This window comes from Spodoptera frugiperda, chromosome 15 (genome assembly GCF_023101765.2).
Source record: "Spodoptera frugiperda isolate SF20-4 chromosome 15, AGI-APGP_CSIRO_Sfru_2.0, whole genome shotgun sequence".
NCBI lineage: Eukaryota > Metazoa > Arthropoda > Insecta > Lepidoptera > Noctuidae > Spodoptera > Spodoptera frugiperda.
In genome coordinates this window covers 6,932,982-7,077,160 of record NC_064226.1, presented here as the reverse complement: position 1 = coordinate 7,077,160, position 144,179 = coordinate 6,932,982, and the positions used below count along the sequence as shown (strand labels likewise).

At 35.1% G+C, this 144,179-nt stretch overlaps 1 protein-coding gene across 3 annotated transcripts; it reads right to left on the bottom strand.

The window, feature by feature from the left end:
* Nucleotides 1-29,236: 29,236 nt before the first annotated feature.
* On the bottom strand, nt 29,237-119,183 carry LOC118277139 (lachesin-like). 3 transcript variants are annotated; one of them, XM_035595846.2, is made up of 9 exons: nt 118,803-119,183; nt 104,412-104,612; nt 68,090-68,223; nt 64,923-65,108; nt 64,273-64,465; nt 54,014-54,142; nt 42,730-42,849; nt 31,750-31,920; nt 29,237-31,406 (listed from the first exon to the last, which is right to left on the bottom strand). In XM_035595846.2, exons 2-9 carry the CDS (start codon nt 104,482-104,484, stop codon nt 31,180-31,182), a joined length of 1,233 nt encoding a protein of 410 aa, XP_035451739.2. In that variant the 5' UTR covers nt 104,485-104,612; nt 118,803-119,183; the 3' UTR covers nt 29,237-31,179. The 3 variants fall into 3 exon arrangements, with proteins under 3 accessions (XP_035451739.2, XP_050554990.1, XP_050554989.1); XM_050699033.1 differs by having other exon boundaries at nt 68,117-68,223; XM_050699032.1 differs by having other exon boundaries at nt 118,807-119,183.
* Nucleotides 119,184-144,179: the final 24,996 nt, after the last annotated feature.

Below are 144,179 nucleotides of genomic sequence, written 5' to 3'. Positions count from 1 at the left end.
ATTCATTCTCATTCATATGTTCTATAGATTCAAGTATCTTATGGCGAATTTTTAGATAATGTCTTATAAATAAATACACTTTGCAGCTTCAGTGGTTACATACATTATTTTGTGAGCCTTAGTTTTATTTAGATCAGAATAGAAAAAATAATATCAAAATTTCAATGCAATGATGTGTTTACGTTTACGTTGTTTCAAAACATATTCGTTTGCTACGGCGTAGCCGGTTTGCTACGCTCGCAGTGTCTACGAAACTGCTACTACGGTTTCGTAGCAATTAAGTTAAACTGCTGCAAAATATCACAATTTTACTACGATATCATGATCATGTGTATAATTTGTAAGACTTGTATTCCTTCCAGATTCAGTGTCAATTACATTTTGATACTTTTTAATTCAGGTTATATCATAAAAGCTATGATAAAAGGATAAATCAAATAAATGAGACAATAATCGAAATAAAACGGCTGTGATCGGGAGATGGAATGACTGGGACGGTCCCGTAAACTAAGTCCGGAGTAAATGATGTTACATACAATTATGTGGAAGGTTCCCACGGGAATGCTGGGTTATGAGTTACAACATGGTAGGTGTTGACATTTATGTTGATTTACCTGCTTCAATGAACTCCAAGGTTAGTAACAGTAAGTAACAGTCAGTGTAAAATAATCATAAATGCGTTCAAGTAGCTTTTGAATGCATTTATAATTATTATACGGCATTATGTCCATCCATGTTTTAAAATGTGCATAAAGCTTTTTATATAAATAAATTAATGTTATTTTGATAACGGTTTAAAATTTTATTATCTAATTACTGTAAGTACCGCAACTAATTAGTCTAACGTTATTTTATAGAATCTTTGTGGTTGAATATGAGTTTATTAATCTGACATTTTCACAACTATATTGTTGAGAAACACTAGACAACATACATACGGTACCCATTTACAATTGAAAGCAAAAAAAACATTTTTTTATATGGCAAGTGTAACTGGAACAATTCAATAACACTTTCCCAACTGACATGACTTAACTTATCCCACAAATTTTTATCTTCGTAACTCCTAGTGGCGTGGTAACGTGTCGAATGGCGTGTAATACTGCGAGCATAAATCGTGGAGACACGGTGACGAGAGAAGGCGCATTTACACGCGAAATGAGACACATATACGCTCTGTGCGCCTCGCAAGCGCTAAAATTTCCTTTTAATTGTCTGCCTGTGAACGTACGACTTTCTCCAGTTATCTAATACGGATAGGCAGTGCCATTCGTATAATTCTATTTAGGCAAGCGTTTTTATGATGACTGCGCTTGCTTTGACTTAACTCTGCTTATGCTAACTTTTTAACCTTCAAGAAAATAGTATATCCCTTCTTAAAAAACCGGCAACGCACCTGTGACTCCTCTGGTGTTGCGGGGGTCCGTGATTGCTTACCATCAAGAGAACTGTCTTCTCGTTTCCCCCTGTTCCACAAAAAAAACTTGATATTTTTGCACAACGAAAAGAGAAAGTACTGTAGGGATTTTTAAAAGTTTTACCGTGTTATTTGGGTTGACTATCATGTTACGTTATCCCTGTTTAAATATTAAAGTGGTTATTAGAAGTCTTTATGATTTTAATTAAAAATGAAGTACAACCCATCTTAGGTCTCAAGACTGAACGAGATAAACAACTTAGCTAAAAAGCGTAGTGTGTCTAGAATTTCACATTTGGCTACAGTTTTCTTAGAATCTCAAAGATTCTTTTGATGTTTTTGTGGATTCTACCTTAAGAAGCAACCTTGACCTCAAAGCTTTTTCGTTTCTTTTGAAAAGTAGTGAGACAGGAAACGCCGGCGCCGTCGCGGGAACCAGAAAAAAAAACTAATTTGTAAAAGTGCTTTTAATCAACAAATTAATAATTTACTTTTGGAAACACAGATCAAAGTTTCTTAGAAAATTCCATGGTCAGTGGAGCAATTATAAAAATTAGATGGTGTGGAACAAGGTTTTGGGGAATTATTAAAAACGGTATTTTATTTTAGATACCCATTTATTTACAGAGACTTTTATTATGAAACATAGCCATTTACTATGGTATCACACATAGATTGCAATGACAGCAATAATAAAAATAAAATGCAAGATCCTTAAGTGTCAAAATGGTGTCAGTACCTACTGTTATTGTCGTGATATGATATAGAAGATTATGCTATAATAAATTTCCAATTTAAGGCCAGAACAGTGAAGCAAAGTTAGACAAAAATGTATGATTATTGATAAGTCATATTTTAATATAATTCTTTTGTACAAATATATGAATCTTCTTTCCACGTATAATTTAACGTTACACAAACCCCCGACTATGTGAACACTAAAACTCCAATATCAATTAACACCATCTAAAAGCAACGCTTAGACACTACTTTTATGACCACTTTGTATTTAAACTGCTCCGGGTACGAGTATAATGCAGTATTACAGTCTTGCACGATATTCAAATGAAATTGCATCTTTGCCCAAACTAGCGAGGGAGGCGAATGTAACATTAATATTACAATAGAGTTTTTGACCCTCCCTGTCGCAGCTACCTCTTTGTTTTTATAGGTTGTTGAATAAGCATTAACTAAGTAATTTGAGGGGCAGGTAGGTACGAATTGCGGTACGTTTAGGACCTTTTATGTCGCCATGGAAACGATATTACTGGACCACACTGCGATTACAACTACTTGCGTATGGATTTTACATTTGAACCAGACGTTCTTATCATTAATTTTGTGTTAGTGTATTGTAGTTATCTTCGCTCCGAGTTATGATAGGAGAGTCACGTACTCGCATGTACATTCATGCAGTGACTGCATTCAATTGTAACAATATATTTGTGTATCCCAACAAAAATAGAAAATGGAATATAAAAATGTAACATGAGTTAAACGTGCTTTTTTTCTGAAATTCTATGTATTAATTACACGTGGTTTTAGTGAATTCTGTTTATCCATTTTACCAATAGTGCACTTTGTTTTATTGCATTTCCACAGATCAGTAATACCAATCATTATAATCCGATCTGATATATCGCCACAATAATAATAATAATTGTGTAACGTAATCCGAATGATTTTCATTCGTCCTTTCCAATTAAAATATCAACCCACTTAGCGGCGAATATCAATTCATTTTACTAATGACTTTGGGTACATATTAATGCATCAAATTGAATCATAGCAAATGAAAGCCTTCCTCTATATTGCTGTGCCAAATATACACAGGGTGCCTTGAAATTATATTGCTAATAGTCGACATGCGGTGGCCGGTCAGAGCCGGGCTAGGTATTCACCAATGTCGGCTATAGGCTCACATCAATAGCAAATGCAATTAGTTTGAGTGCACCGTTTTTGATGTAGTGGCCGAGTACCGACGGACACGCCTATGTGTGAGTCGAGAGCGATCCGATATAAATAATCTACAACGTTAATCGTACATGCGAGTAGTTGATTTAAAGCTGAACAAAATTGGTTGTTTGACTCCGAGTTGTGGTCGCGTTATCCCGGGTTCACCCGCGTGGAAACACTAACCTACTCATGATTAAATTGTTATGTCCAAATAATAATACATGTATTGTACATTTACTTGAATACAAAGCTATGTTTGAGTTTTGAATATGTTATTATCGTGTTTGTTACTTGACCTTTGTTGGATACAGTTTCAAGATCAAGATTTTCGGAATCTGATTCGTTAAGTTTGTCATGTTTGTGAAGTGAGTTTGAAGTTGCTATACGCTTTGTATTTGAATTAGAAGTATTAAAGTTTGAGATAACTTTGAATAAAGGTATTTCTTATATGTTTATATGAATAAAATATTAATATTTTCGTTTTTATAGACAGAGGTATTAATAACAACAATAGATTTATTGTAACGGCACCCTCTCATTGATTCAGCGGCTCTCGAAAATTTTCAGCTTAGATCAAAGAGACAGAAAAAAATATGGCGTGCTTAATTGGCGCACTGTTGTACTGTTCATCAAGTTTGGTTTTTAATTCTATTAATTAACAAGGCGTCAGTCGAGTCAAGAGTTATGTTGGAAAGTAAAATATTTGTACGCTGAAAATCTGTCGATGTATGCACGTTGATTTACGATTTCATTAGTTTCGTTCGTCGACGAGACAGCAATACATGCGTTTACCGATTGCGTCGATTATGCGTATTCTCGAACCGACTCTGGCCCGATAATGTACTCTATTTTGTCACAAAGAGATTGGGTGCAAATGAGATGTGCACCAATTGGATCGCGTTAGGAGAATACTAACAAATTAGAGTCGTAATGAATGGCTGATGTGAATTAGGACTCTGAATCGAATTAGGTGTTGATGAAGTCTGGATAGATGTTTATTGAATTCACGTAATGTTGTTGCTTTAACACGAAATAGCTATATGCATTTTAATGAAGTGAAACCTACACGGTTTATGTGAATTGATTTAAGAAAACTTATCAAAGTACTATTAATGGTAGCTGGCAATTTCGACAGTAGTTGAAAGTTTTCGACGATATAAAGCATCTTTTCTGTATTACCACGGCCTTACAGAAAACCGACGTGAAACTACGCTTGCGTTGTGCTTCATTGTGTAAATGAGGTTATCGGAGGCCCAATTCTCCCTTTCCCAATCTTCCCGATCCCCGATTCCCCAACAAACCTTAAATTCCTAATCCCCAAAAGGCCGGCAATGCACTTGTAACGCCCCTGGTGTTTCGGGTGTCCATGGGCGGCGATTGCTAACCATCAGGTGATCCGTCTGCTTGTTTACCGGCACAAATAATAAAAAAAAATACAATAAAATATTAATAATTAAAATATTGTTGAAATTTAAAGCAGTCAAAACAAATAGTAAAGTCCCTTGTATACTTATTTAGTTATTTGATTGTACCAATAATAACGTTTATCACTTTGTTACTGGCTTTGGAGTTCGTCCAAGAAGAAAAATAAGTTTTCTTAACCTTCCTTTCCTTAACGGATGAAGTAGATTAGCAACTTATATTGTTGGTGTTTGGCAGTTTTGTGACTATTTGTTTGTTTGGTCACTATTTAGTTGCAACGTCTAAGTTTTCTAATTGCTACTATCGTCCGTTGTACGTACGTACGTATATTGTACGTATGTTTTAAAAGATCGTAGTTCTTAAGTATACTATGCACTTGATAGTAACTAATTGATATTTTTTTAAATGTAACTATTTAATTCAGGTTTGTATTCTTGGTAGTCTGTTAAAATTATTAGTTTGGTTTTCCGAATTATACACAACACGTAGGCCCCAGCTTTAATTTATGGCTTAAGTTTACGCAGCAATGACCTTCAACTAAAACACGGGCAACTAAATCGCCAGCAACTGCCACTAAAAGTATCTCGTCTGTTATCGTCTTAACGCGTGCCAACAAAATGTTGTTATTTGGGTTTTTAATCTAATGCTTCGTGTTTTCTTATTCATGTGTTTTATTACTAACACTTGCTTATTTAAATGTCTAGGAGAAGTTTCATTCGATACCATCATACCATTGGTTGAGAGACTGCGATTACTAATCTCGACTTACTACACACACTACGATTACAAGAAAAAAAAAGTTTGATACTAGATATTAGCGATGTTAGGCAACATTGAAGCATTCGAAACAACCAACTTGGTTACCACCAAGAATTGTATTGTGAATCTGAGTAAAAAGAGTGGTTCCTGATCTATTAGAAATAAATAATTTTGACTTTTAACTTTTTTTGACATTATTAGTGTACTGCTATATTCGGCGAGAAGTAACTGCTGAGCAATACAACTCAAAAAAAAACATGGAATCTAGAATTGTGCGTAAAATTGTATTATAATATACATCTCTGATTATCTCTTGAGGAAACAAAAAGGGTTGATGCTTGAGGCTTTTCATGAATAAATAGCATCTAAACGTACAGTTATCATTACAGATAATTAATATGTTTTCCAACAATAACATTTACTTAACACACTCGTGTTCTCTTTTACAGTTTCTACGAATCGGATACGTCTTCCCGTTACTTGTTTTGAGTTCCTCAAAGTATAGACAACAGAAAGGGAATTTCATACTGAGTATTACAAAAATAATTATATCACAAGAACCAATGTGTGGGTGAGCCATGCTTCGGCACGAATGGACCGGTTCGATCGGAGTGATCTGCGGCTTCACAGAAAACCGACGTGAAACAACGCTTGCGTTGTATTTCGTTGTGTGAGTGAGTTACCGGAGGCCCAATAAACCCTTCCATCTTTCCAATACCCGATTCTCCAACAACACTTAAATTCCTAACGCCTAAAACCCTACAACGCAATTGTAACGCCATTGATGTTTCGGGTATCCACGACCGGCGGCAATTGCTTGTCTCAGGTGAAAAACCCATCTTCAGTAGTATATACATAACGAATGGTTCCAATAAAGCCTCTTTTATTTTCTGTACATAAATGTTGAAATCGATATTAAACAACAGGGTGTTTTCCAAAATAATTTTAGACAATATTCGTATTGTAGATTGATTGCGTTTTCCATATGCGTCATCGCATAGAAAATATTGCGAATGGGTAATTGGATATACGCTATGCGTCGGCCGCACTCGACGCCCGGCGGCGCCTGTCGTTGACGGCTGGTGACAAATAATATGACGGACGATGAATACTTGCACCTATTGGCTTAAATGCAATTTCATATCGAGCACTTACGCCAATATGTTTTTGAATGTTATTGGACGAATATTGTGTGCTTTATACATCTACCCTTGGGGAAACGTTGATCGATTATTCATTTCGTGAGACACAACGGAGTACGTAGGTAAATGATGAAATACAAGAACTAGAACAGGAGCGGTGGAGTCTACCATTTTTCATACCTAAATTGAATTTTCAGTGAATTGAAACATAGAAACGTGCGATCATAAACTAACATGGCGTCACGGAGGTTTCTTTGTAAAAGTGTCGTATTTGTTATGTGCTGTGCTGGACAAGGGACGCGAAAAAATTCAATAGATTTATTTTCGCAATTTTTCGCTTGTGTGCCGATCCAGATCGTTTTACAAGATAAACAGAACGGTACGCGCTAGATAAAATAGATCAAATGCAGGTTGCTAACAGAAAAGCCACGCTCGTGGCCAAGTTATATTATGTGGTCGCGGTAAACTCAGCCGTGGAAAGATTAGTGAGAATTAGGTGCACCTCAACGTAATTTTCACCTTTACCACAATTACAATGAGAAATAATTTTATTTCCATCCCATTAGGATTGACATAACTAAGTTAATTTTTTCTAAAGTACGATAATTTTGTTTTATATTTATCAACATTTTTCTAAACGTTTTAACAGTGATTGACATTTAAAGTAGCTTGCAAGTCAATTATAAAAGACTAGCTTCTTGCAGCGGTCTGTATACCATGCTGCCTGTATACCAGATTTCATTAAAATCCATTCAGTAGTTTCAGCGTGATTGACGGACAAACATTCAAACAAAAAACTATCACATTCAAGAAATGAGTGTGATTCCATTGTATAATTCTACAAAATTCTTAAAATGAAACATTACAATAACTAAATCCAGTCCTCCAGAAATCCTAATCCAAACACAAATCCTAAAATAATCCAGCGGAAAGGTTAACATAATTTTGTTTTCATTAAATTATAAGAAAAAATAGTACACATTTATTTCATAGTCAGACCTATAGAAGCATAAAGGTTTCGAGATGTATAGAGATTTGATCTGGTTTCTGTGAACTCAAGCGTCGTGAAAGCTAACCAGCTGTGGCATAATATAATTTAAATTAGGACAAAATCGTCGTAAAACATGGCAGTGCTATTTAAATACGTATTTTAATATTCTGTTCGAGGAAAAGAAAATACGTTGAGCATGTTTATTTGTTTGTACAGAGATAAGTTTTATGTGAACTTAGCTGAGATGCTTTCCTGAGATCTGAATTATTTTGAAGTCAATCTTATTTTATTTGGCTTAAGGACGCTTTTAGATGTAGTTTGATAATTGTGGAGAAATGTTTCATTATACTTATTAGTTTGTATATAGACATACAGCTTCGTTCGTGCAAAGTAACATACTACATAATTACGAGTTCACTCTTAAGTTTAACTGAGTCCATATTTCGTCACATTACGTACTGACAAAATCTCATAAACATTTTAGTTTTCACTTCTTAACAAACCTTCAGTTAAAAACCAAACAAACATTATTCAAACTTTAAAATATTAAACAAAAGAAATGAACTCACAAAGACTCGACACTGAACTCAATACGGTTATAGCATTACTATTTAAATTGTATCAAGAAAATAGGTTGGTTTAGAACTCCGACCTCTTTCATCCAGTGTGTCGCTATCACACCGTTACGAAAATAGTTCTCGAACACTTAAGGCTAGGTGAGGCGGAGACGATTGAATCGAATATTCGCGAACCTTCCTTACCGAGACTTCCAACTCGATTTCAGAATTCCGATATTATGCACGTTAGTTGGTCCAACTAAGAGGAATGTATTTTTAACCGAGTCTTCTGTCGAATACTTTGATTCGATTTCTGGTTCTCGCTTTGTGTTAAGGTTTGATATGTTGCTATTTATATTTTGGTTTTAATGTTTTATTTCCTTTAGGTCATGTTTAAAATTTATTAATGATCATCAATAGATTTCAACGATGACCAAGATAAATCATCGATCGAAAAACTATAACTTGGAAAACTCATAAAAATTGTGACACATACAATATTCATATCTACTGCACAATGTATTCGTATATTCTGTGTCAATCTCACAGCAAACAGATTCAAACAACACGTATCTAACATTGTGAATAGATTCGACACTGACGTCGCTACAAAGCCATTCAATTTTTTTCCACCAAACACGGGCTAGAATAAAGTTGATTACCGTGCGAGCCGGCCCAGTTTACAGAGGTAAGTTTTTTTTTGTTAAGGCCCTTTATCGTGGACACTTTACCCGCGACCACACTGGGTAGTTGAATAGTGCTTCAGCGTTTTATTTTTCAAGCGCGCACAGTAAAATGTTTTGAAAGGACCGATTTCACTTTACGTCGGCGGTGTACCCCGCCCGCATGTCTCCGACTGCCATTGTAAAAGCAACTACAATCGTGCATTATTGTTTCGACGTCGTACCTGCACCTTTTTATTCGAGTTTTCATGCAAAACCGTATCTTTACACGGCTCAGTTATAGTGATGAAATTAAAATGGAGCTTTTAGTCGAACATTTTGTTCGTTCGCGTAACGATATCTCACTATCTACTATTTTATTATTTTAAGGCGTTTCTCATCTTCGAAATGGATAGCACATCTGTAATATTTCTACTTATTTCCCAGTATATCACTTGTCATCTGTTCAGTTTGGGATGTAGAAAATTGAATTGAGCTTCCCACTACTAGAAATATCTCAAAGTGGCTTAGATAAGTGCTGAGACAGACTTGCTATCTATATTTTATTGCCTCGAGAAACATACAATGTGATACGAGAATATAAAAGTACCTCTATACTACAGATTTTATGCAACCTATAGTAACTTCGTAGGTACAAATGCCCGCTGAGCCCCTAACATTATATAGCGTTCCCATAAAAAAGCCATCCACTTCTATAACATTATTTTGACTGGAGGAGGAAGAAGTCGGATATTTTAATTGAATCCTTAAGATATATTTTATTCTCCTATTTCTCCTATTCAAAATGGCTACTGCGTCAACTGAATCACTTTTAACGGCTGCATTAAAGAGCGGGATTCATTCCGCAATATGCGTAACGCTCCAATTTATGCAGATTAAAGGAGCTGTAACTAAACGCAGAGTCGGGTGTAAACTGAGGGGATATTTTCTCATGTTCGACAGATTAAAGTGAGTAAGCCTAGCCTATTGAGGTTCCATTACATAATGCCAAGTTGCGAGTGTAGCCAGTTATTGCAGCGCGGGTATAATAACACTAATATTCCAACAACCACACAGAATTCCGCTTCCTTTGCACGATATTCAATTGAGTAATTATCACAGTGAATTGCTTGAAACTCGATAAATACTCGTTACAGTAACAATCAGTGAAAAACTCATTTCGTTGGGAAACAAAGGAGCGTATCAGCTGCCTATCAAACCATTTAAACCGTAAGTCATTGAATAAAATGCTCATACCAGAATCAATTTAAATCCTAACGTCAAAAGGTAAATTGGTGGTTGGGGGCTTGTTGGTTTTGAGGGGAAACGAATGTAATGGCTAGTGGAAAAGGCTAGTTCGTTTGTAGTGTCGTCAAATAATCTGGTGATGTTTGTATGTGTTTACTGAGTTTATGTGCAGCGAACAACTATTTGCACTATCCCCAAAATACCTACATTTGGTATTAGTTGCTACAGATCGTGCATAGCTAACTATGATGATGTAAAACTCATTTTACAATGATTAAAACCTATACACAGTCGGATTTAAAAAGTTAAAAATGAAATTGACTAAAACGTAATTAATAGAGACATAAAAATAACAACTTGCATTCACAGAAATGTAGTAATGAAACCTTATTTGACTGTATGTGTTTGCGTTAGGCTAGACATACTGTCATACATTACATTATACACATATTTTTCTATAATAATTATAGTAGGACGTAATATATTAATTGAAATATACGGCTTGTTCGCATGGCCTATTTATGGAAAGCACTCATAAGCATGAATGGTAACTTGAAAATAGTCGCCAGTCAACTAATAAGTACCAACTGATCAGTAGGTAAACAACTTATATTTTGTCTACAATCTAAATAAAAACTTTGACCACAGATATATAGTAATGAAACTTTGTAACACTACCTATAGGTTATAGTATATCGTAGTTATTCGGCGGTCTGTGTGTGCGTTGGGCTAGCTACACTGCAAATCATTAGCAGGATAGAGACGGCTGCGGCGGACCACACTCGCTGTTTGCATTTGTAATTAATACACTGTTTGTACTTCTGATTTACGATACCGTCCGTTGTGCACTCCTAATGTGTTAATAGCTTAGAAAATTAACATTTAAATTTATATGTGAAATTGTTATAGTGATTGCTGTGGAGAGATTTTGTTGGATCGTGTGTTGATATGTTGGTTGGAAGTTTGGGTTTATTTTTGGCAAAAATAAAACAGTTACATATGACTAAAAGAAGCTACGCTCGTTTATCAGTTTTGTAGTACACAATATTGTCTTTTTGTTACTCAAATATTGAAAACATTATCTATCGAGGCTTGACACTATGACAAGATTATGCCAAGAACCCATCCGCCGTGAAAACACCAAGAAGAAATGGCTTTAGAAATAAATCATATATAATATAAAATACACACACAATCATATTATACATTTTATCAATATCTAAACTAATTTGTATTGTACTCTTACACACGTAGGTATATCTTCTCATTGCGAATGTCATGTAATATGCGATTAAAATGTATTATGCAGATTCGCCATGCGAGTGATACAAAGTAAGGTTAGTGAGAATTCAAAACTTGAGCACACGTTGCAAGGAAATGCCAACTTTAGTTGATTCCAGCCGCATATATTTGACTCGCATAAGTGAAGTTAGAAAAAGATCAAAATGATATTATAACGCTATTTTATTATTTGCTTTGACAAAGTAACCAGGAGCCAAGGTATTTCTTTGTGAAATAATTCGAAGAAAGATGGATAATTATAATCAAGTAAATTGATTACAATGTGTCATGATACATATTATTAAGCTGGTACCTACCTCATTTCGGGGTCAGTATATAAATTGCTGTTATTGTGATCAGAGTCTTTAGCCAAATGCCACTTTAGCGCTTGTCTACAGAGAGAGAGTAGATAACTCAATATACCTGTGGGGATGACATTGATAAGTGTCAAAATTTATTTAGTTTTCTACTCTACAAGTAGACAAGCGCTAAATTTGGCTACAGGCTGCAGGCAATCTAAAAACTGCAGTCAGTACGTACTCTCATAAGGAAAGCTTTTATATCAATGAATTAAAAAACATACATATCATTTTAAATACAGTTCCACAAACAACAAACAAGCGAGTAAGTAATACCTGTTCTTTATTAAATTTACGTAATTAATTATGTGAAGAACCCAATAATACTTTACTGCTTTATAAGAGAAATTGTTATGATGAGTTGAACAAACAACTTTGGTACTTAGCGCAATGTATAAAGGTTGGCAAATGACGTCACTAGAGTTCCTTTGCCATACCGTATAATAAAGAAAACCGCGAGGAAATTGAAGTTGTGGTTAAGTTATAAGAGAACAAATGTATGAACAGACATTGTTTTATAAGTGAGTTAATTAATAAGTATAACATGTGTTTATGTCTGTCTGAAGTCGATATACGATCATGTCGCAATGGTTACTTGTTTTAACCAGATCCTTTATGTAATTGAACGTTCGTTTTTGTTAGTCTAATTTGTGGATAGTTACTTAACTTTTCGATTGATCTTTTTGCATCGATTAGACCTACTTCCAATAATGTAAGGTGGCTTGAATCCAAAGTATCCAAGGAAGCACTCATCAGTAGCAACCGCCAAAAATATAAACAACAGGAGTCAGCTGAATCACAGTTCATAATGATATACTGACAAAGGAACTCCGCGCTCAAAGACTCTTAGGGGTGTGTCTTGCTCATTTTCGTTTCTTGAAAAATGTTGAGCTTCCCTCACTGTGTCCCTAAGTCAGCTTCGCGACCCCTGGGCGTGGTGTCTGTTCGACGTACAATTTGCATTTTTAGCGAAAGTACGACGCACGTCCCGTGCAGACGGATTGTGCGGGAGACGAATGATCTCGCGACGTGGATCGACACCGATGTTTACGAGATTTTTTTAAATATCGTTTAACGTGCTTTGTAGGGGGCCGGGGGAGCGGTTGATTTTCTATGCAGATGTTAATTTGTTTGGTAATTGATTTTGAAGACGCCTGCTACGGACTTTTTGTAGATTTCTTTTTTTTTAAACTGTTTCTTACTCATTATCTGATGGTGGTTATGAGCTGATGTTAAAAGTTCATTCGAGTTTTTCATTATGTTGTATTTATCTACTATCTGTGTTGTTTTCCTTATCCGTCAGCTTGTGTTTCTGTGTAGATTATGTTTTGATTAGCCTTCCTAATATCACTTTGTATAAATAACACAACGTAAACACACTCCACACCAAGCCACACACAGTTTACAAAAATTTAAAATAATATTATTTCATCTCACGTTGTTTAAAAGCAATAAAAATCCAAAAACTTAGTTTAGCTGGAAAAGTTGAGCTTTGCTTCAGCTCGGTCGAGTCAAGTGAACGCACCCAACCCAACAAGGAATAGGCGTGTGCGGAATGCATAATCAAGCAGGAGATTAAAAACTACAAAACCTTGTCAATAGCAGCCCTATGATACTTGACACTGTTGCCGACTGGGACACCGCACATCCCTATTTGTCTTATAACAAGACCTCCTTAACGAAGCTCGAATTAGTTCTTGGAAAGAACTTCAATTTCGATTTTGGGAATGATTTGAAAAATATTTGTTCGTTGTACATTGTTGGGCACGAGGTCTTAGGTTAGATTTTATTCTACGAAATATTGTAGTAGTAAATGTGATTTTTTAACAACTTTCGTAAGACATACTAAATTAATTATTATGTTATCGCCTTACTTTCTAGTCGAGTTCCTCGTCAAATAGTTACGTGAGTAAGCCGATAACATAATAATTAATTAAGTATTGATATGGTTGTTCAAATGAAAATGCTAACAAAGTAGTCGTAGCACGTAGTTTGCAACACTTTGCTTAAACACTTGAATAGGTCAATGCTGTAAATTGGCTTATAGCCAACATACACGTTTCAATAAGGAAAACATTCTATCAACTTCTTCCCATTAGGTGGTATATTTTCTAATTAAAGAGGACTACATAGTTAACCTTCCATTCAAACTATTATAAATCGATTGAGTCCTAATTTGATCGGATCACTCGCCAATTCAGTCTCACCAGTTATTTCTGTTAACGGACTGTCTCGATCGTTTCCATGCAGCCATAGAGCGGGATCTAATTTAACTCATCTAGAAACGCGAGAAAATCAAATGAACTGAAAGATTCGAGGACAACTTTAATATTTTCTGTTACGAAAGAGTACAATTGGATCATATGAATTTATAATACGTTGGCCGTCGAAAAATAGAGTACAGAAATAGCAGTTTGCTTCAAAATCATTAATGTAAGTGCATGGTGGTTGTATCGAGCTCTCTCTTAGTCGATATTATGATATGAAACTTCAGGTGCTCGTCTTCGCTTCTCGTCTATTTAATATTTTAGAACTTACATGTAAAATACCTTTTTTATAATAAGGATTTTGATTTAGATTTTGTGCTTGACTTTGAGGTGGTGATGTGTGTTTATGTTAATGAATCAAATAGCTACCTACTAACTATTATTTATTAAAGTTACTAGAAAAAACACACAGTTTTTTCTTCTTTCTTTCTATTTGAAGGTATATAGTGTTTAAGGCTTTTTTAAACGTTGCTTGTCTCCTGTGTCGTGGGTGCATTTACAAACATCGAAGTTCACATACATACGACACCCAAACCCAAAATAACAATTTGTGGATCACATAAAGAGTTGCTCCGTGCGGGAATCGAGCCCGCTACACGACAGCCGGTTACCCCGCTACCGTACCAACTGTAACCAAAAAGGTGTTTATTAATAATGAATTTACATCATATTGAATTGGAATTTATTAAATTCTTCACTTCAAGTTACTTACTAGACTTTACTCAGTGACACAAAATGCAAATTTGATTCAATATAAAGACTGTCTCTCATTTCTGTAAATTCTTACTTCGATAATACAGTTTGCTACTGAGAACTCCCAATGGAAAAACTGAATACCATCGAAACCATTGAACCAGAATACGGTGCCGAATATCTACAATGTTTTCGAAATACAATGTAACAACAATTGACAGTTTGAGCGTTACATTAAGTACCGAGGTATCACAGAAGTAGCAAAACTATTCAACCGAATACAACTCGTGCCTGAAGCGCGAAACGACGAAATTAATGATAATAGGGTCGTTTATTTACTCGAGTATGTAGCTATGTGTACATTTATTTACGGGAAAGCAATATAATAAGCATTTTTCAAGCGGGCTCGACGTCTCAGGTGTTCTCCCATCTACATATTGAAACGAGTGTGATCAGAATCGAGATGCAGTTTTATTGTCACTCCTGCCGAGTAAAGCTATGAAATTTTATTGGTTTCTTTAAAATTTTCACGGAATTCAAACATGTTACTGCCGTGCAAACGTACAAGCAATAACTATCGTATCGGGTACAGGAGATGCTTTACAAAATGACTTGTTTGACACCACATATGACGGGGCTCGGTGAGACAAAATATGTGGAATTTACGATCTTTCCAAACGACGGTATAAGTACGTGAAACCATATTTTATACGCTGTCGCTGAAGGTTGAAGTTAACTTGGGTTAGAGAGCCTTCACGGGACGGAGTTTTGTTTGCTCACACGAAGTCACGGTGTCCAAAGATATTTGTTTAAAAGAGACTACCTGGCTTGTAAAAACGATTCCAAATTGTACATCGAAAGTTCCATTTTCGTCCCCGAATTGGTAACATATTTCAATAGGAAGAAATCGTTTGTGGATTTATTTCAATATTTAGATTTTTGAGCGTAGTAAAACAAGTAGAGTCAGTTACATTTTTGGCTATCGAGTCTTTCATTCAGTTTCCGATTCAAGAGACGAGTTATACCTTTTTTTTTGAGTGGGGAATATCATTTAATGACTTTATCCCCCTAAAGTGAGGTTAGAGGGAGTGTCAGACTCTTACTGACTAATAGCCACCCTGTTCCTTCTCCTGCTTTAAAACTCTGGTAACCTGTTACGTTGTTCGCAGGTCCGGATCGGGCATTAGTCCTACTGGGGCCTATCTGTGGTGTTATGGAATGCGACGCGCTGTACGCACGTCTGGTTCTTGTCAGGCGGCGACCTACCCTTGCTCGCCGTCCGCAGACCCGCAAGACGAGTTATAATTACCCAAAGATTTAAATTTTAAGACTTTTCGTAGTATTTTAAGTTCAGTCCAAAGCTTCGATTTGTCGGCTGATACTAGGTTCAGCTTCTGTTGTTTCTAAAGTCTTAAACTAAAAAAAGGCCTCTTTGTATTGCGAGTAACTAAGACTGAAATGATGTACAATAATATTATAAGTCAAGACATATAATAATTTAATTTAATATAATAAGAATAAGTCAAGACATTTAATTAAGCACACAAACAATATTGTCACATTATTAATAGCATGTCATACGGCGAATAAATCCTAAATTCGATCGTGTTTCATGTACAATGTAAACCCGCGAACGTAAGAGGAAATGAGCGTCTGTATCTAAGGATTCACACGCGAATGGGCCACAGTGCAGATTGTTCGGAAATGTGGCGTTACTAACGCAGCTAATGTCGTATGAAAGGGGCGCTATTGTTTTATCTCAATCGCGGATTCGTGTGTCGCGGCCTTTACCCAAGCCTTGGATGATTAGTGGTTGGATGCGTGACTTTTGCTCTATTTGTACGGAGCTGTGATTTTGGTGATGTTGTTGATAATGTAATAGAGGTTTGGTGAAATTGTTGTTTCGAATTGTGATTAAATGTGTGGTGATTGGTAATTTAATTATTGTGTTGGGTACTGAATCATTAATTTATTTGATGTGATATGACATGACATAAGGAAATAATGCACTTTCTAGTAACGAATTGATAATTTTAACACAAGTTAACTAAGAATATACCGTAACACACATTTTATTTACCAATCATTTATTTACCATGGGTCTCTTCGATCTCTGTGCCATGGCTACCATTCTACCTAATATGGAATATCTGCGAACACGATGCATCAATTAAGTAATCTTTGACCAGAGCCCGGGCAATACATCAATCAGTCATGTCGCTGTGACGAGCCGGCAATCAAATAAAATTTAAGCCATAAGCCCTTCCATATAAAGCTGTTTATTATACTCATGTACGATCTTTTGTTCTTATATATTTTCCAGGGAAATATTTATAAAAGGTTTCATTTTGTTAATGAATCTGCTACTTATTTTCGACATTTATTTTCATTTATATTTGTGAATGATTTTCGAGTGGTGATTTATATTGATTGGCGATTTAAATGAAAGTGTTGGAAGTGAATCGTTTATATTGTTGACAGTTCAAAGAATAAATTGTTAATGAGTCCTTTTTAAAGTTCGATGGTAATGAGGTATTTCTGTGACCAAACTACGTATTTCTTTAGTATTTTCTACTTTCAATTGCGACCTTGTGAGGATATGATATATACACTATTATACACCTAAATAATAATATATCTATATCATAATAATTGTTTATCTCATCGAACAACTTAAAACTAAGTTTCCAATAATATTGAGGCATGTGTTTAGGTGTAATAACGAGATTAGCATATGTAGCTGAACTAGGCTGAACCTGTGTTTCAGCTATGAACATTATTCTCTTCTAGATATTTATTCAACAATACTTTTTTTGAAGGAGGTAAAATCATCCTATTTCTTCTCTCACCTTGAGCGAGGCGAGAGGGAGTGTTAGACTCTTACTGACTAAAATCCATCCCGATCTTGCTCCTGCTTTTCGAGTCGGAGCCCTGATAACCCGATAGGCAGTCCATTACTCCGTCGGCATCAGCTCTTACTGGGCTCCAGCTGCGGTAGTCTGATGGCTCTTTGAGGCGGTCTAGTTCATGTTCACGCCATACGCACGAGTTTGCGTTTTCGCCGACCGCAGACACACACATTTTACAACACTTACACCTCTATTATTCTTTCACACAAACATACTAATCAGATGATCATAAATGATCAGATCTAGTCAATTATGAAGTAGTATTCGCTAATCAGCATCTACATATATATTATTTACCAATTTATTTTATTCATAAATATCTCAACACATCAATGGCAAGTTCAGCTGATACAAGCCTTTGTAAACAGTTCATTTGTTAGAAATAATAGCAGGCAGTAGCCTCAAGCGAGGATGGGTGAACCGGCACCGGTCTAATCAAGTACATTGGATCTAACTACCTTAATTGTTGGTAGTCCCTTCAACTTAATACCTCGTAGTTAACATATTCATGCTCACATCATACTTGGAAGTTTTGAACCAGCTGTATAATGATTTGGAATTTTCAACCGTTCTTTATTAGATTTCGAGTAATGATGGCGAATGGAAAATTTTGATTGTTTTACTTTTGGGAAATTATGAGACAGAATTTTGAGATGTGAATACAGGTGTACTTAGGTAATTGTTTTTTATTTGATACTGGTTTTTTATAAGATTTTTTACAACTGATTTTTGAAGAACGAAGTATCACAGACGGGTTGTAGGTACACTATTACTAAAGTAAATTCCAAATATTAAGTTCGAATATACATAATATGTATTCAGTTCATCCTAAACAGTTTCATTGAAACATTTTTTTAAATGCAAGCTTACATAGGAATTTATATAGTAGGCCTCTTGTTTACACGATCGTTTTACAATATTGTGCCCACACAAAATGGTGCGTACAAAATTGGTTCGCGTTATACGTGGATACTTATATTCGTGGTGTCTCCCTACTACAATAAGGAAAAATGTGCGATGCTCATATCGCTGAGAACACCTATGAGTTATTTATATTTTGCTTTCGTAAAGAATATTTTACTTAAGCATTTTTTATATACTTATACATACATGCAGACGTAACGTCACCCCTATAATCCCCGAAGGGGTAGGCATTGGTGCACATTATGGCTTGTAACGCTATACTGTACAATGTACACCCACTTTTCACAATTTATGTTGTAAGTCCCATGTAATAGGTGGTGAGCCTATTGCCATAATATAACGGGCACATTTCTACACGCCGTGCTACTAAGTTTGAAAAAAGCCCAGCAATACTTTGACCGACCCGTGACTCGAACTCGGGACCCCTTGTCCGGCAGTCACACTTGCAACTATTCGACCAACGATTCAATTTTTAATAAATTATATTTATATACTTACATAAATATCTCTCACACAACAATGGTAAGTTCAGCTTATCCAAGTCTTTGTAAATAGTTCATTTGTTAAAGAGCTACTTTAGCATATTTTTGGAGTCTGTGAAAGACATTTCGTAGTTGAATTACAGCGAGAACTTACTGTGAATCGATCTACACTTTTGAGAAAATATACGTGAATGCCATATTAAGTAGAATAGGTATGATTGAAAAAGTTTTAATGATCGTACCAAACGCGTAGACTTTTACCTACAAATATGTAGGCATACAACTATATTCTAATTTTCTATACGTCTATTTCTCAAGCCTTATTCACGCGATCACTCATCTACACAAAATTATGCTGACAAATAATTTATTATCGACCGCCTACCGTCTGCGTACTTACTATGTTTTTACCAAAATCAACTCATATCATATCATAATCCACGAATACAAAGCAAAATCAAAACAAAGCGAATGATTTACGCCTATTAAGTTCGTTCAATTCATGTCTGTAATCGACAAAGTCGCAAATCGCAATTCATCGAGCAGTGCGCATCACTGGTTTAAAATGTATTGGTTGTTCGAAATTATCGTCATATGTCAGTGTGCTGTCGCGACCAGAGACGTGAGAGATCGGCTCGTGACGTCACTGCTGTTGTGACTCAAGTACACCTGTACTTGTGAGTGATATGTATTCTCATACTCTGTAGGTAGGTGTATAGAGCATGAATGTGTGGATGACTGTGCGTAGTCATATTATGATGGAGATGGTGCAAACAAAATGGTACAGTACCGTTAGAACGAGTTTGCTTTATTGGCCGGCTCGAATAAACCAACCAATCAGAGTTCCGAACGCTTTCTAGTTTCGATTACTTTAAACGTAAAGCAAACTCATACTAAGAGTATAGATGAGCGAGATAGAGAGGGGAGAGAGAATGCAGGTGGTTTCAGAAAAGACAATAAAAAAATTGAGTAAATTTTAATGATTTTAGTATAATTCAAACATGGTATCACTGCACGTGTGTCAAAGTAAAATGACAAAGGTCAATTGAAATCGGATTAATAGCGTATCATGTGAACCCATTTGTTTTAATTAAATAGATTTAAAAATAAACAAAAGATTCTGTCCAGCTGTGATGAATATAATAGTCACGCTTGTGATTATTAAAATCCATTATTAGAAAATTCGTACATATATTGGTATCATTTGTATTGAAATTTTGATCATTTATTTCCATTGTCCAATGTTTTCATTTCATTTATTGAAATACTTAATAGCGTTTTGCACAACAATTTAGCTTGATTAACTTGAAATGACGAGACAATAAATTAAAAACTGCCAACAACGAAGCCATTAAAATAATCATTACTGTGTTTATGTCGTTTGTAATACGGCCCAGCCAGCGAATTACGCGATACTACGCAGTCGATACACTCTGTATAATTTATATCGTCTCTAAGGAGAAATAAAACACCAAAAATGTCCTTTTGTAAACTCGATTGCCATTCCTAAACACTTTGGGACAATTGAATAGCAAGTCTCGGGTTCCAGTCGATCGCTTTCTGATACCGCGGCATCAGTTATTTTTGCCGCGATCGGATCGCTGGTGGTCGCCTCGCTTGGTCCTTCCTACACGCTTATTTGAATCCCCTTTCTAAGCGACTTCCTTTTCTGTGAGTGTCAGGTAATTATCTGTGTGGCATTCCAATTTTACGATCGAACGGTTAATTCAGTTTAAATCTCTTCGTCTAATACGTACTCGGCTGTAGGCAGTGCCTAATCCCAGTCCCTCGGAGCCAGTTCTCGAGACTCGAGCCAGCTCGCCTAATGTGGAGTGGGACTCTTTATTTTCGTTTATATTAAACTTTGAAAGCGCTTTAATAGTCATTCCACATTTTTAAAGCTGACTAATTAGAATTTTAAATCTTATTCAAACGTACGTGAGCTCGGAGTTTATGGCATTCAGCTTTCATAATTAGCAGAACAGCCTTTTTATTGGCACAAGAATATTCAACCCTTTCTAGAGCGAGCCATAGATTTATTAAAGAATAATTAGCTTATTTATATTTTATTAAAAAAATAAAAATGTAAAAATGATGTCCGTATCCGTCTCCATTAAAGTGAATCGTCGTATCAGTAAATAAAGTTCGGTGCCAACTCATCAGCCGCAGTGGGCTCGGATCTGATAAAAGTTGTCGAAAACTTTCTTTTGCGATATCGCCACCTTCGTCATGTAAATTGGACAAGTTGTGGCCAACACTGATGCTTGTTTCATTGGTAAATATAGATTAGCTTTTAATCTGACCGGTTCTCACACAAAATTGTTTCCAGATGAACGGGGTCCGGTTCATTGCGGGACGGGGCCGTTCGGGTCAAGTAGCTTTTGTAATACTTACGCAGGTAAGGGCAGACATGGGCAACGAAGGTCATTCAATTATATTTTTATTTGTATTTTCTGTATTAACAACAAAAAGAGTTTTCTTTTCCCCGTATCTGCTTACCCAGAAGTGAATAATAATCGCGAGAAAGTTAAACAATTTCTTCCCCCGCCAACAAACGCCTTTTTATATTTAATTTTATCTTTTAGAAACTCTAATGAAAAAGCGGTATAGCGGATCAATATCCCATTTTCATCTGAGTGAAAAGTTCTACTAAATCTCGCTATAATAAAGCGTACATGTATAAAGCGCTCGATTGCCTTTAACGGATTCAAAGTTTTTATTGAAACGAAGCAGATCCAAAAAGTAAACAACTGCGGATACTTTTATCCTTTTCAACCCGGTTAACCCGTAAACCATCTCAGTTTAAGGAGGCATTAAATCGCAACTCAAACAAGAACCGTTACACTGAAGTTAACTCACATATTGCTTTGTGTCACGAACGCTAAAGCGAACCGAGTATAGTTGAAGAGATGCGAAGTTGGAGTGAGATGGGGGATGGTAGATGGGAGAATGGGTGTGGAGGGTGTAAAACGAGAAAAACTACATCGCTAAAAGTGAATGCGGTCGAAAGCCGTGCTTATTTTCAGCGCTAAGTGCATGGATTTTTTCAAGTGAAGTCATGAGCACGCTAGCTATACGGAACGTCGCGCCTGCCTACCTATGCGGTTGCCGCCGACAAAAGACCTGTGAACACTATACCTCGTCTAGTTCTATGCTCAGATACTTCCCATTGTATTGAGGAGATTATCCTCAAATTATATACTGTCTATCTCTCAATTATAATAATTGTCGTGAATTAAATAAGATCAGATATATAGATAAGAACAGTGTAGCAGACTGAGGATCGAATCCAAGATCATGTAATAGCCCTTTATGTCCCACAAATGATCGGCAGAGAGAGGCTATATTACACTAATCATCACACCGTACATCACAACCAAGTTTCGAAATTAAAGCAGACTTAAATAAAGTTTCAAAACTTCGGCCAATTTTACTCATCCAAATTTAAACCACACATTACACAATCCTTTTTAAAATCGGCCAGTAATAATCAATAAGTCAAAAATGTTTCATCGCTTAACAATATTTAGCAATACCGGTCTGGTTAATTAGGCTAATGTGTCGCGGTCTATAACCAGTGACATCGGATAATAATGCTTTTAAACTTTGTTTTGAGCCTAATTGACGGTTTATTAAAGTGCTCGGGTTTTATCATAACACTATTTTAGAACCCAATGATATGTTTCCGAATGGGTTGGAAATAAACCTGTTTTATTTGCATCGAAGTGTTGTATTGGCTTTTCTGATATTCATACGTAAGTAGCTGTTTCGATTTTGTAAAGCATTAGAATTGGTTAACTTAAGAAAATTATGGGAAAGTCAATATTAAATCAGTTCTGTTTTTTCTAATATTTGATTTATTGTTGTTATGTATATAAATATAGGATTATTCAGGACCATCTTCAACGCTTCACATGATGGTAAGCGACCAATGCCGCCCATGGACACCATAGGAGTCACAGGTGGTTTTAAAAAGAAATACGTTCTTTTCTTGAAGGTTTGAAGGCATATCGGCCTCTTATGTAAAGGAGGCTCATCTTCCAGCACTAAAAATAAAGAATAAAATAATAATTTATTTGATTATTTTATTTTTTATTACTAGACTGCCACGGCCTGTTGAGATATAGATAATATACTCCTTTTTCTAAACTTTCAAGGAATTCTAGGCGTAGATACAAATAAATAGTACTAAAAACACTCACTTTTACTTAAATACCTTAATAAATTAACGAGTTAGTATCAGATGAAATGCATCAATTGGTCCCAACGCAGATTAGTTATCTTGTAACTCAATTATGATGTGCGTGAAGCGTTTGATGGGATATGTTTCGTGTTAACATCTATTACGATAACGTGTCTGGTCATTGTTATGGTTGGACTAGGATAGATATTCTAGCCCGGGGCACGTTCCTATAGGGTTAAGTGTTCAGTGCCTTTGGTGTTGAAAATGTTTTAGTTACTTAATTAAATTTCAAACCTTCAAGAAAAGAGCGTATTCCTTTTAGAAAGAACGCGTCTATGGCTACTCTGGTGTTGCGTATGTCCATGGGCTGCGATGCGCTTACCATCAGGTGACCTGTCTGCTCGTGTAGTCACTATTACATAGAACAATCTCCTTCGTTACATTTCATACCTAATTTATAAAGAAAAAATTTGTTTGGTACTCATCCCAAAATAATAGAGCCGATTAGTATTAATTTACGATACGATTCCAAGTTTTATACTCTAGAAAACCCAAAAATGTTTTGTCCAAATTAGAACATATTTTTAGTCTATTAGAAAAAAGAACCTAATTACTGATTAAATAACGTTCCTAATCGTTCCGACGTTTAAAAGAAAATTCCTGCCTTCAATAGTGAGACGTTCGTTCACTTTTAAGCCTTATTTTTAAATTAGAAACGAAAACCAACAGGTTGTTTATTTAAAGAGTGCTTCAAGAAGTTAATTAGGTGAGGAGGAACAGCCAAGTTTAATTTGTTCCGAGGAATTTGTGACATTGCCGAAAAAAGTCGTTATCAATGCTTCTTACTAAAGGGATCGCCTTGAACGTTTCTTTACAAATTATCCATGTTCCTATAATGTAGACCTTTAACGCTGTTTCAACTTATATGACTAAAAATACAATAGTTAATATTTTTTATATTAATGTCTGTCTTGTAGATTATTTTAAAATATTAGACACGTATTTTATATAAGAAAACAAATACTTTCGACGATATATCGATTTGAAATATCGCGTGACGTCACTTCTACGTACATTTTATACGTAGAAATGACGTCCTACTCCTAAACTTTGATTCGTTTTGTCTAAGTATTGTTGTATTAGTGTAAAATAAAAAAACATGCGTGTCTCATATTTTTTCATTACCTAACTGACGGACTAAATAGATTTTTAATTTTCGTTCCCCGTCATCATACCTATTGCAATTGGTTTCGTTCACCTCCATTAAACTTGTATCCACAAATAAATTAACGATACAATACAATTTCCGAGCATTCCAGTACCTACCTACATTTTAATATCTCAAAATGTTTAACGTAACTAAACACAAAGGGATCCCGTCGTTTTATTTTTTCACGTTTGCCTTTTATGAGTTCTACAACATAAAAATGTAAATTGAAATTAATATAATCAAACAGAAGTTTCATTTTCATTTAATCCCTTCTTCCTATTTAATCCTCGGGCGCTCTTTTACATGTACACACATATATTTAAAACAACTCAATTATTACAAAGGAACTTATTATATTTTTATTGTGGACAAAGGAATTTCAATTACAACCAGTTATTTCGATTATTCGTTTCCCCTCACTATCGATTTTTCTGTATTCTTCTGCAGTGTTCCATTCCCTTCTAATAAGAAAGCATCGTTTTAAAAATGTATCGTTTAACATTGTACCACTTTATCGGCCGTAACAATACAATTTCGTCGTTTAAGGTAAATAAAAATAACGTGTTTTTGACATTCATAACGTTATTGTAGGGGAATGTGTAAGGGCCGCACCTGGGCCCCGTAACAATGGGCCCGCACAATACCCCGCGAAGTAAACTGAATAACTTTATTTAAGAACACAATAAACCACTTTTTACTAGAAAAGGTCTGAATTGTGTAATGCTATCGTGGGTCGGATAGGTGAAGAAAACGCAAACAGAAAATCCTGGGGCCTTTTTTTTTGTTGTATTTTTGAAGAAGTTGTAATAGAATATCTGTAGTCTGTATCTACACAGACAATTGTTGGCTAGTACCCATGTGTGTTTTACTCGGCTTTCCTTAATTTCATGCCAGGGTGGGTTTCAATCAATACTATTGGGCTCTTGATTAAATCTTGAACATATCAGGTGAACTGTTATGTTGTGTGTACGATAAACATGCCACTATTTTCAGAGTAAGTTCTTTATATAGTTCAGTATGAGTTTTATTTCCTTAGTGTTATCTTTATAGTACTTCGTGATGATCATCAGTATTTATGAATGTAGACTATTCTTAAAGAAAGACGTATGAATCTGCGATCTTTACTTCATTTTCTAATATTTTATTAACAAACTTAAAAGTAGTTTCTTGTCTCCTTTGACAAGCGTTCATCATTAAGTAACTTAATAGTAATAAATTATATTATCAATAGTTGACAAACACAGGAAAATTATCTACACTACACAAAACAAAGCATTCGATAAAACAGATGTTGTGCTTGCTGATATTTCGCTTATCTCAATGGCAATAGGGATTAAAATTGAATAACTATAGCTGTTAGTGATTTGAGGTTAGATTCAAAATAGATAGAGGTTAAATCATGTGAATGACATGGATATGGAATATTGCTGGCTGGTTCTATGTTTTGTTTGAAATCGAATACTGCTTCCAATTTTTGAACCAATGTTCGTAATTCAAAATGTATTCGTGTCTTTTAGCAACCGTTATTTTTTACTTCTATCTAGTTCATGTGATTGGTATTCAATTATTTGCTAACATGGACATTAGTGACTAATTTTTGTTATAAACTGTATTGTATACGATTTTGTTGTCTACTTTTATGTTTTTAGAACTTTACCTCTGGCTCGTGGCGAACAAAAAAGGACCACCAAAACTGACACTCTTCTTTCTACCTTATTAAAACCTTTTTGGAATGCCCCGTTTTTTAAATCAGTCTTAACAGACTTTGCAGTACAAATCTAACCTCCATGTGCAACTTAGAACCTCAAGTCGAACTCAATTGATCAATAAAGCTCAAACAGTAATTGCATAATACCTCAATATCACAGTTCCTATCACAATTGTGATACAAACCCGATTACAGGACATAATATTAACTGATCTTCAGACAAAGGGTCGTGACATCTTATGGAGGCTTGTTCGTACACTTCATTAGGACATGAATTATGAATGGAGAGCATTAGCATCCGTCTGGACGGTCTCATCAAGCTAAACATAACTAGTATAAACTGACCTTCGAATGTGCGGTGTGGTCATACAAAGCGAGACCAAGATAGACTGGTTTTGTATTGCTTGTTGTGTAGTCCTGGGTACATGGCTATGACCAGTATTGTTATGCAGATTGTCACCGGACGACGCGCCCCCAGCATGAGATGTTTGCAAGCCAACAAATATACATCGATAATAACCGCTTGTTACTAATTGTTCTTGGATATGCAAATTCTATACTTGTTGTGGTTTAGTTCGTGCATGGTGTGCGCTTTCGATGCAGTTGTGTGTGTATTTTTGGTTTAGTGCTGCGATTTGCTGTATTTTGAGTTTGTGTTGATGTTGTCTTGTGTTATGTAAGTCGTAGACCAAAATTATTCTAAACATTCTCTGGATAGTACAGTTCAGCACACTTTTTTTAAAGGGGGAAAATCATCCAATCTCTGAGAGACTCTTACTGACTAAAAACTACCCCGTTCCTACTCTTGCTTTTAGAGCCGGAGCCCTGGTATGCTAGGTTGTCCGCAGCTTTGGATCAGGCATCAGCTCTAACGGGCCCCATCTGTGGTGGTCTGATGGCTCTTGGAAATCTGGTTTGGTTAAAGTTTAGTACACTTAGTATAAGTTTGCTTTACGTTTTACGAAAAGCATATCTACTGATATGGTCCTATTTATCTACAATTGTATACGTAGTATCCCTATAGTCACATTTCCATCTGCAACCACGTTTGTTCTAAAAACAATAAAAAAGTACTTACCAACTATATCTTTATGTAAATAGAAGAAGTTTACAACACGATTTAATGTCGAAACTAGCACATTAACATTTCGTATGCAGTGAAAGTCCCCTCAGTAACCTATATATTCCATTGAATGCGAAACTAGGCAAGTTTTCGCAATAGTAGAGTCTACCGAGTTGAAACAAAGAGGATCGTTTTTTCTCAAAAACCTTGTAGCTGAGGTAGCTTCAATTTTAACTTTGTGATGTACAATGTTTGGTATTGATGTTTTGTGAAATTTATGGGGTAATTATATTATGTCTGAGCTGTTTGAAAGTTTCTTTCAAAATTCATAAGTAATTTATTATGTCTTTCTAATACTATGCCTCAAAGTATTAAGTAAACGGTAAAAGGAGAAATTTCGTGGTAATTAGTGGTGCGTTGCTCTGTTAGGATTAATAACATAACACCACTTATTTATAAAACTTAAACGAATTTTTTATCAATTTAAAGATAAACCATACTTTCAATTTATTAACAAGCTGAATAACTTGAAAAATCTTTGAAATAATTGCGTCCATCGACTATCGAAACCGCAAGTCATTTAAATCTCTTCCACCAAGAAAATCACGGAAATAATCTTTCAAGGGAATACAATCGACCTAACAATACCCTTTTGTAGCTCACGCATTATTTACACGCGTAAAACTACGTTATCCCAAGGGGGTAAGGTTCACTTTACAAAAAGTGTTCCCCATCCATTACAGTGCGCACACGTCCCTAGCACTTAAGATGCAAACTGCGACATTCAAATCGTGATACACTAGGGAGTTTCCGAAATGTACGGTACCAATATTGTGTTAGGAGGAACAAGGATCACTGAATATCACCCCGTGTGTCTAAGCCCTGGTTTCGACTGGACAAAGACTTCAAAGGAAACCTCAGTGAGGGTGAGCCATTAATAAAATACGTCGGTGACTTTTATGTGGTGATGTGCTCTTTAAATAATGGACTTATGAGATGGATGTTACGGATATATTATTATTTATTTCTTTTTTGACTTGTATAAAAATAGGCATCTTTATTTTAGTCGATTTCGATTGTTGGGCTACCACATCGATGGCTAAATAAGAGAACGTACTATTTTTAATTTGTTTTTTTTATGTTTCCCAACGGCATGCTGTCTGATATTCTGCGTAGTGAATAACAATAGTGTTGATTTTGTGTAATTCTTGATAAAAATACTAAGCATTAATTTGTTGTAACTTGTACGTCAGGTACTAATTAAAACTATGTTCTGTTCGAACTAGAGAAATATTCATGCAATTTTATCTCTAGAATTGTACACAAGGCGGAAACCGACCCTCAGAAAAACTCACCACACCTACCATACACATACAACCCAAGACAACTCCTAGTATATAGGTTTCCATTACACCAACATATAAGGTGCCTAGGGTTGTCGCAATGAAAATAACAAAGCCTCAGGTAATTTCGCTAATGCAAGTGGTTACACCCTATCTACATCCCACTTACAGAGCCTTCGCCCAAAGGTACCTATTAAGAGGGTCGACATACGTGATATTGTCAGACCTTCGCTGTACATTTTGACTAAGTGTTAATATTAAGCTTTAGGGATGGTCTTAGTACGAATGTTCTAAGAAATTCGGAACTGTTCTTGTTATATACGAGTATAGAGTGTAATTACTGCTTAGCTACCTTTGATTACGTCAGCCGTTTACATTTTGATGTATGGAGCATGTTTTAGTACTGAGAATTTAGTTTCGTTACCAACACAGATTCTGGATGTTTACTCCAAGTTACTCTCGTGTTTGAGTCGAACAATATGGACAATGGATTACCCTGAGCCCCAATTGGGACCGTACAAATAACACCATCGTGTTAACTTTACAAAATGGCGAGTCGTGTTGATATTGTGTTATTATTGTTAAATTGAGGAAAAAGGACATTGACCTTACCATATGTGTGTGTCTCATTAACCTTTTAAACACAAAGAAACAACATCAAAAGTTTTACTTCGTTTATATTTGTTTCGCAGGCAATATCATACATTTACATAAGGCCAATAAGTAAATAAACACTGGCTGTATAGATACACAATTCTTAACCAGTTTTAAACACAAAAATAAAACGTAAAACACAAGACATCCGCGTAAAACATGACTACGAAACTTCCATTCATTACCTTAGATACAGTTTACAAATTAATTTTATTCTTCATCTCATAAATTCAACAATATTAAAAACGTTTAACAATTTACAAAATTTTCTCCTATACTTCATAGCGTTTCTGATTTACATACATTTCTTTCATAATACGTACATCTATATTATATAATAATAACAAATAATATATGAGCAAACAATATACTAACGATTATAACCGCGTAGCTACGTTATATTATGTACATATACATTAACAGTTTATGATTATATAGATATACAATTATTATGACACTGATTAGTTACATGCTCACACGCAACGCAAATGAAATTCGTATTTTAATGGAAAGTATTGTACAATAGGTAAAATATAACAGAAGGCGATAATAGAACATGTTGTGGGTTGTAGCTATTAGACAGACAGTTTTTAATTAATGTCTTACTACTGCCGTACTCAGAGTCATTTAATGATTAGTTAAACTATTCCTTAGTAAGGATTTTGTACCGAAACTATTGCTAAGGACTTTGTTAAGTAATCATTAAATAACTCTGTGCGTGGCAGTTAATTCTGTTAGTAGATTACCCCAGTATTTTTAGTAACAAAATACCGAATTTCGCTATATAGTTAACTAGCGACTTAGGCGCGGTTTCACCCGCTCTTCTCGGCTCATATTAGTCGTAGTGTGGTGTTTTATTGCCTATAGCCTTCCTTGACAAATGCACCATCCAACACAAAAATAATAATTCAAATCGGATCAGTAGTTCCAGAGAGTGACGTGTTCAAACAAACAAACTCATCAGCTTTATATATTACTATATAGATTATTTTAAGTTGTCTTTACTGTTACACATATTTTCTCAAAACTCTGGTGACATATTCATTTTAAAGTAAATAATTCATATAAACACTAGATACTTAAAAGAAACATATGTATAACTTTTAAAGTAAAAACAGGACTCATGCAAGAGTTTTAATGACAATTCACTGATGTACGTAATATTGTTTTAAACGTAATTTTTCTATACTATTGAGACGTGTAATCAATCCGCAATATTCAAGGAACTATCTGCGATTCAAAAATAAATATTTTTATATGTATCGTATAACATATACATAAAGCATTTACACTGTTACAAGCTGACATCTGATGAAATATGCTAGTGACTATGTATGTATTACACTTATAGTTCATTCACCATTTGCTATAAAAAGTGCCATTATTAGCACTACACTTCGCATTTAGTACCACGTTAAGTACCGTACTTAGTACTATAGTCTTTAATCTAAATGATATACAGTCTTACGTCCAATTAGTAAGACACACTCCTAATTGCCGAACACTGCTGAGCCATGCACAATTTTAAGACAAGCCCACACGAAAGAATTAGTTCAATTTAGTATGTTACATACGAAAACGTGACAAATTACACTGATTAATGTTACACGAGATAGCAAATTGATGATACGTTGTGGATTAGTCTAAATCTCAATAAAGTACGAATTCTGGGCGGTATTATAAGTTCGTATACAATTTCAGAGTCTTTGAAATTATCGATAATTCTTTGAGTTTAAAATGAAATGACGCTAAGAACTAACACTAACTTTGGAATGAATTTGTATGTCTAAATTGTACAAGATTATGGATAATTACTTCTCAAAAAAAGGTAAATTAGTATTATTTTATGCACCTTTGCTCTACGTATGTACGTAAGTCGAGACTGTTATAAAAATACAATGAGTAACTTTGCCAGAGTCTTAACTTTGCACATGGCTTTAAGTAAAAGTTTAGCATGTGGCGAGGACTAAGGTCGTTATTAAAAAGGGAGCGCTCACGGTGAGGGCAGGCGCGGCAGCGGTGACCGGCCCGCCTCCGCCTAAGAAGCTGGCATCTTCATCTCTTGGTCCACCTTCCCGAAGCGGACCCTGGAGACTGGAACGGACATCGTTCGTCTCTTCGATGGAGTAGTCGCGGTCGTCGTCGTCTCGCGATTTGCGATTTGGTAACTCCATTTCTGTATAAAAACGGATAACAGGAAATTATAATCAGTTCGAAAATCATCTTAGATATTGTGTTAACTTAATTAAATTGCATAATGCGAAATTAAATTACAAATTGGACCGTTCGTTATGATACAATATTGCACAATGGTTAAAACATTGCACCAAAAGTAAACATAACTGACAGTTAAACTGGACTGTAGAATAATATTCTATACACAATAGTCCAACTATCTTTGAAACATGATTCTGGAACACGAGACGTTAGACCATACTGTATAGTTTGCGATCGCTTCTTGCTGTACAAAGTTCCATTGACAATACAAAGACAGCATGGTGCCTTTGTGGAAGACTTACCATATAACCTAATGTTGCCCTCGGCGTCGCCTATAGAGTTCTTAGATATGCACTTGTATCCTCCGAGGTCACTCCTCTGGATGTTCCTGATAACGAGACGCATCTGCACGCTGTATGCAGAGCTGTTGATCTCAGTCATCTGGTATTTGTCATTTGATATTATCATTTCACCTGGAATAGGAATTGAAATTAGTCTTTTGATTAATAAAACTTATTCTTAATAATAAGCCTTCACCATCAGGACATCAAACATACCTAATATAAAAAGAAACTAATGAACCATTTAAAATTAATTGAAAATGTCCCACGACAGTAAATTACTTATAGAAGCATCCTGTAGCACAATTAGCTACTAATTGTGTTTACATAGTGCCAAAGTCTTTGGCTAGTTGATACAGTCATTTGTTCCATCGACCCTTTATTCGATAGGCACAAGCCTTTCCGTCCATTTATATTCGGCCACTTCCGACCATTGTCCGCCCGATATCGAATTGAAATATTGTTTCGGCATGTCGTGTGCGGAACAATACACTATATGCTCACATAATGTATCTACTTTGCAGTATGTGCTAACAGTACAGTATTCGGTTAAAATAATATTCAATTTCATCCCATCCCATGTTGCAACGTCAACAAGCAAATGTTGATTTTGGGGCAAGTGTTAACATTATTCGTTCGTGTTCAATTTGTCAGTCGGAAAGCTTAATGTGCTCCACAAAACAATAGTAATTACAAGGATAAACTGCCGCTTCGCGATTGTTAATACATTAATAGTGGTATGTCGCGACCGAATCATGGTTTGAGGGACATATTGTTGTTTGCCAATCAAAATGTTGGCCCTTGTTATGAACATTGGCTATTCATTTGTAGTGTATTACGGGTGAATTCTCTATTCAGCGAGATATGAATCGAAATCGCTATGTTGTTATCGTAGTTCGCGATTTGTGAACGGAACAGACTGGTATGTTTTTGTAAGCATTATCATTTTGTATTGGAAATTATTTCAGCTGCCATTTTATTTTGAAAAATGGTATTAATTAATAAATATGGCATTTTATTAGCTGAGTCATCAGTGACGAATCTCAAATGATTAAAGCGATAATATTTCTAAACCCTTTGCAAAGTGATTAAATCGTTATTTTAAGCGAACAAGGAAGCATGGATATTCCTCAGGGTTTACTTTAGAATATTAAATGTGCGTTTCGACCTAGGGCATTTTCTGTGGTATGGAAAAAGTATTGAATAAAGAATATAGTTGTTCTATAGGATTTTGTGAACCTGACGTAAACAATCGGAGTGCGAATCTAAACACAGTCAACGTATTGAATAATAGATACGATGCGCGCTCGTGTTTTTGGTCCAGCTGCCTATACTCTGAACTGTTTGTACTTCATTGTATTCGTAATGCATTTATTGCTGAATTTTAAAAATATTTGAACATTTCTATAGTCAAATACAATTTTCATTTACATGAACAAAATTGACTTGGAAAGTATTTTAATACATGTTTTATGAATCGTACTAATATTATAAATAATGAATAAGGATAGGTCTGGAATAACACATAGGCTACTTTTTATGCCCCAGAAGCAAATAAAGATCTTACAAAATTGCTACGATGTTAAAAAAACATGTTACTTGGCTGCTTTTAATCTATATTTGTCCCAAATAATAAAATTCAAGTATGAGAGAGCCATGCTTCGGCACGAATGGGCCGGCTCGACTGGTGTGATACCACCGATGTGTTTCGTTGTGTGTGAGGTTACTGGAAGCCCATTTACCCCCCTTCCCTATCTTCCCAATCCTCGATTCCCCAATAACCCTCAAATTCCTAACCCCCAAAATGCCGGCAACGCACTTGTAACGCCTTTGGTGTTTCGGGTGTCCATGGGCGAATGCTTACCATCAGGTGATCCGTTCACCGCCTTATACCATAAAAAAGTAAGGCACTAGATTCCCAGATTCAAAATCTTTTTATATCCACTAGAAAACAGATAATAAAGCTCGTTTATCGCGAGGAAACATGGAAAATATGTGAGCAGATACTGTTTATAGAGTGTACAGCGATCCCGTTGAATATTTGTCGTAAGCTACATTATTACCGTGGCGCGGGCCGCGATGCCTCGTTCGTTTTACATTAAAAATTGCTTGCATTCTTCTTGCTTCGCTTTATTTTGTGGGCGGGTTTTTTTTATTTTTTTATTAGCAGCCAGTGACCATGGCTTTCGTTGTAAAATTGATATTTAGGTTATAGGCATTTTAATTATAGAATCGTGCTTGTATGTTTTTGTTTTTTATTTTAGTTTTTGTGATTTAGATACTAAGGTGTTAATTTGTTTACTATTGTTTTTTATATTTGTCAGTGTGTGTGTTTCGTTTAGAATAATGATGATTTTGATAACTTTTATAGTTTTTACTTAAGCCTGTGTCTATTGTTCTAAATATTTTGAGGCTAAAAAAAGTTGTAACATACTTTAAACTATACAAGTTTGCCATGCCATTATTTATTTACTGCATAATGTACAAACATAGAGGTATTATATACTACTACTACAGTACATGACCCTGTTAGGGTGTAGTAATTTCTTATAAGTTACTAAATAGTCCACTAATTTAGGTATTAGGTACTACATATTATACTTTATGGATTACACTAAAAAAATACAGTCATAATAAACATTTGGATTTATTTATTTGTTCTAACCAGCATTCTTTCTTTCTCCAACTCCACTATCTATCATCATAATTGAATACATTGTAAATGTAAACTAGGTTTGCGTCCCGTCTCCGCCCCTGTTGACAGTCGGGCGGTGTTAAGCTGTATTAACTTAGCTGCGACACTAACTACTATTAGTTTCGCGCTCTCCTTACAGCGTTAACTAAAGACAAGCATTTGTTATACTGAAGAAATTAAACAAAAGTGACTAATTAAATATTATGTAGGGAAATAATGGTGGCCTGGAGGTTTAAGACGCCCGTTTCTCATGCATGAGGGTGTGGGTACGATACCTACCAAATAGCAAGTACCAATGTGAATTTTTCCAAGTCATATGTCCTTTCCACTAACAAACGGTGAAGGAAAACATCGTGAGGAAACCTGGGCGTATAATTTCTAATTATAAGTTTGAAATCGATGTGATTTCCGGATCGGATAGTGCTAGTTACAATTAGCGCGTCCTCCATTATTAGATTTGTTATGTGACTGATAATTGATGGTATTTATAAAACAGTTCAACAAGCATATGGGCTACACCGATAAACACATATTTTTCTTAACTCCGTCTTAGTAACACCTTCAAACACGAAACCAAGACGCAATAACATGAAAAGAGTTCTCCGAAAAGTGCATTTAGTTGACTACATTAATTGCTATGAGAAAATCGTCTCTCATTGAGCTTGCAGTTAACGGCAACTAAACAAGTAATGAAATGCCGCCAGTTCGACGTCGCTGACTTGATGTGATCGTTAATCACGCCATAACACCAGAAGAGCCAGTAACCTTAGTACGACTTTACTTTATATTGAACGAAAACGAAACGAGAGCGCGTTCGGCTCTCGGATTGATTTGTTCAATCACGCCGGCCAATCAGAGCGCCGAACGTAATGAACGTAACGTAACGCAACGTAAAGTCAACTCGTACTAAGGGTACAGTACTATGAACTTAAAGTTTGACAGAGTAGAATATATTTGTCATCACTCTACTCTTTCTGCGGGTATCTTTAGAACCGACTACGAGACTACGCATTTGACAGATACCAGATAGCAGCATTCTCTGATAAACTTGATCTTTTTAATCTCCGATCTCCAAATCGCTTGCTTAGCGTGAATATAATGGCAAAGCGCTCTCTTGTAAAGAAAGCAAATCATAGACTCTTACTCTATTAAGGCAAAGGCAATTACATTTCACTGTGTGTATGTTTGTTACTCAGTTACGTCAAAACGGCTAAAGAGATGGAAATGAAAGGAACAGTGGTACAATATGGTCCAGAATAACACATAGGTTACTTTTTATCCCACGTAAATGCAGGCGAAGACGCTGGCAGAAGCTAGCAAGTAATATAATGTCGCCATTCCACCGTTGCCGACTTGATGCGGTCGTTAATCACGCTATAAGACTCGGTCTGTTCCACTAAACCTAGTCGACACTTGATCTCATTTCAATTGACTGGGAAGTTTATAACTTCATTATAATAATAGACTTGCTCCATGGTTCAATGACTACCCTACATGAGAAGGAGTTTTGGAGAGATTAACTGTTTCATACGATAGGGCAGATGACTAATTTTTTATTTAATGCGTCTTTTGAAATATTTTAACGATAACAAATACGATACAACACGATAACAAATGCTTTCGAAGAAACATCGTGTGATGTCACTACTAGGTACATTTTATACGTAGAAATTACGTATTTGCTCCTACTCTTAAACTTTGATTCGATTTTTGTAAGCATTGTTATCTTTGATGACAAAATTAAAAATAAATGTCTAATATTTTCTTATTACCTAATTGACAGACTAAATAGATTTTTAATTTTCATACTCCGCCGTAATGAAAAAGTTTGGTACTAAAAAAAAACCCATTAATATTTTTGCTCATCTTGTCTATTGAACTCTAGTATTATTTAGTTTAATACTCGCTTCTTTAGCCAGCCAAGACAGTCTCACGTGCTAATGTTTTTAATTCCAACCTTAAGCCGCACGTCTATTGATTACAGTGGAACAGCAGTTCATTTGTATACCCTTTGATTCCTCCAGGGATTTCATCCCCTACAGCAAGTTGGAAAAAACAACACCAAAGAATATACACGAGGTATACTTCATGATTATATATTATTCCCTAGTGAAGGGTGAAGGTGTCGCTCTAATCATGAAATGGCATTAATTTATTACCGAGTTCATTGCATTAGATTGGACCGAAATAAACTTTATTTATACGCCAATGCAGTTGCTGTCTAGTTTCTGTTATGCAGTTTTTGTGGTGTGTTCTGACATTGAGGAAGTGTTTTAGTTGTTTTAATTAAATTTTATAATAGAGCTCGTTTATTAGTGCTGTATTATTAAGCGACTGTTATGTTGGCGCAACCGGTAGCGGGTTCGATTCCCGCACAACATTACAGCTCTTCTGTGGTCAAGAAACATGAAGCTGATCCCACAGAATTTAATACTTGATTAATTTCATTATTTATTTTGTTTGAAAATTTCAATTTGTTAATTTAGTTCTGTTTTCGAGTACCTACTACTTGTACTTTCATTTAAATCATATGAGTGATCTCAATACTGTATAATATCAAAAACATTTAATTTTCAACTAATCCAAGATTTAGAATTGTAAGTAACTTTATAGTTAGGTTTATTCAAAGAGCATGCTTTTATAGACAAGACTTAAATGAATTCACCAGTTGTAACAAAACCAACGTTGAATGTCCGTCATTGTCCAAAATGTAATAGTGAACTGAAATTGGAGCTTGAAAACTAGCGTGCTATTCCTCAGGCAGTGTCTACTATACATATATTTGTAGAAACTCCACACATTACTACTGTTATATTGCTTCAAGCTAAGCAAATGGTAGCAAAACATCACATGTTATTACTGCGCGGAACATAGTTTAACTGCTAAGATCGGGGATAAATCTTTGATGATACACGGAGTATTAAACCGAATGAATATTGCAGTGGACAATTTCTGTTGTGAATTGAAACTATTGGACTTTAGAGTACCTATGCCTTCGACTAAACCCTATATTTTATATAGAACTTGAAAATGTTTAATTATACTCTTTACCAGCTTCTGTCAGCGGCTTCGCCCGCGTTTCCGTGGGATAAAAAGTATCCTATCACCTAAGTCAGCTTATACCCTGCCGGTTTATCAATTTTCATCAAAATCCTCAGTAGTTATAGCGTAATTGACAGACAAACATCCAAACAAACTTTCATTTCGTGATTTATTATTTTAGATCACCATTTCAAAAAGTTAATTAAGTTATCCGTTCCAAAGATAAATTATTCAATACCATAACTATTATTGAACGATCATTAATATAAAGGATAGAAACAATAACTAGAGTACACTGAATGGCAACAATCACAATGGCTTCATTAACAACTGTGGTCAAAGCTGAAGACATCGAGATCTGTCAAGAGACGTGGCTTTGGTGCTCGAGCCGACTGACCACAAATTTGTGGCCAGCCTGATGCAACTGACACCTCTACGGTGGCCGGCCGCCACCGCCACGCCCTCTTTTGTTTATTGTTGACAACTTTGTTAATTAATTGTCAGCCAGCATTGAATTGAAGGCGTATCGAATGATAATGAATGGAGCTCCGTGATGTTGAGATACTGGAATGAAGATTAATAGTTAATTTTGTAAGATAGTGCTGTTTCGCTTGTTTTTGCAAGTTCTAATCTTATTGCGACGAGTTGCTCTAATGGCAATAAATAATGGATGTTTATAATTCAAGTACAATTAAAAGGAACAACGTTAAATAAATTAAAATAAAAAAAAATGTTCCCTTAAAAACTGTACCAAAAAATAACCTGTACCACGTACATCACGACGGTAAAGTATGCAATTTTATTTAAATAAAACCCGATTGAAATTACAACAAAAAGTTGTCGCAAGGCCTGGCTGCGAATGGCGGACACTCCCATTCCATGTCCGGTGCGGCCGGCACGCCGCTTGTCCCATCTCGTCACGGCCGTGTATTACCTAATTTAATTTGTAGTCCCCGCAATTTATGGGCCGCAGAAGAGCCGTCTACCCCCTCTGTTTGTTGCTAACGGTCCAGACATATGTGCCATACGTCACTTTAGAATTTGATTGTTAAATTGCTCAAAAAGTTCCGCAGTTACACGAGGTGATAACGACTCTACATTCATCACATTTTAACTTGCATTCTAACCAAGTTTACACTTTGCATTAAAATATGCCGTATTGCAGATCATACAAAAATTGAATACTGTCAAAATAATGAATATTAATATGGTATAATGAATATTTAAATGTGCAAATGCGTGAGGGAGAAAGTGCGAGAGATCAAAAGCGGACTCCTAAATGCGATCTTTTGTAAAATTATTTTGCATGATAATAATAATTAGGTAGTCCATGTTTTGGGATTGTGAGTTTTAACTGAGCACGTGTTTTGTTTAGTTGGAATAGAAAACTAAAACTGCATAAATCCGGCAGGTTTAGTGTCGGGGAGTAATATTTGAAATTGAATTTAGATTTGTACGAATATGTGGTACGTACGTGAGAGTAAATATTGTGACTGTGCCCTAAAGCAATTTGAAGCGGGCGGGCCAGCGGTCTTTGTTGCATATCGGGCGGTAATAGAATTTGGTCCGCTTTTTGCGCGGGTGGTCGCTTCGACCGCGTAATAGCGAGCTCGGTTGCCTTTGTAACTGCATCTAAATCTGCCTGCACTATGCGTCGGCTTGCTACGATATAACCAATTATTTCGTACTAATCCTATAGCGTGCAGAAATTGTGTTGTTTATTTCTGATAAAGACGTTGCGGATTATTGGTAAGGTTTATTAATGGACAATGTTCATTAATATTAATCTGTACTGATTCAGCTTCGTCTTTCCTTGTTTTTAATGTATTGGAGTTACGGTTTGTTGTCCGTTTATGAATTATTATTTTAATTTACAATTTATTTTGAAAAGGTATTAATAGTCAATGTAAAGTAAAGGATACCTGATTCCTTCCTATTTTTATCTATACCCATCACTTTAGTTTGTTCTAGAAAGCGTAGCATCGTCGCATCGCACCAGAAAATTCGTTTTATATTCTTCGGGAAAAATCGTTTTAAATCTCAATTTCAATGCGTCTAACTTTCAACAAACTCTGACTGCACTCGCATTGGACCGCATAAACTGTTCGATTAGACCGAAAAAAAATATAAGTTTAAAGACCGCATTGCGAAAAAGTTTTGTTCGTTTTATCGGGCTTTGGTCGAGGACCGTTCACACATGTCGCGGCATGCGGTGCGGTCGCGGCCAGCAGATGACTGCGAGCGCCGGAGGACGGCACTGGACGGCGCCGGACGGCCCGCAACCCGTAAATCCATTTCTAACTCGACTTTAGTGGCCGGCCGTTGTCCGCCGACCGTGCCGGCTGTTTGTTGCAACGCATTATCCACTTGAAAACTAGCGCTTGGACTAAAACGTATTTCGGCATGTCGAATTCCAATTGTGTTGGCCTGTCTTCAAACACAGTTGTACTGAAAATAATAGGGTTGACACTTTTTTATTTTTTTGCTGTCTCTCTGAACTAATGTCAATTTTCTGCATCCATTACATAAACATAGCGAAATTATACAAATGGCAGCTGCATTGTCAGTTTTATGAATATTTGGATTTACGGGCGTGTGCGGTGTCGGGTCAGTTTGTTAGTCTCGATATAATCTCTCACATTTCATCTTTATTTCGTACATCTACATACATAAAACAAACGTAAAGTAAATATTGAGCTTATCTGTGGAACATCTCCCTCCGCTTCTCTCGAGCGCTTTTGTCCATCTGTCACCCAAACACTAAATAAGCAACTTTTATCCTGCGGGTGTCATTTTAATGAGAAATAATGAAGTTGCCGACCTTTCTGATGTTTTGTTAGGTTAAGAGCCTTATTTGTATTAGTTAGCACGTGTTTTTATATAGGTATTTCACAGGTTATATTTCACTGGGGCCAATTTAGTTCGCCTTTTGACGTCAGCTATTTATGTTAACCGACTTACTTAATAATACTGAAATAGACTCCAATGAACTTATTTCTTGAAATAGTAATCTTACTTTATAAAAGTTATAGTGAAGGTTTAATTTAAAATAATAGAAATTGGCTTTTAATGTAAGCCAATAAACGAAAAATACGACTTCATTTTTGTGTCGAAAACTAATTTGAAACAATTTCTTTATCAGAACGGAACTATTCAATTCTTAGATAATAAACAGGCATCGTTTATTAATTCGTAGTAGGGCAATATTTTATGTTGTCATCGCGGCTATAATTATGAGGTCGTTAATAAGCCGTGGTATAGGCGCCATGTAATCAAAGTAGAAATAAATCTTAGTGAAATGAAAAACGGACATGAAATAGCCGCATAATTTTTCCCTTTAAATACGTTCATAAAAAGGCAATAACTTGTAAGCAAGCACTAGCCCCCGTAGCCTGTCAAAGAGGATAGTAGAAACATGAAAAACGGTCGTTTTAATGACTGCTTTAACGCTTTCAATGTGCTTTATGAATAATGAAATTAGTTGCTTATTCCGTTCACGAGGTTCGTGCTTAGTACTTAATATACTTTATGAGTTACGCTAGCCGTAAACATCTTTAGACCACAATCAGAGATTATACTAATTATAGCTTGGGTTAACTGATTTCGAACTTTGATTAAGGAACCGTGAAATAGGAAAAACCTCGTATATCAATTAAATCTTTTGATCTACTTTTTTGTGAGGCTAATGTTCATACACGGGGCCATGGTTCGTATTGGTGGAGCGTGAATTGATTTTGAAGTGGTTTGTTTATGTGGACTTGTTTATTTCACATGTTAAAGGCGGGTAATGTCTTTATTAAGTCCTAGCCAAAATTATACTGTGTATTAAGTTTGTTTATATCACCTATGCGATGGACTGATCAAGTGAAATTTACAGGAAAACCTGTGTCTGACTGCGCCAGACAGTCCACAAACAGTGAGAGATAGCGGGAGATTTTGAGGAAAGCAGCATCCACCTCCAATACAAATACAACCGTCTCAACGTGACCACGACCGCTTTGCCAAGAGCGAAACGACAGAGAAGGAGAAGAAGAAATATAAGTTTGTTAACAGTATTTTCCAAAAACACGCCTATTTTACGACAGTCAGGCTAATACCGATTTCATTTTGTACACTTTTTACCAATTACGTCTCAACATCTCTCAGGGAACAGCTCCAAAAATAAGTTCCGAACTCAGTGAACTATATTCAAACACTAACGTTTCAAGCAATCAATATGCAGTGCAAAGTTTCGAGGCATGTTAAGCAAAGTAGCGTTTCTTTGTAGTCCACACACTTTGCACTAAGTCCTCTCAGAGGTCCAACTTTAGACACCATAAAACTAAACACCAGGAGATTTATTTAAGCTGCTCAGTGCTCAAACTTTGCTTTTTCAGTATATCAACAGTTATTTTTGTTCTAATTCATTAAGTAGAAACTGATGAACAAGTCAATGTTTAACTTAAGAAGTAGGTGGGTATTATTCTTGGGAAAAATTACCATTCATTTTTATAGTGTAACTGCAGTTGTTTTAGGAATTGAAAACGTATTTTTTTGTAGTTATAGATTCTTAATGAGAAAAGAGCGTATCAATAGTTTATCCCTACTCAAATTGCTACTTGAAACTAATAGCTCAATTTTACTGAATTTGAAACATACAAACACAAGAACAACGAGACATTATTACTCCTATGTTATAAATATTCCTTTGACAGCCTTTCCGTAATAGTGAAACACACATAACAAGCGCTTAGCCAAATTTACTCGGCGACTATACAAATCTAAGTTAGTTCGTAGTTTTGCAACCTTTCATAGGTTAAACTGAACATTTGGCTGACTCCAGGCACTAGGTTTACTCAATTAATCATTTTCAAAGGTCACTCAGACTCAACTAATTAGTCGTACATTTAAAGTTTTGTGGTATTTTATACATAATATTACTTTATCAGCCAAGCTTTTATTTTAACATGTTTTGTTATGTTAATAGTTTTAATGCTACTAATTATTATTTTACTTAGTTCAAGATCCTTTCTAATCTCAAGAGTTTTTTTCCAGTGGTCTAACAGTTTCAAATTCAGAAAATGATTATATTTTTTTCAAATTTCGTAGTCGTTAGTCCTATTTTTGTTATAACCAACCTTTCACACTCAAATTGTCGGTCGAATGGAGCTAGTGTGTAATTGCAATCACCAACTCAGATTTATTAATGGGTATTTTTAACTTACCATTCTCTCTAGTCCAATAGTTGATGGCCTTGGGTGAGGCCTCGACGTGGCACTGAAGAGTGACGTCAGTGCCTGTCGGAGCACCCACCAGTTGATTTGGTACTTGCACCAGTGGATGGACTGTGGACAAAAAGAAACAAGGATATCTTTAATACATCTGTACCCAATCAATCTTCAGGTATGTTGGTAAACACCTACCAGATGGATCATCAAATGGTAAGAAACACCAGAGGAATTACAAGTGCGTAGCCGACTATTTGAGGATTTGGAGATTGGAGAGAAGAGTGGCATAACATCATTCAGGAAAACACACAAGCGTTGTTTCTACTGGTGGCGGCCATCTGAGACCGTGGTATCTTGTCGAACCGGCCTATTGGTATCGAAGCATGGTTCTCTTCCATTTTTCACCCATATATCAAATTCTGTTCCTACCGAAACAAGAAATAACTTCCTCTTATGCTATTTTAGTTTCATATCAAAATATTCAAAGTGCAAGCGAGCTGCGTAGTGAGTGGTTTCATTCACATTTTTGTTGCATTTCGAGTACATTCTATTTTCGCCTTACGTTTATAAATAGGCGCTCAAAGCCTTTGCATTTGGCATGGCATGCATGCGCCCCGCACATTCGGCGTGCTTACACGGTCTCGGAACATTTTGTTTTATATTTATAACTTTTCGCACTAATAAAGAGAATGTGTTGGAATAATATTTGAAATAACGAAATGGTAGTTAACTTAACATGATATTTCGAATTTGTTCGACGAAGAGGTAGACAGAAAAATACATTAAATAATACAACAATATTTTGGTTGTTATATTGTTATGGGACCTTAAAATAAATGAACAACTAATGAAATGATAAGGGTATCGCAAGCGCATCGTTGACGAATGTTTTAAGTATGACACGAATAAAAAAAATAAAAACAATAAATATAAATCCCGATATGAAAGCTTGTGTAATAAATTCACAGGTATGAAATCGCAATTCAATACACTACCCAGAACATAGTTCACGGCAAATGGTTCAAAAGCCATTTTGATTGCGATTCAAAATTTACTGCAGTTGCATATAAAATCATTCATATTAGTCAGTCAACTGCACAGTGACGTCATATTATTAGCCCTGGTTAATGAAACGTTCGCGTTAATAAATGAAATGACGTTAATATATCGCCGGGTGAGCTGCATTAGTTGCGAATAAACTTTTACATATGAACGTTAAATATGATACGATCTAATCTGTTTCAGTAATGAGTTATGTTTGACTATCAAATTTATTTATACTGAGTTTATTTTGTTTATCTAGAGTTTCAGGCTTTTTCACTGGACACTGTTATTTTTCATTAATTATATTGATATTGATATGTATATTACTGTAAAATCCTTATTTTAAAATTAAAATTACCAGTTTGTACTGACAATATTCTTCGTAGCACCTACGACGCTGTAGTTACGCCGTAGTAGCTACATAACAGCGACGCAGCTACGACGAATAAATACTACATTACACAAGTTTTTTAGTTTCATATCAATCCAAAAGACGTCATTAAAGACCTACCAAAGATGTGTAGTTATAAGAAAGCAGTTTCCTCAAAATTATGACTTAGTTGGCAACTTGTTATTGACAGTGCGCGACGAGTCGCTGTCGCCACGTCACCGCGCCGTCGCGTCGTCGCATCCGCCGGCGTCGCTCGCGCACTCTATTTACCCTCCTCGCTCCGCCACTTTGGTAAAACTCCACTGCGACTGTCAGGTGTTTACACTGAATATCATCCCGCCTGCCTGCACTACTTCTGTTTGCTTTAGCTATTTAACGGACTAGATATTTGCACGCAATTAAACTACAGTTTCAGACGTCGTACAGTTACTTTATGGCGGTGTGTTCTGTATTTTTAAGATGCTAACAGTAATTTTACGTCTTCTATATCAACATTTATTACAATTTTAAAAGTATTCTTTCATTTACAAGAACAAAAATGTAAGCCACCTAAAGACTTTTATAATGCTTTTATTTGAATCAAAAGATGTTTCGCAATTAACAAAGACCCTGATTCGAATAGATACCGAGAGGTTGAAATGTCGGTACGAAAGCGTCAAGTTGTTCTTAAAGCGAACGGATTATTTCGAAAATGTAAACAATCGCACCAGCATCCCCAAAAGTCTATTTAGGGTGAATTAAGGAAAACGGAATTTTCTTCCACGACCTTAGATCGGAGCTTATTTGCGGTTATTCTCTTTGACCGTCGTTAAGTTCCTTTGGACGGCTTTTACGAGTTTGAGTGGCCAATTTAGCGAACAAAATCTGAACGATCAGAATTTTTGTTCTAATTAATAACTCCAAGGGGCTACGAGGGCAGCCTTTTGCTTATTAAATAAAGCGGAATAATGAACAGCCGAGATGTTAATCTAATTGCAATTGCGTTTTATTCAGTTGTATTTTACAAGAGTTAAGGCAACGGAATTATTACGTGTATGCTGAGTCCGCAAAGGTATAACTTAAAGAACGTGATTAAGCAATCCCTAACTGTATAAGTAGATAGGAATTCTCGCAGCAATCAAAAGTTAGGGGAGTTTTCTCGGGAAGGATTCCGCGCGGAATTCTTCAAGTGACAGTTTGATTAACCGAGCGGCGCACACGCTTTCGCCGTTTTCGGATTTCTTGGCGTTTTGTTGCTATTACCTGTTCTAGTTGACTTTGGAATTTCTTGAGCTGCAGTTTTAACCTAACAATCCTTACAAATACGTTGCATTCAGGACCGGAGCCAGACGTAGACAAACTTATAAATCAGGACGAGCTCGAAATAAACACTACAAGAGAATATATATCCTAAAATTAATTATCCTTAACTGCTGGATCCTCTTTGCAAATTGATCGCGATTTGTTCACTTCGTTTAGCTTGTTTCTTTTTCTCTAAACTCAATTTACCGTCGTTCCGGTTCCAGTGAATCAACTAAAAGAAACTCATCGCGTTACGTAGCACTTACGTTACAAATGAATTGCTTCACTTCTGCTTCTAAAAAAGTGTTTTTATGTACATTCGCGGCCACAAGTCCACCCAACCCGCTGTTATCATTCGTTTTCGGGGGAGGAAATTTAAATTAAATATTTGAGAGCGTTAATTTTGTCTCCTCATCGAGCGAACGCGACGCATTCTTTGTGAAGTAATTAAACTGAGTGGAAGGGTTTCAGACGGCAGTAGTTTGTTTGTTCGCTTGAAATTGCGTTTCCTATGAAGTGAATTTCTCTTGGTTGTCGTCAAGCAACGTTGGCTTTTATTTATTTTATAGATACGAGATATGAAATGTCAAGTATCTGAAACGTATATTTATTTTATAGAGCGTAACGTGAATCGTATTAAGGTTTGTGGTAAACGAATGTTTTATTTGCTACGTCTGTGCGTACTAACTTTGAGTATTATTTCATCTAATTCTGTGATTAAATTTAAATCAGTTCTAGAGTTTTAGTTCGTCCGTATAAATATAGCATCCAATCAGAATGTTTACAGTGGACTGCCAATAACAGAATGCAAATACGTAGTGGACAACGCGTTGGGCGTCCAGTGACCCGCTTACTGCACGAAAAAGTTTTATAGGCGAAACACGAGACACAATCAAACTAGAAATAGAATGATGTTATACATACATTTATGCCTTTTTTTCTCTGTATGGAGTAGTTTAAAGACTAAATCTGTAGCAGTGTACTATGTATTGTGATATCGTCAATTAAGTTTTAATAGTACTTACGTGAATATGTTTTTTTGTGAATAAGGTTTAAGAAAATCGTTTTATTTTCTTGTATTAAGTAAATTGTTGTCTTACATTTTGATACAAGGAAATTAAAAGTTACTTAGCTTAACATAGCACTTAAACCAACCTTACTTGTACTGTTAGATGTCACTTATAGGTCAGTGAAAACCAAAATCTCCTCAAGTCTCACCTATCTTAGCTTAGGAGATTACTTAAAATTGAAGAAAGGTTTGTAAAAACGGGCTTTAGACTAATTGAATTATTATCTAGCAAAAAATATGTCACGCACACATGGTTGATCACGAATATTTCATTAAGTTGTCAGTAATTTGTACTCGTATACAAAAAGATAACAGAATTTAGTATTGAGTGTTTGCCTGACAGGTTCGGTGATTGAAGGCTTTGTTTGATCATTGTAATAATAAAACCCTTTTATAAAATTTCAATGAACGTTGATGGATCGTTGCAAATACATACATTGAACAAATGTTATTTTATCTACGGAATATTAATATTATAATAAACTGTTTTTAGTGAAAAAAATTGGCTTCTAAGTTACAGCTGTGCGTGCAAACTGGTCTTAAGTTAAGCAATGTTTGGTAATATTGGTCTTTAGATTCTTACATCTTGAGATCTTTGCATAAGGATAGTGTGTGATACATACACAAATATAGGTACACTTAACATTTTTTACCACAATAGGTCAAGGGGGAAAACGTAGCCTATTTTACTCTCTAGTCTTATGCACAAAATTGTCCCATTCGCCGTTGCAACGTGAACGAAAGACCAACGAACGGACATATTTTGTTTGGCTCTTATTAAAAAATTTGGTCTTATAGTGTCTTGCATCACGTATGATAAGTGATGAAGAACATACAATAGACTGTTTTATAAAATCAGGAGTGAGAAAATAATGCGCTTTTTAGCGTTTGCTCTTAGTAATTAAAAAATGTTTATCTTCTGAAGTATGGACAGGATTCCCAAGTTAGTTTGCGGCTCAGTGCAATCACTGTTATTGTAAAGTTATTCTTGATTTAAACTTTACTTCCCTTGGGCTAACGTTAGAAGAAGAAATTTAATTTCAGGCAAATATTTGACTCTTTCTTTGTTCTTAAACGCAACTCAGCATGTAATTTTGCATTTAATTTTGAGTTAGGGGGTCAGGTAAAATTATTTTTGGGTTATTTCCTTTGTTTTAAATTAGAATTCCTGTTTAGTAATGAATGGTCATGGCAAAAATCACGCAACATGTTGGCTACCGAGCAACGTGTAGCAGCTTCGATTCCGGATAAGGAGCAACTTTTTGTGTGAACAAAAATTTTTTATTTGGGTCTGTGTGATGTGTATGTGAACTAATATGTTTGTGAATACACCCACGACGCAGGATAAAAAAGTCCTAGTGTGTGGTAACGTTTTTAAAGGAGAAGCTCGTTCATTGTTAAAAGTATGTGCATTTTTTCTTTAGAAGACATTTAGTGGGAATAGCGATACATTGGAAATTCAAACACTATTTTATTTAAACCACCTTAGAACATGCATATAGTGCGAAACCACTTAAAAATAAAAGTATTTCCCCCTAAGCACAATGTCTTCATTTCACCATCATCACTACTATGATAATCAAGCTGAACATTGTTCGCAGTAGAACATTCTCGAAGTCATTTGGAGCGAACGTACCTTCGGGAATAATGGTATAATGAACACGGACATACAGACGTATGTGCAATCACAGGCTCGGGTTATTAGTTCACAGGTGCTAGTTTATGTAGTCGTCCGTATATTTCACACCCTTTATTTATATGCAGTTGTTCTTTAAGTTACGAGTATGTTAGGTAAATGACGAGAAATATTTTCTAGTTTTCCAAATTTTATGTTTATAGTAGTGAAATAATGTAATAATTTTAATCAAACAAAAAAAAAGCTAGATAAAACATTGCCATTTGTCAACAATCTACATTTAATTTAACCAAAATATTAAGTGAGAATAATATTTTAAAAACCTTATCAAACTAGCCGCAGTCATTTTGGAGTTGGTAAAAAACAATCTATTCTACGAAAGTGATCAAGATTTTTTCAACAAATCATCGATTATTACAAAATAGTTACATTGTCATCGGTTTTCAGATTCATGAACTGATCACAGTCAATTCCCAGTAGCATAACACTATCAATGCAAATGGATATGGGCGTATGCACCTGTGCGGCGCACTATAATTCCAACAGTGATTTTGCGATCCATGTGCGAATACGAACGGTTGATCCGGACAGATAGGAGATTAATTTGTCTGAGTGCAGTTTCAAGCTAAATATAGTACCTACGATATTTTTTACAGTACAATTGACGCGGTATTGTGTTTAAAAGGCCTGTAAATATCTTGTGTTTAATGGTTGGTTGGAAAATATTTTTAATCCGCAATCGTTAACTGAGGAAAGTGAGTCTTGCATTTGATATGTATAATTTTTATTTCTAGTATATGTGAATAGTTTTATTATAACTTTGGTGAGACGTACATAGTAACTGTTTGACGAGGAACTCGACTTGTTTCAAGCGATTGTCGCGCTGCTACTGACTGCTACTACGCCGCGTCGTGTGTCGCGAAATGCTGCTCATGAATCTAAGCATCTAGCATAGTTTGAAACTAGTCGAATGATTTTGCGATAGTGTTATCCTTAATTATAGTACGGTATACGAGTATGTGCAGCTATGTAATAAGTTCTACAGTCTACTACACCAGGCAGTGAACTTAACCCCAAATACAGAACACTGGACTGTGCTACGACTGAGAATTTCAACTAATAGATAAATACTTTTTTTGAGATCTCGGACTTATTGTTTTTCGACTGTCGAGACAGTAATTTACTTTCTAGTTCCAATTAATTGGAAATGGTTTGTTTAGCCATCCCATTGTTAATTGTAGATTTCGACTTCGATTTTTCATTATACATTATATTGCCATTAATTTTGTTTAGAAGTTCTATCATAGAAATGAAATAGTTTTTTTTAAGCAGGGAACATCATCCAATGATTGCTCTCGCCTTGGGCGAGGCGAGAGGGAGTGTTAGACTCTTACTGACTAAAAACCACCCAGTTCCTACTTCTGTTTTTTGAGCCGGAGCCCCGGTAACCCGCTAGGCAGTCCGCAGCTCTGGAGAAATTAACTAGTAGGAGTAATCAAAAGTTAAACGTTTATCGTGGCACTTAAAATCATTTGTTCTATAAAGTCTTCTTAGGCATCACAAGTGCTTCGCACTGAGCTAAACACTTAACCATCTTTCCAAAATACACTCTTTCTAAGAAACTAAAAAACATTTCATCAGCAACTTACAAAGAAATATCTTATCTCGCTCCTCGCGTCCCGAAATATTGTAACTCAAATTTATCAGACGATTTCATCTGTAATTGAAAACGGTACTAAAACTAAATTCCAATAGTCAACGAGGCTGTAACTTTGTACGCTTTGGTGCGAGTAATTCTGATGCAAGACACGCACCGAAGATGATACGTGATAACACGAAAATCTCCCAATTGCTTACGTGTTCGAGCCGGCGGGCCCGGTGTTGTGAGGACACGGAGTAGTGAAAGGATGGAGAGTTTATGTGTCAGAGGTACTGGTGAAAAATCTGAGTTTAGGTTTCAACTGGTAGTTTGTCTTTTTGTTAGAATAAGTGTATGAAACTTTAATAGACTAATTAAATTAAGCATGCGCCAGCGCCGTGGTTGACAGATGATATCAGGGTCATGCTACACAGAAAGGCAGCAGCTAAAGATAAATTTAAACGCCAACCAAATCCGGCAAACCGTGAGGAGTATATTGCAGCTCGTAATCGAAGCAACAGGATGTGTAGGGATGCACAACGCCGCCACATTCATGAGTCCGTGGAAAATGGTGATCCAGCCAAGATCTGGAGATTCTTAAGGTCGATGGGAGTTGGTAAACAACGTCAGCATGCTATCACCAAAGACTTAGATTTTGAATCTCTTAACAAACACTTCTCTTCTTCACCCTATATTAATGGGTCTATCAAATCTAAGACTTTAAACTATCTTTCTTCTCTTCCCTCTCCCGACTACCCACCATTCTTCTTCAATCAACTCACAGCTTGTGATGTTAGAAAGAGCATATTATCCATCAGTTCCAATGCAGTAGGGAGTGACAGTGTCAGCCGTAAGATGATACTCCCTGTCTTGGATGAAATCCTTCCTGTCATCTGTCATATCCTTAACTATTCCTTATCCAGTGGCGTTTTTCCTTCTGCTTGGAAGGAAGCGCAAATCACACCGCTCCCTAAAAAACCAAATCCTGAATCCTTTTCCGACTATCGTCCTATTTCCATATTACCTTTCCTTTCCAAGGTCCTAGAACGACTCATCTATAACCAGCTTAGTACTTTCCTTACCAAACACCGTCTCCTTAATCCCTACCAATCCGGGTTTCGTCCGGGACATAGTACCACTACGGCTCTAGTTCACATTACTGACGACATACGATGCGGTATTGAAAATGGCAATCTCACTCTCCTTACCTTGTTAGATTTTAGCAACGCCTTCAATACCGTTGATTTCGACATACTGCTTGGAATACTGAGCTCTCTTAACATATCTCCAACTGTGATTGATTTCTTTCGTAGTTACCTGTGTGGCCGCCGGCAGCGCCGTCGAGGGTTCATACTCTTCCTGGTCTGACACGGCTGCTGGCGTACCGCAGGGGGGCGTTCTTTCTCCTTTACTCTTCGCAATTTTTATAAATTCCATCTCTAGTGAACTTCTCTCTTCCTACCACCTGTATGCCGACGACCTGCAAATTTACTCTCAGGCACCTCCCAACGAATTCTCCGAAGCGGTCAAGATGGTGAACACCGACTTGGCTCGAATATCGGAATGGAGTACGGCCTACGGTTTAAAGGTAAACCCCACGAAGACCCAGGTCATTGTTGTCGGTAGCCCCCGTCTACGATGCAAGATCACGTGGACACAGATCCCACCCGTAGTCTTCAACGGTACTACAATACCATATAGTGACACGGTGAAAGACTTGGGTATTGTTTTGGACCGTGACTTTACCTGGGGACCTCAACTGGGACAAGTCTGCCGGAAAACGTTTGCGTCGGCGAAGTCTTTGCGTAGACTTCGAAACTTTCTTCCGACTGCTACTAAAATTGCGCTAGCTCAATCACTGCTCCTTCCCATTCTCGATTATGCCGACGTCAGCTATCCGGATCTTACCGAAGTGCAGTTAGATAAACTTGAGCGACTCCAAAATTTTAGTATAAGGTTCATATTTGGATTACGCAAATATGACCACATTTCTGAATAATTCTGATGCAAGACACGCACCGAAGATGATACGTGATAACACGAAAATCTCCCAATTGCTTACGTGTTCGAGCCGGCGGGCCCGGTGTTGTGAGGAAACATTACCTCTCCACGCTGTAGACTTACTGTCACTTATTCTGTCATTTATATCATAATTAGTATTTATGTTTTTCTCTTTTTTCTTTTTTCTTGTAAAGGATGGAGATGTATATATATATATAAATATGTATGTCGTATACGTGTATGTATGTTATTATATATTCTATGTAAATAACACCTACACCTAGAGCCACCTCCACTACCACTCAACAGCTCCTTCCACCCAAAGGTTGCCTGGAAGAGATCGCTATAAGCGATAAGGCCGCCTTTGTGCACTTTAATCCTATACGTTGTTATTTTATGCTGAATTTATCTAAAGGTGTACAATAAAGGTTATTATTATTATTATGTTTGTTCTTTACATAATCACGGGACCACAGGGTCCCGGACCTTTGGAAGGCGTACGAGGGGCCGAAGCCAACTCGCAGAGGCCCGTTAAACAATTTTGATCTAAATGTAATGGGACATCAGCCGGCGATTATCCCTGTATGCACTATGGAAGTACACCAAAGGACAATCCCCGGTTGATGCAGGACTATTGTGAGATATGGTAAAAGGAAATGATAGGGATATGGGTGTGGGTGGCTGTGGAATAGTTAACCGGTTAACTATGGGGACTATGGCCCCTGCCCCTGACCAATATTGAAAAATACGGATAAACAGGCAGGGGGTGACTCGCAAACTCAATAGTGGGCCCCCGGAAACGGCCGCTAGCATGTAGCGACAAGGGAAGCAACATCCGTTGAGCTGCTTGAGGAAGGGGAGGCATCCCACGGCTATCAGAGCAATCCCGGAAGTACGGTCAAGACCCCTACCAGCATCTTACTGGGATACGTCCTTCCCCCAAGTGGAGCTGAAGGCAACTCCACTCTTGCGAATCTCCACTCAAACCAGCCGATTAAGGCAAGAGTGAGGTAGGAGAGGCCACTCCGGATAGTCACGAGTACCAACCGGAGTTAAAAAGTAGGGCCTCTCCCGGGAGTCAGGTCCGTGGGGTCGCCACTGCCCAACAGCTCGCCACAAGCTGCCTTGCGGACTTATTATTATTATTATTATTATAGACAAAAGTTTTGTGAAATAAATGTTTGGACATTTGTACATTAATTGAACGTTTGGCCAAATCTTAACAGTGAGTTTGCCAAAAAATACTTAACTGGACAAAATTATAAGCATAGTAAGCTCAAAAATCACTAAGATATATGTGTTTTTATATGTTATAAGTAATTTCAACTTGATGACAAAATCAAATCAAATAAAAATTAATGGCAGTTTGGTTATTTAAGCTCTTTATGTATGCCATCTTTCAACAACAAGAAATGAAACACACGATGACAACTAGGTGTTAGTACTCCATTCACTTGTCACTCTATGGTCAAAGTTGAGAACTTGGGACCATCGGAGCATTGAATAACTCCTGGTTATAAATTAGGGCGATCATTTGATAAGTGAGTTCGCAACGTAACGCTTTTTGCCCGTGCTTTACGCAGGCGAGTAGACTTTATCAATGATTGAATTGATACATGCTGTGAATGCGTAATCCTATTGGGACTATGTGACTTCAACTCGAAAATTAATAATAATTTCCGAACTTTTTATGAGTTATTCGACCTTATTGAAGAAACTTGATGTCATGCAAGATTTTGTTTATGTGACAAACGTGCTTTCGGTGATGAAAATCAGTTACTGTAACCTATGAATGCTTGTTACACAAGACATATCATTCACACCTTACTGATATTATTGGGCGTATCAACTCTCGTTTTAAATTCCTATTCTAGAAACGTCTTCATTATACCTGTGGTCGTACGAAAACCGAGACATTAATAAAGGTATATTTCAAACTGTCTCCAAAACACAATTTACATTCTTCATAATTCTTCAAAGTATACAAAGACATTAAAAGCAGTAACAAACATCACATAATCATATCTTAAACATAACCTTTAGAGATCTAAGCATCTCCTTACAACGTAGAATTACCCCCACGACACACTAGAGACACGAATAATTATAATAACTCATTTCAGTGCGAGACAAATGTGGTCGTATTAATGTCGGAGTATTAACCAACAGTTACATTTATTAACTCTAGTATCAGTTGTCTTATCTATAATTTATACTTACAGTGTACATGTAGCATTATTCTCTTGCTGACTGAGGGCGGCACCCCATTGGCTGCGATGCACAAGTATGCGCCCATCTCGGAGCGCGTGACCTTTGTTAGGTTGACGATCTCCCCTTCTAGAGATGTTACTGCGAAAAAAAAGAAAGATTAGAAATATTAATTAGTTTTTCTGGCCACTATCAATTACGTAAGGGGTTTGAACAATACAGCGTTTTGGTCTTGTTGTATTGGGATTTGTAGGAGTGATTTTCAATCGTTGATCTGAGGCCTTAGTCTAAGTTTTATGTTTAACGAGATCAAAAGGAAAGAGCGTATGGCGCTCTGATTGGTCGGTTTATCCGCGCCGGCCAATCGGCGAATCGAAAGCACGCTTGTTTTGATCTCGTTTAACGTAAAACAAACTCGTACTATGGGTTCTGATATTTTTATACCAAATAAAATTTCGTCCCGTTAGGGTTAAACAATTAAAATAAAAGAAACATTTTGAAAGAATATAAAAGATTCTGATTATTTCCAGCTTTACACTTTTATCCTTGAACTGATACCTACTCCTTCTTACTATCAAATATACCTAAGTTCCTCGCTAATGGTTTCAGCGACGACCGTAGCGTAAAACGTTTGAGTTAACTAAAAACAGAAAAACTGATCGAGGGAAAACGGCGAAGAAATCAGAGCTTTCAGTTTCAGTCTATCATTGAAAACTGATGTGAAATAAATGAGTCCGATTTACGTTTGTACGATAGGGAAGACTTGAGAAGTTAGTTTTTTCAAACTTTCATCCTTACCAAGTAGAAAGTACTTAGTCAATCCATTAACGCGAGGGAGTTTATAAACAGGTGCAAGTTGATTATTTAAATCTATTTGTGTCTACAGTACTCACTTTAAAATTATTAAAAACATGGATGAAAATTTCATACATAAACTAAATGTAGTACATAATATAATATAAAAAGATAAATGAGGCATAATCAAAAGGTGTCCTGTTCGCTACTTAATCTCAGTGTCGCACCAACTAGTTGGTGTCGCACAGACTAACAATATGTGATGCCCCGTGGGCGAGCGAAACACGTGTTCAGTGCATGCATACATTAGCAAGTCCCCGTGTAGTCAACAGATTTACTATGAAGCACGTAGAAGTACCTACATTTGACTAACTCGTTGGTCGAGTGGTCGCAAGTGTGACTGCCGAACAGGGGATATCGGTTTCGATTCCCGGGTCGGGCAAAGTATTACTGGGGTGTTTTCGGTTTTTTCGAAAATTTCTCAGTGGTAGCACGGAGTCTGGAATTGGGTCCAGTATATGGCAATAGGCTCTCCCCCTATTACATGGGACTTATAACACAAATGGTGAAAAGTGGTTGTATATTGTATTACGTGTCGTAATGAGCACCTCTGTCTACCCCTTCGGGGATAAAAGGCGTGACGTTGCGTTGCGAAGTACCTACATTTATCCATCTACTCTTTCTAAGCGTTATTTCCATTTAACTCAAAAAAATAGGTAAATTCCAACAAGCCCAACCTAAGCACACACCGAAATTGATAAAGCAAAGACAGACGAAAATGGTTTTGAGCACTATCTATCGAAGTGCTTACATTACATTCCGCCAGTAACTGTTGGAAAACACTTGTGAACCGCCAAAAGTTGACGGGTTGTGTAAACAAGTCCCGTTAGTGGTTCGAACTCGAGCTGTTTTCCTGACACCTTGCTCGAATGGCGGCCAAGTACGTTTACAGCCATTATTCAAACAAGAGGATAAAAAGCTAGGGCAATATTTTCCGAAGGAGCTGTACACCGTTGATGGTTTAAAGTGTAGAGCTCTCGGTGGCGGGACGAAGCTTCGTTAGCAAACAATGCGCGCACAGCGCCGGCTGTGGAGTCGCTTTGTGATACGTAATAGAATTAGTTTGGTATTTTTTAGGGTTGCTAATGCTTTTAGTTTGTTTGATTAATACACTATGAGATAATGTTAATTTATTTTAGATTTAAAATACTTGTTGCATGGATCTGGTGAAATATTATTGTGTTTTAGATTTTTTTTACGTATAAGTTTAGGTTTTGTGTGGTAGAATTACCTAAACGATTAGATTAAGATTATTAATTGTCATAAAAATATTTTGGTTTTATCACACTATTCATACTATCTCTCTAAATATATAATTTAAAGGAAGTGCTTAATAACTTTCGACTAAAATGTAACCTGAAAATACCCTTATATTTTCTGAAAAATAAAATTTCAATATCGTCTAGTTTGCTAGCCACTCCATAGATTTCTGTGCTGTCTTCGAAGCGGACCGTTGAATAAACTTGGCCTGTCAATGTGTCATAAGTCAAGTGACGCTTGAGCCCCACGGAGCCCTAGTGGTTTTGCCATAGACACACAAAATCTTACAAAGGAGTCTGAAATAAAAACTTTTTCGAAACACGTGTAGGTACTTGTTTAATTATTTAGAGTACCTATTAGCGCTTATAAAGGCTCAGGGTAACGAAGCTTGAAACCAGTATTTTTGTACCGAAATTATTACAAGAGCAAAGTCATGTTTAACAAAATAATGAACTATGTAGAAATCTTTTAATAATACTTATTTATTTTATAAAAGGATTTTTGTGGAGTCTTAAAGACTATTTGACTTTTGAAATATATTTTAGAGAATAGTTAAATTGTCTAATTTAAAAATAAAGACTAGTTTTCATAAATAAATTCAGGGCAAGTCTATTATTATATTTTAAAAAAGAGAACTCGATAGCCACTAAGAATAAAATTAAACAATCATTACGTAAATGAGACAAGATCATAAATATTTAATGAGAAAATTATGAAACGGCGGCTTTCACGATATTATGTCCTAAGACTTTAAATTAAACCGTTTTTAATTAATGAAGTATTGCGTTAACTCCTCAATAACTGATAAAAGGAATTTCAATTTATTACATTTCAGATTCAAAGTTAATTTTCAAAGTTTTCTAATAATATTGGCACTAATCGCGTCACCGCCAAAGTCTACGGTAAAGGCGACAAAAGTCCAGTACTTTGCTAAAGTGTCCTCGAGTAAAATGGAAAACCAACATTTTCTCATCACTCCTTGTTCCAAAGTTATAATTTTAATTATGAATTCGAAACGTTCTGTACTGAGTGGGTAATTATTTATTTTGTATTAGGGAGGGTGTACCACCCCTTCTAAGGAAAGTACTTGAATTTAATAAGGAGAAACACTGTACTTAATGGACTTTCTATTAATTGGTGTGATCGCTAGGAACTTTTGTCTGAGCCGCAAACAATTGTTATGAAATCGGATAGCATGGCCGAGCAACTTACTCGATAATTGGGATTAACAATTCTGGCTACCGTAGAACGTAGTCGTATCTGTTTCAAACTTTGTGGTACTGATGAAAACCGTCGAATGGAAGGATGGTGGAGTTAATTTGCATCAGTCTACGACTAAGTTTCCACCATTCATTCGCTTATCTGCATAATTTGGTGTTGAACATGAAACAAATAGGCACGCGACACGCCGTTGTCACCACGAACATGTTTTATGCGAAACAATAAAGGGCAAATTTTGAATAAAACCCTATTGTTGCCGACGCTGTTTTCTGTCGCCGCTATCATTATTGTTACCTATACAACATGCTCGTACTCTGTTCTCCTCGGATCTACGAAAATGTGATTGTCTCGAGATTTTCGGATTTGTATTTGGAACAAAGCGGACCGCTAATGTGTTTAACGATTACAAGATTAATAAATAAAAAACGTTGCCCAAAACATTTCAAAGAAAAGTAAAAGACTATAATGAAATAATATCCAAGTATTCTTAAACATAGAAAAAGGAAAATCATAACAAAAGAGGTGAAATTGAATTTTTCGTTTCAATTGATAACGAGCTAATTTACTTTAAAATTATGGTTTCACAAACCCGCGACACGCGAAAGCTATTAGTTAGCTACATCGATGCAGCAATATCGTATATCACGACAATATTAAATTCTTGCACTTAAATTTGATTTATATGGTTGAAGTTGGCCCTCATTGGGAGATAACAAATTGGAAAGTGGCCCGTGGTAGTCGTTAAAAAACTATATTTGTCTTGGTCGGCTTGAAAGTTTCCTCATTGGAATATTCGTGAACATAGGCGTAAGTAATGGATAGCTTGTATTGTTTCCTTTCCAGATTTATGGAGGTAACTTGTAACGGCTTCTTTAATTAGACTTCTTTACTCAAATTGATGATTGTTATTGATGTTAGTTAATTTAAAATTGGTTGAGGCGGGTTTCACCTTGCCACTCATTGAATTACGGATAATTGAGAAAGTTCATGGTTTTTGAGTTCTGCTAGTGTGTTAGGCTTCGCGGTGAACGGATTATATAAATTGATTTCGTTAATTAGTTTTTAGTTTGCTTTCGTTTTAGAAAACTTATTAAACAAAGGAGTAAATTGATCATTCAATAATGTTATTTATATCACACTGTTGAGGTGTTTTGAAAACTAGTACAGAATTAATTTTATTATTACAATATGAATGAGCAATTGAAAAAATATATACACAGCTTAGACTTTTTTTGTGTAAAAGGATAGTTTTAAGATAGGATGATAGTTTTTAATCAATTTTAGTCCTTAAATGCAGGCTGTATTGGTACTAGTTTCGACCGTAGACCGTAGAATTGTATAGATCTAAGTGAGCTCTAATCTTAGCAGTAGTATTGAAGTGCTCGGCTCGTTGTGAAAGTCATTACCGGTAGTAGGTACTTTGTTAGCTTAATGAATTGACTGATGGCAAGAGGAGGTCTGAACAGTGGTAGGGTTAAGTGGGACCTGCTGATTAATCACCCTGTCAGTACAGTTTCCAATTGCCACTCGTCACGAATTCCCCTTGTGCTGGCATAATTTTTGTACTTTTCCCATAGTCCAATCCAAACAATGTTCCATTGCATCGTTTGTATTCCGAAAATAATCCGTTACGTTTTCAATTTCATAAATGGAATGGCCATTCGAAATTTAGGCGATGCTCGATTAATTTTATTGCCATATCAAAAATAAAAGTGCATAAATGTGACTTTCGTATTTGAATGTAGAATGGTTTATTTGAACTCGGCGGTTAATTTGGGGGCTCAGTGATAACCCTTTATCCAGCTTTTATTTGACCGAGTGCAGAGATGAGTAGGTAAGTAATTATTCCCGGACCGTCTCGAGATTGTAATCCGGCGGGATTAGGAAGGGCGGTGTGAATGATAATAGGAGTTCCTGAGGTGCTGCGGTGTGATTTACTGCTAAGATTCAATAGTGAATATTTTAAGCTCTGATTTATTTGTTAGCCGTTTCTTGAAGTCGTTCAAGCCTTTTAACATGGACTGTTAAAGGACTGTTGAATATTCAGTTACTAGACTTACTGACAGATACAAGACTTACATTGTATTTATTAACGAGAAAGATATTACTTAATGTACATTTTGTATACCTTTGTTATTAAAAATGTATTAATGTACAACGAATATTGTGTGATATTACACACTTAAGAACAACAAAAAAAAATATACTGTAAACAAAAGCCAAAAAAGTTTTCAATAAAAAAAAACAAAAACACTTTCTTATTCTTAGCACATCAAATTTGTTTAACAGTAAAACGTTTAGCAGCTAACCTGAGGTATAAGTTCCCGTCATCATACCCGCAAGTAATGCTTCTAAAACTAATGTGCTTAACGACGTTTTAAGCTGGAATAGTTTAGTGGATAATATAGAAACTGGGTTAGGTTAAGCTGTGCCTAGCTGTGGGCCACAGTTTGAGGAGGGTCGAGCCGCACAACTTATATGAACCTTTGAACTCGACATGCATTTTCATGCATTATTATACTTTTAATAGAAAGTATTAATGGCGGAACGAATTTTGTTATACGTCTTTACATATCTATACATATAATAAAATCGTAGAAAAGTGCTGTCTGTACATTGAAAATAAAAATAAAAAAAATAGCAGGGGTTATTGTTATGTCGATGTCGAACCCAAAAATGTAATTAACTTTTTTTTTGTCTGTTTGTCTGTTTGTCTGTTCGTCTGTGCGCGCTAATCTCAGAAACGGCTGATCCGAGTTGGATGCGGTTTTCACGAATATATTGTGGGATGCTTAAATTTACATTTAGTGTTTGTTTCATGTCAATGGTTCATAAATAAAAAAGTTATGTCAAATTAAAGAATCACGTCGAACATTCTAACCTTATACCGGATTTGGTTGAAATTTGGTACAGATATAGTTTAGAACCTTAGAAAGGACATAGATATATTTTTATTTCAAAAAACAAAAAATAAAAATAAGAAATAAATTATTTATAAATAATTCTATGTCGATCGTTACACGACTTCGGTTCATGTTATTGTTTTAATTCATCGAAAAAAGTAAATAAATAGTAAAAAGGTATGAAAAAAATAATATCAATATAATAAAACATTTAGTACAAAGAAAATGCTCTAACGGAGTATAGATAATTCTATGTCGATCGTTACACGACTTCGGTTCATGTTATTGTTTTAATTCATCGAAAAAAGTAAATAAATAGTAAAAAGGTATGAAAAAAATAATATCAATATAATTAAACTTTTAGTACAAAGAAAATGCCCGAACGGAGTATAAATAAATAATCCAAGTTGTCTTTATCCTCGATAGATGGCGTTGGGATCAAAATAGATCGCGCTATGGTTTCGTTACATTCATTTGGTTGGGTATCGGCCGAGCGCTTCGGTACTATCGTAGAAAAAGTGTATTATCAGTCGTATGATTATTTGTCTGTAGTGGTCCTGCTGTTTCGTATATTCTAAATTGGTTTCGTTGTATTTGTCAATTAATAAGTTTATTTGTTGGGTTTTCCTGGTTTTTTGGTTAAACTATTTAACGTAGGTTTAGTTTGATATCGATTATTAGTAGTTACTGTAGTTAGTTTTTTTAATAAAATTGTAAGTCTAATTTTTTTTAATTAGATTAGATTTAAGTCGTTTCTTTTAAATTATTTAGTTTAAGCTTGGTTATTATAGCATAGAGGATAGGTTATAATATAGTTTCTTTTTTAATTGTTATAAATTCGTAATTCGTAGCTTTCTTTAGTTTTAAGTTAGTTTAAGTCCGTTTTTAAACTATTTTTTCAATGCCCTAAGTGAGTATACATCTATTAAATTCAAACGCAGAGCTCATTATGTTGATTTTTGAAGAGTTCCCTGGAATATCTTCCACATCTCATTTTTGAAGAGATCCCGCGAGATCGGGAACTATGTGGTTAAAACCAAAAATTTGCCGAAAGTCACTATTCCACGCGAACGAAGTCGCGGGCAAAAGCTAGTTATAACAATAAAATAGTTGTGGTTTGTTTTGAATGATTTGTGATCTAGGTAAATAGAAGAACGGATTTTATTTTTATCTTTTATTAATGAAGTTATTATTTAAAGTAAGTAATGATTTTTCTGGTGTGAGTATATAAGCGTATTCTTAAAAAATATTATAATTTTGTCGAGTTCGTCTGCAGAAATAAGTGACAATTAATTATTGTAGGCCAATAAACTCAATTACCTGGTGTGTTGTGTACCTGGATGTTTCTTCAAAAAACTTTAACTTTTATTAAAAAAATCATTATTCTCACGGGTTATTAAGTATTGGGGTAGCTTATTATCATCCTTATTTTTATTGGATTGGTTGAGAACAGTGTCACAACTTCATTTATTGAAACCAAATTTTTTTTGGAAAATCACCCACCTACATATGTGAATGTTTTTATATAGATTGACTGACTAAAAAATCTTGTGGAATATTTCTTTTACTAACTCACATTTGAAAGATTTTTATTGCCAACAATTTTAATTAAAGTTAACTGCATACAAAACGGAACACAAATAAGTCAGCATTTGTTAGTGTGAGTTTAACAATAGATTAATCAGTAGTTATCGTGTTAAGAGGCCTTAAGTTCCTTCATAGAACTAAATGATATGCTGATAGCACGCAAACGCCAGTGACCTTAGTATAAACGTAAATTTTGCATGGTACTTACAAAATTACTATTATTAGTTGAGTTTGATTGCATGGTTGGCGCGGTGGCTGGCAAACTGGCTGCCGTGTAACGTGTAGTGGGTTAGATTCCCGCATGGAGAAAATCATTGTGTGGTTCACAAATTGTTGTGCGGGTCTAGGTTTCATGTGTATTTGAAATTGTATGTTTGTAATCGCATTTAGGACACAGGAGTAAAATTAACTTAGTGCGGGGCAATGTTTAAAAAAAAGAAAATAAGTTTTTCTGACCTAATAAAGATGTTCTCAAGTAGGGGCCTGATTATGCAGCGAAATAGTTCCAGTAAAGGTTGGTATGGCAGTGTTTGCTTCGCGTTCGTCTTGGACGATCCTTGTAAACGGCAATCTATAACCCGCTTGCCACGTGTTGAGATATAACAAACCCTTGTTTTCTAGAGGACGCCTATAGTCCAGGAGTCTCATTATCTCTGTTGATGCGAGTGAAGCCACAGGCAGAAGCTAGTAGTTTCATAAATCTATCAAAACCTAAACGACGTGCTAGTCCAATTCATTCACAATTAGGACTTTTATTAATGAATATTAATTAGTAAAATGTGTTGACAACGGCTGTTGACATTACACTGCTGTTTAATTAATTGAATCGGAATAGGATTAAATGTATTTGTAGAAACTAGCGGATTGTTCAATGTTAACATGATTACGTGATTTGTACTTTAATTTGTAAACATTTTGGCTTGTATAAATAAGGTAGTATCTTCATGGCTGCTTTTTTTAAATTGGTGCTCTAAGGTTGTTTCTTCATATTGTATTTTTTTATTAAAATTGGTCATTCATTGTAATTTATGTACACTTTTTGAATTACTTCTATTCATTTTCTTATTTATATAAATGTAAGCAGATACGATAGGCACTAGATTTATTTTGAAACTTAAATAATACTACTCAATCGTTAGTCAGGGAACAAAGTCAAGCAAGCAATTTCTTAGTTCCTCGAATCAGACCAACGATTAAAACATCAAAATAGCCCTCAGTCTAACTTAAACCGACCGCTAACCGAACCGAACTAGAGATACATGAACACAGCTAGGAATCAAACCAAGAATTAAATGGATGTTTACAGCTAATAGTCAAGACTAGTGACGCAACTTCTCGTTTAAGTTACAGACTTACGCTTATGCTTTGTTCACACTATGCTAGTATTTTAGTCGAGTAACGAGTATTTAAGTGTGGGAGAGCCATGCTTAAGCATGAATGGACTGACTCGTCCTCTGAAAAATTATAGCGTGAAACAACGCTGGCGTTGTGTTTCGGCGTATAAATGCGGTTACCAGTACCCTTAGTACGAGTTTGAGTTCATAACGCGTTCGATGCTCTGATTAGCTGGCTCGAATAAACCAACCAATCAAAGCGTTAAACGTGCTCTCTTTTCGATCTCGTTAAACATAAAGAAAACTCGTACTAAGGGTACAGAGGGTAAATTCTTCCCTTCCTAATCTCCTCAATCCCCAAATGCCCAATCCTTAAATACTTAACCTCTAAATCCTGCAACGTATTTATAATTCCTCTGGTGTTTCGGGTGTCCATGACCGATGCCACCAGGTATTCTGTATAGGAGTCCGCCGGCCAAACATAAAAGAAATTGTAGCTCTCTCTTGTTTCTGTCCCAAACTTAAAGCTACTAAATACTCGCTATTCGACACAAGCGAAGTGTGAACAAGGCATTAGCGATGAATTAAACTTAGCCGACAAGTTTCTACGCAGTTTCCATGCATATGTCTATGTTCCAAGTCATATTTCTAGTAACATATTGAATTTATAGATTGCATCGCAGCTAGTGTATTGAGTTACTAGACTATTAAGATCTCGCCTGGCGTACGGAACCATCAAGATATGTTGCGGTGCGTACAATATGAATTGACTGGCTTCAGTTATTGAGTTACATTTATGACAGGTCATTGTCCTCTATTCAATGTTACAGGGGACGATTTATGAGATAGGAATAGGACCAATTTTAGACGCACGCGCGTATTAAGTTTGTGTAGCACAAATATTTTAGTTTTTGATCGAGGTGTGATGTTAGATAATGAAGTTGTGTTGTAAAGCATGGACAGAAATAAAACAGATTGCGGTCTCGCAGTGGAGAAAATCTAATTTCTAAATTTGACTCAAAAAACAAACAGGTAAAGCTAAAAAAACCGATTAAAACAAAGTCAATATAAAAATTTCAATTTAAATAAATTGTATAAAATAAAAACCTACCTTTCGTCTTTCCCTGTGGACCTCCTCTTGATATAATGTCGCCTCCGTCCTCTCTGCGCCACACTATCTTGGGCGGAGGATAGCCCCTGGCTTTGCAGACCAGCTTGGCGGAGCCACCTTCTGGTACCATCATGTCTCCAGATGTTTCTTCATAGATTATGTCTGGAGGGATTACTACTTCCAAAAATGCGGTCTGAAAATGATATACAGGTTTAATATTGTGTTAAGCTAATGTTCTAGTGGACTTAGTGAATATTTGTGGTAGGTATTCTTACAATAACTCAATACTTCAATAGCCCTTACAATTATAAGGATATAATAAACATTATTATTATTTTAAATATTTTAATACCCATGTCATGTATGTGGGCATATTTGTTGATTTAAAGTGTTGCATGTTTCCACAGTCGCATGCATCGTTATTCTGATTATAGCGTCAATAGTGTTTTCGGAGAAGCGATACCATTACGCGGGCACGTCGATAAGGCGCATTCACAAACTGCAAGAGTCGTTGCGAAAAGCTACTGACATTCCCGTAACGGGATGCCACAGTACACGAAGTAACAGTAGCAATGCACATACACGGAATACTCACTCTGAAATAAATCCTCAGAAGGAACATTTAATGGTTCGAATTAGCAGCACTTTACCTGCATTTTCATTGGGTCAGTGTTAACTTGGCACATATATTGTCCTCTGTCCTCCCGCTTTACACCCCTAATGTTGAGCGTCCACGTGTTGTAGTCATTGTGCGTGACGCTCAGCCTCGCATTGTTCGTTATCACGTGCTCGTGTATCGCCAGAATCGCCTTCGTGTCCGCTTTGATCCACGCTACCTACCCGCGGCAAGCCGTGCGCGAGCAGACAACACCAAAAATTTGGCGCCCAAAGTGTGCATGGAGTAAAAAAACATTGTAAGTACATTGAAACATAAAAAGGGCACACAAACGCCGCATTCCTGTCACGTTTATCCGTTTCACGTGTGATGTTTTGTTTGTAAACAATGAAGACTTTCAACGAACAAGTCTAATTACAGGCGAATGCTTCCCAAGAGGTAGTCACGACAACGATCCTCGAGCCAGCAACACTATCTTGTTGCGAGCGGCGCGCAAAATGCTCTCGGAATTTTTAATTACATTTTCGTCTGGTCGCCGCCATGAGGCGGGCTGTGGGCGCACTGAAAACGCCCTCGTTTCACCCGCTTTACCAAAAGCGTCGACATCGCAATAGAAGCTAATTTCCTGCATAGCGCGTAACAAAAAAATACGAACAGAAATACGGCGTTTGTACTCGACTACGATACGCGTCGCTCTCTGTATTACTTTATTATTGAAAATAATATTTGGAGCGATGTTTTTTCGTAATTCCTACTGAATGTAAAAGTCAGTACGTCCATTCAAAGTTTACACTGAAAGAGTAAATCGGAATCAACTTGTATAGTACACTGCGTGCCTCTGAAGCTCGCGTTTTCAATTAATTGAAATGTAATATTAAGGACTGATTTCGAGGAACTTATTAATTTAACATTTAACGTAACATAGTGAATAGAGAAAGTGCAGGAAGAAGTGCACTAATAGAGGTGCGACTTAGAAAGTGTTCTACATTCGTATAGTGCTTGTGCAACTCTAATTAGTCACTAATTAGGTGCCTAGAGACTACAATCAGAACAAATATAACTAAAACATCGTAGTGCTTGAACACAATATTGTTCTGTACAAACAGCTTTACAATTCCTTCAATTAGCTTTATCTGCGTTTTTGAAATGAACGAATAAAGGATTGCAGAGCTGTTGTGCGATGTAATTTCATTTTCAAAAGACTTTAGAAATTGCATCGCATAAAATTAAATAATAAAATAAAAGGATAATAAATAAATACAGTAGGTATATTTACCAAATTTTGAACTCATCCATACCAGCGGTGCATATCGAAGGTGTGTTTAAAATTTTTGAATTATTTGTGTGTTATGTATTGAGAATGTATTCATTGTGTTCTTTGAATCTTACACAACGACTTTGTGTTAATAATCCAATTATAAGTTTTCGAAAATTTAAAAGTGTCCAATTTATTCTAACCGCAGTTTTATATTGCCAATCGTGAGATTTAGTTCATTGGCAAAATAATTATGTTTCATATTTATGACTCAATCACTGGTTATTCCGTGTACAACTATCGTGTTGATACGATTCTCATCTCGACAGTCACGTGGGAATCACTGAGAAACACATGCGAGGATGTTATTAGTCTTGTGTAATTACTTACGCGGGATCGATATAGAAAAACAAATATGTATCGATACGGGGAATCGATAGTCGTGTAGGAATCGAGTGACCTGAGCTAACGGCCCCAGTGAGACTATTATCGAATCTTGTTTCACGTAGAGGAAAGATTCGAGAATAAGTATTTGTGTACGGTTTTATTGCACAATCTTTTGTTACGATTTCTAACGAATTGTGTTGGTTTGTTAGATAAATCGAAGAGATTTATTATTAACACCTTACCTAAGTATTTTATTCGCGTCTATAAATGTTGTTGAGGTTGCAAAATGAAACATGCAAGAAAGATTTTATAAGTTAAATGTTCAAATGTTATCTTTTAACATATTGGTAAGAAATATAATAATTGTTAAATGTGTGCAAGCTACTAAGATCTATGTAGCAATAATAAGATTATTCGCAATTTTATGGCGGACACTCGATTTGATACGAGCCAGGATATATCGCACACGATACGGTGTCGTATATCATAATGATAGTATACTAGATTAACTCCCGGGACAGTTTGAGAGCACCGCCTCTCGAAATGATTGAACGGGGACCGAGGGGGTTTGTCCTGGCTTTATTTTAATTTCCTAAAGTGACTGTTTTGCAACGTAAATTCCTTGGACTAAAGTGATCCCTTCATAGCGGGCTGCGGTTTTTGTCCGACAATGATTGACTAACGTAAAACCGCCAGACGTGCATCGCTAAATTATATTTTATTTTCAAATAGTTAGGAAATAAAGTGCAATGTTAAAAAGCATGCTAAAAACGTGTGTTCCAAAATAAAACGGAATTGTGCATTAGTGTTTAAAACCCAAGAATAGTGCCGTTCGTTCTCTGTTGCATAAATCACTGTTTTTATCACATTCTTGGATCTTAGTCTCTATGTGCAAGTGTTAGTGTCTAATGCAGTTGTGCACAGTGTGCCAACACTACGACTATGTGGACAAACTTAGAGTAGACTTGTGCAAATATAGTACCGGTGTTACTCTATTCTAGGATAGAGATCTATAAAGTGGTGCTGTGAGTCTCGAAGAGTGCTGAAGAAAGTGCATTGAAGGTAGTGTGCTAAGAAGTGTGGAAGTAGTGCAGTCTATTCGCTGAGATCTATAATTTCTATGAGTTTCCAGTAAAGTTGTTGTATGCTTCTGTTCGTTACAATCATATTTGAATGTAATCATGAATATATAAGTATGAGAAATGTCTTAACAAAATATAGTTATCATTTAACCATACCTTTTGATCACTAAGGAGGTTCTTATAATAAGAAAGTAAGAAAATCTAATTTGAAGAGAAAGAAAACAATTCATGCCTTTCTGAACTATGTATTGCAATAATAATATATAGAAGGCATTCATATAGACACTACATAGGTAGAAGTGATAGGAAACAATTTAATACATACTTCAATACCTACGACATAAGAAAAAAAGTTCAGAAAAAAAAGGTAATTTACTGGAAATATTTGGTTAATTTTTAAATTATAGATCTCATAGTCAAAAGTGCTGTGACGGTGCTCCTCTAGGGTTAGCTGTAATGAGTCGGTTTGATACACACCCTGGCTGTGGCGGAGTCGCCACTCACCCTGTAACCGCCAAGGTTATTCACCACGCAGGTAAACATCGCGTCCCGACCTTGTGCGATGGTCACGTTCTCCAGTGGATACAAGAAGTCCGGCTCCAGACCTAGGGCTGAAACAAATGTTTTTGTTAGTTGCCTCCTATATACAACGTGTAACAAAATACCTATATACATCAAGAAGCCCTGATGAATACAGGTTGAATAGAATCTCTAAACGAAGTTTCAGCTTAAAAAAAATTGGTGCCAAATACTTCGTGTCGCATGGTTTTTCATACAAACGTGTCACAACACTACAGGGATCACTCGCTAATATTACGAAACATTTCTTTTGTCAATCTGATCGCCTAGTACCTGTCTACCTAATTTTGATTCGCGCGGCGCTACGATTGGAAAAATTCATAACTTCGTTCCACGAAAATATGAGTTTAAAAAACCCTCCCGTATCGTTTGTTATGTTACCTAGAAACCGTGCAATTGATATGTATACCCCCTTTTTGTTACACGTTGTATAAAGAGTTAAACGCATTAGCTATTTAGAGAGAAGAATTTATATGATGTGTATGTTACCGACCAAACCCGATTTCTAACAAACTAGTTTTTCCTAGGCTAAACTAGTTCTTCCTATACGCGATAGGATTTACTAAACTAGCCTAGTTCAAATTAATGTGTCTTTAGCCTGATAGGATCGACCAGTTTGGACAACATATACATGGACTAGATAAATTGCGAGTCATTTTTTTCTGTTAAGTGCATAAGTCTTCATAGATCGAGATCAAATTGTAGTATTTTTCAAAATAAACTACGTCAGTCCATTTAAACCATTTACAACATTGAAAACTATTATAAATCCGGATAATTCTGGTTATTTGAATACAACTTGCTTCGCAGCACTTCCCGGAATTTCTCTGTTCATTGTATACAACAACTATTTTTGGAATGGACAGAAATTAATTTGCAAGCAGTCAGACAAAGTAACAAAATTTTCTACACTCCAGTAGTTATTTAAAGTATACAATTTATTATTGTGTATTAACACCTGAAAATACTATAAAATATATAAATTCTACTAAGGCATTTCTGAATATTTGAAAATTTCTTAGAAGTGACGTCCCACGATATTTTAAATCGATATATCTTCGAAAGCATTTGTTTCTGTAGGAAAAAAAATACGTGTCTAATATTTTAAAATAATCTACGAGACAGTCATTAAATTTAAAAAATAGTAAAATTGATCCTTAAATCGGATAAATCTGCAAACAAATATTGCAAAAATTCGGGAGCACAGTTTGAAGTTCCCCACATAAAAGGTCATGAGGAGTAAGAAATAATGTACTAAAATAACCCGTTGGAATGCCAACGTTGTAAATCCGAGGTTAGCTTAATCTCAGGAGAAACGACTCGACTGTGAAAGCTTATAACTTTCTTCTACTATAAAAACGGCATTCCTATTTGCTTTGAGACTTCCGAGAATCCGACCATAGCTTCAATCGACTTTAAAATCTGAAAATATTGCTACTAAGTCCATTTTCGATTTAGCATTAGAGCTAAGTAGGTAGTAAGTAACTGAATTCGTTGAATGTTAGAGTTATGCTTGCGTTTTTATAAAATAACTTTATAGTTATTGGATTTCATACTCTAGTATTTTATGTTAAAACAAATGTTTAACACGGGGAAGATAATGCATTGAACGTTTTTATTTTTACCGACTTCAAAAATATATTTTTTCTTATTTGTTTAACGACTACTCCGTCAATTTTCGATCGATTTTAGAAATTCTTTTATTGTTCAAGAGGTTATGATATCATAATCTTGTATAGTATTTGAAGTGTAACTAGAGAAATAGAGAAATATAATATTTGTATTTACTAATAACATCCCAAATTCAATACAATAATACTCCTAGAACATTCCCAAGATCCAGTAAGTACGTAGTAAAATGAATCAGTATGTATGTTACCACGATTAGCAGTTCAGTGAATACGATTGTCGAATAACATTAGCATAACGCCCCACACTTTACCTACCTAATGTTGTACCTTGAGACTAAATGTTCGAACCTGACTCGCTTTAATAATGAACTAACGTCTTCTAAATTATTATTATTATCTTTCACTTTGAAGGTTTGTTACTTAAAGGCTTAGAGGTTATTATTTGGATTTGTTTTAAGTTGTTTTGATATAATATGCAACAATTGATATTGATTAATTAAAGTAATGTGTGATGTTGGGATCGAAACTAAATCAACATTCATTTTATGATTACAAACTGAGGTGCTCATTATCAAGACGGTTTTTAAGATTTAAGTATTTCGAATAGAAACCATTCGCTAGAATTTAAATCTAAAGTCAAGAAATGTAATTGCTACAGCAGAAAAAGAATTAGTTTGTTTAAAATACCTGATTTACTTCTCGACCAAAGTCAAGAGCTCCTGCTCCACAGACGCAATGAAGTCAACATTTATTTTCTACCAAAAGTTACAATAGGTAGGTAAGGGTTGAACGCAAAAGGTAACTCGATAATATTTTATTTCAGCATAATTTGTTGTGAGAGACATTCAATTAGGTCGACTGTTGCTTATAAATATTGATCAATGTAATTAAATGTAACGTTAAATTTCATTAATACAAAGATAACAATTTACCCCTATTAAATTATGTAATTAACTTGCTTTTTGTTAGCAGATACTCTTATATTCCTGGAGTAAAAAGTGTTATCTACCAGCCTATATGTACCAATACTGCTGATGTCCGACCTAGGCTTGCGGACTATCTAGTGGGTTGCTGGGGCTCCGGCTCGAAAAACAGGAGTAGGAACGGGGTGGTTTTTACCGACTTCACAAAAGGAGGAGGTACTATGTTCGGCTGTTTGTATGTTTTTTTTTTTTTTTTTGTATGTTTGTTCATCGAATACTCCGTCAATTGTCGACGGATTTTCAAAATTCTTTTTTTGTTCAAAAGTAGATAGTTCTGAGGTGGTCCCATTGTCACCAAGTTAGGATCTGATGATGGAATCTTAGAGAAATCGAGGGAACTTCAAATATTATAGGGAACTATATAGTGATTTTGGTATATTCATCTAGAATTAAAGGATTTACAGTCAAAAAGTAACCTTTGAAGAGGTAACTGATGAAGAAGACCAGAAATGGCCAATGGAACTTCATTTTAGAAATCACAATAAAGTTAATTAATACTCTCAATTGTCGACTCAAAATTATTTTTTTGTTCGAAAGTAGTAGTTCTGAAGTGTCCCATTGTCACCAAGTAGGATCTGATGATGGAATCTTAGAGAAGGAGGGAACTCCTCAAATATTATAGGGAACTATATAGTGATTTTGGTATATTCATCTAGAATTGAAGCATTTAAGCCAAAAATTAACCTTTGAAGAGGTGGAACTGATGAAGAAGACTAGAAAGAATGGAACTTCATATTCACTGAAATCTTAAAGTTAATTAAGTGACTGTGACAATACAAATAAATAAAGTAGTTATTGAGATAATTTTAACCGACCTTTTTAGTTGCGATACTGAGTAATATCGTGTGAAATAAAATACTTTTTACAAAAAAAATAAACCGACTTCACTAAAAAAGTTAAAAATAACTTTAATTTCGGAAGTCGGTGTAGCAAACAAATAATACCGAGAAACACCGACTTTCGAAATTAAACTTTTTTAGTGAAGTCAGTTTACTTTTTTAGTCAGTAAGAGTCTGACACTCCCTCTCATGTCACTGTAGGCTGGAGAAGTCTTTCGACGATTTTCCCCCTCAAAAAAGTCTGTATGTTTTACTTAAGTCTACAGTATATTTCTGTGCCCAATTTATAATTTCTGTTCAATAGTTTCTCCGTGAAAGAGTAAAAAATATTCATACATCGTCAAACTTTCACATTTGTTTTACTAGTAGGATAGATTAGTCATCAATAGTGTAAAGAGAATCAGGTTTCACGCACATTTTGTAATCGTACATTTATTTAAAAAAAGTCAATAACACTTATTCTAAAGTTCTAGTACTTTATGTCCACATGTCCAATATAACTAGAGTTGCAAAACAGTGAAGGAGTAACAGACTAAACTAGGCAAGTAGTGTCTACCTGGAGTTTGGGACAGTTTAATGTGCCTATGAATCTTGGTAAGCCGAAACTTTGCATGTAAGATCAGGAAATATAAGAGGAAGTCTTTCTGTCTTTTTTGTTGGTTAAACATATTTAATTTTGATTTTTGTGGTATCATAATGTCGGTACAGAATGTTTTTTATCTTTTCTTTATTAATAAAAAGTTGTCTTGGACGCGTTTTTAAACATACAAGTTTAAAAACGCGTAATATACACGTGAAACCTAGACCTAAAAAAACATTTATGGATCACACAAAGAGTGGTTCTGTGTGGGAATTGAACCCGCTACACATTGCGCGGCAGCTACTTGCGGCCTCGGCCACGTGAAGTCAATGTTGAATATACGGATAGTGAGATTCGAATATCCTATTTCCTCAATAGAATGGCGATCACACTAGTCATACATAAAGTACAGATTCGTTACATACGCGAACAGTTTGATGACGGTATAGTACACATGGTGCGTGGTAAATATTCTCAATTTCCCTATACTAAAACTTAATTAAAGTTTCGCCACAAATATCCAGTTCAAAAATCGATACGAACTTCAAACACCAACAGATTACAATCACAAACGGGATCGTTCACAGAATTTAAAGCAAAGAAGACTTCTCGTTATTCTTCACCGAATGTTTAGAATGATATACGTAAGTTCCGCATAAAAATGTCATGGCTTGTAGCTAGCTGCCGTAGTTCCTTGTCAAATAGTTACGTGAATAAGCCGATATTAATTAATTTAGTATGCCTCATAAATAATTATCATTTTTATTATTTATATTATGTTTTGTTTTTGTTTTTTTAAAAACGTTGCCCCACACTAGGATTTTCTCCTGTGTCGTGGGTGCGTTTACAAACATACAAGTTCACATACACATGACACCCAGACCCGAAACAACAATTTGTGGATCACACAAAGTGTTGCTCCGTGCGGGAATCGAACCCGCTACCCGTTGCGCGGCAGCCAGTTGCCCAGCCACCGCACCAACCGTGCAGTCAAACTAGTTTGGTGCATATAGTCATCATCAGATAATAACGAATGGCATAAATATATCAGGCCCAAAATGAAAGTAGATATTACTCATTAAATATAGCAGCTTAAATTAAAGCATAATATTACTACTATAATGTCTTAAAGTTTTACCTGATAAGAAACATTAATCAGTATTAATGACTACAATAACATAAATATCTACAGTAACATACACACTACAAACATACATTAAGTCGCTGCTTTCATTCGACTACATTTTGCTCTGAAAGATAAGCTCTTCATGTTTTCCTTTCATTAACAGATCGGGAAACACATCGCTGGGTCCAATAAATTTCAATACATAACGGAGTTAAATTCATTTCGGCCCTTATTTGTTCACGTCCATGTGTGGCAAACGGAATGGGTCAATTGAAGCACCAGAGCAAATGTCGCCAGTCTAAATGTCGTGGATATACACAAGCCTTTCCCGTTCTATATTGGGAACACACAAAATGTCGGCTCACTTCGGCACTGTGTTAACTCCGGTATTTAAATTTTCAAATATTCATTGCCAATTAAAATATAATTAAGTACGAAAAGTGAGTTCCAACGAACGTACAATTGTAAGCGGCAATCGCGCAATAAAATATGATTTAATACGGTCACTCGGAAAATAATTTCGTACTTGGCGTAAGGCAGATTGAAAACTACAATTATACTGGCAATAATCCGACGTTTACGTGTCTAGCACATTCGCATATTGTTGAAATGCAGAGGGAATTCTTCGAATATCTCAGCGGAAATGATTCCACGATCTCGTAGTGAATATCAAATGTCCGAATCGTACAGACGTTCGGAAAGTAAATAGAGTTGGATTTGTATAGGTCGGGAGATCGCACTGCCAATAACCGACCAATGCTGGCGTCGATACCAGCTGAAATCGTAAGTACCGGCCCGACCAACTGATATTTGTAAATTCTATGGTAATCCGACTCTGAGCCTAATCCTACTTTCCATTCAAAGCGGTCGAAATAAATTCTAAAAACAATAGACGGTTATTTGGTTGTTGCGTTCATTGGGCGCGTGTATAAAGGGCGCTGTCGCATTATCTACGCATTGGTATCATCAGAAATTGTACAGTTATTATCGTATGTATAGTTGTAATTTGTTAAATTAATCCCGTTACGTATTTTAGTACGGTATCCGAGCACGTGTGCGACTGCGAACAATTTGCTAACACGGTTTCGTACTTTCGTCGAGATTCGGAGTTGGTATACCTAACAACTCTTGGCCAAAAGTCCTACAGCTTAATTGGACGATTTTCTACATGTAGATTTGATTTACAGCGTCTCGAAAGTTAAGGAAAATAGGTAGTTAACAGTTAGCAAGTATCATTTCATTTAATGAAATAAATCGACTTTGTTTGTTTTATAAATGTAATATGTGGTGTTATTTATAGAATGAAATCTCAGGAGATTAGTTGGATATTTTGGTCTATGAAGTTCTGGCTTCATTACTAAAGTTACTTAATTGCAAATTAAGCTAACACCTACATGAAAATTTCAGAGGAAACTTAGAAGACGACACACGTACAAGTTACAATAAAACAGTAGACAACAAACGAATCCTTAGTATTTGTGGAACGTGCAATAAAGTCGAATATTAATCACTTACGCGAGCAAACACGTACCACAGCTATAAGATCTGATATACGGCATTACTAGAGTTAGGCAGGCGCTTCATTTGCAATTTGGTTCAGTGATTTCGTTGGAGCTCTCCACTGAGCGAACGTTGCCCGTGAATTATGCCTATTGTTGTCCTTGTGGCAAAGGATGCATTACTCTGCTCTGTCCGTAAATATTCGACATCCTTTTACAGAAATTGCTTTTAAAACGGCCCCGTTTTATGTTATTATTGTTTTGTATACTAATTTGTGTTTTTCCGTTGCTTTTTTCTGTTGTTGTACGGTTTAAGTAGGGGGTATTTTGTTTCATGATAAGTGTATGGAGATTTAAGATGGATGACGTAAAGATTTCTTCTTGATCAAGATTTTTTAATAGAATTTTTGGTTCTATAAAGAGGAAATCGACTAATTTCGAGCCATGCTAGACAGAAACAAGTCGAGTTTCTCGTCAAACAGTTACGTGATTTTGCCGATAGTATAATAATGAAAACTGATAGTTTTTATGAGGAAGTGCACTAGGTACACTTCGCCATAATTCCACTGTATCTACTATTTATCTTACTCAGTCTACGTTAGAATAATCATAAAATATAACCAATGAAAAGTTTATGCACTTACAATAGATTTATAAAAAGTATTTATATTCATAGCAATAATGCCTGCTTCCACGTTTACCTACGTATGTTTGTGTCGTGTCATGTGTGCCCATAAAAGTTCCCATGCATATTTTACAGCCCGAGCTGGTTCGTTATCAATTATGTTTATAGTGCTCAATTGCTCATAGCTATAATAAATTGGAAATAAAATGTTTTTTATTCTAGTTTAAAGTACCTTTCATATAACTGCTTTTTATAAAGTTATGCTGAATTGCTCTATGCTCTGTAAAATATGTATTGTTTATTTATGGCATTGGTCTATTACTGTACACACTGAAAATAATCACAGATTGAAAACAAACTTAGAACTCTTTGGAAGTCTAAAATTGTAGCAATAATCACAACAATAACGTGTGTAGTATATGCATGCAGTTCTTAAAAAAACCTTTTCTTATACACAAATAAAAAAAATCAAGTGCCTAAATTCAATATGTCAAGAAGGGATCACATTAACATCCCCAATATATAGCTCGAACAATCAGTTACACAGCGATACATTTGTTCGGGAGTGGCTTGAGCGAGGCCTTAGACGAATCGACTTATGATATCGCTCAGTGGATCACCGAGTCAATCGGCTATTGTCGTTGAGATCCGATTCTCGCCACTTACGAATGTCGGATCTCAATCAGAGGTTATCTAACAACTTGATAAGTACTGACGGCAGATTAGATCACTCGGGGTTTCTTTTATGACTTTTACTTTTGAACGTCGTTAATTTCGGAACAGGATTAATGAAGCGTTGCGTTAACTTTGATGGGGATGGATTGTATTTGTGATTGATGTCAGACATTCTTCGTGGTGTGTTTATGATCGCGATAGTAAAGTGCAATGATGACTAATTGTTATATTATTTTGGATCTGTATCAATTTATTTTGTTATTTGAAGAAATAAATTGATATATTTAATATACTCGTATTCGTAGATAACAATAATAATAATTCCTTATTTCAAAGCTTCACTAGTTTTGAAATAAAGAAATCAAATCATCGATGGATATTACTTAATTAAACTTTCATGAATAAACCCGATTGTAAATGTACATCATTCTATTTTGAACTATGATCCTTCTTCCAGCTTTATTCGAATTCGAATACGATATCATCCGCAATAAAAGTTCCGTCCTGCAGCGCCACACAAACAATACATCTGAACCGACGCGCCATCACATCTTGTGTACTCGTATCTTGGTTTGCAAAACAAATATTTTCCTAGACGTTTTTGAAGTCGTTACCAACAAGTTAGACGGCCGGTCCACGGCCCGAGTGCAATTCGCGCCACTAGAGTCGCACTCCGGATTTGTTTGCTTCAACTAGTTAAATGTTGGCCCAAACTTTATTTCGGACGTCGAAGTCTCGGAGATGTTGTACCCTTGTTATTGTTGTTCAAGTATATTTAGAGAGGTTCAGATGTACCGTACGAAACAAACATTTGTCTGGCTTATTCATTATTCATGTACAACTAACTGTTATGGTTCCCATTTGGAAATCGTTTACATTACAATAGTCTCACAATTATTTAAAAACTAATTTGATTGTTGCATAGTGGATTGATCAATTTGCGTACATTTTAAACCCTACGTTAAAAATAAACTAAATAAACAGCGATGATATTGACTATTACCTAAACTATTATTGTAAGACTATCTGAAAGGAAGATGAAGGTATTGACACAGCCTGTGGGTACAGGATCCAAGCTGAAGAGGTAATGTGGGCTGGCCATATTAGCTCTCAAACCGATGGCCATTGAGACAGACGATCTAAAGTGGAAACCGAGAACCTGGTCCGTGTGCCCGTTCCGCCTAGGTCAAGCAAATATTGAAGAAATAAGAATTACAACCAAGACTAACCTCTCACTCTAACAAAACAACTGTCTATTACAAATGACTAATTAATTTGAAAGTATAAAAAAGAGCTACATACTTAATTAGACTTTATTCACTGTATAGAGAATATAAAATTAAAACGCAGTGTGCTTCGATAAGAAAACAAAACACCAACATACCCGCAAGAAATTGTTGGCTAGAGAAAAATAAATTAAAGATCGACAGTAAGCAATAACGAAGAAAACAATGTAAAAGGAAACCAGGAATTCTGGTTTGGGGTTTCAGAGAGCTCATTCGAAGTAAGGAAATTCTTTAACAACATTGTTTCTAAATTAAAACAATCTCATAATTGCACATTCCCCAACTTCTTTGATGCAGTGTAGGTATGGTTTGGGGCGGCCCCCACGGCTCGGGGTGTTTGCCCGGGGTAAGTTTTGAGGCGAAGTTAAGCCGATTAAGTGTCATTTCCGGCGCGGAACTAGCACTGTTCATTAAATATTTCGAGTGACTTAATTGCTGAGGTCGGTCGTCTACCAAGTTTTGATGTGAACAGATTTCTACTATTCTTTTGCGCAATTTCAAAATGTGCTCTACATTTTATTTAAGGGAGTTATAAAGCGATGCGATTCAAATAAATTCACGTAAATCATATTTATAATATTTTTTTGAGGGTCCCCCTCATCCAATGAATTCTTCCGCCTTAGGACAAGACGAAAGGGAGTGACAGACTCTTACTGACTAAAAATCATCCCGTTCCTACTCCTGATTCTTGAGCCTGGTAACCCTCTAGGCAGTTCTTACGGCCTGCCACCAGGTCGGCATTAGTCCTAATGGGCTCCATCTGTAGCGGTCTGATAGATGATGGTTATAATTTTTGCTTATAATCATTTGTAAGTAGCTTCTTCCAAGGGCTTTGCCCGCGTTCCTGTGGGATAAAAAATTCTATCACCCAAGAATATCCTGTATACCAAATTTCATTAAAATCCGTTCAGTACTTTCATCGTAATTGAGGGAAATACATCTGAACATACAAACATTTACCGATATAATATTAGTATGATGAATTAGATATTTTCTATTTAATTAGTTAAAACCTTATTTCTAAAAGAAAATAACGGCAAAGAAATAGCAAAGCGCTGTATATAGTACAAAATTGCACAAAAGCTAACATATTTTCGTAGTTTATTTTCTACCGTTAGCGAAGTGATGGTGGAAAATGGGTTAATTAATGGTTTTCGAAGTGGACGCGAAACCATTTGTCTACTACTTTTGCGCCATTGCTCTCTATGAGCTTGAAATATTATAGTTATTTATGATGTTAGGCAGTTTATTTACGTCATAGTGAATTTCTAAACTAATTTCGTAATGTCAATTTGAGGAAAAAGTTTTTATAAAATGAGTTTCTTTTTTTAATGTTACTGGCTGGAAATTGTGCCAGATTTGATATTTGAAATTAGAATATCAAGAGTTCAGTAGCCGTAGATTAAAAACAAATGCTTAAAAATAAATTCAATAGCCGTAGATTAAAAAAATAAACATCTATTTTGAACATTGTAACTAAAAATTACTCTAGGCTGCTCGTTTGTCAGTCGAGAAGTATGTCAGTATGGCCAAGTAATCTTTTTTGGAGAAAATTTAGTTTAGGCAAAACATAAAAAGTATTTATAGTTTCTGTATATTATAGAATAGACAAACTCTTTATTATACACCATGTAACATACATACAATTAGAAATTGTTAGTACATTGATCGGTCTTACCACTAAAAAGCGATCTCTAGGCTTCTAATTTTTCTCATCACTTGTTAATTAACATTACAAAACTATAACCTTTAGCGAAACGAACTAAACCTACGTCACATAAATGCTCCACAAAGACCAGCTAACCTTATTACATAGCCGTGCAAAAAACCACTTCCAAAAAAAATAAAAAAGTTGAACCTATTTCACCGTTAACCTCTCTTGATAAAATATTTCCTTCTTTGTGTAAACACACGGGCTACTGCGGGCACAAAGTCCATTACAGTCAATTCGTCTAGACGCAGGCACGTGTTGAAACTATTCTCACGGGTAAACGAATTACCTTTTCTGTATAAATAAAAGAAACTGCTCGTACAATAAACCGTATAACAATTAAAGTGAGAACGAATAAAAACTATACGTAAACGTCCGCGGCTCTACTCTGTTTACATTAGTACACATTTATTATTTACAGAATCAGCCATTTTGCGATTTTCTTTTTTTTTTGTTTGTTTGTATTTTTCAAACAAAGAATTGTTGCGGATTATTTCGGAGTTTTTATTGTCATTTTCTTTAGTATTTAAGTAGTGTTCTGGTTCACTTTAGCTAATGTAAGAATAGTTTTATGTACGGAAAAATACCAATAAAAGTTTGTTTTATGTGGGCATTTTTAATAGTTTTTAAATTATTTTTATGGTTATATTATTTGAAACACTTGTATATAACTTTGAATCTGGCAATAAGATTTTGGAACGCTTTTTATGACCATAAAAGTTCATTTTCGAAACATTTTTTCCGTGGCTTGGGGCCATGCCAGAATGTTCATTAGAATTAGTGGAGAAGATTATGTACCTACTGTATTTTAAGAGAGCAAAATCACTGGTTGTTTATTAGAATAAAAAATGCAGTGCAATATCTTGTAAAGTTCTTTTAAATACATTATTTTTCGTAAAATTTTAACGTCCTTAACGCTTTTAACGTCTTTAAAATATTTTTATAGTAGCGTACATACATACATACATATCGTCACGCCTTTAATCCTCGAAAAGGTAGGCAGAGGTGCACATTATAGCACGTAATACTATTGTGTTTTTCATAGTAGCGAGTACTATATATTTGTCTACCACAAAGCAGCTGATTAAAAAAAAGGAATCTGTATATAAAATAAGGGCACGCTTACACTGCTTAGCCAGGATTAGTGATGCAAGCTATGCGAAATATCGCTAAAACTACGCACGCGCCCACATTGCACATTTTAATTAAATTCGTGATATACTCCCGAGCTCGCCTCTGCACGTATACATATGCCATTATACAAATTACGTCAATGTGTACTTTGCTTAATATCATAAAGCTGGTTTAAAATTTTAAAGTAAATACAATAACAGAACATATTATGTAAGTATGATGTGTCTTTAAAATATTCTCCATTTTGATAGTAATGATCTTATAGATGATAGTTTTGGATCTTTTCTATTTTAAGAGATCCTCTACAATATGACTACAATATGATGATACTTTGAGGGATTTAATAGAATAAATAGTTGAAACATGTATGTCGTAGCTTAGGTTGCGAGATATTGAATTTTAAACATTACCTAACTGACGAACTATAATAGATTTTTAACTTTCAACCCCGTCATCATCCCTATTTTAAGTTTCCGAAATCGACTCACGACTTGTCCACTTCGCCCACTCTCATCAAATGCCAAATTCTACAACCGACTATTTATATCCAGTCTAAATAAAGAATTAACTATTACGAGTATCGCAAAAGGTACGAACTACTAAAAAGGATTCAATGAGTCAGCATAGTGTGTGGGAAAGGAATTGAGGGTTAACATGAACAAATGTGATATTATGGGGAAGGGTAGACCCAGACATGTTATATAAATATAAACATAGTGATACTGCCAGCCCTCTTTTGTGGCTCGAATTTCCAAAATCTTTACTTATTACGTAGGTAGCGTTAACCACCTCCTACAGTAAAGATAATAATAGAAATTTATTTTGTGTGTTTAATGGAATATATTAAAAAATGGAAATTAATTTAGATATTCTATTATGTTTTACACTTCTGATTGAAACATGAATTGTGGTTGATTTATTAACACTTTGAATATACTGTATACATAGTAATGAATGACGATAATTGTGTAGTTTGTAGAGTGATAAAGTATTACATTTATAATATGATTGTGTGAAAACTACACATAAGTTTCAGTCAAATTTATTTTAAACCAACCTTAACCCAACTTACGAAAACTAAAATGAACAAAACCGCACTTAAACTTTATTTTTCGGAAGGTCACAGGTGTAATTAGATCTACAAAAGGTTGCTATCTATGAGCACACTAGGGTTTAGCCTAAATACTATACGTTCACTAAAATTGTACGAAAATAACCGTGTTTGTAACTTTACCCTAACTACGATGACGTCACTCAAATTATTTGGGACCAGGAACCCTTTGAAGTGTTTTTGATAGACAAGCCATACCTAGTGAAGTGTAGGGATATAACATGACAACAATACGGTTATTATTTTTGCGCTGTCTAGATGGCGCCACTGATGTTTTATGGCTTCTTGATACAGTGCGTGTTCATACTTTTTTGGTGTAAAATACTTTTATGTTTGTAGTTTCAATTTTAAAGTACGATTTATACTGACCTCAATAAAAAAAATGTTCGACACTATTGATCTAATGAATTCATTAGAGTCAATGAACAAAAACTTTTAGTAGTGAAACATTGCTAACTCTTTGTTGACGAATACATAAATAACCTCACGCCTGTCTCCCATGGGGGTGGGGGCTTTAGACGATGGAACGCTAAACGCCAATTGCTACGAATCTTATACTTTTAACTATGCAAAATATGTAATGCACTACACAAATTTCCTCTAATAAGGTCTCCCTAACATAACCTACACTAAGAAACAAAACCATATAAACATAATAATTGGCTTCAGATAAATAAATCCTCCTTTCACTGATTATTAGTAAATTGACCTACAAAGAAAATGATGTGTTGTCCGGTGTCTACGTGATTCGTGTTAGCCACATATTTATCGATAACAAACCAATTTGCCCACTATTATTGTGTTAGCGAATAGGGCTGGCTAAACACCGAAGTGTTTATTGACGGGATATTTTTTGGGTTAGTGTTATAAGTTCGGAGAATATTTTGTTTTGATGTTGTTTTAGGGGTGTGCTGTGCTGTTTATTATTATGTAGTTGTTCTTTTGTAGATTATAACATTAACACAAATAGTTGTTTTTAAAAAGATTTAGTTAAGGTATGAAAATAGTTCTTAGTAATAGCTAATTAAGGATCTTTTTCGAACTGTTTACGTAAAATAAGTAAAAAAAACATATTTAAAATGCCTAAATGTGAGTGAAAAATATGTTTACAGCCCTTGAATTTGATGATTCAATAATTTTATTAAATATTGCAATAATTGTTATTTTAAGGTTAATTTGTTGTTTTGAATAGCTTTCAGTATTGAATTTATGTAATCATTTTGATTGGCTGTAGGCAATTTAATGTATGACGAATTGCAGATATCAAGGTTGTGATAGGTAATTGTGGTGAATTTGGAAGCTGTTACAATTATTTGATGGCTTTTGTTTGAGGGGGGAAAGTAATCTAATGACTTCTCTCGCCTTGGGCGAAGTGTCGACTCTTACTGACAAACACTAGCCCGTTCCTAATCCTGCTTTTCGTACCGGAGCCCCGTTAAAAACGCTAAGTAGTCCGCAGCTCCGGACATTTAGTGCCTAGAAAGTCGACAATACTATTTTGATCAGCAAGTGGATCAAATCTTAATGATTTTATTCATTTAACATCTGTTAGTATCTACTAATAAAAACAAACTTTTATAGAAGAAATATATTTTTAAATTTATATTGTTTTTTGAACTTTTATATCCACACGATTAATTTGCGTACCAATACACATTTTATAAGTCCACAATATACACAAAGAAAAAGCAATTAAAAACAGCAAAAAACTGATCTAAAATAAAATTCGCAGAAACGAATCTTCAAACCCAACACTCGAACATCTTTTCACGATATAAGTGCTAACACATGACGTCACAACTACGTACGAACGGCGATCGGCGAGGCTCACTTTTTCAATATCCCAAACCTAATGGCCGCCAGATGGCAAGTTGGGCAAAGTGATGCCATCAAAAAGCGATAGGCCGCGGTTTCGCGCGGTTATCGGACCACTTTGCTCTTACCGTGACGTGGGTCCACTCAACATGCCGTACACGGGTTCACACAATTCGAAATGAATTTAGTGGCCACACTTGCTTTATTACTTATTTTTCTACAATAAATGTGAGCTTTACGAGTTTTTTGCTTGTTTGTTAGTTTGTAAGATGTGTGACTAATGTTGACTTTTCTGCGTTTGAGAGTTGAACTTTGGTTTTGGTTCTTTTAGAATTTTGTAACTTTTTTAACATGTTACTATAACGATATATAAATGATAACGAGTATGAGGTATGGTCATACTGTTTATTCTCCAAAAACAAATCATAATAAGATAACTTCGTAATAATTTGTAGTTGGCCCGACCTAAGGAACGGGGCTTGTAAAGGTACACTGGTTTTGCCTTGGGAGAGGCGACAGAGAGTGTCAGACTTACTGACTAAAAACTACACAATTGCTTTTCGCTTAGTTGGAGCCCCGGTAAACCCGCTCCGCAGATCAGACATCAACCCTACTAGGCCCCATCTATGGTGGTCTGATGGCTCTTTGAGGCGCCTGAGACTCTAATTAGTACTTAGTGAATACTCCTAGATAAAATGTACACATATAGAACATAATATTATGATGGAAACCCAGATTAACACAGTATTTTACCCTGCAAATAAAAACCCAAGTCAGATTTTGGTAACAAACGTTTTCAAATTAAATCCTGGTCTTCGTTTGCATTTCCAACACAACGGGTACAATAATTCTCGCGTTGTTTAGTACACGCGGAAAATTTGCCACCGAGCTATAAGGATTGTTTGAAAAATATTCTCATAATCTCATTATTTCTCAGATTAACGTTGTTACACTCCTGTTTATTAACAAGAAGCTTTTAATTTGAGTTAATTGTATTTGCATGAGCACATTATTTGATGGGGTTTATTTTTGTATGTACTTTTTAGAGGTATGAGTTATGAACTGTGTTTTATAGTGGTCTTGATGTTATGCATTCATTTGCCGTGGTATGTTTAATAGTATTTTTTACCGAGAAAGTAGTGATTCGTGATAAATTTTTCTTGTAGTTAATTAAAAATCTATCGAATAGTATCCACCCAGAAATTGCCCAACTCAAAATTATTGTTCCACAACCAATACCAAATATCTAAAACCCTTAACACCGTTTACAAATAAAAAAAACGAAGAAACAACTCAAAAAGTATCTTCGAACACGAAATTAATTCAAACCATAAACGTTATTACGCGAATTCCTTTTCAATTTATCATCGACAACCAGATCAGCGCCGCTAAAATGTAACGATACCAGGGGATAATAGAATTTCCTCGTTTCTTTTGCATAACGGAGCAGCAGCATTTTAGACGTCCGTTTGCATTGTTATTCAGTCGACGAAGTCACAGAGGCGCACGCTCCGAAGCTTATCGTCGGCCCCCAGCCGTTGTAAATTAAATAAATATACAGCTAATGAGCGGAAATACAATGCATGACTAAGCTGAATAATTGCTTCATCTTTCTACTAGCGATTTTGCCTAAAAACGGACTGACTACGTAATGTAAGTTTAGGTCTGTTGATTTAAGTGGTATGCTGAGTGAATACTAGTTGGTGCTTTAAGTTAGGCTTCTGTTTGCTAGCTTGTAACGTTAGAAATTTAGGTCTAGGTCAAAATACTAAATCTTTTTGTAGACCTAGTTTTTATTGGCATTATTTTATCATTCAAATTTTAATCAGCCTTAACTACAACCATAAGAGATGGGCTCAGAGACATTTAATGATTACTTAGTAACTATTTTGTTCCGAAAACAATTGCTAAGCACTGTGTCAAATAATCACGAAATAACTCTAAGTGCAGCGTAAGACGTAAAACTTAATTCATACACTCAAAATCACAAGAGCAACGATAAAGTCTATAACTGCCAGACTAAAATCTAAAAAAATGTAAATATATTCGGCGTACATCCGTGAATATCATTTTAAAGTTCGGCTCTAGAATGTACGCGGAAACTATGCTATTATTTATTACTTTCCGTTATTTCGTTGCTATAATTTTTATTCAAAATAAGGAGAGACAATGAAAAATGTGAAGGGGTCATAGTCACCCCAGTCAGAAAAGGAAGGCAGTTATGATTGAGGGTGACTCAAGACGTAAGTTTATTTCATTTGATTAGTTGTAAGCTTTTAGAAGGATTGAATGCGGTCCTTTATCTTATTTTGTAGTGTATTTTTGTGGCTGTTTCATTTATAGTAGTGTAGGAGGTTTCGGAAATAAATCGTAGATAATACAATAAGCTTTATCATGATCAGTTACATTTTTGAGGTTTAAAATACGTTGCTCCTCAAAAAAGAAAAATAAAAATTAAAAGCCAAGAAAAATACCAAGTAAATAAATCAATGAGAATACACAACACACACAAATTTCCAGTAACACTGAAAACAAGAATCTCACCCAAACAAAGGCACACAACACACTTACGACGAAAAATGAAGAGAAAAGACAAAATAAAAAAATCTATTCACTGTTAAAATCGATAGTGCTATCAAAATGCAGCGAGCTAACATTCAAAGGCCCGTCCGCCCGACCGCCTCAAAGAACGTTCTATGAAACAGCCTGTACATTCCCAGATCAATGTACAAGGATAGTCCTCTTTCCTATAACCAGCTCTTGGGACAAAACACAACCTTTTCTTATCCCTCGTAAGGATTCGACAACCTTTATACAAGTTTTTTGTTAAACCTTGTTTTTTGTTTCCTTGACTTTCGGGGCAAGAGTTCTGTAATCGGGAGAGTTTTGTGTAATTAAAAGTAATTCATGGATTTTTATGAAATATGCACTTTATTTACATATAAACATTTATTATGTTATTTGTTTATCTCATGTATACAAGTGTGGGAGAGCCATATTCGGCGTGAATGGGCCGACTCGACTGATACCACGGCCTCATAGAAAACTGACGTAAAACAACGCTTGCGTTGTGTTTTGTTATGTAACTGAGGTTATGGGAGGCCCAATTATCCCCCTTCCCAATCTCCGATTCCCCAACAACCCTTAGAATCCTAACCCCCCAAAATGCCGGCAACGCACTTGTAACGCTTCTGGTGTTTCGGGTGAACGTATATAAAAACATACTTAAATACATAAATTGCTTCAATTAAATAATAGGTAATACCGACTCCATCTTTCGTTTCTAAGAATTATCATTTTTCCATCTTTCAAAAAGATATCATTGTAATGTACGCGAATATTGTGCGGATTTGTTTGACAAGGAAAAACAACGCGACAATAACAAACATTGATGGACGTGTCAAACAAAAATCTGCTGAGCTTGGAATTGAAAGGACAACGGACATTGTTTAAATAATTGTAAAAATTCAATGGAACGAATTTTTTAAAGGAAACATTCACGAGTGAATTCTTTGCGTTAAATCTTAATGTTTTGGAAATACGTTTGAGATGAGAGCACTCGTATATTGACGATAATGTTTATTGGTGAAAGAAAAAGTAAGTAGTGTGCGATTTTCCTTAAAGGTATTTTAAAAGCCTTAAAAATTCGACAACAATTAATAAATTAATTGATATTTACCCATGACTATGACAAATCCGTCTTGATGGACACTAGTGGACACTCAATTAATTATTCTATTCCAATATGTCAAGTCTATTTTAAGTCTAATAGTTCGCAAAATGACCAATACTAAAATCTACGTTTTACCATAATAGACAAAATATAGCCCTAACAACTTAATTAAAATAATATTGTTCAGATATCCGGCTTGTCTATTATTAAAAAACAAATCCACAATCCGACTCACGAAAATATTTACAAGATATATAAATATCAAATTACCCAAATCTTACGAGGGCTTATAAAGGCGAACCGCAAAAAATAAACAGAAAAAGCTTAATAAAATAAACCGTTACAGAAAAGATGATATTTGATCACATTAATCGAACATTCAAAGTATTTGTCTTTTGGCTCTGAACCCGTCCTACTTGTAAAGGGAGAGCGTTCGAGAATTTCAATTTAGGAGAAGAATGTGCCGACATAACGTGTGGCCCGAGATATTTTGATAGGACATGTTCTCCGTGAATAAATTTCTTTCCTCATATTAAAAGTTTTTAAGCGGTTTTATTTATTATCAATTTGTGGTCAGCGATGTTATAGTTTGTGGCGAAATTGAATTTTGTTTTTTGCTATTTCTTCTAATATGCGGATTTTTTATAAATTCCCCGATATATTGTGTCCGAGGAATTGGATATTAAATATATTTTTTCGTAATCTCATATAGTTTTTAGGGATATTGTTTTTTAATATTAAAATATCAGCGGTCAGAATATGCGATTATTTTTCGAAACAGTTTTAATTTGGCCCAAACTTAATCGTTGAGGAAAATTATTGCAAGAAAATATATTTTGTAATACATTCTTAAATGTAGGTTAATATTTTATCTGTTTACTTAAAATAGCAAAACAAAGCAGTTACAAGAGATAACGGTTGGAATTTTCAATTTGATCATGGAATGCGACCGCAAGTAAAAAACAAAACGTTGAAATCTGCATGTAGTCGGAGAGAGCAGACGCCTGCCCGCTGCTGCTTGCCTAGTAGGTTAGTTCTCGATTTATTGTATCAATTTTGTATAGAGCCAGTAGGTGAAATAAGCGCGAAGAAATATGTCCCACCTCGAGCTTTTCACCTCCCACTGCCGGAGACAATAGAAAAGATTTTAAAACGAAACTGATTTTCTAGCAATATGTTCGGCTTTGCGATCCTAGTCTTTGAATTCAAAATTAAATTGCCTAATATCCGCGAAATATTTCTAGCTCAAAATTGTTATAGCAATAAGAGCGATATTTGGAATATTTGCTGAAGTGAATTATTTCTAGTACGCGGGTGAATTCACTAAGGCATAGCTTCGAGTAATTGCTTTAAAAACTTACTTTGGTTTTGTATTCGCTTCGTGTCAGTCGTGGTATTAGGTGACTAGTTTCATTAAAATAACAACACACGTTATACAACACAAACAAAATTGCTTTGTTTGTGTAATCATCTACAAAATGTTATTTGGATTTTCGATTTCGATAATTCCCGTTTCAGTTGTGCTGTTAATAACAAACACATAGGCTCAAAACTATGAAAGAATGTTGTAACAAAAACATCATTAGAAAAACATGGACGGAAAAAAGTAGAGGCAAAAAAATAAACTAATAGAACGGGCATTTAAAAATAAATTAACCGAATAGAGTAGAAGATAAGGTCTGTTTTCATAAGCCATATCAAATTCATTACGACAATAAAGTCCCAAATGTATTTACGAGGGATCATGTCATGAATAAATTTTGTCAACAGAAAGTTTGATGCGTAAAATAGCTGCGGTAACTTAGACAATGTTTCGAAAACCCCTGATTTCGACTTTGTTTCAACATAATATCGCGCTTGTGTTCGAAAGGGATCAACAAGGCTCTAGGTTATTTTAGTTTCTAGTAGAACTTTTTGCTGGAAAAATTGTATGTTGTTTTTAAAGAGGTACTAATTCGAATTAAGTATGAAGAACACTTACAGCAGCTGTACTATTTTTTACTTATAGTTTTATTTTTTTACAGACTTCAAAAAAGGCGGTTCTCAGTTTGACCTGTATGTTTGTGGGCGATTATCTCGCATATGACTGAAAAGATTTCGATGCGGTTTCAGCATGGTATTTTTCAAACTGAGGAGAAGATATAAGGTATATTACTCGGTTCACACCTAAACCTTAATTGAATATTCATCAGCGATTGGATCCGTATAGTATATTCTAAAGAGGAATTAATAAAATCAAACATCCCTCAAAATAATGATTTCATAGCACAAAGCTATCGATTCCACAGTTGAGATGTATTGGCAGTTTGTGTCAACAGTACAATAGTGCCGGAATATATGGACGTCCTGCAGAAATATTCAAAAGTCATCCATCGCTTTTATTAGTATTGTTTCGTAATATTTATGTTGCAGCCAAATTGAGAAGATTTGTAGTTCATAATGGCTTTGTGTGAGTGAGCGTCTCTTCCATTGCGTTTACGGACAGAGTTGGTGAGTCACGAGTCACAATCAGATCGATCTTGCTTCTTTTGGGTTTATTTACAACTGGATTGTAAGCAATGCTCTGGGGCTTGAAATTAAAGAATGACTGAGACTGTTTTGGTGTTAGAAAATTTTATCAAAGCTATGTTAAAATATCTTAAAATATAGAGGCATTAATTCTACCCAATTAGTTCGTGTTTGTTACTGAGAGGCGTTAGTGATAGGTTTCAAAAAGTACTCAGAATTCTACACAATACATAGTTTAAAAAAGAAATAGCATTGTCAAGTTACAAAAGATAGTACCTATTCCATAGAAAACCGAATATGTTTCTATTTTTGATAGACAAAAAGAACTAAGCTATCATACGAAATACCGCTAGTGATTGAAAAATAATCCGGTGAAGCTTCAAAAATCATAGTAACTGAATCCCGCGGTTGACACAATTCCCACGGGCATGATATGCGGCCGACGTGACGTGTCCTAGGTATGTTTTTCTTTAATTCACAGCAACGTGTGGTTTTACAATGGACGAAACAAATAAATTGATGTTGGAACAATTTTTTGATACGTTTGTTACAGAATATGCTTTGCATTGTTTGTGCATCATAAAAATGAAAACCGACATTGACTATTATCGCCATTTTTTTAAAAGGGAAAATTATCCATAGACTTTTCTCATCTTGGACGAGGCGAGAGGGAGTATTAGAGTCATACTGACTAAAAACCATCCCGTTCCTACTCTTGCTTTTCGAGCTGGAGCCCCGGTAAGCCCGCTATGCAGTCCGCAACTCTGGATCAACAATAATATCGCCTAACATGGCTAAATAGTACTAAAATCTTTAAACAAACAAAGTTAAACAGTCTACGCCTTATCCGTTACCATGATAGGAATGCATAACGAAACGTAGCACGAAAGATATCCTCAATCAATATGTCCAATCGAAGTAAGGGTCCGTTTTAGTTTTACAGCGACAACATATCCAAACAGTTAATAAAAATCGTAGCGGCCCTTAAGAACCCCGTGCGTGACCCAATCGCCTCACACATAACATTTTTACTACACATAAATTCCCTACTCATATTTCGCAGTTTAGTAACATTATAAAAATAAAAATAACATGTTGTAAAAATATTACTAGGGTGACCCCCGGCCTCGCTCGCAGTTTAAGAAGTGTCAATAGAGATTTTTCAATGTGAGTGTACAATGTAGTTTGCAGTGAAACCTGTTTGTATTCTACCGCTTTGTGTTGTTCTCGTACGGAGAATGTAACTTCGTTTTATGTGCTTATGTGACACTTGAAGTGGTATTACTAATTTTATTTTGGATTTTCCTATTTTCGGTATTAAGTTAAACTAGATTAAACTTCTGAATTTATTAGGCTGGTTTGTTTATTCAAATAGTATAAGCGAGCTTTAAAATTAACTACGTACTTTCATATAAACTTTCCCTCTTCTATATAAACTGGTCAATTCTATTCTTTGTAGGATCACAATAAGGTTTTATTACCCAATTTATCATCGCACGCATCAAAAGATTTTATGGTTTTAAAATGATTTATCTTATTGTTACACTTGGCGACCTCCTGTGTCTTCCCATGGCGAGTGTTTGGAGTACCTTGTTCTATCCATTGATACTTGAGACGGAGTACTTGGCAAAAGATACTTTCAACAAGTTATCGTACAATATTGGTATAAGTAGAGCTCCATTAGGACAGACTTTGCTTAGTCTAGTACGTTGTATTGTTGCGTATGATATAATGACCTATAAATAAGGTATATTTTTAATTTGAAATGATTTAATCCTTTATATATCTGGGGCCAAAAAGGTATACAGTCCCAAAAAACAAATCCCATAATTACCACAAAATTTTCCACATAATCACAGCTGATTATAAAGGCGATCAAACAAGAAAGTTTCGTTACAATAAATAAACAAAGCTTCGAGGGTGGTTCGCAGTAGATAAAACCCTTATGGGCGTTGGACGACAAGTGATGACGGTCACGTTTTTAATTACCCCGGTCTCATCCGTAACGTGTCAGGGTTCGACTGTGTACTTGCGAGCTGGCTTGTTCATTGAGGGCTTTACTTTACGCTGCCTAATTATTGTGGACTTGCTGCTTCGACGATCTTTTTGTGGCGTTGCCATTTTAAGACAATGAAAAATACGTTAATTCTGCTTTTGAATGGAAAACAAAACCTTGGTATGGTTTTAAATAATTTTCTAAATTTAATGGTATATGTATCGAATACATCCAATAAGTATAGAATATCACTGTATCCTTTAGAATAAACTACATGGACATAGTTGTTAGGGCGCTTTTCCACCAGCGAAGATGTATTAGCTAAGCTGTGAAACCATGTGACCGTTTCCACTGATACTAAGTTATGTAACTGTGCGAGGAAAATGCGCAGCTCAGAAACGCACCCTTAGAAGGCAATAATACAACTCAGTTTAACATAGGTAATTTAAAACTATGACTTAATTAACACGAATTAGTAACATCATAATTATAGAAAGAAAGGTGGAAAGAGATCAGATATAAAAGTAAAAGTACGTCTCGACAAAGTCGCCATAGTAATCTTCTGCATGGCTGCGCGTAGCTGCCTTCAAACTGTGCTAAACGGATTTTCCAGTTCATTAGTTTCTTGTATGTTTTTCAAGGCTTTTTGACACTTTAAAACTTTACAGCTTCATTGAAAGTAGATTATTAATTGATATTCTACAGACTTATTACAATTGTAGGTAAGTTTTATTTGAATAAGTGTTTCGCTTTGTTTTGTCAAAGTGCTTAATTTTTAAAGTAAAAGCAAGCCAATTGCTGATATAAAATTAATTAATTTAGACACTATTTTTATTGGATTTTGTTTTTTAATCACTGTCATATAGCTTTCTATACCTAGTTATAATTAGTCATTAAAGCTCATTGTAAGTGAACTATGTTCTTTTTGAGTAAAAAAGTAATTTGAACCTTATTACATAATATTTGGTCGTTTAAATGAGTCCAAACATCGTTTAATTTCAGTGACACAACGTCGGTCTACGGCAACTATTCTAACCCGTGTCCTCGATCCTTTGGACACCTTTGTCAACACCCTCGAGTTTGCTCTATTTTTAGTCAACACCGTACCATTGAAAAGACATTTTTTTATTATTTACTTTTTATTGTGTGTAGGACATTTTGTGGACACAGTATTTGTCGTTTACTTATATCCTTCGTTCCGAACGGAAATCACGATCTGGGAAATAGAAACTTTAACTATTTGTTCAGTACATATTTATTGAACAGTTCCTAATATTATTTTGGTTTTATTGGGTATTGTTTGCTTGTGAACGATTCTATATAGGAGGTACCTAAGTATAAAGCAAACAGAACAACTATTATTTTGATTGCTTTTTACGTTTCGTAGCACTTTCGTAGCATTTTCGTAGCACGATGTAGATAAAAAACTAAGTTAAAATGCTGCTATATGTAGTAAAAGTTGAGATACAATCATACTATTCTTCTTTATTTTCATAAATTACCAACTTTTTTATATTATTTATAATATCACGAACAAATTGATAATTAGAATACTCTCAAAGTTAACGCTAAAAATATCCGATAGCAAAATTTCCTTGGCAAGAAACTTAACGGTATTAACATAGAAAATATTTGTTTACTCAATAACTTAGGAGAAAATCCAGTGCAGCTTAGCTTACCGACCGGCAATAGGAAAATATAATAACATAATGTGGTGAGAACGATCGGTCTCATCTGTTGCAGAGCCGATAATCGTTGAACTAAATGAGTTCTAGACTTGAAACTGTGCCCAGGGTACATTGTGGAGTATGGACAATGGAATTTAGAATGTATTAGCCTCTGTGGAAATGTTTGCTATCTATTTAAAGATGATTTTGAGATAAAGAAAATAGTAACGCTTACCAAGCAGTCACCGGTGACCACTCTTGCGTATCTTCATTGTAGAGTTTATTATGTAATGTTAATTTCTTAAAGAGGTAGTATAAAATTTCGGGTATCATCAAAAATAATCTTTAGGTGAGTAGGTATAAATATCGTGGATTGTAAAGTAGGTATAATTTTAGTGGTGGTTGACGAGTTAGAGCTCATTGTGTCACACATTTAGTATTTCAGCAAAGCCTATTTGTTAGGTGGCTTGTCTTAAATTATTATACAAGGAGAATTACAAAAGATTTTCTAAGTTAAAATAGCTGTATTCATTAGAAATGCTCTAATAAATAAGTCTAGGTTTTATTAAACTTAGTGTTATTTAGTATCATTATGTAGACAAATAAGTAACATTAGAACTACACATATTGTAGTCTGTAATGTCAGAGAATTAGAAAGATTTGTGTTTCATTTTGTAAATAGCCCGTTTTAGGTAAATAATAGTTAGAAACAAATATTTGCTTTTACGATTATATTGCTCTATTTTTCTTGCTTCTCCTTAATAATGTGTATTTTATATTTTACGATGACTTTTTCTATATAGATTCGGTAATACTTTGACAGAATATTAGTTTTTACATTATAACATATTATGTACTTACGCAAAATGTAATTGCAATTCATTTTTAACAAACAGAACCATTCATTTGTACTTCATTTAAAGATCACATTTACAGCTAAATATAACAACCTACATTACAAAATTAAATCTAAAATTCCCCCATATAAAATTCGAGCTTTCAATCTCGATATGAACTACTCGCAATATCTTAACCGGGCGTTCTGTCACTCGCGACGTGTCGAGTCAAGACGGTAATAAATAAACTGCGCCCCATCCCCCAATTTTATATAAAAACGCGTCTCATCCGCAATCTGCATGTTTATGAGGGAATATTCTATAAACAAGTCGGAAGCCACGGCTTATGTTGTATGTTGAGGACAGCAATATACAGAATTGCATGCAAATAAGATAAGGGTAATAAATGCGAGATAGTACTTCGTCCCTGTTTTGTTTGAGACGAAAACAACTTGTAATGTTGCGTTCGTTAATTTGCATTCGATATTTTGTCGAAATTGTTATCGTTTTGAATTTGTATTGTTTGTTTATCGTGCCGTTTAGTGTTACTTTTTTAATTATATCAAATTGTAAATGCAAAAAAGATAATATGAAATAAAATTTTAAATTCAAGGAAAATACTATTTCATTGTATTATCGTTTTCATTAAAGAAATATAAAACTTTAACATAAAAAAGCCCATATTAATTTGTCTATAAAACATTTTAATAGGCCATCGATTTATTTACGCAAGACAATTTACCAAAGTAAAATAACAAAAACACGAATAGTAAAAACCTTTTCAATTTGAAAGAGCAGCTTGCCATTAAAAATGATGAAATTCTGAGTTGACATAAACATTATTTTAGGGATATTCGGGGTCCGTCAGTAAATCACTTGGGAAGGATTACTCATCGGCGATGTCCAAACAAAACGGCTCATTGACTTGCTGATTAATTGCAAAGAGACCCGCGGTGACATTCCGATGTGGCGAAATATGCAAAGAAATAAATACCCCCTAATTGTCTAATGACTTGGAAGGTCTCGCTCCACTTTTTTGCTGTTGTCCTAGTAAATTGGAGGATTAAATATTTGAGTGCGAGAAAAAAACACCTTTACATTATTATTTTAGGTAGCATAATTCACATAAAAATATAGTTTAGATCTATGCATAGTATGCAGACAGAATATATTTTTCGCGCATAAAACCAACACGATAGAATGTGTGCACTGTTCACTACACTGCTTGTTCAGCTAAAGTATTTAATGAAAACAAACACGATCCACGCCGTAGCAAAAACCTTCGTAAAGTTGAGATATGAATTTTGAATAGTATTATTAAAAGAGCTTTCTAGAGAGAATAAAAATATTACACCTACCGAGAACATCATTTTGTATAACACGTAGTTGTCATTCCGAGTTGCCGACACGAGTGCGTCGTGTTTCACATAAGTGGGGATTTGGCAAAAAGGTGGTAATAAGGTATGCAAGCCCTCTTTCCTTTGTCGGCCACTCGCTCGCAACGTGACGTGAATCACCACGCGAGATTTGCTAACTCTATGCGAAGAATCCGAGAGGTGAAATGTAGACGACACAATTCGTAAAAGTGTTTACTCATTCATACGTTCCGAGGCTGAGCTTTCCTCGTCGATCGGACTATCTCTGGAATTCGGTTCGGGATTGTGAAAGGTAAAGCGGTGTTCTATTCTGTAAATAATACGAGTGCTGGGGCTATTCTCATTTATTATAGAAACTCAAATTTGTATCATAGTAAAGGTAAAAGGCGCGTGTAGACGGGTGGGGTCGAACGGCCGCATCATTGTGCGGGCAGGCCGCGGGCGCGCGATTACAATGCCCTCGCTGTGACATTTTCGCTAATGGTTCCAGGGTAGGCACAATAAAACGACAATACGACAGGAGATAAGGTGGCAAGTGAAAATTTTAGAACGAGATTAATTCAATTCCGACGCGGGTGCCTTCTAGGTACTTGCTAAGACAATCTCGATCTAAGTGAGTTTAGTTTTCAGATTAAAATACTTTAAGTCACAAACAATGATACGTTTATTTGCTTCAAGCGATTTTCTTTGGTTTAAATAGAGTTTTGAGAGTCTACTATAAAATAAAATAACTTGTTATTTCATTTGAAAAACCAGTTTTATCGCAATATTTTTAATCGGTTACTTTTTCCACTTTCTTAAACGTCAAACAATTTTAACAAACTGACAAGTTAGCAAATTTTTTCACTAGTGAATTAAAGTTGTTATTTTTCACTGTCATGTTTACTGAACAACTCAATCAAACAAAAACATACGCACTAATCCCGTCTATTTAATCTGAACAAATTCGATTTGTCGGATTACTTCCAATTCAATTTTATTAAACAATTGTTTTAATAGAACAACATGTTCTTGATTATACTATAACTCTAGTATTTGTTTCAAAATTTACTAATCGGCACTTAATTTGTGTTTACTTTATTATTTGAGAGCTATTGAGAACAATTTAAACACGGTAAAATTGTCCAAAAATAAAGAACGCTATAAGTCAAAATTAGCTGACTGCACGGTGACTGGGCAACCGGCTGCCGCGTAACGTGTAGCGGGTTTGATTCCCGCACGGAGCAACTCTTTGTGTGATCCACAAATTATTGTTTCGGGTCTGGTGCCATATGTATATGAATTTGTATGATTGTAAACGCAGTCACGACATAAGAGAAAATCCTAAAGTGAGCCGCGATTTTCGAAAGTTAATCTATATAATAAACTTGACAAAATAGTGACAAAAACTATACAATTGACTCCATATTCTGTCCTGCTAAAGTTTGAGTGCCAAAAATCCTATTAGAAGTTGTAAATTTCAGCAATTAAAGGGCGCTGCCGCGTGCGTGGCCTTTCTATGTTTTGACCTCTCAACGGCTTTTCAACGAGTGTGCCGAACGCTTTGAGCATTGAAAGGGTTATCCGCGTTACTCCACGGTGCTTTTATATTTTTATCAACGTCAAATGAATTGCTCCAATGTGACTACAAAAAATCCATTTGCAAAATGTCTCGCTGGATTTATTCTACACAAACATTAAATACTCTTTTTTATGTAAGCACTTTGAGGGTATAAAAGGGCCCGCTTGATGATGTAGTTAATTAATATTGCCTTTTGCGCTGAAAGAGAATTCTTTGAATATTTCTCTAGCAACTCATAGAGGTTTTTAGAGGAAGCCACCCGATTTAAGAATGTTGGAAAATGTTTTAAATATTATATTGTTCTACCAACTTGTTTATGTAATGGGTGGGATTACGAAAATATATAAAAGAGAGGTAAAATTATTCTAAAGCATAATTAAGCCAATTACTTAATTACAATTTATTTTTGTTTCATTCAATGTTATTCTAAGCGATTGGATAGTAGTATAGTAATTTTTCCTCAATCCATTTTATAGAAAAAGTAATTGTCTCCTAAAGCCGGCTTTAAGTTCTCTCAGAATCAAGTTTCAACATTACCTAGAGAAATAATTTCTCAAGAACTAATAGTGAAGATGACTAGAATTCTTGACAATATCTATAAATGCAGTCGTCCAGTGTGTCTGTCTAGACATCATAAACGTCGGCTTTACTATCATGTCTGCTTACACTCATAACTGTCCAGTACCTGTTACTTTGAAATGTTAATACATAAATAATAAGCGGTTGTTTGTCCAGTGTCCACAGACTTAAGTAAAATCGTTGAGTATTTTTCTGTTCAAAATATTATGAGTAATACCGTCTTTACTGTAAGTATAGATAGTAATATCTGAACATTTTTTGTTTATATGAAGACAGGAAACACGTTTTAAATTTTTAATAATAATCATCATATATATCATCATTTTTAAATGTTTCTACAATTGTCTATTAATTTAATCTGTATTTATTACTTAACTTGCATCAAGAGATATGTCACAAATTCTTAAACCATTAAACAAACAAACTCAACTCAACTACAAACAAAACTCCATAAAACAAAAACAAATTCATCCCACTAATTCCCAGATACATTTTAGCGTGCGATCTCGAAACGTAACAGTGTAAGCTACAATAGTTTAGTATTATGAAGCGTTCTATGTTTACGCAATGAAAGCTTGCACTTTGTGAAATGAGAGAGAGTTCACAACAAAGGGTTGGGAAACGCAAACCCGAATGTCGTAAACGTCGCGTTAAGGTTCGTACACACTGCAGCACGCATCAATGACGAGCTATAGCCTATAGCTCGTCTAACAGATACGTTGGTTTCTGATTACCTAATTGAAACTGTACTCCGTGTTTTGATCCATTTTATGCTGTGGTTCGTAGGATTAGGTATTACTGTTCATAAAATATAACTTTGTATATTTAATGGCTTGTTTTATAGTTATAAGTGGAAGTTATAAGTTTGAACTGTACTAATTTTAGTCAGTATAGCTTTTGCCCGCGACTTCGTTCGCGTGGAATAGTGACTTCCGGCAAATTTTTGGTTTTAACCACATAGTTCCCGATCTCGCGGGATCTCTTCAAAAATGAGATGTGGAAGATATTCCAGGGAACTCTTCAAAAATCAACATAATGAGCTCTGCGTTTGAATTTAATAGATGTATACTCACTTAGGGCATTAAAAAAATAGTTTAAAAACGGACTTAAACTAACTTAAAACTAAAGAAAGCTACGAATTACGAATTTATAACAATTAAAAAAGAAACTATATTACAACCTATCCTCTATGCTATAATAACCAAGCTTAAACTAAATAATTTAAAAGAAACGACTTAAATCTAATCTAATTTAAAAAAAAAATTAGACTTACAATTTTATTAAAAAAACTAACTACAGTAACTACTAATAATCGATATCAAACTAAACCTACGTTAAATAGTTTAACCAAAAAACCAGGAAAACCCAACAAATAAACTTATTAATTGACAAATACAACGAAACCAATTTAGAATATACGAAACAGCAGGACCACTACAGACAAATAATCATACGACTGATAATACACTTTTTCTACGATAGTACCGAAGCGCTCGGCCGATACCCAACCAAATGAATGTAACGAAACCATAGCGCGATCTATTTCGATCCCAACGCCATCTATCGAGGATAAAGACAACTTGGATTATTTATTTATACTCCGTTCGGGCATTTTCTTTGTACTAAAAGTTTAATTATATTGATATTATTTTTTTCATACCTTTTTACTATTTATTTACTTTTTTTCGATGAATTAAAACAATAACATGAACCGAAGTCGTGTAACGATCGACATAGAATTATCTATACTCCGTTAGAGCATTTTCTTTGTACTAAATGTTTTATTATATTGATATTATTTTTTTCATACCTTTTTACTATTTATTTACTTTTTTTCGATAAATTAAAACAATAACATGAACCGAAGTCGTGTAACGATCGACATAGTATTAGTCAGTATTGACTTCGCGACGTTGCGGCGTCTGCGCACGCTGCACATGATGAAGAGTCCCTCTGTGAATCGAAACTAGTAGTGCTTATCTCTGCTAATATATGTGCGTAAACCGTGATTTTAGTGAGTTAATTTAGTATTGATTTTAGTTATTTTTAAAAAAAGTTAAGTATTTTTAATTTTGTCTTTTAATACCGTAAGAACAAAATTTTATGTTAGGGAAATCTAACTGTAATACAATTACTTCCTTGTAAAAGAAAAAATACGCGAATTGAATGCTTCAACCTAGTCTGCCTTCGCCCTTATTTCATGCTACACAGTTTTAGGCTTTGACAACCCACACGATGTCCTAGATAAACAGATTCACTCAACATTTACTGAATATTACGATCATTATATTCGAATGCTATTTATATATCAAAGAATAAACAATATTCAATTAGTTTCGGCTATTTTAAGATATTCATTACCTTTTGGGGGTGTAAGGGGTGAACTACCACCATTTTGCCCAAATGCCAACCTCACCTGCCCGTGGTGCATCCTGCCGATTAGCGAACGAGGCTCTGGCGACCGACTGATGGCGGGATAACCATCACTATTAAGGCGTAAACTAAATTACAGGCCAGTGACGGGCAGCAGCATCACTGGTGCGAGAAGTTTACGCCCTGCGATCGCCAACCCGCCTGCCCAGCGTGGCGATTACGGGCAACTCCTCCAATGTTTAAAAGAACAAGGCCGCGGCCCCTAGTTCCCGGCGGCCCCGCTAGGCCTGGCCACGGTGGCGGTCATGGTAGCGGCGGGGCAGGGGGTGCGAAGAATCCCCGGGTTATGGGAGGCCACCAAAACAAATTGACCCTGGCGACGTACAACGGACGCACACTACGGCTTGACTCGCATCTGGCGCAACTGGAGGTGGAGCTTGGGAAGATTAGGTGGCACGTTCTGGGGTTAAGCGAAGTCCGAAGAGAGGGGAGGACACCGTAACCCTAGAGTCCGGCCACCTAATGTACTTCCGAGAGGGAGACCAACAATCCCAAGGTGGCGTTGGGTTTCTGGTCAATAAGTCTCTCTCTGATAACGTTGTGGAAATATCTAGTGTGTCGAGCAGGGTAGCGTACCTCATTATCAAGCTCACCGAGAGGTACAGCCTTAAGGTGGTGCAAGTGTACGCACCGACCTCGGCACATTCAGATGATGAGGTGGAGGAAATGTTCGATGACATATCGAGGGCCCTCCACTTCACTACTAAGACCCACTACAATGTTGTCATGGGAGACTTTAACGCTAAAGTGGGAGTACAGAATTGCAGTAAATCGGTAGTAGGATCCCATGGTTTTGGAGTCAGAAACCATAGGGGGCGGATGCTGGTCAACTTCCTCGAACGAGAGGGGCTGTTCTTGATGAACTCGTTTTTCAAAAAGCAGCCCCAAAGGAAGTGGACCTGGCGGAGCCCCGACACTATGACAAAAAATGAGATCGACTTCATCATAGCGGACAGGCGATACATATTCAGAGATGTCTCCGTGATCAACAGGTTTAACACCGGCAGTGATCACAGACTTGTCCGAGGCACTCTGAATATCGACTTTAAAGCCGAACGTGTCCGTTTGATGAAGTCCAGGCTCCGACCTACTATGCTCCAAACCATCACTGGATCTGAAACGTTCCAGCTTAATCTGGAAAACCGATTTGCTGCCTTGGAAACCACAACGGACGTTAACCAGAACCTAGAAAATGTAGTTCGAGTCCTCAGGGGCGAAGGTACGAGATTCTGTAACATGCGACGTAAGGGCAGGAAGTCTAAACTTTCCGAGGAGACCCTGGGGCTGATGAGGAAACGACGTGAAAACCCACCCGTCACTTCGTCAGGAAAACGAACACTGAACCGGGAGATCAATAAACGCGTGCGGCACGACCTCCGGTGCTCTAATACCGCTTCTATTGAAAAAGCCATCGAGCAGAATCGGGGGTCTAAGGTGTTCGTACAATCTCTCGGCAGAAGCCACCTGACGAAACTGACCACAGCAACTGGAGAAGTTGTTGCCTCCAAGCCGGCGGTTCTTTCGGAAATAGAGGACTTCTATAGCCGGTTATACGCTTCGCATGCATCTCGCCCTGATCCCGAAAATGAGGACTCTAGAGCTACATTAACGCGCCATTTCACTGAAGACCTGCCAGAAGTCAGCATTGGCGAAGTCGAGATTGCTCTTGGGCAGCTTAAAAATGGAAAAGCCCCTGGAGAGGACGGCGTTACCACAGAGTTGCTAAAGGCTGGAGGCAAACCCGTACTGAGGGAGCTCCAAAAGCTTTTTAACGCTGTCCTATTTGAAGGAGAACTCCAGAGGCGTGGAGCAGAAGTGTGGTCGTCTTGTTCTTCAAGAAAGGGGACAAAAGCCTTCTGAAGAACTATCGACCCATTTCGCTTCTAAGCCACGTCTATAAGCTGTTCTCAAGAGTGATCACGAACCGTCTTGCGCGAAGACTCGACGAATTCCAACCACCGGAACAGGCTGGATTTCGGAGCGGATACGGCACCATAGACCACATCCACACAGTGCGGCAGATTATACAGAAAACCGAAGAGTATAATGAGCCCCTGTGCCTAGCATTTGTGGACTATGAGAAGGCCTTTGACTCGATAGAAATCTGGTCTGTCCTGGAGTCCTTGCAGCGATGCCAGGTTGATTGGCGATACATCCAAGTGATGAAATGTCTTTACGAAGCCGCCGCTATGTCCGTCCAAGTACAGAATCAGCAAACACGTCTCATACCATTGCATCGAGGAGTGAGACAAGGGGACGTCATATCCCCGAAACTGTTCACTAATGCAATGGAGGATATGTTCAAGACGCTGCACTGGAAAGGACGTGGCATCAATATCAATGGCGAACACATCTCTCACTTGCGATTCGCAGATGATATCGTCATAATGGCAGAAACGCTGCAGGACCTACAAGGGATGCTGAACGACCTGGCTGACTCCTCTGCACGCATCGGCCTACGGATGAACTTGGACAAAACCAAGGTCATGTTCAATGAACATGTTCTACCGGAACCGATTGCGATCCACGGAGCCGTCCTCGAAGTTGTTCAGAAATATGTCTACCTCGGGCAAACGTTGCAGTTAGGTAGAAACAACTTTGAGGATGAGGTGAATAGGAGAATTCAGTTGGGTTGGGCAGCTTTCGGAAAATTCCGTCGAGTCTTCTCATCGTCAATCCCACAGTGCCTAAAGACGAAAGTCTTTAACCAGTGCGTCCTACCCGTAATGACATACGGTGCCGAAACGTGGACACTTACGGCTAGACTGGTCCACAAACTCAAAGTCGCTCAGCGGGCTATGGAAAGGGCTATGCTCGGTGTCTCTCTCCGAAATCGCATTCGAAACGAAGTGATTCGGCAGAGAACCAAGGTGATCGACATAGCCCACCGGATCAGCAAGCTGAAGTGGCAGTGGGCCGGCCATATTAGCCGCAGGACCGACAACCGTTGGGGTAAGCGAGTCCTGGAGTGGAGACCGCGTCTCGGTAAACGTAGTGTAGGACGCCCCCAGGCGAGGTGGAGTGACGATCTGCGCAGGATGGCTGGCAGGAGCTGGATGCGAGTCGCTAGTGATAGAGCAAAGTGGCGAACAATTGGGGAGGCCTATGTCCAGCAGTGGACTGCTATAGGCTGATGATGAATTACCTTTTTGGGAAATAATTTTTAAATTGAATTTTAACATAAAAGTAATATTCCAATTTATGTACAAATCATTATTAAGCTACAAATAGAAATGCACGCAGTATGTCTAACATAGATTTTATAAGTCTATATTTTTGAATTTATGACTTGTGTAGAAAAGACGATCACTTTTTCCAAAATATTAAATTAATTGTGATGTAATTAATTGTAATGTGTTCAAAATAAATGCTAGTAGGTAAGTTTATCGACCTCTTACTTAAAGCAACAAGTATTCATTCATTATTCAAGAACAACAATTATCATAAAAATATTTATTACTTTGGTTTAAGGCAATGTAGGCAGTACTGAGGTTTGATAGTGATGTGATGAGACCTGAATTCTCAAATAACCTTAGTTATATTTTATCAATTGAGATTTAGAAAAATGAAACAATTAAAAAAATAATATATTTGTATCATATAAACAAGTGCAATTGCAAGTGTCAAAAACTACAACTTTTAACAGTCATTAAGATATAGGAATCCGGCATCAATCGTTATAAAAATAAAACAAAACGCAGCTAGCCAGTTGTTTACTGTCCCACGGTAATTTTAGGAGTCAACTCAGGGAAATAACCTGGTGTACTGCCCCGGGCGATGAGCGAACAATCTGTCACTACAAAGTAATGTAGCAATTTTTGAACCCATTTTAAACAAGCGGCCAAATGACACTTTTCCCCCTTTTTCCTAAAAGGAATATTAAAAGGACTCGGTAATACATTTTTATGTACTTTCGATCGTATGAAAATATTTACGTTTTTTGTTTGGTGATAGGTTTGGACTTTATTTATTATGTACTTATTATTTATGTTATCGATGAACTCACGTAGTTTCTCGACAAACACATACAAGGGTAAGTCGATAACATAATAATTAATTCAGTACATCTCACGAAACTTATAAAAAACATAATTATTATTCTTAAGGATTGAAATATAAGCTATAATAAGCCTAATTTCTTATGATGACGAATTGATATAGAGATTTTTTCGGAAAACTGATAGATTTTCTGTGTATTTAAATAAACTAGTGGTCGCCTAGTGGTCGAAATTCGACCATATACGATTTAATTTACAATACCACTTAACATACGTTCAAGGATAATTTTTATTTAACTCAAACTCAAACAAACTCTATTCATATGAGACGTCAGAATATCATCGCAATGTCTATTGATTTTGACGTTTTGTCAAATACGATCAGATACTATGCATGTGCGTGTAATGTTTTATTTATTAGCATTATTTTTGAAAAATATTAGCATGCTGCACTTCTCCTACACATAAACTATAAGTGTACCAAATTTTATGCTCCTACGTCCGCGCAATTTTCGTAAAACTGCATTACAAAGTTTTCTGCATCACGTATTTAAATATAGATAATGAAGTAAGCTTACCAATAAAATTGACATGTAAAACAGCCAGTATGAGAAGGCGCGCCAGCGGGCCGCCCTGCGCATGCGACGCCATCTTGCTTCAACGTGTCACTGCTCGGTGCTGCCACCTACCGCCGCTATCCAACCTCGACACCCACTTTAGTCTTCTCATTTTGAACACTACCGTTTACAATCCGACATTTTTTGATTGGCCAGTTATATCTGTGAACAATAAATTAAAAAGTGTTATTATTCAATTAATTGAAAAAAAATACAGAATCAAATTTTAAAGTCAACTGATTCTGAAGTAAGTAAAGTCGTTTGAACAAGTGTTGATATTAAATTGTTCATGTATTAATTTTGATATAGGATACTTTTTCATATTTTTATCCAACAAAACTACTGTTTCGTAGAAGTCATTTATTGCTGTTGTTACTCATTGATGAATATCAAAATACATGTTTACACAATTTAATTGATGGTATAAGTATTTCAGTATATCGATTCACGTTTTGTTGGGAAAAAACAATAGATGCTTAAAATTTATCAACAATTTTTTCGATTTTGTTCTTCTATTTCAACAAATACCACGTATTTTTTTCTGTAACGAACTTAAACTCTATTTTTTTCATATTCATCAAAATATTTGCTCATTGCCTTCCGTCGATCTGTGAACAAATTCTATCAGCGCAGTGTTTTATTCATCAAAAAACGTAATAAAAATAAAACCTAACCTAACAATAAATTCCGGTATCTATGCACGAACTCGCAGGGATGGTAAAATATTCGTATTTTTATTCACATTCGGTGGAGAACCAGAGAAACAGTCGAACGTTATCTAAAATATGAGTGAATGTGTACGTGCGGCCGGTTCTAAAAGAATTTGGTATCAAAGATTCGTTGGAGGCAGCATAAACATGGCCCCGTGCCTATCCTTACACGAAATTAAAAGTTATAGATGTGCCATCTCAAGATTTTTTGGTGATTCCTCAAAGAATACATTTCACTTGGTGTGTTACAACCATTGTCGTTCTACATGGAGGATTAAAGGTCTTTGTTCAGTAGTGGACGTCTCTCGGCTGATGATGATGATGATGTTATATCCATTTATGGGCGAACATCAAAGTTTATAAAACAATAAAATCTGTTTGAAGTCGTAAAATGCGTCCTAAGCAAAATGCATTTTTTTTTTAAATATTTTGCGTACCATACTACTAAATAACAAGACTGTCAGTTGATTGGTGCAAAACCATTCGGATAGCATTATGACAACTATTCCAATACCTCACAGTTCAAAATTGCAAATAAAATATTACGAGTATTATTGCATCGTTGAAAAACCCTCGATACTCATCATCGGGTGCCAATTTCATTCGAAAAAATACCAAACGCGTACCGACTGTTCCATGTTTTAAATATTCTAGGGGAATTTGTTATGACGGCATTGTTGATTGAAAGTATGAATTCAAGTGTCAGGATAATTGTGACATATTGTTTTGTAGTTAAAAATATTTCAAGATTCTATTAATTAAAGTTAATAAGATAGACGCTGTACAAAATCACTTCGATATTTTTGACATTTATTTCTGTATCGATATCAAGTATTAAGTTACATGCAACGTCACGCCTTTTATCCCTGAAGGGCTAGGCAGAGACGCACATTAAGGCAAAATTAAAAAAATAGTTTTTTTCGAAAATTTGTCACTGGCAGCACGATATTAAATTACGTAATTTAATTATAAATTTTCGAATTGTAATTTTGCTTTTTCATCGAATATAATTAAATATTATTATAATAATGTCGAAGCTCTTCCAGGAAATCTATAGCAGAGTATAATATGATTCCATAATGGATATGGTCGGAGTCTTTTGGCCCCTGATTCTGTTATGAAATAGAATGTGCATTACATCACATAGTTAGCTAATGGAATATATTTTTATAAGCCGTTGTTGTACGTGCGGTTTTCTTTGTACTACGTGACTGCCTATTTTTTTAAGTATGTTGAATATTTTTTTTATATTTTTTTTGTCATGCAATTTTTGAACAACATTTGATTATGTTTACTGATACTGTAAGATCAAGTAGTTACAATGACTAAAAATAATCATGTATGTAAGTATGTAAGGTTCGTAGTAATTGGCGTTCCATTGTCTCTGTCTACCGCCATGGGAGACAGGCGTAAGGTTATGTATTTACGTCTCTATGTCTGACTGTAATATAGATTACGCCATATGATAGATTCACTCCGTATACGGCAGTCATTTAAAACTCTTTTTCGAAAAAATGTAGGTACCAATGTCTTAAAAATTAATAAAAGAAATCCCACAACAATTTCTAAGATTACACGCAAAACGTTGCACTATTAGGCAAGCAATAATCGATTCAAACAAGCTGCTTGGCAATGACAAATCGCCGGAACGCGGCGCGGTCGCGTTTGACCAGCGATAACGCTGCGATCGCCATCGGAAGTTGTAATTAATGCCAGCGAACGTTATGCGTTTCCTTTACGCCCTTCTGTGTGTAGGACGACAGCGTGCGGTTTTGTCGGCCTTATATTTACGTTTGAACTTGGTTTTGGTTGGGAAACATGGTTGTGGGGGTTAGTGGGATTTTTGTTACTTATAGTAATTATGTTGGCTATTAGTCGGTTGAAGTTGAGTTAAAATGTACTTACGATATTTAAAGTTAATAAAAAAAGTTAGTCCTTTTGAACTTTCTTGAATTTCCCTGATTGAATTCTCCCTCAATAATTGACATGATTTTTGCTACAAGTCTATTGATTTAGATATTATAACATTTCTTGTATTTCACTTTGGGAAGACCTCAAAATAAACAAACATAAAAACAGACACGTTTCTAAACTGTCATACTCGTCTTACATGTGTGTGTATCACACATGTACCTACCTCAGCAACATTAATTCAACTCGGATTGCGTGAAAATAAGTGCGTTTTGTGTACCCATTACGTGTCACTACATTTACGGGCTCCGGGCCACGGTCGTAAACTTACGCGTCAAGGCACTCTGAATTATTTCAATTCACAACTGGTTCAAATTGTTTCTAACTAACTTTCGAGATTGTTTCACTTGATTAGTTTTTGCGAACAAAGAAAGAAATAAAAATATTTAACGCGAAACGAAAGGATTTTTAAGTACGTTTTTTCTAAGTGTAATTGTTGGAGCTTTTCTAGCTTAGTTAGTTCTAGATTTTTTTAGGTTATTCGTTTATTTAATCAAGATAATCTTATTTTTAAGAGCAACTATTAAGACTGTTTAGATGAAAAGTGTAAATTGAGCTAAGTCTGTTAACTTATTATGTGATGAATTTTAATTGGGGTTTAGGGTTTCCACAAAACCAATTACCGCGGTATTTGAATAGAATAAAATTTTATGAAAAATCTTACAGCAGTTCTTACTATTACCACCTCAGAAGAGCCATCAGACCACCACGGACAGCCCAGTAGGGCTGACACCTGATCCGGAGCTGCGGACTTTACCGGGGCTCCGGCTCGAAAAGCAGGAGTAGGAACAGGGTGTTTTTTAGTCAGTAAGAGTCTGACCCCTCTCACCCCACCCAAGGTGGGATAAGTGGATGATTTTTCCCTATCAAAAACAAAAAAAAACATAATACTTCCACAACCACTAAAAAGTTGATCTGGTAAATCATACAACATGCCATTTGTCAAACATTAATCAGTGTACTTAGCCGATATTAACAAATGGAAATCAAAACGATGCAATTCCATGTAAATCATCAATGCGAGAGTTGACACAATATACTCAAATTAATGATCACGCGACTGAAAACACATTTTGCTTTCGTCAGATTGCCAGTTCGAGCTCATTTGGTAGAGCGGCAATTATAAACTGGCGTAATCAGTGAATGGCCGGCGTATCGACGGAAATGAACTCTCTATAGGGCTTCGAGACATGTATCGATGTTTGAGTTTATCGATTGATGAAAAAATCGATATGAAAGAATCGATTGAAGACTGCACGGTTGGCGCAGTGGCTGGTATCCGGTTGCTGCGCAACGTGTTGCGGGTTCGATTCCCGCAGGGAATTTTGTGTGATCCTAAAATTGATGTTTCGGGTCTGTCCAAAGTTTTTTTTAAAAACCATTTCCTTCCTAAAAGGGATTGCTATGCACACCGAAAATTTGAAGTGTATTGCTGCTATTCCCTAATATATTTTTTTTCAATTTTACTACCTGTACCATCAATGACGCAAAAATCGTAACTTCAAACTGATGTATCGATTACAAAAACTATTCAAAACATCGATAAGTCTTTCCATTCGATGTCATATCCCGAACTAAAACCAAACAGAATCCTTTGGCCGAGTGTATTTAGTAATTTTCTACTGGTTTATGCCTGCTTTGGGTTGCGTATGCGACGTGAGTGAGAATTGTGTATTATGCTGCCTTTGCGAACAGAAGCTCTGGATTGTATAATATGAATGAAGAATAGAAAACGTGCATTGAAAAGTGGTTTATTATGTATATTTTTGTGTAGTTTCAAGTCTTGGTAGAAATAGTGAAAGGCCGATAGTGAAAAAACTTATCAATTTTATTATTCAAATGATTCAATTTTTTTTTAATATTTTAAAATTATTGGCGTCATTAATGACCATGCAAATATTAGAAATAAACAGATATGAGTGATTTTCAAAATATTTATAATAATTTATTTTACGGTTTAGGTAATATGATTTATGTCTTGATCAACAGACTTGATCCATTCAAATGAAAAAAAAAGTCCTTTGCAGAGAAAGCAATAAAACTTCATCATTAAAAATACCGGAATATTCAGAGCTGAACTTCATTTCCTGGCTCGAGAATTCTAGATACATCGAACATTCTAGAAATGTCTATACTAAACCGGGACATAATTACGTATTAACATCTCCACCTGGTTTTCTGCTCAGCTGACCAATGACCAACGGTCCTGGCCTTATCTGTACAGTATTTGCGTGTCATTCGTCAGAGGCGTCCTGTAATTAATGCGGACATGGACAACGCTGGGCTAATGAATAGCGGGTGTACCGTGTCGCACAAAAACTGGCACGTCATACAACACGCGGTCGGTATCGGCCGGTGAGGCGTGGTGCCACTGTTAGCGGGTGTAGGTACAGTCATCTTAATTGGTTGGCCTCTTAATTTTTATTGGCTTTTGGATGTTTAATTAGTATTGGCGTTTGAGGATGGTTTGGTATTGATTAGTGTGCGTGTGTTTGTGACTTTATTTTTTTTTGTCCATTTATCTTCGATGATAGGAATTATTTTTCCTTTTTGCTTTTAAACGAAGCTCTTAAATTCTAATAAAAATTGTTATTGATTTCTTATTTTAATAACATCAGTAGTAATAAATTCAGTATAGATACATATATGTACAGTGCTTTATAATTACCATCAGTTTTTAAGTGCCCACGGTTAACCAAAGGTGTCTTCTCGCACGGTGAAGGTATGAGCATTAATCACCACGCTTCATCAATGCAGGTTAGACTACTGTATCTACATACTTAGTATTCACCAATCACACCCTTGTAACTAAACTACATCATTACGGCTACCCGCTTACACTACGCCCATAACTTACTGAGCGTTACCAAAAGCTGCGTACGAAATTCTAGATGTCAAAATGATAGGCACATATTGGATGGTTATTGATTTTACTCGGACACTGACCGAACGCTGCAAATTTATCTACGGAGAAACAACATAATATCAACCTTAAAATATAAAGGCTGCGTTTTTTTTCAATTAACGAAAATTTAATTGCTCCTGGTGATAAATATTGTCAATGTGTTTGGCAGACAATAGCTAGTGAGACTACTGATTTCTAACTTTTGGATTGAATTTCAAGATTTAATCATTTTTCAATCATACCTAGTGAGTTTGGCTTTGACGTTTGGCTTCACTTGTAGTTCATGAATATTTTAATATAAATTATCATTTAGATGTAATTTTTTACTGCATCTCTTCAAAATAAAGTAGGTATGCGTGATTTTGTAAAGTCAAATTATCCGTAAATATATTGAAATTAAAAATTAAAGTTCTCGGCAAAATTAATTGCATAAGAGATTGTATTTTATTTATTATGAACTAATAAGCTCTTTTACTGGAATCTTCTTGTTTGCTTTATATGAAAATGTGCAACATTATATTACAATATTATGTAATATTTATTCCATGTAACTCTTCAAAAATCAACATAATGAGCTCTGCGTTTGATTTTAATAGATGTATGAAACTTAGGGCATTGAAAAAATTCTATAATGGACTTTAACTAAAGACTTATTATAATCTTTCCGAACTTAAGATCGAAAACTAACTTAAAACTAAAGAAATCTACGAATTACGAATTTATAACAATTAAAAAAGAAATTAGTATTCGAACCTATCCTTCTATGCTATAATAACCAAGCTTATAAATAATTTAAAAGAAACGACTTAAATTAATCTAATAATTTATAAATTAGACTTATTTTACTAACTACAGTAACTAGTATTTATCAAACTAGACCTACGTTAATAAGTTTAACCAGAAAACCAAAAACTCAACATATAAACTTATTAATTGACAAATACAACGAAACCAATTTAGAATATACGAAACAGCAGGACCACTACAGAAAATAATCATACGACTGATAATACAATTTTCTACAATTACCGAAGTTTTAATTGTAACAAAACCATAGCTCAATCTATTTCGATCCCAACGCCATCTATCGAGGATAGAGACAACTTGGATTATTTATTTATGGGCCGTTCGGGCGTATTCTGGGTCCTAAAAGTTTAATTATTTGATATAGATTTTTTTCATACCTGTTTACTATTTGTTAACTCGATGAATGGAGAAATAATAACTTGAACCGAAGTCGTGTAACGATCGACATAGAATTATCTATCCTCGCGTTAGAGCGGAGTCTTTGTACTAAAAGTTGTATTATGTTATATTTTTCATTGCTACTATTTTGTAAAAACAAATTTCCAATGAATTAAAACAATTATGAACAATTGTAATTACACCATTGCGCGATCAACGCCATCTATCTTTGTCAGCCCGAGTTTTCCGTACTATAAGTACGAAATTGAACATAGATGGTCCGAATAAGTATTTTTTATATTTTTTTTTATTTTTTTTTATTTTTAGTTTTATTTTAGTATTTTATTTTTATTTATTTTTACGATTTATTTTATTTTTATTTTATTTTTATTTTTATTTTATTTTTATTTTATTTTTATTTTATTTTTATTTTTATTTTTATTTTATTTCTATTTTATTTTTATTTTATATTTATTTTATTTTATTTTATTTTATTTTATTTTATTTTATTTTATTTTATTTTATTTTATTTTTAGGTCCATTTTTATTTTATTTTTATGTTATTTTAATTTTATGTCATTTTATTTTATTTTTACATTTTTATTTTTTTTTATCTATTTTTTTTTAATTTTAGATTTTATTTTATTTTATTTTTATTTTAGCCTGTATTGAAATAAAAATTATCTATGACCTTTCAACTAAACTATATCTGTACCAGATTTCCCAAATCCGTCAAATAGTTGCGGACATTAATGGTATAAGCTTAGAATGTTCGACGTGATTCCTTATTTGACATAACTGCTCTGATTTATGAACCGATTGACATGAAACAAACACTAAATGTAAATTTAAGCATCCCACAATATATTCAAAACCGCATCAACTCGTCAGCCGTTTCTGAGATTAGCGCGCAAGACGAACAGACAAACAGACAAACAGAAAACAGACAAACAGACAAACAGACAAACAGACAAAAAAAAAGTTAATTGACATATTAAGGTTCGACATCGACGTATGACCCCTGTTTTTTTTTAGATTTTCAACTTACAGACAGCTCTCTCACGATTTTACGTATAGGTATAGATGAACTATTAAGCTCTTTTACTGGAATCTTCTTGTTTGCTTTATATGAAAATGTGCAACATTATATTACAATATTATGTAATATTTATTATGTACTCAAAAATTCTTCATTTGCTGTTAACAAATATGAAATTATGTTAAATTCTATAATGTATTAACTGACTTATTTGCATTCCGTAAAATCGAGTAAAAAGCGATAATCCATGTTTTCAATAAATTGTATTTAGTATTCGAAAATTTCTACGAAAAACGTAAATCGTATGAAATTAACTTTATGTGTTTTTTAGTGTATTTACTATTAGCCAGTATTTTTTCAGATCTACGAGTGTTATTGAAACAACTCCACACAAATTTAAATTGAACAACGCCATTAATCAACAAGTCAATGAAAAAAAAAAATAAGCACCCATTATAAAATTAGAGTGTCTCTTTGTAATATCGAAGTAACCGCTTTTTACTAAATGCATAGACCAGAAGAATATATTTTACAATTTTTGTCTGTCTCTCTATCCAGAACACATATGTTCTGGCTAATCTCTGATCGATCGAATGACTAGATCGATTTTGACAGGACTTTTATTAGTAGGTAGCAGATGTACTTAGGAGTAATTTAGGCTACTTTTACTAGCCACAAATTCGTTGTAATCCACGGGAGCGAAACCGCAGGTTGCAGCTAGTCAATAATAATATTAAGTGCGAAATAGCAGTCATTCACGTCTTTTGATTGTATGGGAAAGTAATTGTATGTGGTTGATATTCACATTCTACATAATTATAATTTTATCAAACCTTTAATAAGGTTTCAAGCTGTCAAGTTCACATAGTCACAAATCGACTAGTACCGTATTCATATTATTTTTATAGAGTCTACAGTAAGTACCGTACGATCTATAGACATATCCAGATAATTGCCAATTATTATTATGTTCACAAAATATTATACGATAATAAGATATTTGTTTGTAGGTATATAATTATGTATAATGTGTCAGATAACATTTTAATCTAGGGAAGAGAAAATACGCCTGTATTGTAATTAGATGACCACAACCTTTGGTAGACCCTGGCAGTCACATGGGACTTGACCTGTACCTTATTTCTCTGCTCTGATTTTTGTTGGGAAACTTGGGTTCAAGTCAACTATGTCTGTTGGTTAGTGTTCGCAATCGTGGCTACTAAGGATGTGGTATTTGACTATTAAGTTCAGTGACGTATGAGTGTTTTTTGAGATTTAAGACTTAAGGCTCTCTTAAAACGTATTTACTAACATCGTTTTTTCAAATCTCAGATATAGATATTTTTGAAAAATATAAAATATATTTGCCTTATATGATAAATCTGAGTGAATAAGCGTCAACTTTTCTTTCAGTACAAAGAGTATCTAGGACTTAACATAAGACAATTTCCAAACTAAGAAAGGTCCTTAACATTCTTACTGTAAGCAGTCAGCAAAACTAGAAATTCTAGTCCCTACATAATATTCAGAGTTTATTTTGTGAAGATAACTAAAATACAGTGGGACTCAAACAACGCAGATTTTAAGTGTTGACAAAATTATGAATCCGTCGAGACACGAATGAATAACAAAGAGAGATTATATTTCATTCCCTCTCTCTCGGGACAACAATGCTGTAAGTTTCTTGTTGTATATTTTTGTTTACTTTATTTTAAAAGACTACATAATTTACTGGAAATCAATTTTTATGATGATTTATGTTTCTCGTTAGAAAATACTTATTTCTTTTTAAACTAGAACTCTGATTGTAAGGTATAACGATTGTAATATTATATAGGGACGTGCTAACTCTAACTGACTATTATGTTTGTTCTCTCAAGTTTAAATCAATTTTAATAATGGGTCATTTGTCAATAGGACTCCAACTAGCGTATCTATGAGTAAGTTCATACATCTGCTTGTAATTTAATGGAATCAATATAAAAGTTTAAAAATAGTACACACGTAGAAGGGTCATTTCGAGTGATTTAATTACATTCTGTAATTTCAAAGTAACGACGTGTATCCTATCTAACATTATTCACCTCAAGTTTGCTTGTTCAAAAGCCGCAAGACTCGGATAACGCCAGGTAGCCGTACCACTAAAACAAATATTGCCCTTTTACTGCCAAGGGCACAACACTAGTGCGAGCTAGTGTCTCAGTGGAGCCTTTAATTTTTATTAGCCCAACATTGGTATTAATCGGACGTGAAAAATGTTTTGGACATCGGAAAATAAAGAATTTTAATAAAAATGTCGTCTGGGCTTATAATTTTTAATTGTAAGTGTGAAATCGCCAACCCGCATTGAGCAAGCGTGGTGATTAATGCTCAAACCTTCTGCATATGAGAAGAGGCTTTGGTCAGCAGTGGCCACTTATAGACTGATAATGTAATAAACTTAATAAAATGGCTGTCGTATATTAAATTTGTTGGTTAGGTTTTATGGAGCCAGTCGAAAAATCGATGTATGGGATAGCGACCTAAGCTTGCGACAGATTTGTCTTCAGTTCTGTGGTTTGACTGGTAGAGCAGATTTTACCAGATTAGCTTATAAAATTACTATGCATGGGTAAACTTAATATTCAGACTGACTTGATTGATAGTTTCAAAGCTTTCTGTTGGTAATTAATTTCATGTTCAAGGTCACACTCATCATTCTTGGTCAACCATTATCTTTCATCGAATACATTTAATCAGAAAGACTCTTTAATATTTTTTGTTAGCAAATAGATCTTCATAAAAACGTTGAAGACTTGCTTTAGTATTAGCGACTACAGACTGATGCTACGGCGTAGTAACTACGCCGTAGACTGCTACGCTCTCGTAGAATGTAACCAATTTGTTGATGGTCTGTTGAAAAGCTGAATAAACGACCATTTTTCAGCGTATTCGAATACTGGCACAACTACAAATACTAAAACCTTTTACGCAAAACTGTTTAAATCATTACCCATGAATATTTATTAAACGAAAATGCTTATAAAGATAAAGAAATATTCAGGCAAAGTTGGCATAATACCAAGTTGACGGGATCCTTTGTTTTTGTTTCTTATTTCCTTTGTCTACTAAAGTATTTATCCCCATTTAATTGTCTAGCAAAGAGTTAACATTTTTAATTAGATTTTGAATGACATTTATTTATTTGGTTACTCGTTTTTCTCCTTTCTCATTAGTTTTATGGTTCTTAGTGCAAACATCAGGTACACGTTCTACATTTAATTTCTGGTTTAAAGTCGTATAAAGTTTGCTCATGACTTCATCACATCATATGCTTTAAAACCATGTATTTTATCTACTGAAATTAATTAACTTTCTTAAAAAATATTAATAAAGTAAAACATAGTGGGGCATTGTGCCCTAGTAAGAAACGATTACCAAAAAATATACACGAAAACTTTACAAGGCGATTCAAGCGATGAAACATTTTAAAACTTTTGACCGGGATCCATGGCTTAATTTAAAAATTCCTAATACGTTTCGGTCACGACGTAACATATCTTTCTCACTCCATAACGGAACGCGTATTACCGCCAACAGCTGTGGTAATTGAGGCTCACATGTGTTGCCTTGGCCATTATAAAGTAGGACCACAGAATAAAGAATTATCAGATGACCAATGTTGTATGGACAGGTAATTTACACTTTGTATAAGTGGAGCTAGAAATTGATGATTTTAGTTGTTGTAGTTATGGTAGTGATGGAAAGATAGATCTGATTCAGAAGGGTTTCGAATTGCATATTCTGTGGTAATGTAATATGGGCATGGTTATATCTTGTGCCACTTCTGAAATATATGTCTTCCACGAGACATTGATTTCATTACTTGGGATACTTTGGCTGAATCTAAATTATTTGTTGAACACAATTCGTATCGTATCAATTTTTTGTCTTGAATGACTAATTTTAGCATAAGATGTTTTATTATATCCTTAGATAAGCATCAAACTTTCAAAGCGTAGCCTACTTTAAAGTCATTAACCTACCGTATCTTTACATATTCTGTGGCAACAGCAACCGTGTCTAAATACTATATAGGATAGAAAATTTACAGCTCTATATAAATCAGCGTATAAGTATTCCTCTTTATAATTTATGGGAGCCTGGTACCCCGTTGTTGGGGGTAATGGATGCCCCCGCAGATATCAGCCGTGGCCGTCTTTAAATTACTCACCATTGCGGAAGCATTGGCTCTGCCGTGACTACAAATCCACTTAAGCTTACTTCTCACACTATTTAGATAAGCGGTCCTAATAAAAATCACCCTCGCTTGTAATTGATTTTAATTGTATCCTGTTACAAAGGGTTTTACAATTTAATGAATTACTTTTTAAAAGGTATATACACTAATACCTATATTAATCGTTGTTCACACATATTTTAAAAATATCAGTTTTTAAAATGTATACTAGGGATTTAGTTTACTTTTCGTGTCATATTATGTGTGTACGTAATTTGAAATTTAAATATTCGTATTTCATAACTAAAAGCTTTAATAAAAAGTAAATTTAAAAAACAATTTTATGAATCCGAATTCACAAGTTTATAAAAAATACAATATCATAGATGACTGAAGTTTGAAAAAGTCTACATTCAAGAAATTAAGTTCTTTTCGAAAATAAAAAGTTAAGGTGTAGAGATACTTTTTATGTTACCCGAAGGAGTCTCAGAGAAGTAAATAAATGACAATTGCTAAACACGTATAAAATATAATTACGCCAATTAAGTAAAGAACAAGTATTTCCACTCATATAATGATCCCATTGAATTACAAAACATCACCTTCATAATCCCTACTTGTCAGATTCATGTACATGATCGTTAATAAAGGATTGAACGTGTACTCATTACCGAAAAACACAAATACATCTTCTCTCACAATAAAAAGAAGTATAAAATATAGGAAAAAATATATAAAGTACAACATTTTATTCTAAAAAAAGCACCTAAAAATTCTGTACACAGGAATTCATACAGAAAATGAATAGAATATTAAATTATGTTGGTCCGCATTTTGTAAAACTGACGAAGCTTCTTGTTAAGCTTTCAAGAAGCTTTTAAGTTAATGAAAAACTTATTTAAAAAAATCTATTGACCTTTATACTGGTTGTTTCGTTAAAATTTTACCGACGTCCATAAATATAATAGAAGATATTATTATATTTGCACTTGAAATGTTAAAATGTTTGTATAACTGTTTTTACATTAAATAAAACGAGTTTTGACATCTAAATCTGTGTTAATAGACCTTAATAGCTTTGAATTTGGGTTTAATTTTTAATACCTAAAGGGCCCTAAATAACATTTTGAGTTAAATCACTTTCGTTTTATAAAATTCTTGGAATTAATATCGTTCTCTAAATAAATAATTTCTCGCTAACGAGTAGGTTTGTTATTCCAAAAAAATATATAATATTGAAAACATTATGAAAGGATGAAATAAAAATACTTTGACTATTAGCAATTACGCAAATTTACGACGTGACCGTAAAGTTGATTTATAGAAATTGTTTTATTATATCCATTATGAAATGTGAATATTAAGTTTTATTGAAAATTACTGTTGTAAATTGCAGTACATTTTTGTAGCATTATATGTTATTATTTAATTACACTAATTTATTATAAATAATATTTATTGAAATATACTATAAAGATTGAAAAATCCTCAATCATTAAGTCTGTTGTAAATGAATAGTATACAAAATACAATACCTTAAAAACGAGTATACAAAATGAATCGACTGAAAAATAATATATGAACTTAAAATATCATACAAAAATATTTGTTTAACCAGTTAATTTACCGATTTTACAGATCTTTAATTCGAAGTGTTTCTGGTTGAAAAATTCGAGCTTCATTGGGGAGAGCAATTGCCGACTTTATTTATTGCTAGCCGCTGGGCCCGCGGCGTTGCCTGTGAAAACGTACTTTATCCCTTTTTACCTCGCTTAAGGGGCGATTTGGAAAAATCCCTAAGTGGGTGCCTACGTCACGGGCAGGGCATCCGACAACAATTTTGTACGCCACAGGCTATATTTTATACACTTTAACGTTAATTTTGGTTTAAGTAGTTCATGTTGTTTTATTTTACCCTTTTAATTAGGATAGATCTTTTTATATTAGGGAAGGTTTTCAAAATTATTATAAGCACTTAGTTAGACAAAAAGTCATGCCCGGACTTTCTCTACCCAGTAAACTTGAGCACAAACATTCAAGCATAATTAATGAGTTTAAACCACTTCATTTACTTGTTCTTCAGCTTAAGTTTCCATAGTTGAAGCCTTTTACTTGAGTATAATTTATTCAGACACGGCTTTAAACTTACTTCACTTACTTCCACGACATTAAAATCAAAATATGATAACCGCAAAATGTCCAGAAATAGAACATTTATTATTTAGGGCTGTATTTCTATATTTAAGTTTTAAACTAACTTTAAAAGTATTTTATAGTCCCTTTCAATTTACACTAAAAGTACTTTTAACCAATAAATACTCACCTACATCAATATGTTAAAAGGAAACAATATTTCTGTAACTGGTCATAGTTCATGGAACAGATCTGTAATAAATAAACGTGCGGTTGTCATCCTCGCCACACTCACTGAACATGAATTCCACTCAAACCTGGTCAGTTTAATTAACAAATAATTTGTTAACAGGCATTAATCTCGTCCATCACTCTCGTGTTGATCCGGTAAAGTTATATTAAATTTTACGCAAGTTGAACACGAAAGTTTTGTGTATTTTCGCGTAACGAAACACAAACGGGAAGTAAGTTCGTCGTGTGGAGCAAGTTGTGCAGTGGCGCGACACAGCCCTAGCGCGCGGTCGGGTTCGCACTGACTTGCCGTGACACACGGAGCGACCGGCCGACTTGAGAGCGATGCCGGTGCGATTCATGCGCGGATCACTGGGTAGGAGGAGTCTTCCAACAAAACCACGCCTACCAAGGAGCTACACATTTCTTTTTCAATATGTGTAATTCAATTTCGCTTATGTCTTCGCTGGGAAAGTTGATGCCCCGTTGTCGTTGAACGCGATGTTTTTATGTAAACTGTAATGTAGTTCGCGAACCGAGTCGGCCCGTGATGCTACGCTCCGTGTGATTTTCCCTTTTCTTTTTTGTAAGCAATTTCACGTGTTGTTGCTTGTTCATATGTACAGGGGTAATAATAAAAATTGGCCAACTTTCTAGATAAAGCACAAGTGCTATGATGAATTCTTGTTCTATTTCTGTTCTAGATTTTTGAGATTGAATACAACACTACCAGCCACGTAGTACATATCTCGTGTAGCCAGCAGTAGATACGCATCTATCTCAAGAATTACTTGTATAACTAACAAAAAGTAATTGTATTTCCAATGTTTACTTTTCATGTTTTAATGCTTTGGACAAATTGCACTTATTCTGCTAAAATATTTATCTTTTAGTAGGTTTCAGTGAGTTACATTTATGAACGGAAAGTATAAAACTTAATAACACTAGCTATCCATTGAGAGAGTAACTAAAAGTTGAAGTGCAGTAACATTTAATTTTATATAATTTGTTAGTTTTCTCTCTCTTTTTAATATTCTTAAATACATACAGTGAATTTAAAAATATCGTGATATTTTTACTATAAGAACTAGAGTTATCTTTAACCCAGAAATAAAACTGCTATTGGTTGCCAATAAATGTGATCAGTAATTCAGAAGCTGCATTAAACACTTACAAATTCGTACAAGATAACGCAGACCACAACAGTAATATAGTATTAATTCCTACACACAACAGGATCCCATCTCACCGCTAAGTTCCTCACTACGCCTTGGACTGTAAAGGAATTCACTAAATTATAACAGTAAATTAAGCGCTAGTTTCATTTGTGTTACCAAGTGAATTATGCGTCGGTATCTTAGTTCTGTCACCACCTAAGTTACTACGGTTCAAAATTAATACAGTGCCATAAGCCAGCTTTAATACCGCGCGTCCTGGGGACTCCTATTTACCGTATCAAATTTTAAGTAAACACACAATGTAATAAGAACCTTAGACAGTAAGACATAGAGTCTTTTGTGTAACTGTATCTTGGAAGGTACATAAGCTTTTATGTGCGCATTCAATCATTATTAAGTGTATACCTATTTGTTTTGCGTCGTATGTAACAAGATCGTAATGACGAGTGTCATCTATAAACTAAATTGTGCCATATGATATTAGCACCTGGGCTCATTATAATTTACTTGAGAAATGGTTACAAGTTAAAATAATCGCTGCGAAGTTTATATTGGAAGTAAAGTGAAACTATAGAAGAGACACTGAATATTTTAAATGAATAGAGATTTTTTTTTTGTTTGTTTGAGGCAACATTTTGCTTTTATAAGTTGTATTAATTCTAATATTTTAATGTTCGTGGTGTACATTTTACATATTTGTTTTACAAAACATTACAACAGAAAGTCTTATGTGACATTATTTTAATGAAGCACACAAAATAAAATTTTCTATTAGCATGTTTTAAATTCATACTAATGACTTATTAATCTTAACAGTTAATTTAGTTTTAATTATAATTTGTAGGAATCTGAGAAACACTGTTTCACACTTCACACTAATATTATAAATGTGAAAGTTTGTTTGGCTGTTTGTTCGTCAATCACGCTGAAACTACTGAACGGAGTTTGATGAAATTGGGTATACAAACAGGGTATGAGCCTTGGGTGATAGGATACATTTCCCCATAATACCACGAGAACTTTAAGAGATAAGTATGAGTGTATGAAATAACATGTTATGCAATTATTGCAATGATTACGAAGGTGCCAGTTTAAAAAAATACTTGCACCAATGTAATATTATAAGTCTCAACCGCGCGATAAAATGAAACTAAACTACACAAACAAGAGGAACAGGTAACCAACAATTTATGAAGTGAATGAATCATAAAAAGCAGAAAGCACCGTGAAAGCGTAGTTTTAAACTGAGCTAGTTTTAAAATCAAGCTAACGTTTAAAAGTAGGCAAAAAATGCAACAACACTTTAACGGCTCAAGTTTTTCATACGGCAATTGAGGGAGGGGGTAAGTCTGATGTAATCCTGCCAAGTTTGCTATAGTAGAAGAGTCTGAGAAGTGACTTCGTTATTTATGTGAACGGGTCAGATTAACAATGTTATCGGATATCCTGTTGCACATATCCTAAGATCAGGTCTTAATGATCAGGTCAAAATATTAAAAATACTGTTCTAAAATTAAACATACTGCCGTACTCAGAGACATTTAATGATTACTTATACTATGCCTTAGTAACCTTCCTTAGCTTTTTGGAACAAAATCAATTATTAGGTTATCAATTATTGGTTATTATTGGGTTAAGTAACCAGTAAATGTTTCTGAGTACGGCAGTAAGTCTTTGGTGAGATTTAGGAGAGAGAGAGAAGTCGATTATATTATATTTGAAAACTTTCTCGTAATAAAAACAAGTATGGGAGTAATCCGGTATTCCCACCATGAAAACCAGCTGATTAGATATGATTCTTTCATTTCCATAGATTAGATAACCAAATTAAAATGAGTTATGTTTAAAATAATTTTAAAAAACTGCTGATAAAAGAAAACGTTACCCAACATTTTTTTCTTTCCATCATTTTTTTTTTATCTTTGGTAAGTTCTTACGACGCTCTAATAAATCCAAATTTAGCATCGCGGGCTCCCCTACTAGTTTGTCTAGTAAGGAAGCAAGGAGGCCGATAGTCGGTTTGTCCCCTGGGCCTCGTTTGAACGGTAGCGATTTCGCGGGCGTTCTTATGATTAAGTCAACTCTAGTGGGATTTGGAATCGAACCTCAGTAGACGATAGACGGTGTTTCGATGATTCTGTCGGAAATGGTGTTTCGTCAAATCAGTAGTTTGTAGACTTTATGATTTTAGTGCGGTTTCATTTTCGATTTTATGATTTTGAAACATTAATTTGTCACTTAGTTAATTTATATGCATGTTTTCTAGTGTATTATATTTATAATCTTAATTTTAATATTTTTTTGTACACAATACACCCCTTATCTCTTTTTTTAAATAAAAATATTCCATCCAAATGTTTTCTGGGTGAAATCACCATTATGTGATAAGACCATATATTGCACGCATATTATTTAACATGTATGTAACCTGGGCTACTTAAATGTGTACAATAAAGCATGTACAAAATGAATGCTTGTGCCAAAAATACACTGGTACCACAGAACCGAATATGTTACTTTTAGAACCCAGATTTAGCCTTGAAACCTTGAATGGAAAAGGTACAAATTTAAAATAAGCTTTTACTTCAATCAAATTACTTGTTTTCTTATGTCAAAAAAATAAAATTTTATTACAAAATATCTAGATAATGAAATGAACATAAATAAACTTTATTATATAAAAACGAAACAGGAAAATACGATAAAGGGGAAGGGGCCTTCCATTTGAACCGAAAGTTGTTTTATATTACGCAAATTTTCTTTATTTACATTTAGGCAAAAGAAAGTTCACCTGTACTTCTTACGACAGTATATTCAATGCTTTATGAATGGCTTGTACTTACTACTTACCATGTGTAACTCGCTACACTTAAATGAAAAGAAAAAAATGTATCAATAGATTTCTACTATTTGTTTTCTTATATCTATACATAGAATTCGCTCACCTACATTTTTAATTAATTAAAGGAATACAACTTTAGTGTTGGAATAAAATGGTTCTGTACCATTTCCACGGCAAAAGATCTCAGTACGATGTTGACTCCAATCAAGACCCACCTAATGTTGACTTCTAATTTTACCAGTTATGTAATATTTATTCTAGAATGGTCACAAAACAACATAGTAATATATGTATCAGAAATATATATTTTTTTCTTTTTTCATGGTATAGTTTTCTTTATTGCCATTTTTAATGCACTTAATCACACCAAGAAGTCCACCAATCAGTCAATCAACATAATTACTTCTTTACATCGAACACTCATTAGTGGTAATTGGTAAATAAGAAAAAAAAGTATATGGCTCAATTTTAAATTTTAACGGGATAATATTTTTCGTTCATCCAATAACTCCCAAGGTAGACCAGTTAATTGGTTTCATGTCGTTGTAATTTCAACTAGTTTGTTTTAATGTTCGCCTGAATTAATTTTCAGTTTTCATTCAAAATATTTTATACAAGTTCTCGTGTAGTAGAAAATTGAGTGAATGGCTGCTGAAGTTCAGGGTTTGAGGTTGAGGTGTGTGGTTTTCCTGTGCATGGCTAGTTTCAGATCGTATACTCCGAGTTTCGCCTTCTGTGAAAATGCTTCCTTTCAAATACATGCCGTGGAAATTTTCTTGTGAACAGACTTTTTACGGTTGACTTAAAGTTGAGATTTGTTTAACAGTCTTAAGAAATGTGTCGAGAGTTTTGTTTGTAAGAGTCTGTGTACAAATATATGGATTAATAATAATTCATACGTATTTTTTTGTTCAAAATATAATTCTAGTTATTATAATTTTTACAGTAAACTGATTGGCATTGTTGGTAAGTATTTTTTTACATTGTCATTTCTGTAGATGTCCGTTAATTAATTACATCAAAAGGATGCATTTGAATGAAGATTGGTAAATAGACGTGATGTAATCTGCAATACATACCACGTTGGCTTTTTTATCTTGACCAGAGGACTAGCGTCGTCATACAAAACAACGATGACCATGATTTTAACTTTTTTTAGGCCCCAAAAAATATATCACTATCACCAAAAAATAAATCACACCACTATCTAAAACATCAAATTAACAAAAACACATTTTTAAAACAAAACGCACATCGAAGTGTATAAATTTTAAATGTCCTTGTATTGTCGGCGTCGTGTTAAAGCGAGTTACTTAAACAATGGCCGTTGGGTCCTTTAACGTCTCCAAATCTTATTGTGTAGAGGAATATGCGGTTTCGACTCAGTATTGTTATCTATGCGACCGACCTTCTTGGGAAGAAATTAAAATAATAATACATGTTACATGTTTGTATTATCGCTACTTACACTTTACAGCTGCTTCATTGGTGTAGGGTACTTCTATAATGGTGTCGTTTATATGTCAGTGAGACGCTATCTAGGGTTTAAAACTCAATTGTTATTTTTTAACTTTACATTTGTTTCTTAAAAGTCAGAACTGTGTAGGTGATTCGTTAGATTCCAAGTTGATAGTTCAGTATAGGACAAGCGGAACAGAAGCAAAAACGCAGGTTTATTCTTCAGTTAAAGTCTGATACTCCTCTCTATAGCTCAAAAAACGTGGCAGGTACAAAAAAATACATAAAGTTAAACACTTTTTTGTACAAGTTACAATACAAGTAATAGTAGAAGAAGTAGAGTTGAGACTAGAGTAGAGTAAAGAAACTAGTAGTTGTAGAGAAAATATGAAAAGTGCAGAAGTTTGACGTTACTTTTTGAGACATACTTTTCAATCAGAAACCCTAAAATTGAGTAGTACTTGCACTCACCACCCCAATCAGAGCTGCCAGCTGTCACGTTAAACAAAAGCCTTCTCCAGTACATGCCAATTATATATCACGGTGATTGCAGCATGCATGTAAAGTTAATTATCGTCTGCAACATATTTACGACACGGGGTCGGTTGTCGCTTAATTTAGCGGTTTCCATGCCAATGGCTAATTAAACGATTGTTTGCCATTTTGCGATAATTGATGTTACTGTGTTTGATTTGCACTAATTATCTTTCACGCATTAAATTATTAATTCGTTGTCCAGCGTTTTACTATAGTAAATCTGATTATAGTGTAATTTGTGTGGGATTTCGTTTGGGATTTTGAGTTTGCGGCTGTAAGTGGTTTGTGTGCTGTTATGATTTTAAAATATTATTGCCTTTGCGTTATAGATGGTAATGCTTTATTTAGGAGTAATTATGATATGTAATAGGGAGACTACTAAATTAATAAAAACTCTTGGTCATGATCTATTTATACTCAACATTACATAAAAAAATATACAGCAGTCTTTAATTTATAGCTTTTTTAGCCATTCCATTGTGTTTTTTCTACATTTTTAAGGTTACCAGGTGGCAAAAGCCTCCTCCAATCTTCTGCATTTTGACTTTTCTATGGCCACTCTACCCAAACTAATTCCCGTTTTTTGTGGTCTGCCTCTCTTTCTATCCATTTCATAACTATACGACCATTTTACTCCACTTTGCCTTCCTCTGACTCCAGGTTTTCTCCTCACTTTGAGAGTGATGCCCTGATCATTTACCATAAACGAACCACAAATGTACAAGCATTCATAACCATAACACCATTATCAATTTCAGATGAATCACAACTATGATGATGGACGCCTGAAAACGTTATTGCAGGTCAAAGGGCCAAGAAATGTAACTGAGAACCACGTCAAGCAATCGAGTGCTCCACCGTTCCTTTAACTACCGTCAAAGTAAATTATACAAAGCTCAACAAAGTCGTGCCACTACACTACATACGGAAATGTATTTCAATTTGTGCACTGTTACTGAAGTGCTGAAATTGCAACCTATTTTGGATCTAAGATGTTATTTATTGCGTCTTCTGAAAGTTTATTTTTGGATATACAACAAAATATGTTTAGAGACTAATGTTAATTTGGTGTAAATATGTTAGTCTATGTTGTTATAAAATGTAGTATTAATCTTACTAAATTTATAAATGCGAAAGTTTATGGGCTTATGTGCATGTTTGTGTTTGTTACTCAATCACGTGAAAACGGCTCAAGGAGTCGGGATGAAATTTAGAAAAGGAGTAGATTTTGGTCTGGAAAAACACATAGGATACTTTTTATTCCATGGGAACGCTAAGCAGTAAATAAATAAACAATGCCGTGTGTATTTAGTTTAGGGTTTAGTTAAGTTTAACACGGTGAAGGAAACCCAAAAATCTCGAGGAAACCTGGGTTTGTAATTCCTAGTTATATGTTTGAAATCGCCAACTAGCATTGAGCAAGTGTGGTGATTATACTCAAAACTTTTCCGTACGAGATGCGGCTTTGGTCAGCAGCGGCCGTTGATGTGGCGTGAAACACATACTGAGTTTTTTTTTTACTTTTATATTCTCAATACAAGACTTTTTAGTTTAGTTATATTATCAACAGGAGCTGCGAATATCTAGCGAATTACCGGGGCTCCGGCTCGAAAAGCAGGTTTTTAGTCTATTGCCTCACCTATGACGGGAGAAGCCATTGGATGAATTTTGCATTAAAAAGGGAAACAAAGTGCTTAATTAGATATTCCATAAAATTAATTATTGTTGACATAATAATACTCACAAGTAATTAATTTACATTGCGCCATGAACAAAATGACTACGTACCGCCAGAGAGTTTAGAAAATAATATGATATTTTTGTATTGCCTTATCGTGCATAAAAAATAATAATTGAAATATCTATTTTATTTGTATAGGTTTTACAATAGTTAAAATAAAGCCCCGTTGATAAAATAAAAAAGTGTATTGTCTTCCTTTTGAATGTAATTTCAGGCTTGGGGAAGCATGCCAGCATTTTTAAACGGCAGGATTGCGATTCTCGCGAATACGTACATATATTAAAATCAACTTGCGTTTTGCTCTCATTCGTCTCATAATTTTATTTGCTCGCAGCAAAAATGCGCTTGGTTGGAATTCTTATTTGATAAACATAATATTTTGCTTTTGTTTACATTTTGGTGCTGAAGTCGCTCAAAGGATTTTATTATTCTTCCACTCTCCCACAGTCCGCAATGCTGTGTTGTTTATAAAATTTTAATTTGACTTAATTGCAAACATAAGTCTTAGTTTTTGTAATATGTTGAATGCTTACGCCATATTGGGTTGACGTTAAATAAATCAGTTTGTATTTTAATATACAGTCAAGCTTTTTATTCTCTAAAGTTGGATAAGGGTGAACCTATTTTAGATATGAGTACTTAGGCAATAGAGGGCAAAGTAAATTGAGCAGGTTACCGAACCCAAGAACTTACGCTTTTCATTATTCTTTTATGATTATAAGAGCAAAAAAATCCCATTTAATATTGATGCAGATTCTTAATTAATTTATGATTTCATTTAACGATAAATCCATTTAAATACAAGACAAGATTTCATGAAGGCCAACAACGCACTTGAAATGCTGGTGTTTCGGATGTCCATGGGCGGTGGCGATTGCTTATCATCAGTTTATGCGTCTGCTCGTTTATCGGCTTATGTATTTTTAAAAACATACTTTTTTTTATTCTAAACACATTACCTAATCTCATAAAAGCATTAGATAAGAAGGAAGAAAGTTTACAAAACTTCCAATATGCTGTTAGCCGTAATCTTTGAACGATGTATTTAATATTTGCACAGAAGAATGCCCGGCGTAGTTGAAGCCGGCTTTAGTTTTTGTTCGAACCTCCTTCCACTCTTTAGTTGTTACGCAAGTTGCATTATTAGTTTTCAACTTCACAAGTTTAACATTTTCGGGTGAGTTTAGCTCGCTCAAATTAAATGTATAGTTCAATATTGATGCTTTTTATTTAAACTTCAGGGCTCGGCTAATCTAAAGTTTTAATCACGCTTCTGAAGTAAGCAATCCTTTCTTGTTCATTGGTTCGGATGTTAAATACTTTTTCGATTAATTTAAACTTGTTAAGCCTATTGGTATTTTTTGTGATCTGGAAATTGGAAAGTATTTGTGTATTTTTAAAATGTATTTGTTAATGTTTGACTAAATATAATATTAAGATCTTGAATAACGAATGACCCATTTTAAATGCAAAATCATGCAGTAGTCTATATAACATTTAGAATTACTATTACTTTGATAGTCAGAAGAGAAATTATCTAAGTTTTAGCTATCTGCATTTTATCTCTATGTATAGGTAATAGTGGTGAAATGGTCTATCACCTTTTCACAAATAATATATTCAAATCCATCTTGAAATATTACTGTAATTGAAAGCAGTAAGATGCTAAGAACTTCAGAAGTTTCTTCAAAGAATGTTGAATTTTAAAACTACAACTATTCGAATTAAGTTTAAGGTATCCACAGTGGAATAGTAAATTCTTACTTTTGATGTACAAAGTTTTATTTTTATTTGCACCAACTTATTTAAAGACCAATGAAGATGATCATAAAGTATTATTAAAAAATCTTTGAATGTGTTGTAAATTATGACATTAACCTACTTGTCTTATGCCGAGCTGCGGACCACCATCCGGAGCTGCGGACTAGCTAGCGGGTTTACCGAAGCTTCGGCTCAAAAAGCAGGATAAGACAAGTATTGGATGATTTTTCCTCAGTAAAAGTCTGACATTTCCTCTCGCCTCACCCAAGGCGGGAGAAGTCATTGGATGATTTTCCACCCTCAAAAAAGCCTACTTGTCTTGTGTTAAGTTCCAATAATTACTAAGAATTTTGTAGTAAGGAGATTAAAAATACTGAACCAGGGACTTATAATACGCAGTTATAAACTATAATTTCATCATTTATACAATTTACAACAAACGACGATAACTCATAATGATATGTTCATGTAAATAAATATTCTAACCGTATATTTGTAGTAAGCTCTCTAAAATAGAGAGGTGCCGGATGCAAGCAATATAACTATCTATCGAAACTGCACTTGAGGCCTGGTGGCTCATACAAGGAGGTGCTCCGACGCAATTAACTTGATTTATTCCTGGCGTTTACTTATTCAGTGCTACGGTTAGTACGCCCAGGGAACACGCAACTACATTTTAAAAATACTTGTTCTAACTTTCACAATACGCTGCGCGAATTTCAACCTTATATTCTTAAGGTTTGAGGTGTTAAAGCAGTTTTGAAGAGAAATATTTAAGACGCAAAGTTTCATGCAAACTGTCTCGCGTTCAGAACATCTTTTGCATGCGACTGTGTAGCAGTAAATATTTTTTAGAAGCTTTTGTTTTAGATTTAGTGGGTAGCGTTATTATTGTTGCCGGTATGAATATGATAACAGTGTTTGTTGACTTACTTTCGGATTGAGCAGTTGTTATATTCAACTCGACTTTACACGGTATTACGGGGTAGTACAACACGAGGCATGAGAAGCAATGTTAATGCAGTAACTGAACGATGTTGTCATCTAAATGGAAAGCAAGTATAATTAGGTTTATACAATCTTAATAAAAAAGAAACAGCCAGCAATGAGCAGGAAGAAATAAGCAGATTACAATAACGAGATAATAAGAGAGCCTTAACAACTCAGCGAAGTAAACTTAACTACCGTGCTGCAGCTATTATGAACTAATTCTCTAGAAAGAAAGCCTTTGGTGGATCTAGGGGTGGGTCTGGAGGGCCATTAAAAAGGTGTGAGAGTGCGCGCAACGCCTCGAGTGAATTTGTCAGACGACGTCGTGAAATTAACACTAGGCGAACATAAGTCACTGGGAGACAGTGCTGCGCCATACCCCGAAGCGATTATCGATAAGTCAGTTATAGTAAATTTTGTTCGCTAAATCCAACGCGAAAGTTAGTGCAACGAAGTGATTTGCAGTGTTATAACTACGTTTGTTTTTGTTTGGGTTAACGTTCGGGTAATGAGTAAACTTGTTAGGAAGATTTGGTTCGGATTGTAAATGTATGTTTGATCGCGGAATTAGCGTGCCAAATGTGTTGGAAATGAGTTCGTATTTCGTTAAATTTAAGTGGATTTATTACAAAAACGTGTTTTATTATAATCTTTTCATAAAATCCATACTAGATTTTACAGCTTAACTTAGGTATTTCGTACAATTGTTCATAATAATTTCTAAATATAGTAAACGTTACTGAGTATTTAATTATAACTGTAATAAATTGTTTGTAAAATTAACCAACTAATCGGCACAAAAGCGTACCGCTACAAAATTTCTAAATCAAAACATATGCCTGAGGACAGAATTTAACCGCTTTATCTCATAACCAAATGAAGTGGAAAAAGGTCTTTAACAAAGCAACTCATCTAAAAATAAATAAGACTTAAGTCCAAAAAAGAAAATCGATATTTAGAACGACATGTTAGAGGTACATCTCTAAAGACGTTTGGGATGTAGCAATAATTGCTGCGACGTTCACTACCTAGATGTTATTAAGTTGAACATTACAACAGCTATGCAGCTCACTTCAATGCAGTACCGCATTTTCTATGGTACCCTAGTACCAAGAGAAACGAAAAAGTATTTTATAAGATGAAATTATTAAGCTACTTCGTTTGAGGCGGGCTCGGATTTATTACGGCCGGAATTTTGCTGGCATTTTTTTATTTTTATTTAGTTACATTCAAAGGTATAAACAATAATTTGTTCTTGGCACGAGGAAAAGGTTTTGCAGTTTTAAATGGAAGCTTCGTATAAAAAAGGATTTGTTCATGGCGAAATGATAATATTATATCTATGTATACGTACATATCGTGTGTGATAACTTTTTTCAGACTGGTTTATTCTGTTTCTAATTTTAAAAGTAAGTATATCACTATTTAGTTATACCTAAGTAGTGTAGTAGTGTAACACTAAATTAATTTATAAGTTACATTAGCTAACAATCATGGACAATTATACAAATTGTTAAGTTTAAAAACAAAAGTTAAGATATGTAGCTATAACGACTGTTTATAAAGGCTTTTATGATTATTATATTGTGAATAATGTAATAACCGTTTCTAAAAGTTGTGTGCGAACAAAACATGACGAATATTTTAATATCGTTCGTTAATGAGATGAGTGACTATAACAATATTTTTTTTACTTATAACATTAAATTAATATTAGCTCTATAATCAATCTAAAGTTTGCACACCAAAATGTGTCATCAAAACTATTCAGATAAATTAATCAAGCGAAGACCCAAGTCACATTAAATGTAAAAAAAAAACGTACAGAGGTGTAAAATAGTACAAGAGCTCACTATTTGTATTAACATTATAATTAAATTAGTTCTCAGTAGTCCACGTTGAAAGTTGCGAGTAAAAATAAAACACAAACCTAATCACTAGAAAGTTCAATAGGTGCTCTTGTTTTCCATTGTGAGCTGTAACAGGAGTGGGGTGGAGTCGATTCGTTATGGAAATATTTTTAGATTAGCTAAATCATGGTGCTGTATATATGGGCAGAGCCAAAAGCTTATGATCAGGTTGACCGTATGGTGGTTTGTCAACCTGTACTTTTAAAAAAATATGCTATGTACTTTCGAAACTTAGGTTACGTTTATGGATGTAGTATTTTTTACCCGACTGCGCCAGAAGGAAGGGTTATTTACATAAACTATTCTAATGTAGATATTACTTGACATCATTACTGATGAGTCTAAACATATTGTTTTACTTTAAGCATTTAAATAAAGCATAAATAAGTTAGAACTAAATAAAATAACGAATTCTGAAGACATACTATCTAAATTATCATAAAATATTTTAAAAAACATCGACTCAATGGATGTCTTGCGCAAACATCTGTAAAAACTTGGTTCATTTGGTCGAATGCATTGAGAATTTTAATACTTTCCTTTATCTTGAACTGTGAGGACCTTATCGGGCGTCTCAGTAAGTTCCTTTATTTTATTACCGGCCAGTTCTTTGCATTACTTACACATTTCAATAATTATTTCTAGAAGCTACCATCGATATTTTAATAAATTGATTTTCTTTACTATTTTTAAAAATGTTTTTATTTTATTTATTCACTTGTTCGCCAAGTATGTGCTATGTTGCGAGGATGTAATAGCTAAGCTGTGAAACTGTGTGCTGTAATGCTTTGTCAACTTCTATGGTTTTAAATTAAGGTTTAAAAAGTTCTTCAATGACTATCGAATAAACAGCCACTAGTTGTATCAAACTGTTGTATTAAATATTGTATGAGTTTTAATGAAAACTCAAAAATGTGATATTGTTTATTCTCATCATATTATTATATCCTCACTTTAATTAGCTTATATCCTTCAGTCTGTGAAATAAAAACCTTTTATGAAAGCCGGAGCTGCGGACTACCTAGCGGGTTTACCGGGGCTCCGGCTCGAAAAGCAGGAGTAGGAACAGGATGGTTTTTAGTCAGTAAGAATCTGAGACTGCCTCCCTTCCTCTCCCAAGGTGGGGGAAGTTATTGGATGATTTCACCCCTTAAAAAAAGGTATAATAACAATTTGTAGTTATGTGATAACAATTTGGAGATAGGTGTAGTGCCAATATATTAATCTTATATTCTTGCAAAATTTTCATTAAACAAACATAAAACGAACAGTTTAAAATGTCTTTCATTTTCAAAAACACATAAATAGTAAGAAAATACGGCGTCCCAGTCTCAGTGGTCATAATGCATTCGAGTCGCGCCAACAAATCCGGCTTATGATTGCATTATTAAATTTACAAACGTCTCATTGAAATGTACAGGAAAAGCGAATACTTTCTACATTTAGCCGGTCCCTTTATTGCTTTACGTTTATTTTTAAATTGTATTGAAATTATGTTGGTCATTTTACGCGAATGAAACCAGGATGATAAGTTTCTTTAAAGTACTCTAACACTTTCGATTAAGGTACGATGGGGTTTGCGGTGGAATATCAAAATAAATAAAGGTTAAAAAATAATGATTAGAGATGTGCATTGTGTAGTATTAGAAAAAAAAACTAAATAGAAACTGCATAATTTAAAAGGACTATGACTAATAACAATTACTAAAAAAAATCTGAGATTGGTATTTTCAGCGGTATGTGGCAATGGACTAAAGCAACCACTCCTTCGAGTTTTAAATAGTGTGAAACTTTCCTTGTTTTCAGGACTCTATTTTAATTCCTAAAACTTAAAGCGCCATCTAGTGTAATCCAGTTGCGAACTGTACCATCATTAGATCACAACGCTTTACTACAAAATAAACGTTGGTTTCTCACTTTGAACCAATTTCGCCACGTTACGCCATCTCTGTTCATTGTCGTAGAACCAACACACTTTCGAGTAGGTCGCGCTACGCTTTCGTAGCTTACTACGAATGTACGTAGCGCCACGCGGCTACGAAAAAGTGTAGCAATGTCGTAGTCCAACTGTTTCAGTTTCCTCAGTTTCCCTGCAGATGGCGTTAGTGTATAATATGATTGACGTTGACGGTACTCTCCAATAGATAGCGTTTCGAATCTGAATGACCCAGTAGTGATACATCATATTTTTGTTAAAATTTTCCTCGCCTTGCGTTGTTTGCGTAGTTTAGAAAATATGTAAAAGGTGGAGCTTTTCGAAAAACGGTATGTCTGTTGCCTTTAATGGAAAAAAAATGTTCTACAGGTTGTTCATATTATTGCACTGGTTTGGAGTTGTGGTTTTGGATATTATGTTTTAATGAACAATTTGCAATAAGTTCTGTTTTACTTTTGAAATTAATATCAGTAAGCCATATGTTTCAATGGAATCATGAATTTGAGTTCATGTTACGCTTTGACAGAATCATTAATAAATAAGATTGGTTAATTTCGTTTTGTATGTAGTGCTTACTCAACCTGTCTATTTTTCTGGTAAATAAAATTGACGTTTGATGGTTTTCTCAAAAACAATTAATATTTACCAATCCAATTAAATATAATTAGATTAAAACTTTATCATGTTTAATAATCTGTAATCAAGGTGGCGCTATTCCTATAAAACAGTATGTCTGTTGCCTTTAATGGAAAAAAATGTTCTACAGGTTGTTCATATTATTGCACTGGTTTGAAGACGTGGTTTAGATATTACGTTTTAATGATAATATGACTTCGAAACGAAAGTCCTGAAAGATTTTAATTTTGAAATTAATTTCAGCAAGAAATATGTTTCAATGTCATCATGAAAATGTATTTACATCTTATTGGACAGAATTAATAATGAGATTGGTTAATGTGTTTTGTATGTAGTACTTACTCAACCTGTGTTTTTTTTTCTGGTAAATAATAGGGGATTTTTGGTTTGATTATATGAAATACGTTTTCTCAATGATGTTTAATATTTACCAATCCAATTAAATATGAATTAAAACTTTATCATGCTTAATAAGTAATCAAGGGGTACAAACCTGTAAAAAATCTAAATACACATTAACTATATCTTCTATTTGAGTCGAAAATGACAATATTACCAAAAGACATAATTTGGAGAGAAGATAAATATTTTATCCTTTTAGAAATTTTCCCCTTATATAAACTGAAGTCATCTAAAAGAAGTTATTATTTATCATTCTTTACAATAGGACAGGTTAGCATAACTTTTCCTACAATTGAATTTTGTAGTTATACCTAAGCTAAAATTTTCCAAAAATGTCAACAAACATTATATTATTATATATTGAAAATATACGACAATGGCATCGAGCTTGCATTACTTCGCGCAAGTGATTCATGTCTGTAGAGAATAGAAATACTCCTAGCTGAACAGAAACACCTCCTATTTGCACTTTATTTATTATATACTTGCAACAATGGAATTTAAACTTTAGTGCACAGGGATAAGGTTGTATAGTGTAGCATTATAAAGTTTTGTATTTGTTCACATGCTCTCGTTTCGCGTATACGTGCCGAGTTCCGGAAAGTCCTCGCGTCTTGTTACCACCACGCGTTTGTAGATTGGATTTGTTTCTCCGCATGCTAATAACGTAGGTACGTGCAAACTCGGATTAGCGGTGGAAGACAAAAAACGTCGCCTCGTTTGTATATTATTTCTGTGAAAAATAAATACTATTATGTTTGTTTGAGTCTGTCTCTCGTCGCAAAAACAATTGTCTCGTCTCGTCGGGTTTTATGTACACAACTGATATTTTAAATGTGCTGTGTTAAGTCTGATAAACCGGTCCCTCGGTGGTATAACTCTTATTTTTTGGTATTTAGTGGCTTAATTTTAATACATAACACAACGTTGACGTCATAGGCCTGGTAATCTTTATAGGAATTGAGGTAGGTTTTCTTATAATAAAACCAATTTAGCTATTAGTTTCATTGTTATAAGCTATTGTGGATAGGCAACCTGACAAAAATTGCAGGTAGCTCATTTGGACATCTTTGTTTCTAATAGGTAGATCAGGTATTCTCTCAAATATTTTAAATGTGGGAGAGCCAAGCTTCTGCACGAATGGGCCGGCTCAACCGGAGTGATACCACGGCCTCACAGAAAACTGATGTGAAACAAAGTTACGTTGTATTTCGTCATGTGAGTAAGGTTATCGGAGGCTCAATTAGCTCCCTCCCCAAATCTCTTCGATATAAAAATCCCCAACAATCATCAAAGTCTTAGTAATGCCTCTGGTGTTTCGGGTGTCCATTGGCGGCGCCGATTGTTTACCATCAGATTATCAGCCTAATCCACATAAAAAATGACATCCCAAATTCTAGACTACATCATAATACCACTAATAAAAATATTCAGAAGATTCTTAAATATAGATCTAGATCTAAAACTTCGAACTAAAATCTTGTATTTGCATTTATTTACGCTTGTGTTCACTCAAACCAGAACAGTTGAGATTATTAGAATTCAATGCTTTATCCTAGTCTTACACGTGTAGCCAATAAATACGAATCCTAAACAATTAAATTATTTCATATTCAAGGTTGTAGTAGTTGTAACACATCTTACATAATAATCGATTGTATTATTAGGTTGTTTATGTTATTGTGTAAGAGCATAACTGCTTGTTACATAAGGGTATGTTTGTTTGTTATGAAGATATTATAGAAACTAATTTGATATCGGTAGTTAAGTTATAGTCTAGTCTAGGTACTAAGTTACAGTAAGTTATAGTCTTCTTTAATTAAAACCCTTAACTATTTAAGGATATTAGTTGTAGTGTAAGTTAAAATACAATACATATTACACAATATCTATGTTTGCAATGCTATAAAAATATAGTTACCAATTTCTATTCTACATTCGAGTTTGTTATAGTTTTTGTAGTTACTATTACTTACTTAGTTACTATTAATTATTTACCCAATAACTGCCCTTAAATTGTAGATAGGTTGTTTTAGTAAACAAGTAGGAGTGTCACTGACTAAAATCTACCCCGTTCCTGCTCCTGTTTTTCGAATCGGAGCTCCGGTAAAGCCGCTAGGTAGTCCACTGCTCCGGCTAGGTAGGTAGCTTCGGTAAATGTAGATAAATTAATTATAATAGTTTAATACCAAAATGTTCAATGTTCATTTTAAAAAGCAGAATTAAATTGTGGTTCTCTCCTTTACAATAACCGCACATACAAGTTCAAGGCGTCCTACTTACGATCGGTGTAACCACAAAACTATCGCTCTCACGAAACCTACTCGAATTTTCAATTCCAATAAACGTATACTTATAGGTAAACATATTTCCTGTCGTACACGTTAGTGAATATCTCATTTGACATCGTTTCTACGTCACTGGTTTGACACCCGTTTCGATAACTCGATATGCTAAGTTCGGATTCAAAGTTTGGCTTCAGAGTTGTTAAACTAGATTGTTTGAAATCTTGTTTATTACTCGTTTGTCTATATAGTGTCATAGGGACACATTCATGGCTTTTGTTCTTTCTTTACTCTAAGGGAACATCATATAATTACGTATTTTTTATTAAAACAACGTTTGTCGATAAGCTACAAGTACTTTAATTCTCTCAATGAAACGGATTCCATAAAAATGCATAAAATGTTGACAGACCAAAATCTCTTGAAGAAATAGGTCCATCCCTTGAGGCGAAGGATGAAATATTATTTATATAATTTGCTACCATGTTAAGCATGTGGATTTTCCGCAATAGGAGGGTAAGTTGCCCCAAACGGCAGACTATCCTTTTGTCAGTCACGTAGTAAAATACGTGATGGGATTAAAGATTTTCAGCGGCGGAATGATCAGTATCACCTACGTTTATCGTAACAAGTTGGAAACAAGTCGTTTGTTATTGTATTGTTTGAATATAAATTCGACAAGAAAGTTTTAGTAGTTTTAGACTAATAGAAAAACGTAGAAGATAAATGCTTTTTTATAGTATAACTGGCGTAAACGAAATGAATCACCTGATGGTACACTAAGTGCGTTGCCGGCCTTTTAGGGGTTAAGAATTGAAGGGTTGTTGGGGAATCAGGAATTGGGTGATTGGGTTTCCGGTAACCTCACTCACACAACGCAAGCGTTGTTTCACGTCGGTTTTATATGAGGCCGTGGTATCACTCCGACCCATTCATGCCCAAGCATGGCTCTCCGACACTTATATATAGGTACAATTTAATTTACAAATTCATGCGAAATCCTAATGACTTCGTATTTGTTTTGGTTTAATCGTTGTAAACCTGAAAAGATCGTTTTTAAGTGCGAAAATCATAGTTCTTATAACTGTGACAATTAGGTCCAGAATCGGAGTGTGAAAGCAAGATGGTAGTAAAGGCATGTTTTGACTGCATATTGTGTGCAAACTGAAGTTGGTAGATACGTGCATTGTGCAGTGTGTAATGACAAGTGATTCGGGTCACTAGTTCATTGGAGTCCCACTGTAGTCTCTTTGATTGATAGTCGCTAATGATCATTACATGACATTACTCTGCAATGGTGCTTTTTGTATGAACACCTGATGCTTGCATTGTGAGATTGTACGTAGGTACTATAATAAATTATTATCGCGGTATTTGCGCTTGCTTTCGCGTTAAGGTTTTGTCTTAATGACATGTTCTTGGCAAAGTTTTGAACACGATTTTTCAATGGTATAAGCAAGGTAGTATGTAGGTAAACCACAGACAGTTTACCGGCTTATACTATTAAAAAAATCTTCGACGATTGCTGATGATAAGTAATCGTCGCCGCCACTTTCTTCAAACACTTGAAACACCAGAGAGACGGCTGTCCTTTTAGGAGTTTGCACGAGTTGCACGCAGTCTAAAGAGGTCGTAATTTTATTGGATTTTTGTCTATGATGATTCATATTATTATGTGATTGACATCATTCTATTGTTCAACACTTAAATCATGATAATTATATTTTTTATTAGATCTAGCTATATTGCCTGATATCAACAATTGTAACAAACATGAAATGTAATATCTTACTCTCTTTACTAGTCTCAATATCAAACACTGTCTGTATCTAGGTCAGATTACCACATACTCAAAAATCTCCAGAAATTTGAGAATCCAATTCAAAGAAAGACGCAATAGTATTGAGACGCACGTATACAATATGCCGCAGCTTTACTGAAGCAATATGCAAGCGGCGACTGCACGAGCGTGTAAATTGTTAAACTTGGAGAGCGGTTGCAATTTTCGCAGCTGTATAAAATATTGTCAAGCGCAATAGCGGACATGGGTGTGAACCGATGGATGCGATCTCTTTGGCTTTTTGGCACGTTTTGGAATTCTCAACATGCGTGCTTGATAAGTGATATTATTGTTTTTAATATGGGATATTGTGTGTCTTAATCATCAGTAACAATCCGTGACTTTGGGGCTTTATATAGGTATATACCGGGTTTACAATAATCTCGACGCTTTTCTGGAGGCTTTAAAGACAGTCCAACTACAGTCTTCTTTTTTCAGTATTTTATGTCTGTTATACAAATCAATTGAAACAACGCTTGCGTTGTGTGTCGTGTTTCCCTTCCCAATCCCCGATTCCCCAACAACCCTTAAATTCCTAACCTCTGGTGTTTTAGGTGTCCATGGGCGGCGACGATTGCTTACCACCCGGTGATCCATCTACTCATTTACTAGCTTATACCATAAAAAATCTCATTAATAAAACATTGTAGACTTTGTATTTTTTCACCATTCACTTCAAACCAAACCAGCTATAGCCATATACCTAAGGGACGAGGTACCGTATAGTTGGGATTTGATCTGAAAAAAAATAAAGCAAATGTTGATAATTAAACATTATCATACTATAACTTAATTGAATAATACTTTAATGTACTCAATTATTAATATTATCAGAAATTATATTACGTTCAAAGTGCTTACTGGTACTCTGTTGACACAGACAAATGAGTTTGTGAGTACATAACAATAATGGTCCAATGTGATGACGTCACATCTATAGAATACCAGCTGAGTAATAGTCTTAATAGATATACCTCGTTTTAATATTAAATTAAGTGTCTTTTATAAAATTGTTAAAAGATAAAAGTTTAAATAAAATTATCTCATTATTTTGATTTCTCAGTCATATCAAATCATAACACACATAATTTTAAATTTGTCTAAGATTTTCTTCTGTGTCGTGGGTGCATTTACAAACAAGTACAAGTTTACATACATATGACACCCAGACCCTGAATAATTCTGATCCGGAGCTGCGGACTACCTAGCGGGTTTACCGGAGCTCCGGGTCGAAAAGCAGGAGAAGGGGTGGTTTTTAGTCAGTAAGAGTCTGACACTCCCTCTCGCCTTGCCCAAGGCGGGAGAAGTCATTGGATGATTTTCCCCCTCAAAAAAAAAGACCCTGAATAATTATGGAAATTAACTGAATCACACAAAGAGTTGTTCAAGGCGCGTTACACGTTGCGCGGCAGTCACTTGCCCAGCCACCGCACAAACCATGCAGTCTTAATGAATGACAAACACTATCTATCGCCTTCACATCGTAATAAATAAATAGCTTTTAAGATAGAGTATCGTAATCACCAATAATTAGAGTTAAGATTGCTGTGATAACAATACAAAATATACACACAGCACCACTGTCCATTGTTCTTTTTCTGCCCATCAAAATCCACCCCAAACAACGCGTGTCGTTAATTCTTAAACACAATTAATTTTTACAGCACTTAACTTTCTTTCAAAATTAATTATCCTTTACGTCGTAATACGCCACTCCATTACATCCATCGTTAAATTTAAATGTTCATTTTTATTTTAACACAGATTTTGGGAGCGTTTTTAATATTGCTAGTATGTGAGATTAATGTAAATTTTCTTTATATAGTGATTTTGAATCGTAAAAATATTTATTTTGACTGTCTTTTTTAGTAATTCTGTTATTATTAAATAAATCTGGTGTTGTAGGTATCCTTGGGGCAAGGTGATTGGGTGCCATCAGTTACTCGTAGGCGTGCTAGTTGTTGCTAACAAGCTAACAAAATGATGACTACTTGTTCATTTATGCCGATTGCTTCGTGATACAAAAACCTAATTTAAAGTTACAAGAAAAATAAACCAAATTAAATCTTATAGCTAGCGTATTTATAGTCCATATTCCAATTCCATGGCATGGGTCCGAACTCCGAAATAGTTGAAACTACTTGGCAGCTGGATATTAGGTACAGCTGTCAGATTTAGGCAAACAATTGCGTCTCTCGTTTGCTGTGAAACCTAAATCCGCTCTGTTTCTCACATTAGTTCAATCCCGATGAATTGGGGCACTTGCTCGACTACAGTTGCATTTCGCTTGAGCTTGCATTGTGTAACGCCTACTAAAGTTCTGCACTCCAATGTCGGGGACTCCGGACAAGGTTCGTAAACCTTTCGCCCGGTATATTTGCTTAAGTTTTGATAAACGTCATTTCGTGCGCACTTGCAGGGAGCGAGGAAGTACAAAAGTCGGAATACGTCCTAAGCAAGTAAGTGGCTTTTTGTAAGTTTTCATACTTTTCAAAGAGGAGTCTGGATATCCATCGGTCGTACCTACTCAGAGACATTGAAATTACTACTTAATCTTTTCCTAAGTAATGATTTTGTTCCGAAAACAATTGCTAAGGACTGGATTAAGTAACCATTAAATGACTCTGAGTATGGCGGTAAGTGCAGCAAATTGATTCTAGTATGGATAGATTGTATAGTTCCTTGAAAGGAATATTTCGTCCTAATAAAACTTACCCCGAAATCCCTAAAACAAATCGCTTCTTATTTATTGTTCTTCCAGATTAACCTGAACAAAAATATGTTCCAAGGACTGATTAATCTCAGAAACAAATGACTACAATAACTTGTACGAACTACTATTCCTATTAGGAGCTGACAGCATGAATTATAAACAAACAATATGCTCGCCGAATGTTCTCAATCTATCTGAGATTCTCAATAAATCAACGCAGTAATGCTCAGTAAATATTCTCGAACAAAGAGTCTCATAAAAAGGACCAAGAAACAAATTACCTAATTTCTCTTTATGTATACAAAATGAGCTCGAACTCGCTCAAATTGGTCGTTAAACACACTAAAACAATTTGGTATGAAGGCGAGAACCTTATTAGCAGGTTTAATCTGGAAGACTGAAAGCGTATACATTTCGTTTAATTTTTGAAGCAACTTCCATATTAAAGGAGACAATGTGATATAGTTTGAGTATGTGAAAATTTATACGTAACTACTGGTATTAGCAATTAGTACAATTTCGAATTAAACCAAACCTAATCTAACCACCTGTTTTTAGTGTTCTTTGGTTATATTAATCATGTGGGTTCCACAATGTTGACTTTTATGACAATATATGAACATGATGTCTTGATAAGCAAGCATCTCCTCATTTAAGGCTGTTAACAAAACCTATGACTGTTTTTTCTATTCATACTAAACCTGAAATAATTATACCAAATAGATAGTGTCATGTAATGTCTAGTACCTACAACATAGGGTGTTGGTACCAGTAATTAGAATAGAACTGAGGCAACATTACCTCGTAGAACGATGCCTGAATACCACAATATGCAAACTCGTTGTGTTCAGCCTACATGGAGCATGTTCAATAGGTGTGTGTCTTTGAGAGCGACGCCCGGGGCACTCAACGAGCCTTTTAACACGTAATTGTGTTAATATGTTCCGACGTACGACACTTACGAAATTAGATGAACCTGTTATGTACTTTGATTATGTTTCTTTTAGAGCCTGTGTTCGGAGTTTTGGGCATTTGGTTCTGTACCTATATAGTGATACATTTTGTTGATGCTGGGGAGAATATAATATAGTATATTTTACTGTAACTTCTTTTACATTCACCAAATAGTTTTGTGCTAATACAAGCACAGTAATGTTGAAAGTACTATACGCGTATCGTGTCTAAAGCAGCAATATGCAATCTCTAGTTTCAACAAGATGGAGTTCTTTTTCAACGTTAATTTCTTATTATAAGATGTCCATTATTTTTTGTGAAAACAGTAATGATCTTTCTCGACAAATTTGGAATATTGATTTATAGATATGGATTCAGACCCTAATCTAGAAAAGGACTTCTGTCTATTGCATGTCGAAAGCATATCTCTCATTTCTACACAATAACACAGACAATGAATGGACAGTAGAAAGAATAGAAAACTTTAATAACCTTAAAACAATCTCATCATTCAGCAAAGTCCACTTCAATATGTCGAAGATCGATTTACTCCGACATCGGCGCTGTTGTTGACATTCCCCATCGTTCAGTGCAATGTCGTAGGCCTGCAGCCAGCAGCCAGTATTTTCATTTTCGATTTACTGCCTCTAAGAGATAGCACATTGGTTAGTAATTGAACCACGGACGTCTTTGATATATCGGTTCTTTTATCGGATTGGACGGACGCAATAACAGAACCTTGATTGCTTCCAAGTGGACTTGGAAGATTGATTATTTTCTCGTTACTTCCTCAGTGTCTTCTCTTGTTTTATATACGTTAGTACGTAGTATATGGTTTTAATTTTACCTTTAATCAGAAATGTCGGGGAGAACGATCGAGTGTGAGAAGTGACGGCAACTTGTTACGTTATTGGTGGGTGATTGTGATTGAAGGTTATTCGAATCTGTAAGATTTGCATACACAAGGAACTTGATGATTTTGGTTGGTTCAGTGGTCTAGCAATCACAACCCTGTATATTCATCCAAAAGGATTTGAGGAATCTTATAATTCCTAAATAAATAAACATTACTTTAACGAGAAACGACTTTATTTTTATAAAAACAAATGCGATGTTTATCAAGGATCCAAAAGCTAAAACCAAAATAATTTAATTATGTCTCCACAACCCAGCGTCGCCTGAAACATCAAAACTCTGATTCTCAGACACATTTGAATATTCAAAGCGTTAAAGTATATTTTTTTAAAGACGTCCTAAACAAAGACTGCCGTTTAGATCGTATGTTGTTCTGTCCCTAACCCGGTATAGCAAAAAGTGGGAAACATTAATGTGAATATATTGTCGGCGAAGCATTCTGTCCGTTCGTTCTGGCCGAAGCTCATAAATAAACAAAACTGGATGCTCTGTCGAAAAGTTTCCTAAAAAAAAATTAAAAAAAACGTAAAATTTACAACCGGGAATTCAGTGGAGTTTTAATTAACCGTACAATGGATCGGCGCGAGAACAAACTGTGCCATACGTGTACCATCTAAATATTAGTTTAACTAGAGAAAGTTATTCAAAATTGACGTTCGCTGTATTGTAACGTGGCAATTAAAACTTATGTTTTGGTGCACGCTTACAAGTAAAGTTTTGCTTCATTGTTTATTCTGTAATTGCTGGTTGTTTGTGAACTTTTCCGTTGCAAGACTGTGTATCTCACAGTCTCTGATTAGTTCAGGTACCGACCATAATCATCATGATCATATTTTATTAGCCTCAAGACTGCTGAACATAGACCTCCCACAACCACCCAGCCATAGCTGTTTTTAATTATTAATCGACTTTGGGTTGTCTTCTCCATTAAAATAATATGAAATACCCATATACCACTGGTCTTTAAAATTAGGTATATCTAGACCTTAATTTAAATCCATTAGCATAATTCCAAATCGTCAAAACAACACTCTTCCCAACCATTACTCAACGCTTCCGAAAACTCAATGAAAATACTTTTTTCAACAAAATTAAACAAGCCAGCCACAACGTATTAACCTAACGTCTCTGTATAACCAGAAAGTTTATTTGTTTGTGAACTTAGCGCCTGATTTGCATACATAGCAACAAAACACGGCCTCTTCGTCGAGTGTGAAAATGGAAAAGTTCCTCCCGTA

Bases quoted from the DNA above. Each gene is read 5' to 3' on its own strand.
- LOC118277139 (XM_035595846.2), bottom strand. From the start codon at position 104,484: ATGGCGTCGCATGCGCAGGGCGGCCCGCTGGCGCGCCTTCTCATACTG. The intron at 42,850-54,013 runs GTAAGTATAAAT...TTTTGTCCACAG, and splicing joins AATAATGCTACATGTACACT to TCCATCCACTGGTGCAAGTA. The intron at 31,921-42,729 runs GTAAGTTAAAAA...TTCCTATTCCAG, and splicing joins CTATTGGACTAGAGAGAATG to GTGAAATGATAATATCAAAT.